The sequence below is a fragment of the Gadus morhua genome, chromosome 23 (assembly GCF_902167405.1).
Source record: "Gadus morhua chromosome 23, gadMor3.0, whole genome shotgun sequence".
NCBI classification, from domain to species: domain Eukaryota; kingdom Metazoa; phylum Chordata; class Actinopteri; order Gadiformes; family Gadidae; genus Gadus; species Gadus morhua.
The window spans coordinates 18,006,315-18,150,493 of NC_044070.1; the positions used below are offsets into that span (position 1 = coordinate 18,006,315).

The window sequence follows — 144,179 nt, forward strand, 5'->3', positions numbered from 1 at the left end:
TGAGGATAGTAATGTTACGTATTTTAAGCACATAAGCTGCCCCCACATAGCCATTAGGAAGCAGGATCGAACACACAAGCTGCATTACCGTCACATAGCCACTAGGAAGCAGGATCGAAAACATAAGCTGCAATAATTACTCTAGCCACAGATGGCAGCATCTTTGGACAGGTGAGGATGGCGGAGCCATTACGTCACCCCGGCCACGCCCACTTCACATAGGCCACGCCCACTTGACGGGCAATCGCGCGTGATTCAGTTGGAGAAGACAGAGTTCAATAGGTAGACGGCGGAGAGCCACCGGGCCAAAGCCCGGGGGCAGGGGCGCCGCTAGGGATTTTGGGCCCCATGAAAAGAATCTTTACTTAGTGTCATTATTTTTTCTGTATTATAATTTCATCATCATTAGGGACCTCTCTGGGCCCCCCTCCATCATGGGCCCCTAGAATCCGTCTCCTTTACCCCCCCTTTTCGGCGCCCCTGCCCGGGGGCTTGAAGTAGATCACGTTATTTTCCTCTCCACGCATTAGATACAATTCCCTCCCTTAAGCTTCATAGTTACCATACCGAAACACACGCCCTGCTGCGCTGAGTTAGAATTAGATTTACACTGGAAGTTCACCATTATATTTATCCATATCTACTATTAGTATCATGGCAACAGTCTTTATATTTACTCGTAAATCGCAACATTTTGGGAGTATGGAAAGGAATTTTAAGGAAACACATTTAAACAAATGAGAAAAACTCTATTTGTCTCTCCATTGATTGTGTTCCTGTTGGTTCTACGGTGAAGGAGTGAATCCGTGACTGAGTGTCTCAAAAGAGACACTGATGCAGCTCCTTCTTACCCCCTTAACCCTCTCACTGATACAGCATGGAGAGTCTACGGGCTGTCTGAACTATCAAGTGTGTCTCTTTGTTTTTCCTTGTCTGAGCTTTTGGACATAAGAGCTCTCCGTCTGACTCCACATTACTGAGTGGAGTCATGGGACAGCAGCCTATAGGAGGCTAGTCTTAGAGGAGTCTTAACCTCAGAGGGGAACTGGTCCAACTGGTTGGTTCCCAGCATCATTACCTTGTTATGAGTCGGACGGCTTGGTGTTGCACACTTCATTACAGCTGGAAGAAGACTAAGGTACTGTTCTCAAGTCCGATTCCTGATATATCATAAATATCTATCACTTCTATATCATCAATAGGAAGATTGCTATTTTTATGTAAATACGTTGGCCTACTGCTAAAACAATTCTTAAATATGTCAAGTAAATGAACAAATGTTTAAACTGTAGTGTCTGTGAAACCTCTCACTGTTATGAAGTTAATCGGTCACACTGCTGTTCGTCAGAATTATACTTTTATTTTCTTATTAGAAAATGTTGCAGATTCTAAAAGTATACAGTTATATGTTAGGTTGTTAATATTATTATTATTATGAGTATTATGATGAGATACGTAGAATACAATATACAGTTGTTGTTCTTGTTGTATATTCATTATAATTTGTCCTATTATTAGTCAGGAAGACATCTAGGTTAGTGAAGGTGTTTAAAGATCATCTGGTTCTTTGTCTTGTTTTCTGTGGGCCCGCATCTCAGATCAGGTTGTGATGTCATACGACATGAGGGACTCCATATATGGTCCTGCCTTCATAGCGGTTTAACCAACACAGGGAACAGTTGGTATGATTTCCGCATCGTGAACTTGATCTTGATCTGACACATTTGAAACCTTTAGAGACCTTCTGAGTGGAATGATGAATAGTTATTAATTAATAGTTATTAAATAGTTATTGGAAACATCTGGGCAGCATCTCCACATCTTTCCCCTCATTTAGAATGAGAGGGTCTTCTTCTAGGAAAGACCACACTGCCTCACCTCCTAATTAAAGAGACAACAGCCCCCTGGGACCGGCAATAAGCAGCTAACATAAAACAGAGAGTAAACCAATGCTGAACTGCCGGATAAACAATATGGAGTTGTGTTTGTGTCCAGGTCGATATACCACGAACCTCGCTGAACATACCCAGGCTTTCTTGGGAAAACCTGGCTCGACAGAGACGCAACTCGCAATCAGAGTTAAATGGTACCACGACGCTCACTTTAGATTCAATTAGTTGAACCAGGTATTCCGCTTTAGGTTCAATGCGCGTTCACATAAAAGGGGCGTTTATCGCATCATTTGACTCACCCTTCTGCAAAATGAATCGAGCAAGAGCGGCGTATTTCACCCAAGGCGAGCAGTGTATTATTATGAACTCCTACGAGGAATTCAAAGTTCAAATCACAGCCAAGGGGAACACGGTTGCCCATAATATGGCTAGGGTGGCGTGCTGGCAAAAAATAGCCGACCGTGTTAATTCGTAAGTGAAAAGATTCTGCATATTGTCTAAAAAATATCATGTATCATCATGCCTTTTACCCCCATAGATGTGGTGCCAGCACGCTCCTACGAACATGGGGCCAAGTCAAAAATAAATATAAAAATATTATTCAATGTGGTAAGTTCTAAGCATCCAATTGAATAATTTCAGGTGAATCTAGCCTATGATTTGGTTTTCCGACTATGGAGGTGATTTTTCTTAACAATTCTCACAGCTATAATATGAATTTGTAGAATAAAAAATGCCTAGGCCTAGGCCTAATTGTGTCACTGAATAATGGACAACACGGCACTTGACTATCCAAGGTTAATGTAGGTTGAACGTGGGGCCACCTTTGAACTTGAAACACAGACACACTGTGCAACAGTAAGTGCACAGCTTCTTTGTGTAGCATTGCCTACATACGGTCCAAAAAGGATGATCAAATAACAAATACCCTCTGATGAGAATCTGGATCTCTCATAAAGAATTTCGTCAAACAATTCCAAGGGATCTGTTCTGTCCCAAAAAACCCTCTGTCTCCGGAGAGACGCCTGTACGATAAGTGCGCCGAGATCCCCGGGAACACCCACAAATGGTGACGCCATTGTTGGATAAGGGGCTTGGAAGCTGCGCACACCGATTTAAGTAGCCGATCTCCGGGTAGACTAAGCGGCAAACCTGCTCCCGACTAGGTTTGGTTGCGAGCATAAGCACCATGGTGACACAGTGACGCAAAAAGAGATTGACTTTCGTGGTCCAGATAACCCAGGCTTTGAGCTCAACATACCTCGCTAACCCTCAAATCGAGGTTCATAGTACAGGCCCCAGGTCTCCAGTCTACTATGCGAGAGGAGAGGGGTCCTACCCATGGGCGTCAGTTTGGTTTAAAATGTGCTGGGGACGGAGACGCATTCGGAAGTTCATTTTCAGAACTGCTGGGTACAATGAGGATGCACTATTTTTTCTCTCTTTAGTGCCCGTAATGAAAGGTTCTGAAAGACGAAAAACGTTTCCAGAAAACATCAGACATATGACCCACTATGTTCTGCTCTATGTATCCAATGTTGACAACGTGAAATGACATGGCTAAGCTACCAACATCAACAAGAGGAGCTAGGAAAGGAAATTAACTGTGTGTTTAAGTTCAGTAGGGGCAAACGTGTGGCTACACACAGCACTACAAAAGTCGTCAAGATTGAAAAAGAAAAAAACATTTGTTGCACAGCTGAACGCTGTGTCACATCATGAGCTGGCTGTTCTCAATTCACAATAAGCATTCCATCCAATCTAGCCTACATCAGGCGTTCTGACCAACCCTCATGCACTCCCCCCACATTTATTCCAGAATTCAAGCAAAGCACGAATGACCAAAAGTCACTTTGTGTCAACAAGAGACCGACTCCACCGACTATCAATTGCAAGTTAAAACAGCCGACCACTTGAGTGCAAAAAACACAAAATACCTTGCCACAGCACCAGCAAATCTTAAGCAATAAATATCGCGTCTTACCCAGTGTTGTGCCTGAACGCGTTCATTGAACGATTGTTCATGAACTTGTTCATATTTTGGGCGAACGTGAACTGAACGTACTGTATTACTGCCTGATGAACGTTACTGTGAACTCGTTCATTCTGGTGTCTGTGAACGGCACGCACATTCGGTTTAACTTTGTTCTATAGGGGGTTATTTGTTTATCAACACGGATGCGTGCGCAGAACGCCGTGTTTTTTGACCGGTTGCCATGGTTATCTCTGTGTGGTTAATTTGCAGTTGCGGTGTTGTCAGCTTACTCTTACATTAAACTGTAATCAGAATGCGGTTATATGCTATAGACCCTATAGTATCTGTCGTATAAAGGCTGGGAAGAATTTCAAATTATAAACATGTACACTTTATGTTCAAAGTATAGACCGTCGCGATTCCCATTGAAACGAATGGCGCAGTGATTATTCATCAAAACGAGAGCTGTTAAAATTGTGAAAAATTAATTAAACTGTAATCAGACAACGCGGTTATATGCTAGAGACCCTAGGGTGTCTGTGGTATAAAGGCTGAGACGAATTTCAAATTATAAATATGTACAATCCATAACGTTAGCTCTCTGGCTCACTGTTGCTCTGTCTTATCTTATTACTTCATCAGTTATGGTGCTGTGCCCTGACGGAGGCCTTAGGAACATAAAGCATTTACACGTAGTTAGCTGTTGTTCAAAGTCTCTTTCCTCATTTGATCTGACTTCCTGAGGAGCCCAACAGCTCAATCGTTACTCTCTGAACCTTTAGAACCAGTTTGGTGTTCTGTCTTGCTTCTAACATTTCTCTGTGATTTTGACCGTCCTTGCATTTGTGCTTTTATATTTCCATTCTACACGGGCAGCACACTTTCATCACGGAAAAGCTAAGGTACCGTTTGCTGAATTCATGTTTTCTTCAGATGACCAGTGATGCATTCTTACTATAATAACATATTCTTACTAAATTAGTTAGTTTCCAGTCCTAGTTTGGTGTTTCCAAGTTTGTTTTGTAAAGGAGATGCTGATGCTGAGAGAACCTGTTTTAATGAGGGAAGATGGGACATAAAATCAATAACTAGTTTAACCATGTTGAGGGCGTTTATATACAGATCTTCTGGTACGGGAACCGGATAGAACAACCTTCTGTTCAAATGGAAAATGACTAAGACTCAAACATAAAGGGTTTTTAATTGTACTGAAAGGATAAGTTTTAACCATCTCATGGACAGTATTAGTCTGTACTTTAGTGAGTCTGTTTGGTTGTGTTATGGAATTTTATTTGGAAACTTAGTTAATTATTGATGGTTTATGGTTTACCGGTTTAGTACACTGATTGTCCTTATAATTAAATAATTTCATAGATAGCGATGGTGTGTGTATATCTAGAAATAGATAGTGTATGTGTCGATCAGACAGGACGAGGATTGGAAGTCTTCCCTGCAGCTTTTTCATTAGTTGTGTTTGTGTCCTGGTCTCCAGTCTACTATGGAGGAGGAGAGAGAGGAGGGGGCCCCTCCTCTAAAACCACTCCAGAGAAATGCTAAGAGGTAAGAAAAGGATCTCTCACAGTTTCTAACTGTTCTCCATCTCAGAGGTCCGCAGTAATATCTCAGGACTCCATCATTTGTCTGAGTATAAAGTGTGTGTTGTGTTGAAGCCCACAGCAGCAGGAGAGAGCACACTCCCCTGGACCCAGCTGTGTCTCCATGAAGAGCGACTGGTCTATTGATCATGGTCCTGACTTCAGTAAAGATGGACGCCCCTCCAGAGAGGAAGGGTACGGATTTGTCAAAGATAATAAAGATTCAACATCTATGAAAATTCCCAAAAATCCAGGTTCATATTTCTCTAAGTAAAAAGTGTGTGAGTAAAAAGTGTGTGTTGTGTTGAAGCCCAGAGCAGCAGGAGAGAGCACACTCCCCTGGACCCAGCTGTGTCTCCATGAAGAGTGACTGGTCTATTGATCATGGTCCTGACTTCAGTAAAGATGGACGCCCCTCCAGAGAGGAGAGGTAGGAGTTTTAAACAGGCAGACAAGTAGACCAGTTGCTTGTAGCAGACTAATGTCTACATGTCAGGAAATATTCATTAAAAAATATCCATTGTGTGTGTGTGTGTGTGTGTGTGTGTGTGTGTGTGTGTGTGTGTGTGTGTGTGTGTGTGTGTGTGTGTGTGTGTGTGTGTGTGTGTGTGTGTGTGTGTGTGTGTGCTTGTTCTCCATAGGCCACACCAGGAGAGGTCAAAGGTTACCAGTGCTGAGTCTGTACAGCAGCATCAAGCACAGCTGATCAAGGTGTGTGAATGAGTAAGGGGGGGAGGTAGATTCCAGGGGCCACTCAGAGAACAATAATGTTATTATCAATATTATTATAATAATTGTTATTATTATCATCATCATAATGAAGTTAATATTTCAAGTGAAAATTGTCTCTATTAAAACGTAACAATTTAAACAAACAAGGAGTTTGTTTATCCATGTTTGGCTAAATGTTCACACGTCGTCGTTGAAGAAGAAGTTGGGGTATCAGAAACAGAAAGCTGAGAGGGAGGAAAAGGGAAGACAGTTGGTCACCCAGTTTATCCAAAGAAAGGTTTTTATTTATTCACCTTCCTCTGGTGCTCATTAACATGGAGCTACCTAGTAAATAATACAATCGTATATCAATTAAATAGTTCTTCATCGAACATGAAATTCATGAATATGAACCCATAAATAAGGGAAACAGGTGGGAAGAACCGGGAAGTCTGTTTGCTGAGGAAGTTTGTAGCAGCAAGGCCTACACTAATTTTCTTCTATTTATCTACGATACAGCCAGGGTAGGTGTGTGAATAGTGGTTAGAGCCAGTGCAGCCTTACTAGCAAACATATTGACTGGCTAACATAAAATACCACTGAATTTGAATGAATTTCTCAAAACGGAATTTTTAGGAAAGCCTTTTTGCCAGAAAGAACAGTAATGAGAGGTGCCACTCATGTACCTCTGACATTCATCAATGGTCAATGCCAGCAGGCTAAGTTTTTGGTAATTAACACTAGGCTACACTAGAGCTACCATTCTATCAATCTACTGGTGGTCAAATGGGTTTTCTAGGCTGGTGGGTGGGGTAGGTTGGAGGCCCGATATAATCTTTCATAAGGCCCAAAATCTCTAGCGGTACCCCTGTCCCTACATGGGCATTATTAGCATCTCTTGTAGAGCTAATAGTCTCCAGGCTTCCCTCGTTAGACCAGCGAGTTGTAATCTAGGACGGATGCTTCTGATATCCTCAGTTCGTTCAAAGTACATTTCTCCTTGATGATTGTTCTGTTCCAGAGGGCTGAGGAGAACGCACACACTTTTCTAGACAAGGAGCTGAAGAAGCTCTGGAGGGATCTTTTCCCAGATTACCCACAATGCTCAGAGAGTCAGAGGAAGGAGGAGGAGGTGGATGTTAAGAACGAGGAACAGAGGAGGCGAGCCATAGAGGGAGTGGTAGACATCACAAAGCTCTGCCTGATGGAGATGAACCAGGAGGAATTGGCCTACACACTGGGGAGTGGTAAGAGACTCTTATTTTGAAAAAACTGAAAGAATATTCTTAATTTTAAAGCAGATCTGTTTAATATTAGTATTTTCAAAAGACAACAGACATTTAATTTTAAAACCATCAATCATTATATTTTGCAGAGCAGTATAGGACTCATGGGAGATTTCTAAACATTTCACTTTTCCATGTGGAGAAATATTTCTTCTTAGAGGTTAAATGGTTTGTTCGAGACATGGAGGGTTATTGTGGGGGCATCAGGTTAAATGGTTTGGTCTAGATACGTAGGGTTATTGTGGGGGTAAAAGGTAAATTGTTTGATCCAGAAATGTAGGGTTATTGTGGGGGCATCTGGTTAAATGGTTAGATACAGATATGTAGGGTTATTTTAGGTCTATCAGGTTCAATGGTTGAATCCAGATATATAGGATTATTGTGGGTCATTCAGGTAAAATGGGTTTGATCCAGATATAAAGTGTTATTTTGGGGGCGTTAAATGGTTTGATCCAGATATGGAGGGTTATTGTGGGTCAATCAGGTTGAAGAATGTTAACATTATACTGTAGAACAACAGCAGAATAACATTTACAGTACTTCTGTCATTACACAAGTCATATTGCTTGGAAATATGTATAGTATGTGTCATCTGATATGTGATTTAGGAGCTGTTGCTGTACAGTGCCAACATAAACTCAAGTCTCATCTGAGGAAGAAGTTCCAGTGTGTGTTTGAGGGAATCACTAAAGCAGGACAGCGAACACGTCTGAATGACTTCTACACAGAGCTCTTTATCACAGAGAGAGGCAGTGGAGAGGTCAACCAGGAACATGAGGTCAGACTGATTGAAAAAGCCTCCAGGAAGCCAGCCAATGAGGAAGCACCAATCAGATGTGAAGACATCTTTAAACCTTTACCTGGACAAGATAAACCAATCAGAACAATAATGACAACCGGAGTGGCCGGCATTGGTAAAACCGTCTTAACACACAAGTTCACTCTGGACTGGGCTGAAGGTAAAGCCAATCACGAAATAGACTTCACATTTCTCCTTACTTTCAGAGAGCTGAATTTACTGAAAGGGAAAGAATTTAGCTTGGTGGAACTTCTTCATCGGTTTTCTGTTGAAACCAATGAAGCAGGAATCTACAGATACGACCATGACCAAGTAGTCTTCATCTTGGATGGTCTTGATGAGTGTCGACTTCATCTGGACTTCCAGAACAACCCGATTTGGACTGATATCACAGAGCCAACCTCAGTGGACGTGCTGCTGACAAACATCATCAGGGGGGTCCTGCTTCCCTCCGCTCGCATCTGGATAACCACACGCCCTGCAGCAGCCAATCAGATTCCTGCTGAGTGTATTGACTTGGTGACAGAGGTGAGAGGGTTCACTGACCCACAGAAGGAGGATTACTTCAGGAAGAGATTCAGAGAGGGGACACTGACCAGCACAATCATCTCTCACGTCAAGAAATCTCGAAGCCTCCACATCATGTGTCACATCCCAGTCTTCTGTTGGATCACTGCTACAGTTCTGGAGGACTTCTTCAAAACATCCCAGAGAGGAGAAGAGGTGCCCAAGACCATGACTCAGATGTACTGCCACTTCCTGAGGGTTCAGTCCATACAGGGGGACATGAAATATCATCAGAGAGTTGAAACTGATCCACACTGGAGTTCGGCGAGCAGGGAGATCATTGTTTCTCTAGGGAAACTGGCTTTTAACCAGCTGGAGAAAGGCAAGCTGATCTTCTACGAGGCAGACTTGGCAGAGTGTGGCATCGATATCAGAGCAGCCTCAGTGTACTCAGGAGTGTTCACCCAGATCTTTAAAGAAGAGTGTGGGCTGTACCAGGACAGGATGTTCTGCTTTGTCCATCTGAGCATCCAGGAGTTTCTGGCTGCCCTTTATGTACTTCAGTCTTACATCAACACTGGTGTCATTCTGATCTCAAAAGAACAGCCAACCTCAAAGGAAGATGAACTCCTCCTCCTCTACCAGAGTGCTGTGGACATGGCCTTACAGAGTGAGAACGGACACCTGGACTTGTTCCTCCGCTTCCTCCTCGGCCTCTCTCTAGATACCAATCAGATTCTGCTACAAGATCTGCTGGGACCAAGAGAAAGTACATTAATGGGCAATCTAACTAAAAATGTTCTGCCGGGACAGACAGGAAAAAGGCCAAGGAGCAATACCCAAATAGCCCATTACATCAAGGAGAAGATAGGTGGAGATTTCTCTCAAGAGAGAAGCATCAATCTGTTCCACTGTCTGAATGAGCTGAATGACTGTTCTCTACTGGAGGAGATCCAACAGTTCCTGACATCAGGAAGTATCTCCACAGAATCTCTCTCCTCTGCTCAGTGGTCAGCTCTGGTATTCATCTTACTGACCTCAGAGGAGGAGCTGGATGTGTTTTACCTGAAGAAATACTCGGCTTCTGAGGAGGGGCTTCTGGGGCTTCTGCCAGTGATCAAAGCCTCCAAAACATCTCTGTAGGTTCACTAATGAATTATATTATAATACGCACAACACAATATACATAATACTAGAATATAAAAGTTAAAATAACATACAAAACCAATCTGTAGGCATACTTAGAACATGTTTTACAATACACATAACACAATATAAATACTGCTATAAAAGTAACATGATAGTTTTCAGAACTACAAAACAACTGTTATTTTTATTGTTGTTAGTATCAACATTTTACAGCTAATATTTAATTAGCATTTAATGATATCATTCCTAATAATTTGTCAAACTATAGGAAAAGTCTAATAAAACATTTAATCACAGTTCCTGTGATGGAATAAACTCCCACAGGATTTAAGACTTGCCCCAACTCTGAGCACCTTTAAAACAAGACTGAAGACTTTTATGTTTGCTATAGCTTTCTGCTAAATCTTAAATACATTGCACTTTCTAAAAAGCTTTTTTAACTTTGCCTTTATTTTTCTATTTGAATACTAAAATGCCTTTTAACTTTCTATTATTTGCATATGTTTTTCTTTTACTTACCTATTATTTTATTTTATTGTATGACAAGGTTTATATGTGAAGCACTTTGAGTCTGCCTTGTGTATGAAAAGTGCTATATAAATAAAGTTGCCTTGCCTTGCCTTGCCTTCCTAATATGCTCTGTTTATTGTGTGTGAAGGCTGAATGGCTGTAAGCTGTCAGAGAGATGCTGTGAAGCTCTGGCCTCGGTTCTCAGCTCCAACTCCTCTAGTCTGAGAGAGCTGGACCTGCGTTCCAATGATCTGCAGGATTCAGGAGTGAAGCTGCTCTCTGCTGGACTGGGGAGTCCACACTGTGCACTGGAAACTCTCTGGTTAGTTTTACTCAAAGTGCATCAGTAACACCACAAGGTTCCATTACAGAGGACCTTTTACTACTGCCACCTGGTTTTAGAATGGCTCCTGAATGACGTCAAACTATATCAGCTAATAACTCAGTACCTTTAATGACCACATTTATTTGAGTATTGCCATTGGACATATTACACCTTGTTGTTTATGTAGGATGTCAAAATGAAAAGTTGAAGTCATCCCAAAGTTGCCATTGCAACTTTTCAATTATAAACACAAAATGTAATGATAGTGCACTCCCACAATTCCCTGTTAATGGGAAGTTCAAGGTGAAATATTATGCCACCAGGTTTGAGTGATTAGCCATTACAAGCCGTTTTAAAAATCGGCCTCTTCTGACGTCACAAGTGGGCGTGTCCACTTAGATATATGAAGGTTAGATGAGCAACGTTTTCTGTTGTCAACAAAAGTCAACAATTTCAAGACCATAACAAGGTCTTGTTATGTTATAATTTTTTACATATATTCTTTATATATTTTTTATCTTCAGAATTACAATTTAAGACATAAAATACAAAAGGTCAAACATTTTAAGCTGTAGAAATACAGAACAATATGGAGAAATAGAGAGCAACATAATATGATTGAATATGTAGAAATACAGGCAACATAAAACGACTTAATATGTAGAAATACAGAACATAAAAACATTGAATATGTAGAGATGCAGAACCCCAGAGGGGTTTAATAGTCATCCTTGATTTTGAATTATTTAAATGTGCCTAAGCAATATGATTGGATTTAAAACTCAAAATAAAAGGTTGAATTAATGAATCAATAGTCTTAAAGAAGGAAGCCTAGAGATTGATTGATAGTTGAAGGCCCTCCTTAGCTCCGCAGACCTCAGCTTCATTAGGTCTGACTCTGTTCACACGGAGTCCAGGATCCCTACAAGGCCTTCAGGTGACCACTGATGGAAGTTTGAATGTCCACAAGTTTGAATGTCCAGCAACCGCAGCAAGCCCATGGTCCCTATACCACACCACAAACAACCGAAACCTCTGTAATCCCCGCATTGGGCCCGCATCTTTTCACACCATGCAAAATGAAGAAGATCCGCGACTTATTATAGCAAATAATACGATTGCTTACCTGAATGAGGACATCAGAAGGCTTTCCGCCGAGCTGCGAAGCAAAGGGTCCCTGTTGGCCAGTTTTATTGGTTTGGCTGCTGACCAGAACCAGAAGATTGCTTCCATAAATGTAGCCATCCAGGACACTGGGACTCCCCCGCCAGCCCTCGGCCTTCCTCCTGCACCACTCCCGACCGTCTTCCCTCCTGGACCGAAGTGGTGATCCGAGGGCTGAAGAGAGGCCCGGACAGGGCCTTACCTCCTCGCCTGAGCCTCTCCAACCAACTTCCAGAGTGTATTAGTTCCCTTCCATCCTCCATTCATCGGGTGATAGTCCACGCAGGTTGCAATGACATGGCCCGTCGGCAAACTGAACTGACAAAGCAGGATTTTGTCGACCTCTTCTTTCTTAAAAAGCTGCTCGAAGTCCTTTTTTATCAGTGGTCCCCTGCCAACCATGTCCCAACGCCCAGAGCGTTTTAGCAGACTCCTCAATCTCAATACGTGGCTTCAGCACACCTGCAAAGTTCATAACTTTGCTTTAATCGATGACTTCAATCTGTTTTGGAACCGCCCTTCTCTCTTCTGCACTGATGGAATCCACCCGAACATTTTGGGTAGCTCAGTGCTAGCTGTTAATATACAGCGTACAATCTGCTCCACACAACGATCCACATGATTGACTGTTTAGGCGACACACCCCCTCTACGGAGTCTTCTTCCATGACTCTGCTCATCTCTGCACATCAGAACACTGCCTCCCCAAGCATCCCCCCCTAAAGGCCTCACCCAACACTACGTTCAAAGGACACATTCCCTATACGGACCATTATTACTGACAGCTCCTGCTGACCACCCCGCACATCTAGTCTGCACACTAGGAGGGAAGGAAGATGCGGAGTGGATTCTAGTCTGCTACGGCCCATCAAAATGACCTGTAGGCCTTCTCCATCAGGCACCATGGAGCTCACTCTGCGATTGCCACTTATCAATGCAAGATCAATAGCAAATAAGACATTCCTCCTAAATGATTTCTTCACGTCAAGGAACTTGGATTTTATATTTCTGACCGACCTGACTTCACGCTGATGAGTTTAAAGCATTTGCTGAACTTCTTCCTGCTGACTGTTCATTCATCGACAGCACCCCGCGGATTACTGGGAAAGTTGGAGGGCTGGCATCAGTTTTTAAATCCAGCTTCCGCTGCCGTCAATTTGTGTATTAGAGAAATTTGTGAAATGCCGATCTCAGACCATTTACCTGTGTTGTTCACTGTGACTCTGCCTTGCGCTCGGGATTCAACGTGGTCCCCGGTGCGCCGCCTGCGCGCGCTGAATCCTTTGACTGCGTTACAATTTTCCGTTGCCTTTACTGACTCTATGCTCCCAACAAGTGACTTGTACAATGCATCTGCTGAAAAGATCCGTTTTTTACCTGTATTAATTTCCTGGACTCTGTTGCACCCTTCAAAGACAGACGCCCTAAACCTGTCGCTGAGCCGTGGCTAAATAATTACACTCGCACTCTTAGACCCTGCCATGTCTCCCTTGGGATTTTAAGAGACAGTTTAACTGAATACCAGAAAGCCGTTAAATCTGCGAAAACACAATTCATTTCCAACCGTGTGTCCAAAAATAGCCATAGGCCCCAGGTTCTTTTCGATACTTTTAACCATCTCATAAATCCCTGTAACTCCCCTGTTGTTGTGCCATCACTCACTTTATGTGAACAATTTCTTGCGTTTTTTATTGATAAAATCTCAATCAGGTGTTCACCTCCTCTGTCCACCGTATATCCAGCTGTGTCTCCTGTATGCCCTACTGTCTTTAAGCAGCTTGACCCAGTGTCACTCTCTGAGTTATTGCCGGTGGTTAAAAAATTGAAACCCTCACAATATCCTTTAGACAGTATTCCATGCCTCAGGCTGTGTTCCAAATGCTTTTAAACATGCTATAATTCAGCCCCTTATCAAAAAACACAACCTTGAACCCTCTGTTCTCTCCAGCTTTAGGCCCATCTCTAAGCTTCAATTCCATTCTAAAGTGTTAGAAAAAGTGGTTTTACAACAACTGCAGCTACACCTGGATCTTAATGGCATAACAGAAAAGTTTCAGTCTGGGTTTAAATCACGCCACAGCACAGAAACTGCAAAATCTTGAATGATCTTCTCTTACCTGTTGACTCGGGGAGCTCTGCCGCGTTCCTGCTTTTAGAATTCAATGCTGCCTTCGACACAGTCAATCACCAGATTCTTTAATCCCGCCTGGAACTGTGTGTTGGCATTACTGGAAATGTCCTAAAATGGTTCAAGTCGTATCTGTCAGAGATAACTTTCTCTGTTCACCTAGGCCTGCACTCTTCAGCTGCAGCCCCACTAGCCTGTGGGGTCCATCAAGGCTCTATCTTAGCTCCACTTGTTTTTGCTTTATATTTGCTTCCACTAGGTTCCATTTTTGAAAAACATAACAATTCTTTGCATTGTTTCGCAGATGACTTACAAGTCTACCTGCCTTTAAAATCAAATAAGGATTCCACAATTTTTTACATGGGCTGGCACCTCAATATATGTCAGAGTTGCTCTGAATTCATGCTCCAGTTAGAGAATTACGGTCAGCTCGGCAGCTGCTGCTGGATGTACCTAGGTGCAGACTAAAAACAAAAGGTGACAGAGCCTTCGCTGTGGCTACTCCCAATCTCTGGAAGAGTTTTCCCCTGACTCTGAGAACTGCCCAGTCCATGAACCAGTTTACAACGCTGCTAAAGACTCACTTTTATGCATTGGCCTATTAAATTAACCTTTTGTTTTGCTTTGTTGCTGTTGTTGTTTTTGCTGTTGATGTGTATCTTAGGCCTATTTGTTGTTTTGCATTGTATAGCACCTTGGTCAACTATGGTTGTTTTTAAATGTGCTATATAAATAAACTTGACTTGACTTGACAATCATCTCCTTGAGCTGACTTCCCTGATCCCTGATAGCAGTGAGGAGAGCCGAGGTGCTATCATCACTTGACATACTCCCCTCCAGTGTTTGCCCCATGGCGGCCCTGTGGTGTTCGTTATCTACACCATGTTTATCCTGTGAGCTAATTGGATCTTTTAAGCACTTCCAATCTCCGTTCCTAACATGTTCTGTTTTATTGTGTGTTAAGGCTGAATGGCTGTAAGCTGTCAGAGAGATGCTGTGAAGCTCTGGCTTCAGTTCTCAGCTCCAGCTCCTCTAGTATGAGAGAGCTGGACCTGAGTACCAATGATCTGAAGGATTCAGGATTGAAGCTGCTCTCTGCTGGACTGGGGAGTCCACACTGTTCACTGGAAACTCTCAGGTCAGTTTTACTCAATGTGCAAACAGTTATACCACAAAGTTCAATATCAGATGACTTTTAAAACAACTCAGGCCTCTCAAGTTTTGAACTGGGGGGGGGGGGTATTTACATATGACTGCATACTAGGGCTGTCAAAATTGCTCAAAAATGACATTCGAATGTTCGTTTGGAAAAAAATCACGAATTCGAACTATTCGAATATCTGGTTGCCTATTTTACGCAGTTGCCGTCAATATGTCAATAATGCGACAAAACCATGGTTCAAATTAGTGGGATATATATATATCCTATAAACAGCCCAGTAACGTGGAGGCCTAATCATGAAAAGCCACATCTTTGTATCGCTTGCATTTCACCACCACACCTGCAAGCGCGCAAACTATAGTAATCTGAAGAAGACGCCCGCTTCTGAATGTTACAAAGTATGCTAGTGGTAACGTTCCTTGCTTTGCTTACCATTTATCGCAACCCGGTCTCACGAAAAGTCGTGACACTGTCACGTTATTTAATCTATTGAAACGTGATCAGGATCACGTATTTTCAAAATGTTCGTGTTTTACAGCACAAATTTCAAACCCATGTATTTCAAGTCAATGATAACTAACAATATGACAGCTTTTGGCCACCCATTTCTACTTAAACTTGTCTGTGAACAATATGACAGCTTTAGGCCACCCGTTTCTACTTTCACCTTTGATTCTGAGAAATTGTGACAATTCACGGATATATTAAATGCAGGTGCGCTGTATGTCTTGATGTTTATTTTATCTAGCCATCTACTGTCTTGTTTTTGGTTATGTGAATGAAAGTCCGCGTTGACGCCTCGCAAGTCCAGTGTCGCTAGCGGACGTTGCCATGACATCTAGAAATCATATCGTATTTAATGGGTTGTCACTAATATTGATGTGTTGGGCTTGATTATAACTCTTGAATAATATTGTTTGCACCACGGCCGGAAATTTGTGCTTTAAAACACGAAAATTTTGAAAATACGTGATCCTGATCACGTTTCAATAGATTAAATAACGTGAGAGTGTCATGACTTTTCGTGAGACCGGGTTGTTTATCGAGAAGGCCTATTAAAATCGATAAAGAAAAAAATGCATGTCGCCTACGCCTTCCACCATGCCAGCGAAAGGGCCAGCACTACGCACCGTTCGGATTCATGAAAAAAAAGCTGTCTCGGACTTTGCCGAGAACATTGCGTTATAGCAGCTTTCACCAGCCAGACTACTAGCTCCCTACTACTAACAATATGACAGCTTTTGGCCACCCATTTCTACTTAAACTTGTCTGTGAACAATATGACAGCTTTAGGCCACCCGTTTCTACTTTCACCTTTGATTCTGAGAAATTGTGACAATTCACGGATATATTAAATGCAGGTGCGCTGTATGTCTTGATGTTTATTTTATCTAGCCATCTACTGTCTTGTTTTTGGTTATGTGAATGAAAGTCCGCGTTGACGCCTCGCAAGTCCAGTGTCGCTAGCGGACGTTGCCATGACATCTAGAAATCATATCGTATTTAATGGGTTGTCACTAATATTGATGTGTTGGGCTTGATTATAACTCTTGAATAATATTGTTTGCACCACGGCCGGAAATTTGTGCTTTAAAACACGAAAATTTTGAAAATACGTGATCCTGATCACGTTTCAATAGATTAAATAACGTGACAGTGTCATGACTTTTCGTGAGACCGGGTTGTTTATCGAGAAGGCCTATTAAAATCGATAAAGAAAAAAATGCATGTCGCCTACGCCTTCCACCATGCCAGCGAAAGGGCCAGCACTACGCACCGTTCGGATTCATGAAAAAAAAGCTGTCTCGGACTTTGCCGAGAACATTGCGTTATAGCAGCTTTCACCAGCCAGACTACTAGCTCCCTGAGCTCTACTTCGGATGCTTATTGAATGGCATAGCCGAGCTGGAATGCCTATATCCAAGTACGGAAACCCCGAGGGGATAAAATACATTCGCTCTTCACAATACTAGTCTGTTACACTTGTACCGCGGGAGTGTTTTTTCACATTCGAATATTATGAGGGACATCGCGAACAGACAGAGGATCATTCACAAAGCAGATAGAGGCGCTTGTACCGCGGAAGTGTTTTTTCACATTCGAATATTAATTTTCACGTTCGAATTCGCGTTTTTGGATACATTTCGAACGAATATTCGAACTTCGAATATTCGTTGACAGCCCTACTGCATACTAATGTGTCCACAGACATGGTGACTAATGTATGATAGCAGGAATTATTGGCCCTTAACACTAATATTCAGAAACAACACTGCCTCAAAAGGCTATTGGCTTAAGCAAGTAGAGGCATATACTTTTCCCTGAACCTTTAAACGTTGCAAAAAACATAATTATATATTTATGTGGCATTCAGTCCAATGCTTAAAATATATCTGGCATTCAGTAGGCCAATGCTGTGATAAACTGTTTAAAGTATGACCAAATGTTTCTTTCTGTTCAATAGATAGAACTTTATCAATCCCCTGTAGGAGAAATTTGTTAATGTTTGTCCCTGTAAAACAATAATGGTAAAAAAAATACAAAACATGACGGTAACTAAGTAAGTCAAACCATCCAATTTGAAGGCTCTACATAACCACTCCCCCACTCACTTCCCCCATTGCGAACAGAACTGAGTAGGGGAGGGTGTAGCCTCACTAGTTTGTGAACGAACCAGAGAAACGCAACGCAAATTCAATGTGAACATGTATGAGGCTTTAATAAAATCCCTTTTTGAAATTCCGCCACACTTAAAAGTGTCTCAAAGAGGGCATGTCCGGGCAAAAGAAGACGTCTTGTTACCCTACATACGGGAAACCCATTTGATTCCTACCTGTTCCACTCTTAAATAGTGGCCCAAATTGGTGGGCGCTATCCTGGTCATTTCTCTGCATGAGAGATACGAAGTGTGGCATGTGAGCTTGTGCATGGGTTGAATTGCGTGTGTCTCACGCCGAATGCGTTAGACTTGAGTGCCCTGACAACTACTTCCCCCTGGTTTGAGAATTATTCTAAATTACGTCAGAATATATCATGTAATAATTCAGTACCTTCGATGACCACATGAATTTGAGTTGTACCATTGGACATACTACACCTTGTTTTTGTTTGATGCGAAAATGAAAAGTTGATAAGTAATCCTAAAACTCGTGCCCCATACACCGCATGACCCTGAGAGTTGCCTTTATTGCACACCACACACGAAACACACACCATATCCCCCACACCGACAACTGCTTTGGTGGCGGTGCCGCTTCCCCCAGGCCTCCCAGGATCCTTTGCGGCACCCGGACACGGCGACCACGGCCGTGATCACCTCATTATAGTTTGCAACAACTCAACAATTTTTATTTATTTGTTGCCATGACTGTATAAGGTCTTAGTTATCTAATAATATTTTACATATATTTTTTTAATTATTTTATCTTTAGAATATCCATTTAAGGCATGGAAATACAGAACAATATGTAGAAATACAGAACAGCATGATTTAATATGTAGAAATACAGAACAAATTAAAACGATTGAATATCGAAGTTATAATAATATAAATAACTTATCTGTAGGCACACATATAACATGTTTTACAATGCAAACAACACATATACATACTACTATAAAAGTAATATTATGATACAGTTTCAGAAATACAGAACTGTTATTGTTATTGTTGTTAGTATCAACATTTTGCACCTAATATATAACTAACATTTGATGATCAAATGTATTTGTAAAACTATCAGAGGAGTCAAATAAAACATTTAATCACGGTTCCTAACATGTTTCTTTTTATTGTGTGTTAAGGCTGAATGGCTGTAAGCTGTCAGAGAGATGCTGTGAAGCTCTGGCCTCAGTTCTCAGCTCCAGCTCCTCTAGTCTGAGAGAGCTGGACCTGAGTACCAATGATCTGCAGGATTCAGGAGTGAAGCTGCTCTCTGCTGGACTGGGGAGTGCAGACTGTACACTGGAAACTCTCAGGTCAGAGTTAGGGTTAAATGTGTCTTTCGGTCTGTTTGAAATGACGGGAGGATCCAGGACAAGGTGGGCTGTGATCTAAAATAACAAACGACACGTGTCTAAGATCCCTGACAGATTCAGCATCATTATTCATTTGTAGGCTAGGGTCACCGTGTCAGTGGATCACAGCTGGGAGGATGAGAGGCCAGAGGAAGAACAGAACTTTAGAGGACGAGGATTTCAGGAAGATTTAAAAATGTTGTTAGTTTGAAGGGGAGTTGTTTGTTTTTGCTGTCTTGTTAACTGCTAGTCTGTCATGAGTTAACAGGTTATTCTAGCTGACATAATTCTGGCCAGCTGATATGAGGGGGAGGGGTTGCTGTCCTACTAACTTCTAGCATGTTATGTATGTTATATGTTATGTAACTCTTGCCAGCTGATGTGAGGGTTAGGGTTAGGGGTTGCTGTCTCTATGTAATGTAAGGGATAATGTATAGAACGCCATTACGAACGTCATTATCAGGAAAATAAGCTTATTTTCAATAATGACCGCCGACGTTCTATACATTATACCACTTATTACACGACTACTTGCCAAAACGAAAAAAAAATTCACACGGTGTGTCTTTTTACTATTTATTTCTTACCAGCACTCGTAGTGTTGATCAGCAGAGAAATAGTGCGCCGAAGACGTTGAGGTCGCTTAGCAACCAAAGACGCTGGGGTTGACAAGTTACCGGGATACTTAAGGAGTGATACCAAAGATGTTATTAGAGGCAAAAAATCCTTTGTTTTCCTTGACAGCGGTCAATTATACTTAACAACAGAAGTTGTGAAGGTCCCATCCAAGTGAACCGAGCGTTCCACGGCATAGAGAACACCCGTGTTATAAGGATGTATATGTTATATGTTACAGGGCTCCAGAATTATTTTTTTCACTAGGAGCACTGTGGCCCCTAACTGAAAATTTTAGGGGCGCAACCAGATATTTAGAGGGGCGCACACCGTCAATCAACATGCCAACCAAATATTCACATTTCTACAAATGTTCACTGTATTACTAATAACTATTTTGATAATAGAGGCAGAAATTACAATGTGCTGTTTCAAATTCAGTGTCACATTTAATTGTGATTCTCATCTATCCCAACGGTTTCCAGGTTTGAGCATGCATGCGTTCGACAAGTACGGAAGCGACAGTTTCACGGGAGAGCATCGTGCCGCTTGGCAGGACGCTGAGCCTCCTCTCTGCCCGCTCGCCTCTCCATTGAGAATGCATTATCAGGCCCGACAAACGCCTCCCGTGTGAAAAGCCCTTTATGGCGCCTGAAGCAGAGTCCTGAACTGGTTCGGGTGACCCGCACAATTTGGATGAAACGAGTCGGGTCGGACGCCTGAACAGCGCTGGTCGGTCGCTGGTTTTGCGATTGCGAGCGTGATTTCACCGGTGCTGTTTATGTTAATCAGGAGCGGAGGAGTCAACTAAAACCATCAACAGTGGATGATGTGCTTTTTTTGCACAACAATCTAAAGCACCAAGCCAAACACCAGATAGTGTAATTCCAATCTAATGTTTCTAATTTTCCATCGGGTGCGGGTCGGGTGTCAATATCAATTTATAGCGGGTTTGGTCGAGCTACTGTCGGAACACGGGTCGGATGCGGTTTGAAGTATTGCGGGTACGGGCGGGTGCGTGGTTTGTATAATAAGACCCGAAGGTCACTAGCCGAAGGTCGGAAGAACGAGGCATTAGTTTGCTTGCTCATTGGAAACGCATGTAGAAGGTTGTGTGAAATCTTTCTCCTTCGCACAGACGTTTATGCACGCTCGATAATCTCTTGGACCCTCCCCCTCGACACATTAACCACTTACAGTGGCCATTCCCTATCCTTCTTACACTCATTGGCCTGCTAAAGATTCCGGATTCATTGTCGCGCCCCTTCAACGTTTAACGAGTAAAAAAAAAAAGGGCAAATCTACTGGTCGCAAATATGCAACCAGATGGAAAATTCGGTCGCACACTCTCAAATTTGGGTCGCAAAATGCAACCATTTGGTCGCAGTCTGGAGCCCTTTGTTATGTAACTCTGAGGAGTTGTCATTAGTGTAGACGTGGTGATGAGGCTCTAGCTGGGCTGTGATCTGTATATAATCATTAAGGTTTTCATATGGAATGAATACTTAATTAACCTTTTTACTTTAGTTAACTGAACTATTCTCATCCAGATATAATAAATAAAGTGTGTGTGTGTGTGTGTGTGTGTGTGTGTGTGTGTGTGTGTGTGTGTGTGTGTGTGTGTGTGTGTGTGTGTGTGTGTGTGTGTGTGTGTGTGTGTGTGTGTGTGTGTGCGTGTGTAGGTTGTCTGGCTGCCTGGTCACACAGGAAGGCTATGCTTCTCTGGCCTCAGCTCTGAGCTCCAACCCCTCCCATCTGAGAGAGCTGGACCTGAGCTACAATCATCCAGGAGACTCAGGAGCTACGCTGCTCTCTGCTGGACTGGAGGATCCACGCTGGAGACTGGACACTCTCAGGTATGGAGAGGACAACTCACCACTCAGGGACAATGTCTGCTACGAGGATTTAACCCACTGCTAGAAGAAGTGGTTTGAAAAGGCAGCTGTAACTTATTTTGTGTAGAAAGTGATGAGACAGCAGATGATGAAAGAGAATGTTTCAACATGCTGCTCTCACTTTGTTTTCCCCCCAGTCTGGAGCACGGTGGAGTATGGAGGCTGAAACCAGCTCTAAAGAAGTGTATGTGTCTGTTTGATTCATCACAAACACACTAACTATTGATATAGAAAGTCCATCCACACAGCAGGAGGTGACCTCTGTTCATTTAGATCCTTCTGGGAATGAAGATGATGGTTGATATGTATGTTACGTATGTAAAAATGTACACGATCACAATCACAATTAATCCTGCATGTATCAAATCAAATAGGTATTATGATTGTTATTTATTCATGGTGATGAATATTTGCAGTATTGATATGAATATTGGACATGATCATATCTTACTACTATAATAGCCGGCCTGTGCACCAGTTACTCAAGTTGGTCAGTGTGCATGTGCCAAGCAACCTGCAGCTCACACACACACACACAGCATGCGTGAACGCACACGTACACCGCACGCACGCATGCGTGCGTTTGTGCACGCATGCCTGCGGTGTATGTGTTCGCTGATGCAGACGTTTCAAGACAAAGGCAGCGCAGGACACCGCATACGCACACACACCGCACACACACGCACACATGCACGCCAAGCGGCCTGAAGCTCACACACACAGCAAGCGCGAACCCACACATACATCACACGCACGCACACATATACACATCGCATACTAGTGGTGGATTTAATGATTCGTTTCCGTGACCCAGTTCGCGTGATTCAGTTCGCCACGAGGAGTCGTTCGCGAATCGTTTGTTCGTTCGTTCGTTCAGTTGAGTTTCCGGTAGCACTAACTCCACTCCACTTCCTGAATCGCATCATGGAATGCACGCCATTTCACGAATCTCATCTGAGTCAGTCAGACTCAGTGGAGTTAGTGCTACTGGAAACCCGTTCGTTTGTTCAGTCAAGTTTCCGGTGAATTGAATGGTGAACGAGACGACCGAACGAACGAGAGAGACGAACCGGTTCGGTTCGTTCGTCCTAAAGACTCGTTCATTCGAACCGGTTCGCGAACGAACGAGCCAACACTACCGCATACACACACACACACACACACGCATGCAGATGGGCACGAACACACGCGCGCGCTCTGACGCAGACGTTTCAAGACAAAGGCAGCACAGGACACCGCATACACACAATCCGCATACACACACATGCACACACGCACGCACACACGCGCGCGTTGAAAGACAACGGTAAAATCGATCCTGCATCCCGCAATCTCTTGCTATATTGATTTCCCCCCCTCCCCCTTCCGTCTTTTTTAACGACGTCGCCTTCGACCAATTCTCCCAGGTAAGACGTTCTGTCTACAGACTGTAGAAATGCGATAAAATAAGTGGAAAGACAATTACTCGCCGCGACAAGCAACGGCAGGTCGTTCATTTTTTCATACAAAAAACATTAAATTCAAACATTGCGCCGACCGGCATATCACGTGATACAAGTCACGTGATCTTAAAGAGACAGCGTCCCTATAACATAGAACGAAAACATGTCAATAACATAGTATGGTGAATTATGGCTACAGAGTCCACCACAAGACTACACTTTGTTGCTCAAATGTAATATTACATTTGAGCAGCATAATTATGTTGGTGAGTTATGTTGCTCAAATGCAACATAACTAAGTTACACTTGAGCAACATAGTTAGTTATCCTTTCACTTACAAATGTGTGAAAACGGCTTATAATTAGAAAATTATTATGCTTGCTTCATACCTTATGGAGGAAATTATTATGCTTGCTTCATTACGTAATAGGTGAACTAAAATGTTATTTGTTGTAACATTAAACGGATGACTAGTTGATGACTAGTTACGGATGCTCTAGTCATAATAATAATGATACTAACATTACTAATAATTAGAGCTGTCAAGCGATTAAAATATTTAATCGTGATTAATCGCATTAATGTCATAGTTAACTCTAATTAATCGCGATTAATCGCAAATTCTTTTTCTATGCTAAATATCCCTTGATTTTTTTGTCCAATAATTCTTCTCATTTTAATTCTCTTATCAACATGGTGAAGTGCATCGGCTTGCCTTGTGCAAATGATTTTTTATTGATAACAACATTGGCATATACACTGATCAAAGCAGGACGATACAAAAAAAGAGCCTATAGTGCAATTAAACGACTGCTTTGAACAAATGTCATTTGAACATAGCAGTCAGGCTACTGCTTCTTTGTTTTGAGCCAAAGAAAAAATAAATATATATATATATATATTTTTTTTTTATAAAATAATTGCGTTAATCGCGCGATAAAAAATTTAACGCCGTTAAATTTGGTTTGCGTTAACGCCGTTAATAACGCGTTTAACTGACAGCTCTACTAATAATAGTAATTGTGTGTGTATTGTATGTTCTATTAGAAAAACTAGTATTATCATTGTTATGATTATCATTATGATTTTCATACATTATCATTGCTATTATGATGATTATTTTTATTTGTAATACTTTTATAATTAGATCAATGAATAATATAAAACTGTTACGTTATTACGTAACCGTTTACGCATTTTCTGAAGGAAATGCATTTCCTAGCATCATTCATTACATCATTAGAACATTAAACGTAACACCATAATAATCAGGGTACTATTAATCATAATTATATGTGTATAACATGTAAAAAAAAATTATGCTGTTTGTTATAATAATAATAATAATAATAATAATAATAATAATAATGATGATGATGATTACAATGATTAATTAATAATATTGTTTTATCAGTCTAATCATGTCTTTCTACCGTCAGATGCCTGTGAACTCACACTGGACCTAAACACAGCTCACAGAGAACTAGCTCTGTCTGAGGACAACAGAAGGGTGATGCCGGTTGAAGAGAACCAGTCGTATCCAGACCACCCAGAGAGATTTGACTCCTGGAAACAGGTGTTGTGCAGAGAGGGTCTGACTGGCCGCTGTTACTGGGAGGTAGAGTGGGAAGGAGAGGTTTATATAGGAGTGGCATACAGAGGAATAGCAAGGAGAGGAGCGGGTAATGACAGCGGGCTTGGATGGAACAGCAAGACCTGGAGTCTTGTTTCTCGTGATGGTGGTTACAGTGCCTTTCACAAAGGTAGTAGAACAACCGTACCTCTCCCCCCCCCTTGCTCTAACAGAGTAGGAGTGTATCTGGACCGGCCTGCTGGCTCTCTGTCCTTCTACAGAGTGTCACTGGGTGTAGGAGGGTCCTCAGACACACTGACACACATCCACACCTTCCAGTCCACCTTCACCCAGGAGGACCTCCACCCTGGGTTCAGTTTTCGTAACCTAGGGTCCTCAGTGTCTCTGTGTCCATTGTAGTTAAACACACACACACGCACACACACGCACACAAACACAGAGCCTATAAGGACTGGGGGGCCATGGGAAGTTTTGTTGTTTTTTGTTTGTTTCTTTGGATTTTTGGTTGTTGTTCAAATAGTTTAATAACATAATTTGGTGCTACGCCCCTGCACACACAGACCCATACAAACACACACACATTGTAGCAACCCGTTTCCGTAAGTGCCCCGCCTCTCCCCAATCAGTGCACAGGTCCCTATGCGTTAAGCCGTAAAAGACTCGTTTATTATCACAAACGATGGGACGGGACCGGGAAAGAACAAACGTGAGCCACGGCGGATTCTTCGGCTGTCTCCGCGATCGTTTCGGTCGCCTCGGAGACAGGTGGGTCTGTTGGTCTCCGGGTCCCTCTATAAGACGGGTTGCCACACACACAGACACACGCACACACACCGTTCATGAATCTATAAACACATCAACAAAATTTAACACACAGACACACACACACACATGCGCGCACACACACACACACACACACACACACACACACACACACACACACACACACACACACACACATCCTTCATGGATCTAAACCCACAGCAGGTCTGTGTGCCGGTGGTAAGCAGCAGGTAACATCAGTGTCTCTCCTGGTTCATCTCTCAGCCCTCTCTGTGTTCAGCTGGGCTGCTGAGCGTCAGATTAGAGGGGGCCGCTTGGGTCTGGGGGGTCCTCACAGTCCTGACGTTGTTGAGGACCAGCTGTTAGGGGGACGTTTGAATACCTGTGGACCCATGGACGTACCTGTAGTGCATCGGGTTGTTGAACGGCAGCTGTTGGCGCTCTGAGGGGTCAACCCGTTCAGTGGAAATACAACACTTTGGGATTGATTTAAGTAGTCCACTGAACTCCAAATGCTGCATTTTATTGGGCTTCTGAAAGGTTCAGCATAAACCATGAAAGGACTTTTAACATCTTCCATTGGGTTAAGCAGGTTGTACAAAGATTTCATTTTTAAATTTTGATTGATGGTACATTATTTTACTAATATTAAACATATTTTCAACTTTATCAAAGGACTCCAATATCAATTTTTATTTTGCAATGCTTGACAAGGAACCTGATTTGAAACAGATTTAACAACATAATCATAAATGCTGATGAGAAAGGTGGGAAACGGTTAAGATGTCCTTGTTCATGTTGTGAATGACTTTAAACTGAAGATAGATTATTTGTTGTTATTCTGTTGGGAACAAGTTAACAAGTTCAATTATTAAAGATACCTGTTTATGATTTGTAATTGTTCATCAAGCATAATGTTAATAAACAACTCAGTGGATCAACTGAACGTTCTTGTGTGTTCAGATGATTCTTCCCGTTTATTCAGTTGAAATCCTCCAAGTCTTCTGGAGACGTTTCCTCCAACACAACAGTGGAGTCTCCATTCACCCCTTCATCAGTGTGGAGGGAGGAAATTACCACACACACAAGAGGGGAGTCTCCATTCACCCCTTCATAGTGTGGAGGGAGGATATTACCACACACACACACACACAAACAGTGGTGTCTGATTTGTTTTAACAACACGCATATATCAAAACAAATAGTTAGTAATATGTTCACACATAGGGGCGTGGCCAAGTGGGTGCCGGGGGGGGGGGGGCACGTCCACAATTGGTCAGACGAAGACCATAATCATGACACACGGCACCACATCTAAGCACCCATTCCAGTAACATGGGATTATTAATAAGACATTATTAGTGTCCATAAGAAAGTCTTTTCAATCCATTGTTCATGGCCTGACGGGCCGCGGGAAAACCGGCCCTCTGAGTGATGCGGTGCGTGAGTTTTAAAATAGAAGCTTTTGCCAGTCAAGTGCCACCCCAAATGAAAGCCTGAGCTGGCCCGCCCAAATGGCCCGCGTAGCCAAATTATATCCTGGCTACACCCCTGTACACACACACACACACACACACACACACACACACACACACACACACACACACACACACACACACACACACACATAGCCCAGAGCAGCAGCCCTCATTCTAACTGCTCCACTGATCCTCAGCCCTTGAGAGGGCTCCTAAACGCTGCCCCCAACCCCCCTCACTGCTCCTTCAAGGGTCCCTAACTGGCTGCTGTTGATTCTGCTTTTATATGGTTTGTTTGATTATTCTCGATAATCGATAAAACTGTTCTATGCTTAAATAGTATAGTACTTTGTAACAAAAGTAAACAGATAAACAATATAAAGTGTGTTTAACTCTATAGCATATTAAATCAAACTCTGTGTGTCTTTATGTGTGTGTGTTCTCTCTTGTGTGTGTGTGTGTGTGTGTGTGTGTGTGTGTGTGTGTGTGTGTGTGTGTGTGTGTGTGTGTGTGTGTGTGTGTGTGTGCGTGTGTGCGTGTGCGTGTGCGTGTGCGTGCGTGTGTCTATAAACACTGGCTCCAATTGGCTACCATGAAACATGACTGCCTTAGCCAATCATGATCACTTATCTCGTTGTTAACCCACCCTGTCTCCTCACTAGCAGTTTGTGTGTGGAGCCAGGGGTGCGGTCGGATTACGCAGTTTATTCAATCAATTCATTGTAACAAACCGCATTTAACGTTCAGTAGCGGTAACGGCGTTGTAACGAATGAAACAGTAATAGATTAGAATAGCCCACCCTGCTACTGAAAAAATAACGGCGTTATCTAACTGTTATGCGTCTGTTGACTTAAGTTTCATTATGACTTTAGTTTTACTATTCATAAACGATGTGACGCAGTTAGTTGTGGTTCGAAGCTCTTCCTCAGTTCATCCGTCTGCACCGAGGAGCCCAGCAGCTCAAACTTTACTCTCAGAACCTTTGGAAACGTGTTAATGTTCGGTCTCGCTTCTCTTTATTCCCTCTTTTCCTTGCTTTTGTGCTTCTATACTACACGGACACCACACGTTTCATCACGGAGAAGATAAGGTACCGTTTACTGAATTCATGTTTTCTTCAGATGACTGGTGGTGCTATATTAATTTATTCTTACTAAATTAATTTGTTTCCAGGTTTGTGGTGTAATGGAGGCTCTGATTTAAATGAAGGAGTAATGGATAAAACATCAATTACTAGTTTCACCGTGTTGAGCGCGTTTATATACGGTTCCTCTGGTACTGGAACGGGAGTTTGTAGGGAGGTCAGTTTGGTCGGTGTGTGTGTGTGTGTGTGTGTGTGTGTGTGTGTGTGTGTGTGTGTGTGTGTGTGTGTGTGTGTGTGTGTGTGCAGGGGCGCAACTATGGAGTCAGAACAGTCTCATTATTAATGAATGCACAGAGAAGGATTCACAAATGTATTTTGTGATTTATACATAAATTACTCTCTTCTCACAAATACATTTCAATACACACACAAATGGATATCGGCATGTATAAATGTAAAATAAATCCATAAACAAAAATAAGTTTCACAAACATATTTCTGATCCACACACAAATATGTCTTGTTTTAAATAAAGGTAATATAAATCCATAAATATATTAATTTAAAAAAGATTTGCAATTTTCATCAAAAATGTATTTGGATGTTGTTACATTTATGTACAAACTGTTAAACTTGAATTTACAAGACGCTTTTCTTTTGTGAGCTTGTTTGCATTTGTGTGTGAAACTGTCTGCATTTATGTGTGGATTTTTGAGACTCTCCTGACGTCGCTAGATTCACAAATGCATTTTTTTCAACAAGGAACTCTGTGTAGCCAATCAGATGCCTCCCTCGTTTTCAGCCAATCACATGGCTGCAGTTCCGACCTCTGAGTCCAGCCTCCGAGCCTCCCGGTTCTCTGTCAAATGTCTACTCTATCGGAAAGAACATGGTTTTTTGAATGATCGTACATAACAATCTCTAGGTGGTGAAGAAGTGAATGCTGCGTCACGACACTTTTTCCATCTAATTTCGACTGGGTTTTGGGATTATCGGTGCCGTTAAAGTAGTAAACGGCACCGACGTAAAAACCCAGTCACAGCAGTCATGTGGTTGACTGAAAACGAGGGAGGCATCTGATTGGCTACAGAGACTTCCTTGTTGAAAAAAATGCATTTGTGAATCTAGCGACGTCAGGAGAGTCTCAAAAATCCACACATAAATGCAGACAGTTTCACACACAAATGCAAACAAGCTCACAAATGAAAAGCGTCTTGTAAATTCAAGTTTAACAGTTTGTACATAAATGTAACAACATCCAAATACTTTTTTGATGAAAATTGCAAATCTTTTTTAAATTAATATATTTATGGATTTATATTACCTTTATTTAAAACAAGACATATTTGTGTGTGGATCAGAAATATGTTTGTGAAACTTATTTTTGTTTATGGATTTATTTTACATTTATACATACCGATATCCATTTATGTGTGCATTGAAATGTATTTGTGGGAAGAGAGTAATTTATATATAAATCACAAAATACATTTGTGAATCCTTCTCTGTGCATTCATTATTAATGAGACTGTTCTGACCCCATAGCAACTGCCTAGTTTCTGGGGGGTATACAGACACATAGCAGGGATTATTAATTTATAACTTTTGGATTATTAACGGAGTTATAAAGTATCACCTTTAAAACTCTGTTTTTACGGGTTCTATTGACATAAAACAAAGACTTGCATAGAGATTGAAGTAAAACAAAATAACCACAAACAAGTTCCTTTCTTTTTCTTGTTATGATCTGTTATATTGTAGGCTCCATTCTGATCAGTACACAGTTGCAAGACAAAAGTAACCTGTTGTTTTACTAGTAGTAGATTTAGCTAACCTGAATATTTACAAGCCTCCTCTTGATACACTGACATAAAAACGACTGTCTTTCAACCACTTTGAAAAGCTTTCTTTCATCCCTGCGCACCCTTTCTCCTTCCCAATCTTTCTTTTTCTATGTTGTGACCCTGAGGGCTTTCTTCTTTGCCTCTCAATATTGAGGTACGTGTCATCAGATGACAATGCGGTTCAAATGAAGACCCTCTGGCGCTCGCTTCCAGGGCGTGTTCGAGGGGGCACTGGAGCGCCGTGTGGGGAGGAGGGGGGAGGGAGGCGAAGGAGCGGGGGGGCGCCTTATCAGTGACGTCCCTCTGTTACACGAACGCTGTTAAAAACAGAAAATGCAGACTAATTTTTTTTTTACTTCCATCGCTTTGGCGCCCCCTCTGGTGCGGCGCCCCTATGCGCCGCATATAGTGCATACCCACTTTTTGCGCCACTGTGTGTGTGTGTGTGTATGCGCGCCGCCTACAAACTCTGTAGGTGGCGAAGAAGTAAAAGCTGGTCACGTTTTGAACTACGCACATTTTCCATCTAGATTCCATTTGGGTTTTGGATTGTCGGTGCCGTTAATGCTTCTTTATAATAGTTAACTACTTTAACAGCACCGACAATCCAAAAGTTTGTTATGTACGATCATTCAAAAACCCCATGTTATTTCCCATAGACATTTGTCTGATGGAACCAGGAGTCTCGGAGGCGGGACTTATTCTTCAGAGGACCATTAAGGGGTGGGAGATGGGCACCTGTCTAAGGGCAATTAGGGAGAGGGAGGGCCGGCAGAGTTGTCACTCAAACCTCCGCGCCAGTTGTTAGTAGAGCTGGCGTTGACTGTACATAGTCCTCCGGTTGATGTTCTTTAAGTTCTACATAAACGTGAGATCATTTTATGCTTGACTATTTTGAGTGTGTGTGTGTGTGTGTGTGTGTGTGTGTGTGTGTGTGTGTGTGTGTGTGTGTGTGTGTGTGTGTGTGTGTGTGTGTGTGTGTGTGTGTGTGTGTGTGTGTGTAACGTAAAAGGTATTAAAGGTCCCATGACATGCTATTTTATGTATTCTTTAATATAGGTATTAGTGGGCAACTAACACAGTATTCAAAGACGTTCCTGAAATTCAGCCGTGGTGCAGAGTTACAGCCACTCCGAGCCAGTCGCACATTGAGCTTCCCCCAAATGCGCTGTTTCGGTGGGCGTGTCATGGAGGAGGATGGGGGTGTGGCCCTGAGCAGCTTGCAGCCAGGGACGGTACCATGCGCTCTGTTTACAGTGGATGTATCGCAATGGCGAGGCGCACACATCCTTTAGCCGTGTTCTGTAAATATTCTAGAACACACGGGAGTCCTGGAGCTCTATATCTAAATATTATCATATAGCCTACACAGATATCTATATCATATAATATATATTATCACGGCCAAAAGCTGTGTGAGCCGATATTATGAATCTCAAACGACCGCGTTGGGTTCTCCGACGTTCCTGGTTCTTCAACGTCCGCATCAATGTGAATACACACACTGTAACGCAAGTGTTTCTTGTCGGTTCTTTTGTCTTGTATTTCCACAACGAGACTGTCGTGGGGGTTATCTGAGCCATGGTTGAGAAGGAATTGGGGGAAAGGAACTTTGGTTTGACTCGCTGAAGTACATGAACTGCGACATGCCGCCGGTTGCCGCGAGGCACCATCGCCCGGCAGCGGGCAGCCGGCAGCAGGCAGCGCGCAGTTCGGTCGACTTCAGGTTGATGTGAAAGGGGAAGAACCAGAGACGTCGCAGAACGTCTCTGTTCTGCGACAAAGGAACTTTGGCTTTGACTCCCTCAAGAACATGAACCACGACATGGAGGAGAAAGGGATTGTTGGCGGCGAATGTCTCCCGCTTGAGCCCCGCTGAGGGACCACCGCCGGAGGCGGAGGTGCCTAAGCGCTGCCCGGCAAAGATCCCTTTCTCCTCCTTGTCGTGGTTCATGTACTTGACTTGAGGGAGTCGAAGCCAAAGTTCTTTCCCCCAATTCATTCTCAACCTTGGCTGAGATAACCCCCAATACGAGTCTCGTTGTAGAAATACCAGAGACGAGAGTCCGACGTGTTATGCGCCATCACACCAACAGCAGAACGGTTATCCAAATAACAAGGAAGTGTACAACACTTGCGTTACAGTCCTGGAGCTCTATATCTAAATAATATCAAATAATACATAGATATCTATAATCTACATCATATAACATATTGTGTGCGCCTCCAGACGATATTATGAATCACAAACGACTTTGTCGGGTTCTGCGACGTCTCTGGTTCTTCCACTTTCACATCAACCTGAAGCCGACTGAACCGCGCGCTGCATGCTGCCGGCTGCCCGCTGCCGGGCGATGGTGCCTCGCGGCAACCGGCGGCATGTCGCAGTTCATGTACTTCAGCGAGTCAAACCAAAGTTCCTTTCCCCCAATTCCTTCTCAACCATGGCTCAGATAACCCCCACGACAGTCTCGTTGTGGAAATACAAGACACGTCAAAGAACCGACAAGAAACACTTGCGTTACAGTGTGTGTATTCACACACACACATGTGGCGCTCGCACGGTCGAGTCTCATTGGCGGGCCAACGTCTCTGGGCGGGCCAGGCAGAGTAAGGGGAGGAGCTGAGATTCCTCATGACGTCATGAGCACAGACATTCCAAATCAGCGCGCTTGAGCCTCCGTTTTTTCAAAGGCGAGCAGAACAGCTAGTGCTCGTTTTACACCAAACGCAAGTTTTAGCCACTGGGGGACCATAGGCAGGCTAGGGGAACTCATATTTATGTTAGAAAACCTCACAAAGTGAGATTTTCATGTCATGGGACCTTTAAGTAAATTAGGTCGCATTCGGGTGTATATTGTGCTCACTATTGGCCTATTTTTTGTGTTGTGTATTAATGTAATCTCACTGAAGACCCCTTCTCTGCTGCTGTCAGTGTGTTCTTTACACAGACCTTGTTAGGTTTGTGTGTCTGAGAGATGGATGAGATGTTCCTTGTATAACGCATAGCGTCATAGTCAATAATTGGGTTGCCTTTAGGTGTGTATTTGTGTTTTTGCCGTTGCAGAAGTAAAAAAGGTTGAAAGGTTTTCTGGCAATATACGTTTTGGCCGTGTCTTTGGTTGATTGGCCGGTTTTTAGTCTATAGTTGGGCTGGCAATCCAATCTGGCAACACATGCTATCTACACAAACAATATGCCATGTGAAAGCTGGGACTCAAAAAAGTCCAACAGTATGAGACTCATTATTTTGTGAGCTTATTTCGATGAACTAGATGTGATGGAATCAATATATAAATCAATATATACCTTTCCAAGTTACTACCACGCACGCACGCACACACACGCGCACACACACCAGTTCAGCTATTCTATATTTGATCTCAAATGTATTCAAACTTGATCACATTAGCAGTTTGTTTAATTCTTCACTTAATTTTTTTCCCACCATTTTATATTTTTAAATGGTTTGAATGTTTGAATGATTTAAGCCATTAACATTTCTTTACGTCTTAAACTATGTTGCTTTACTAAAACATTTTCAACCTCACTACACTACAGCACTGTCCGCATTGTCTCCACGAAATGCAATTTCTAATTTACTCCTCTGCAAACATAGACTTGGTTGCAACGTTAACAGGTTGTGAGTGCTTGCACGTGTTTGTATGTGGGAGGCAGTGTTCACGTTAGCCGGCTATAGCCGGACATTGGCCGATTGCACGCACGCATGGCCGGTATAATAAAATGTAAACGGCCCACATGTCCGAGAATCAGTAGCATATGAAAACCAGTAGCGGTTCCTGGCCGAGCTCACCAGGGTGGCAAACACGAACGTGCATTCATGTCACTCAGTGGCCACGCTATTGAACGCTGATTGGCTGTCATCACGCGAAATTCGTGTCAAAGTTGAAATATTTCAACTCAAGCGAATTAGTCGTGGCACAAATCCTCGTGAACGCGCACGGCGAAAGTGTGGCGCGACAAACTTGTCGCCGGTTTTCTCTCACGAAAAATTAGCCCGATACGCGTCTCTACGTTCACTTTGTATGGGATCTTGTCGCCCCGTCGCGTTTGGTGTGAACGCACAAATCTTTCCCGACTGGGCAAAGCTGGCCAAAATCGCCAGTACAATCCCTGTGTCCAGTGTTCCTGCGGAACGAGGCTTTTCTCTCCAAAACAGGATTAAAACATCTATCAGAAACCGCCTAGCTGAGGAAAAGGTGACGAGGCTGATGCGCATATCGAGCCTTGGGCCGGGGTTGAGAGACTTCAACTTTTCGCGAGCAGCGGAGCACTTCCATGACATGAAGTTGCGCCGAAAGTAGCCTGCAAGAATTGCAATTATCAAATTAATTATTTTTTAACCGTTTTTTGGCCGAGAATGGCTGTTATGTTTTTTTGCCTAGGCTAATTTAATAAATGTCATTGATTGAAGCAACTTAGTTTGTGTCGTTTGTCGTTTAAATGTGGACTTTTGGTGATTATTTAATTATTAGTGAATAACGTCCGGAAGATATTCCAACAGTCCGATATTCTGGAATAGTGTCGGACATTCGTCCGCCCAAGAAAAGGTCTAGCGTGAACCCTGGTGGGAGGCAGTGAGTGAGAGGCTGCGAGTGCAAAGCTCAGGCTGGCCGGACGGCGCAGCAAGGAGCTTTTATGAACGCAATATTGTTAGCCCGCAGTAATCAGCCCGTTAACGGTCAACGACCCACCGGGAATTCTCCTGACTCTCCTGATTACCAATCCGCCACAGGAGTGTGATCGATTGTGTAGCTTTAGACAAAGAGAGTGATAGAGTGTGTCAGACAGGAGGAAGATAGGAAGTCTTCAATGCAGTCATTTAACATTGTGTTTGTTTATGTTTCCAGGTCTCCAGTCTACTATGGATGAAGAGAGAGAGGAGGGGGGTCCCATCTCTAAAACCACTCTGTCTGGGGAACATGGCTGCCAGAGCAAATCTAAGAGGTAAGAAGAGGATCTCTCTCGGTCTGTGAATGACTGTTGTCCATCTCAGAGCTCAGCAGTGATATAACATGACTCCATCAGTAGTCTAACTTTAGAGATGGTAATCAGTCTATTGAGAAGAGGTAAGGATTTGCCAGAGATTAAAAAAATACATCTATCAGACATAATTTTATCCTGGTTCTTGTTTTTCTAGCAGTGTCCAGCAAGAGAGAGAAGACTCCCCTGCACCCAGCTGTGTCTCCATGAAGAGTGACTGGTCTATGAGTCAACCCTCTGACCTTACAGATGTATTCCCCTCCAGAGAGGAAGGGTAAGGATTTCTCAAAGATTATAAAACTACAGCATCTATCAGACATCCATCAATCCTGGTTCTTGTTTTTCTAGAAGTGTCCAGCAAGAGAGAAAAGACTCCCCTGCACCCAGCTGTGTCTCCATGAAGAGTGACTGGTCTATGAGACAACCTCCTGAATTTAAAGATGGAGGCCCCTCCAGAGAGGAGAGGTAGGAGTTTTAAACAAACCAGTTTAACTGACAATTCAGGAAATATTTGTGTCTTTGGGTTTATTTAATATGTAGGGAGGATCCAGGACTAGGTGGGCTGTGATCTAAATGAACGGACGACCCGTGTCTAAGATCCCCGACAGATTCAGCATCATTATTCATCTTTAGGCTGGGGTCACCGTGTCAGTGGACCACAGATGGGGTAGTTTGAAGGGGAGTTGTTTATTTTTGCTGTCTTGTTAACTGCTAATCTGGTCTGAGTTGACAGGTCTTTCTGGCTGACAGAACGCTGGTCAACAGATGTTAGACTTAGGGTTAGGGGTTGCTGTCTGAATGTTGTATGTTATATGTTATGTAACTCTGAGGAGTTAGTGTAGACATGGTGATGAACAGGGCTGGGATCTAAATATAATCATGAAGCCATTACTTTTCCTTCATATGGAATGAATACTTTATTAAAGGTTTTATCAGCGATTCTAGGCCAAAACATAAATGATCACAAACGTCTGATCTGCGAGCTGCCCGCCCCATAAGCAGGCCGGCCAAAAAAACGTGTCTCCGTAGACAGCCTATGCTCCGAGATCGTACACAAAAACAAATGGTACTATCAACCACTGAAAACCACAATAAATAGTATTCAACCAATCAGCGAGTAGGGGTTGGTGTTGTGGGGTTTAGCGCTGCGTTAATGATAGATTTTACTGGATGCACGAAACACGGAAGGGAGGGGCGAGCGGGCTCTGTTTGTTTGGGATCTCGCTTCAACTACCAACAGAAGTGACGTCACCCAACATCGCTGATACAACCTTTAACCTTTTCACTTTAGTATGAACTTTTGTGTGTGTGTGTGTGTGTGTGTGTGTGTGTGTGTGTGTGTGTGTGTGTGTGTGTGTGTGTGTGTGTGTGTGTGTGTGTGTGCCTTATCTACACAGGCAACCCCAGGAGAGTTCAAAGGTTACCAGTGCTCAGTCTGTACAGCAGCATCAATCAGAGCTGATCAAGGTGTGTAAATGAAACAAGACATTTGACTTCAGCTCTAAACAGGGGTGACCTAAGGGGGGAGGGGGGGGGGGTTGTCTATATAGTATACCTCTCACTCTTTATTGCATGGTTCAGTCTTACGTGGATCCAGTTTTCAGCACAGAGTCTTTCACTCGGTGCGCTTACAAGCAGAATAGACAGAGAACAGACAGTCAGTAGCTTGACACATCGTCGTTGAGGAAGAAGTCGGGGTATCAGAAACAGAAAGCTGAGAGAAAGGAAAAGGGCCAACAGTTGTTCACCCAGTTTATACAAAAAAAGGTTTTATTCATTCACCTTCCTTTGATGCCTGTTTACCCGGGGCTACCTAGTTAATCATAGAATTTATATCAATTAAATAGTTCCTCATCAAACATGAAATTCATATACATATAAATGGAAGATCGTTTACTGAGGACATTAGCAGCGGCAAGGCTTGCGCTCATTTTGTTTTACTTAACTACTATACAGCTAGGATAAATCTGAATACTGACCCCTAACGGTGAAAAGGTGTCTGACAAACTGGGAACATATTGACCAAAATGTCAATATGTTCCCAAAGAGATTTTCAATGAATTTCTCAAGAGGAAAGCCTTTTTGCCAGAAACAACAGTAATGAGAGATGCCAATCATGTACCTCTGACATTCATACATCAATGGTCAATGACAGCAGGCTGAGTATTGGGTAATTAGCACTAGGCTACACTAGACAGGGCTCTAAAGTGCGACCAATGTGGTCGCACATGCGACCTAATTTCTCGACTAAAAACAATCTGAGGTCGCACCGGTGCAACCAGCCGTTCAAAAAGAAAAAACCTCCGCGACTCTGAAAGGCCCATATCATGGTCTAAACCAATCAGAGATAATGAAGAGCTGGACCCCCCTCTGATTGGCCGTGGTCCAGATATTCCTGTTTATTCTACTTCATTTAAGAATACTCGTCAGAATTTTGCGATTTTCACAGGCTACAATATTGCATCTGTCAGTTGTCAAATTTGCTGAACAAAATGTTAAACTTCAATAATTGTTCATAGTCAACTTATATCGTGCACTTATTTAAGCTCTCAACAGCATAACCATACAGCTTCGCCACATCGGCGGGAAAACACGGCACACGCAAAGTAGGCTACATCCATGGAATCAGCCGTTCAAAACCAGTCTGCATGAATCGTATGACAACTGGATGGAAGGGGATGCGGACAAGGTATACACCGCAGGGGAGAACATGAGAGCCCCAGCTCGCCTCATAGTAGCCTGGGTGCTTTAAACATGGAATAAGCTGGATACGGAGTGGGTGAAAAACTATGTGTGTGTGTGTGTGTGTGTGTGTTTGTGTGTCACTCTGTTCGAGCCTGCATTAGAGTTCAATGTTGTCATTAGCTGTTACGTCTTTCTGACCAATCGCAGTTCAAGGCCGACCTGGGCTGTACCACTTCGGGAGGGGGCGCTCAGTTACTCCCCTCTAGACAAAACCGAATTGGTTGCGACGTTGACCCGGCGCCGCCCGAAACGTTAACGGCGTGCGTGCGTGCCTGTGTGTGTGTGCAGGCGTTATTCAATTGCCTGGTAAACATATAGGCCTACGGTAATATTCATACTGGTTTAAATAATGCATTTGATAGTAGGCTATTTCCCATCGTTGCTGAGCAAGAGTTTTGTTCGAAAGTTCAGTGATGGAAAACAAATAATAGCCCGGGCTATTGCCAAAGATCAAGAAGGCCAAACTACATGAGTTGGCCATCAGAGGGGCATGTGACTGCAATTGAGGATAGTCCATAAGACCTGGAGCCATGAGATGTTCAGTTTGAAGTTTCAGTTTAAAACACTTGCACTTTTAATTTAGATTTTCTTTTTATTTCTTTTATCTTCAGATGTTTAAAGTTTCAATTGCAGCTCAGTAAAGCACTTACAGCACCAAAATGTTTCAGTGAAATTACCTTTCTTGTGCAAATATTCAAATAAAGAACATTATGTTGACCAGATTCTTAGTTCATCATTTACAAGTCAATATTGCCTATATGGACAGCTATTTATAAAACGTGAACCTGTGAAACTGCAGTGTTTAATGCGATATGGTCGACAATTTGGGTGCACCTAACTTTTGTGCTGGTGCACCTAAGAAAAAAAGTTAGGCGCACCAGTGCAACCAGTGAAAAATGTTAGTTTAGAGCCCTGCTAGAGCTACCAGTCTATCAATCTATAGGTGGTAAAATGGGTTCTCTAGGCTGGTGGGGGGTCTAGGCTGGAGGCCCAATATATTCTTTCATAGGGCCCACAATCTCTAGCGATGCCCCTGCTCTACATGAGCATTAAAAACTAGAGGTGCACCGAAAATTCGGCAACCGAAAAAATTCGGCCGAAAACGCAAAAAAAGACACATTCGGCTTTCGGCCGAAAGCCAAATGAGTGGCCGAATCGGAGGCCGAAAGTGGTGGTGACGCAAAATTATACAATCTTGTCTGATTACACAAGCAAGGAGCAAAGGCCACCTATACGATCTCAAAATAGTAAAATGTAACAATTACGCCACCCCCTCTAGCTTTTTATAGGTTGTGAGTTGTTTTGTTTATCTCGCCATGAACCGCGGGAATGTTTAATCTAACGTTCGTAAGCTAGTGAAAAGGTTAATTGAAGCGGCGGAGAGAGTAATTTGTTCAGCTAAATCTCTCCTTAAGCACGGATCACAGAGTTCATTCTTAAGCAGATATAATATGGCATCGTTTGTAGCCTGAACGATGCATTCAAAGTTTCACGGGAAGATTGATGAGCAAGAAACATGCACCGGCACAAACAGGCTTCTCCAAGATGGAGAATATGGTTGTGTGGTTATTGATTACTTAAATATACATTCACTCCTATATCTGATTATGTTATTTCCAACTGACTGGTTCCTTATATTGTATCTATTTAATGTAGCTCAATCTAGGGCTGCAACAACGAATCGATAAAATCAATAGAAATCGATTACTAAATGCGTTGGCAACAAATTTGGTCGTCGATTCGTTGTGTCGCGCGATTAATAAGTTACTCATAGGCGCAGCACTGTTTACAGCCAGCCGCCGACAGGTTGGTTCACGGTTCATGCAAAGCGCACAGCGAGCTTTAGTGTGAGCGACCACAGCTTGTATTTTGGTCATATCTTATAACTGGACTGTAGGCCTACATAAAAGGGTTGTACCTTCACTGTCTTTGGGTTAAAAAAGCTCCTTCAACTCAGTATCCGTCTAGTCCAACCGAAAACTCTGTCAGCTACTGCTGCTGCAGAGTGCAGACGTTGTGCCGACGGGCTCGGAGTCGGCACCGCGTGCATCACCAGTCATTCAAAGCAGCTGTAGTAATCACACAACCGGACGGTGTAGAAAGTCCCGTCAGTTAAAAATAGTAATGGAGTTTTTAAATCCATGTTAAAATCGGCAGGATATAGAGCTAGCTAGCTTAAAAAAAAAAACTAACCAATGGTCACAAACAGTGTCAAATGTGATGTGTTCAGGTTGGCTCAGTAATATGATTGATGCGTTCAAATGCAGCAGTAAAAAAAAATAAGAATTTAGATTTTGGTGAAAACTTGTTTTCCCAGTAATATAAAATAGGGTTAGGACATATGCTTAGGACACTGATAATTTGTTATATTGCATGTTTATGCATTTGTTTGTGTTGGAATGGAAGGCTTTTGAAATGTGTTGTAATTATTGTTGTTGTTTAGAAATCAATTTACAGAGACTTTACACTTGATAAAGACAAAAAAACGGTTAATATTGTGAAGCCAAGTTTAAGAAAAAAGAGGGGGGTAGAGAGATGAAAAGGGTAGAAAATAAGATGAAAGGAAAGGACAGAGGGGGTTGGGGGGGGCTCAATTGTTCTCAAAACCGCAATACAAATTCAGGGTGATGTGTTTTTCTCCAACATTTGAAGATTTCAAATAAACATTTTTCCTTGAAAAACATGTCTAAACATTTATTGTAAGCAGTAGATTTAAGCAATATTTAAAAATAGTGTTTTGACAACTTTAAACGGAACCGTCATTTTCGGTTCCGGTTTCGGATTCGGCCAAGCGATTAATTATTTTTCGGTTTCGGTTTCGGCCACAAATTTTCATTTCAGTGCATCTCTATTAAAAACATCTCTTTTGGAGCTAATAGTCTCCAGGCTTCCCTCTTTAGACCAGCGATACGTTGTTCTAGGACAGACACTTCTGATGGCCTCTGTTCAAAGTAAAGTTCTCCTGGATGTTTGTTCTGTTCCAGAGGGCTGAGGAGAAGGCACATGCTTTTCTAGACAAGGAGCTGAAGAAGATCTGGAGGGATCTCTTCCCAGATTACCCACAATGCTCAGATAGCCAGAGGGAGGAGGAGGATGGTAAGAATGAGGAGCAGAGGAGGCATGCCATTGAGGGAGTGGTGGACATCACAAAGCTCTGCCTGATGGAGATGAACCAGGACGAACTGGCCGACAAGCTCGGGAGTGGTAAGATACTCATATATACTGTAGGTGAAATGGTTTGATCCAGATATGTAGGGTTATTGTGGGGGTATCAGGTTAAATGGTTTGATCCATACATATAGGGTTATTGTGGTGGTATCAGGCGAATGGTTTGATCCAGATATGTACGGTTATTGTGGGGGTATCAAGTTAAATAGTTTGACCCAGATATCTAGGGTGTGGGTAAACAGTTAAGGAATGTCAAACATTATACTGCAGAATGACTCGGTGGAATAGATGCACCACTTTCTTGTTATATCAGGTTAGCAAGTCACTACCTGCTGATACCCAACAATGATAGCACTACTAACAAGGTTATAAGATCCATATGAAGTAGAATTTAGAATACTTATTTCATTACACTAGTCCTATTGCTTGGAGATATGTATAGCATGTGTCTTCTGGTTTGGGATTCAGGAGTTGCTGCTGTCCAGTGCCAACATAAACTCAAGTCTCATCTGAAGAAGAAGTTCCAGTGTGTGTTTGAGGGAATCGCAAAAGCAGGAGGGCAGAGACCTCTGAATGAGATCTATACAGAGCTCCTCATCACAGAGAGAGGCAGTGGAGAGGTCAACAAGGAACATGAGGTCAGACTGATTGAAAAGGCTTCCAGGAAGCCAGCCAATGAGGAAACACCAATCAGATGTGAAGACATCTTTAAACGCTTACCTGCACAAGATAAACCAATCAGAACAATAATGACAACCGGAGTGGCCGGCATTGGCAAAACCTTCTTAACACACAAGTTCACTCTGGACTGGGCTGAAGGCAAAGCCAACCAAGAGATAAACTTCATATTTCTCCTCACTTTCAGAGAGCTGAATTTACTGAAAGGGAAACAGTTTAGCTTAGTGGAACTTCTTCATCAGTTTTCTCTTGAAACCGAAGATTCAGGAACCTACAAATCCGACCATGACCAAGTAGTCTTCATCTTGGATGGTCTGGATGAGTGTCGACTTTCTCTGGACTTCCAGAAAAACCCGATCTGGACTGATGTCACCGAGCCGACTTCAGTGGACGTGCTGCTGACAAACATCATCAGGGGACACCTGCTCCGCTCTGCTCACATCTGGATAACCACACGCCCTGCGGCAGCCAATCGGATCCCTGCTGAGTGTGTTGACATGATGACAGAGGTTAGAGGGTTCAACGACCCACAGAAGGAGGAGTACTTCAGGAAGAGATTCAGAGAGGGGAAACTGGCCAGCAAAATCATCTCTCACGTCAAGAAATCTCGAAGCCTCCACATCATGTGTCACATCCCAGTCTTCTGTTGGATCACTGCTACAGTTCTAGAGGACTTCTTCAAAACATCCCAGGGAGGAGAACAGGTGCCCAAGACCTTGACTCAGATGTACAGCCACTTCCTGAGGGTTCAGTCCATACAAGGGGACAGGAAGTATCATGGGAGAGCTGAAACCGATCCACCCTGGAGTTCAGAGAGCAAGGAGATCATTGTTTCTTTGGGGAAACTGGCTTTTAACCAGCTGGAGAAATACAACCTGATCTTCCACGAAGCAGACTTGAAGGAGTATGACATTGATATCAAAGCATCCTCAGTTGACTCAGGAGTGTTCACCCAGATCTTTAAAGAGGAGTGTGGGCTGTCCCAGGAAAAGGTTTTCTGCTTTGTCCATCTGAGCATCCAGGAGTATATGGCTGCCCTTTATGTATTTCTGCACCATATCAACAATGGTTTCAACCTGCTCTCAGAAGAACAGCCAACATCCGGGGAAGCTGAACTCCTCCTCTACCAGAGTGCTGTGGACAAGGCCTTACAGAGTGAGAACGGACACCTGGACTTGTTCCTCCGCTTCCTCCTCGGCCTCTCTCTAGAGACCAACCAGATGCTCCTACAAGGTCTGCTGGGACCAGGAGGAAATACATTACAGGACAATCTAACTAAAAATGTTCAGCCGGAAAAGACCGGAAGTAGGTCACGGATCAATACCCAAATAGTCCATTACATCAAGGAGAAGATGGGTGAAGAACTCTCTCACGAGAGAAGCATCAATCTGTTCCACTGTCTGAATGAGCTGAACGACCGTTCTCTAGTGGAGGAGATCCAACAGTACCTGACATCAGGAAGTATCTCCACAGAATCTCTCTCCTCTGCTCAGTGGTCAGCTCTGGTCTTCATCTTACTGACATCAGAAGAGGAGCTGGACGTGTTTTACCTGAAGAAATACTCTGCTTCTAAGGAGGGTCTTCTGGGGCTGCTGCCAGTGATCAAAGCCTCCAAAACATCTCTGTAGGTTCACTAATAAATTGTATTACAATACGCACAATAACACAATACACATAATGCTAGAATATAATAATACTATGTAATCTGTAGGCATACTTAGAACATGTTTTACGATACACACAACACAATATACATACAACTATAAAAGTAATATGATACAGTTTTCAGAACTACAAAACAACTGTTATGAGTATTGTTGTTCGTGTCAACATTTTACAGCTAATATATAACTAACATTTAAAGATATCATGTATAATAATTTGTTAAACTATAGGAAAAGTCTAATAAAACTGTTTAATTTAATTTAATCACGGTTCCTAACATGTTCGGTTTATTGTGTGGGCAGACTGAATGGCTGTAAGCTGTCAGAGAGATGCTGTGAAGCTCTGGCCTCAGTTCTCAGCTCCAACTCCTCTAGTCTGAGAGAGCTGGACCTGAGTTCAAATGATCTGCAGGATTCAGGAGTGAAGAAGCTCTCTGCTGGACTGGGGAGTCCACACTGTGCCCTGGAAACTCTCAGGTCAGTTTTACTCAAAGTGCAAACAGCTACACGACAAGGTTCCATTTCAGAGGACTTTTAACTACTGCCACCTGGTTTGAGAATTGCTCCTAAATGACATCAAACTATATCAGCTAATAACTCAGTACCTTTGATGACCACATTTATTTGAGTGATGCCATTGGACAAACTACACCTTGTTGTTTATGCAGGATGTAAAAATGAAAAGTTGAAAAGTAATCCCAGAGTTGCCATTGCAACTTTTCAATTATAAACACAAAATATAATGATAGTGCCCTCCCACAATTCCCTGTTAATGGGACAGTGGTAGTTAAAGGTGACATATTCTACACATTATAAATACACACCGTATCCGACCAACCCACGACTCCCTTGGTATTATGTTATAATATTTGACATATATTTTTTTATTATTTATATAATTTTATCATCAGAATTTCAATTGAAGACATGGAAATACAGAAGTTCAAACATTTGAAGATGTAGGAATACAAAACATATGTAGAAATACAGAGCAACATAATACGATTGAATATGTAGAAATACAGAGCAATATGTAGAAATACAGGCAACGTAAAGCAATTGAATATGTAGAGATAGAGATCATTAAACGATATATTATGTAGAAATACAGAACATAAAACGATTGAATATGTAGAAATACAGAGGAATATATAAAACGTTTAAATATGTAGAAATACAGAGCAACATAAAACGATTGAATATATAGGAATACAGAGCAACATAAAGTGCTTGAATATGTAGGAATACAGAAAAACATAAAACGATTGAATATGTAGGAATACAGAACCCCAGAGAGGTTTAATAGTCGTCCTTGATTTTGAAGCCCCATCAAAGTGTCTGAAGACGGGAATGGCAAGTGCACTTAGTGTTTCATTTTATTTTTTAATCTGCCTAATTAACATGATTGGATTTAAAACTTAAAATAAAAGGTTGAATTAATGAATCAATAGTCTTGAAGAAGGAAGCATTGGGACTGATAGAGATAGTTGAAGGCCCTCCTTGGCTCCACAGCCCTCTGCTTCGTTAGGTCTGACTCTGTTCACACGGAGTCCAGGATCCCTACAAGGTCTTCAGGCGGCTGCTGAAGGAAGTTTGAAAGTCCACAATCGTCTCCTTGAGCTCACTTCCCTGATTCCTGATAGCAGCGAGGAGAGCGGAGGCGCTAGGATCACTGGACGTACTCCTCTCCAGTGCTGCCCCATGGTTGCCCTGTGCTGTTCGTTAGCTACACCATGTTTCTCCTGTGAGCTAGTTCGATCTTTTAAGCACTTTAAATCTCAGTTACCGACATGTTCTGTTTATTGTGTGTGCAGACTGAATTGCTGTCATCTGTCAGAGGGATGCTGTGAAGCTCTGGCCTCAGCTCTCAGCTCCAACTCTCCAACCTCTAGTCTGAGAGTGCTGGACCTGAGTACCAATGATCTGAAGGATTCAGGAGTGAAGCTGCTCTCTGCTGGACTGGGGAGTCCACACTGTACACTGGAAACTCTCAGGTCAGTTTAACTCAATGTGCTAACAGTTATACCACAAGGTTCAATATCAGAGGACTTTTAAAACCACTACTGCCCCTTGGTTTGAGTATAGTAATTATTCGTAAATGATGTCGAACTATATCAGCTAATAACTCAGTTCCTTTGATGACCACATTTATTTGAGTGGTTCCATTGGACATATTACACCTTGTTGTTTGTGTGGGATGCGAAAATGAAAAGTTGAAAAGTAATCCAAAAACTCTTGTGACTCATACACCGCACAACCCAGAAAGTTGCCTTTATTGCACACCACACACACACCGTATCCGACAAACCCACGACTCCCCTTGTGGCGGTGCCACTCCCCCCAGGCCTCCCAGGATCCTTTGCGGCACCCGGACACGGTGACCACGGCCGTGATCACCACAATATAGTTTTCATAGGAACAACTCAACTTTTTTTTCTTTGTTTGTTGCCATGACTGTACAAGGTCTTGGTTATGTTATAATATTTTACAGATATTTTTTACATTATTTTATCTTCGGAATTTCAATTTAAGACATGGAAATACAGAACAATATTTAGAAACACAGAACAACATAATTGAATATCTAGAAATACAGAACAAAATAAAACGATTGAATATCGAATTTATAATTACATAAAAAGCGTTTCTGTAGGCACACTTATAACGTGTTTTACAATACACACAACACATTATACATATTACTATAAAAGTAATATTATGATAGTTTTCAGAAACACAGAACAACTGTTATTAGCATTGTTATTAGTATCAACATTTTACACCTAATATATAACTAACATTTGAAGATCAAATGTATTCGTAAAACTATCAGAAAAGTCTAATAAAACATTTAATCACGGTCCCTAACATGTTCCTGTTTATTTTACGTGAAGGCTGAGTGGCTGTCAGCTGTCAGAGAGATGCTGTGAAGCTCTGGCCTCAGTTCTCAGCTCCAACTCCTGTAGCCTGAAAGAGCTGGACCTGAGTACCAATGATCTGCAGGATTCAGGAGTGAAGCTGCTCTCTGCTGGACTGGGGAGTCCACACTGTACACTGGAAACCCTCAGGTCAGGGTTAGGGTTAAATGTGTCTTTGGGTCTGTTTAATATGTAGGGAGGATCCAGGACTAGGTGGGCTGTGATCTAAAAGAACAGACGACACGTGTCTAAGATCCCCGACAGATTCAGCATCATTATTAATTTGTGGGCTGGGGTCACCGTGTCAGTGGACCACAGATGGGAAGACGAGAGGCCAGAGGAGGAACAGAACTTTAGAGGACTAGGATTTCAGGAAGATTAAAAAATGTTTTTAGTTTGTTTATTTTTGCTGTCCTGCTAGTCTTTTATGAGTTAACAAGTTATTGAAGCTGCCGGAACTCTGGCCAGCTGATGTGAGGGTGAGGGGTTGCTGTCCTGTTAACTGCTAGCATGTTATGTATGTTATATGTTATGTAACACTGGCCTGCTGATGGTTAGGGTTAGGGGTTGCTCTCTATATGTTATGGATGTTATATGTGGGGCTCTAGCCGGGCGGTGATCTGAATATAATCATAAAGCTTTTCATATGGAATGAGTACTTTATGAACCTTTTTACTTGAGTTGGAACTATTCTTATCCAGATAGAATAAATAAAGGTGTGTGTGTGTGTGTGTGTGTGTGTGTGTGTGTGTGTGTGTGTGTGTGTGTGTGTGTGTGTGTGTGTGTGTGTGTGTGTGTGTGTGTGTGTGTGTGTGTGTGTGTGTGTAGGTTGTCTGGCTGCCTGATCACACAGGAAGGCTTTGCCTCTCTGGCCTCAGCTCTGAGCTCCAACCCCTCCCATCTGAGAGAGCTGGACTTGAGCTACAATCACCCAGGAGACTCAGGAGCTGCGCTACTCTCTGCTGGACTGGAGGATCTACGCTGGAGACTGGACACTCTCAGGTATGGAGAGGACAGGTCACCAATCAGAGACAATGTCTCCTACAAGGATTCAACCTGCTAGATTAAGTGGTTTGAAAAGGCAGCTGTAATTTATGTTGTGTAGAAAGTGATGAGACGGCAGTGGATGAAGGTGAATGTTTCAACATGCTGCTCTCACTTTTTGTCTCCCCCAGTGTGGAGCACGGCGGAGTGTTGAGGCTGAAACCAGCTCTAAAGAAGTGTAAGTATGTGTCTGTTTGATTCATCCCAACACACACTAACTATTGAGATGGAAAGTCCATCCATACAGCAGGAGGTAACGTCTTTCCTTCTGTGAATGAAGATGATGGTTGACATCATGTTTGTTACCCTATATGCAATCAGCAGCGGCAGTGTGCTGCTGCTGAATCCATATATTTGGAAGCTGTTCATTTCCCCCCAAAAAATCTCACCAGAAGTAACCATTTAAGGGTTCTTTTTTAAAGTTTTCTCCCAGGAGTTGGGGGATGCCCCCGAACCCCCCTAGCATTGCTAGGTTACCAACTCGCAGCACCACTGCTACAAAAAAATCTAGTGGAAACACTGCTACGTGTATCAAATCCAATAGGTATTATGATAGTTATTTATTTATGGTGATGATTATTGGTAGCAGGCATGGCAAGGCAACTTTATTTATGTCGCACTTTTCATACACAAGGCAGACTCAAAGTGCTTCACGTGTAAACATTGTCATACAATAAAATAAAATAATAGTTATGTAAAATAAAACATATGCAAAAAAGGAGTAAAATAGTTAGAAAATAAAGGCAAAGATAAAACCGCATTTTAGAAAGTGCAATGTATTTAAGATCAGATCCACAGCCTCTCTGGTACCCACATCGGGACTCCAACCCGACCTAAAGAAACTTGGTCCTTTCTCTGGGACTCCAACCTGGATCCTAGGACTCTAGACAGAACTCGGGTCTCAAACCCTTCAATGTTCATGTCTCTGGTATCCACGTCGGGACTCCAACCCGACCTAAAGGAAATTGGTCCTTTATCTGGGACTCCAATCTGAGTAGTATTGATATTATTATTATTGGACATAATCATAACATAATAATTAATTGAATAATAATAACAATAATAATTATTAATGTAATGATACTAACATTAGTAATAATAGTAATTATGTGTGCATTGTATGTTCTATTAGAAAAACAAGTGTTATTATTGTTAGGTGAGTGCTGCATGCAGCGCTCAACTATTGTAATTTTTATCGTTAACCTTGGTTCAAAGGTTTAACAAATCAACACACTTGTATCTTCAATAATCTGAATACAGAATTTTGATTACCTTTTATACTTTTTTCTCGCTCAATTGGACTACATTTTACAACGTTCAGGCAGCGTTGCCAGATTGGGCGATTTTCCCGCCCAATTGGACTACTTTTAATAACGTTAGGCTGGAAAAATTAGCATTAGGTGAGTACATAAAATTCCGGCTGGTTTAAAAAGATGACTGGCGGAATTATTATAATTCTTTCTGTGTACACACAGAGTATACACAGAGATTGTGACATCCGTGAACAACACGCAAGCTTTGTGTTCGCTAATCTACTTATCGAGTCTTAAAAACAAGATGGCGTCGACGGGTGAACTACTGATGGTATTGTGTGTATAAAATGTCCTTTTTAACAAAAAATCTACACTAACAAAGTTATCAATGCCTCGTTTTATATGTTAAGACCCTTATTATACTATCAAAGAAGTGTCGGGCTACTTCTAGCCTTTTAAGTGGTTTAAAATAACGATCTAGTTTTTACCATAACAAATGCCCCCATCGTTCCAAGTTTATAGCGTTTTGGTAGAATCGACTAAATACAGCCAACTTATGAATGCGTCTATAGGCGCTTTATTGCTCCCAAACAAACATTCCAACTCGTTATCATACTAAACATATTACAGATCCATTTTTTCACTTGACTTCTCCTTTAAGCTACTACTACTACCATTACTACTACTACTACTACTACTACTACTACTACTACAGCTAGTACCATTACTAATACTATCCTCCAGCTTTGACAGCATTACATTTTAGCTTCCAGCTTTTGTTACAATGTATTTCAGCACTTTGCTTCTTCAGATTATGCAATTTGTCAGTTTTCAATTTCCGCTTCCAGGTGTTTTAGCAGTACACTGCAATACATTTGACCTTTCAGATTTTTCAGCAGTTCAGGGCAATACATTTGACCTTTAAGATTTTTCAGTTCAATTCCTCTTACATTTCTGTTTTAAATGGTGTGCATGTTTACTCCATTTAGACTTTTGAACTCTGTTCAAATCCCTTCACTTGATTTAAGCCATTTAACGTTTCTTTATGTCTTAATCTATGTGGCTTTATTAAAACATATTTTCAACCTTACTTTGTACTCACCGCATTGTAGCACAGCGCATTTTCTGCAGGAAATGCATTTTCTAGTTATTATTATTATGATTTTCATACATTATCATTGTTATTATGATGATTTTTTTATTTGTAATGTTATAATTTGGTCTATAAATAATCGCGCAACCTTTTAAGTATTTTTTGAAGGGAATTCATTTTCTAGTTTCATTTATTGCTATTATTAGTAAATTAGACATTAAACCATAATAATCAGGATACTGTTAATCATAATTATACGTGCATATTATATTCAAAAACGGACATCCTAAACAATACTATTATCTTGTTGCTATTGTTATTATTATTTTTATAATTATTATAATTATTTTTAACATTAGACTTAGCACATCATATTCATAATAACATGTTTATAATGAAACATGTATTTCATCTACGATTTCAGCTAGAATACTATTATTATCTTTAGGGGTGATGCTGTTTGTTATCATAATAATAGTCATGGAGATGATTATGATGATTAATAATAATGGTTTAGCAACCTAATCATGTCTGTTTCTCCCGTCAGATGCCTGTGAACTCACACTGGACCCAAACACAGCCAACAAACTACTCTCTCTGTCTGAGGACAACAGAAAGGTGACGCAGGTTGAAAAGAACCAGTCGTATCCTGATCATCTAGAGAGATTTGACTCCTGCCCCCAGGTGTTGTGTAGAGAGGGTCTAACTGGCCGCTGTTACTGGGAGGTAGAGTGGAAACGAGAGCTTTATATAGGAGTGGCATACAGAGGAATCTCAAGGAGAGGAGATCATGATAACAGCGGACTGGGATGGAACAACAAGTCCTGGAGTCTTATTTGTTGTGATGATGGTTACGTTGCCCGTCACAGCGGTAGTAGAACAACCATAGGTCTCCCCCCCAATCACTCTAACAGAGTAGGAGTGTATCTGGACCGGCCTGCTGGCTCTCTGTCCTTCTACAGCGTGTCCCCAGGTGGAGGAGGGTCCTCAGACACACTGACACTCCTCCACACCTTCCAGTCCACCTTCACCCAGGAGGACCTCCTCCCTGGGTTTAGGTTACGTCAGACTGGTTCCTCAGTGTCTCTGGTAGTGTCCACTATAGATACACACACGCACAAACACACAAGTACACTGTTATAAACACACCCAAACCAACCAACACATATGTACATAGACATTAACACACACATTGTTCATGAATCTTTATACACACCCACACATCCATAAAAACACAAGTACACTAACAACTACACACACACATCGTTCATGGATCAAACACATAGCAGGTCTGTGTACCGGTGGTAAGCAGCAGGTAACATCAGTGTCTCCCGTGGTTCATCTCTCAGCCCTCTCTGTGTTCAGCTGGGCTGCTGAGAGTCAGATTAGAGGGGGCTGCTTGGGTCTGGGGGTACTCACAGTCCTGACGTTGTTGAGGACCAGCTGTTAGGGGGACGTTTGAATACCTGTGGACCCATGGACGTACCTGTAGTGCATCGGGTTGTTGAACAGCAGCTGTTGGTGCTCTGAGGTGTCAACTTGTTCAGTGGAAATCTCTTTGTGATTGATTTAAATAGTCCACTGAACTCCAAATGCTGCATATTATTGGGCCTCTGAAAGGTTCAGCATAAACCAATCTAAGGACTTTTAAGATCTTCCATTGGGTTAAGCAGGTTGTACAAAGATTACATTTTTAAATGTTGATTGATGGTACATTATTTTACTAATATTTTACATATTTTCAACTGTTTCAAAGGAATCCAATCTCAGTTTTTATTCTGCCATGCTTGACATGGATCCTGATTTGAAACAGATTTAACAACATAACATAAATGATGATGAGTGTTCTATGGGAAAGGGTTAAGATGTCCATGTTCATGTTGTGAATGAGTTTAAACTTAAAAGATAGATTATTTGTGTTCTGTTGGGAACAATTTAACAAGTTCAATTATTAAAGATACCTGTTTATGATTTGTAATTGTTCATCAAGCATAATGTTAATAAACAACTCAGTGGATCAACTGAACGTTCTCGTGTGTTCAGATGATTCTTCCCGTTTATTCAGTTGAAATCCTCCAAGTCTTCTGGAGACGTTTCCTCCAACACAACAGTGGAGTCTCCATTCACCCCTTCATCAGTGTGGAGGGAGGATATTACCACACACACACACACACACAAACAGTGGTGTCTGATTTGTTTTAACAACACGCATATATCAAAACAAATAGTAAGTAATATGTTCACACATAGGGGCGTGGCCAAGTGGGTGCCGGGGGGGGGGGGGGGGGGGCACGACCACAATTGGTCAGAGGAAGACCATAATCATGACACACGGCACCACATCTAAGCACCCATTCCAGTAACATGGGATTATTAATAAGACATTATTAGTGTCCATAAGAAAGTCTTTTCAATCCATTGTTCATGGCCTGACGGGCCGCGGGAAAAACCGGCCCTCTGAGTGATTGTGTTGATGAGTTTTAAAATAGAAGCTTTTGCCAGTCAATTGCCACCCCAAATAAAAGCCTGAGCTGGCCCGCCCAAATGGCCCGCGTAGCCAAATTATATCCTGGCTACACCCCTGTACACACACACACACACACACACACACACACACACACACACACACACACACACACACACACACACACACACACACACACACACACACACACACACACACACACACACACACACGATAGCCCAGAGCAGCAGCCCTCATTCTAACTGCTCCACTGATCCTCAGCCCCTGAGAGGGCTCCTAAACGCTGCCCCCAACCCCCCTCACTGCTCCTTCAAGGGTCCCTAACTGGCTACTGTTGATTCTGCTTTTTTATGGTTCGTTTGATTATTCTCGATAATCGATAAAACTGTTCTATACTTAATGGCCCACTATGCAACTTCGGGCATTTCTTCGCTGTTTTCTTGGTTTTGGCACGCACATTTCTCTACAAAGCGCCCCCTACAGCTTCGTAGTAGATATTTCACTACACTGTCGTAACAACTAGTTGACGACCCTTCCCCATGCACTTCTACGCGAGCCATGTGCATTTGTTTTCAAAGAAGCCGGCGAATGCGTGGAGCCATGTCCGAAGTAGATGTTCATAAAGTGTAGGCAAGGTTATACATTTTTAAAAGGGTGTATTTGTATTGCAATAAACATAAATCCATCCTTTTTTATAGTTGACGGGGAGAATTTATATCCTAGATTATAATTGTTTTATCTTAGGTTGAACAGAACAATCAGTGTACGAGGTTTGGCCAACATAATAATCTAAATAAACAAGAACCTGGATTCGGGGATTCAGTCTGTATCTGGGGGACGAGACAGACGAACAGCAAAACACCAACGGGAAACAAAGGTGTTTATATGGTTGCAACCAAGCAAGCTAGAAACATACAGGGCTCACAACAAAACGGTCGAGAAAACAATTTTTACAGGGCTCACAACAAAATGGTTGAGCAAACACATTTGTACAGAGACTATCAACATCAAGAATACCACGAAGACAAAGTTCACCCAAGGGTACTTTCAATTTCAAAAGCAACACGGCCGAGTCGGCGTCTGATTTGCAGTCTTCTTTTTCTTTCAGTTCACGCTATTCCTGAAAAGCTTGCCCAACGTTTACTCGTGTCTGGCCTCTCTGCCGGTCAGTCTCCCTTTTCTCTTCTTCTGTTCCTCCGACATTGGGTTTCTCTTGTCTCTTTTTATTCGGCTGATCTATGATGAATATAACAATCCCTTAGTGACTTGTGTTTACATCGAGCCGGTTCCGTGTTTGGGGGTCTGTGCCGTAAAGCAATTCTTTACTTCGCGAGACACGAGACTCCCGCGAGAGTGGGCGGCGGGTCGACGGCAGAAACATATTCATTTTCTCCGCCAAGATGCGCAAGGGTGAGTCGAAACAACGAACAATCGAACAAAAATGTATAATAGAACCATCGCAATGACTCTTAGCCTGTTATATTAAGGTAAATCAAGCCAAAAACGTTGCATAGTTCCCCTTTCACTCGTGTCTGATCTCTTTTCTGGTCCATTCTTCTTTTGTTCCACCGGCGGTCGCCTCTTGGGTCCCTTATCAGTCGATTGATCCATGATGAATGCAACAATTGCCTCGCAACTGGCTGTTTATATCTAGCCGGTGCCATGTTTGGGTGTGTGTCTGTGCCGTAAAGCATTTTCGAAACTACAATCTGACTACATTTTCGAGGATACTTCCGCCGCGTCACATCCGGGTGCGCTCGGTCCGAACACATCAAGTTGCATATGCGCTTTTTCACTGTAGAGGCGACATGGGAAAATGACACACCCACCAATCGACCCAGAAGTGGATGCAGAACCATCAGCATAACTCTCAACCTGCATACTTAATGTAATTTTGGCTAAAAAAGTTGCATAGTGGGCCTTTAAATGAATCAATCAATAAAAGGTTGTTTGTGCTTAACCAAGTACGACCACCAGAGGGCAGTGTTTCTAGTGTCTTTATCTACACTGACTGAGGACTGAGGAGTTTCATCTGGGTGTAGACATGACACGGTTGGCATCGAAACTAAACACCAACAACTGTGGGAATCATTCATTAGATGAAGACGGCAGGAGGAATGAAGGAAACAATTAAATGAATCCATCTTAGATACGTCTGTAAATAAACAGATGTAGGGAATCAGAGTATTGTTACTCCTCTCCAGCAAGGTGTGTGTCCACAAGGGAGCGAAGCGTCACCCTCAGGGCTCAGTGAACACCCCCCCCCCCTATTTTTCGAAACCCAGGTACCACCAGCCAGAAGAAGCCTCAGGTTATAACTTACTTCTGGGTCTGTGTCCTGATTTGATCTGAGTTGTTCATGACAGCGTGGATACGCTTCAAGGTTGTTTTTTTTGGTTGTTGTCTTTAATGTCTCCTAACTCGGAAAAGTGTTCCAAGTGTTTCCTTGGCTTCTTTTTCTCCAGTTGTATTTTGATACTTTGAGAGTCCCAGGATTTCACCACAGATGATACAAAGTACAGCATTACTTTATACCCTTGAAGGCTTACCGCGTTCACACCAAAAGCTTTAGTTTCACTTTTCACATAAACGATGTGACGCAGTTAGCTGTTGCTCAAAGCTCTTCCGTTGATCCGTCTGCACCGAGGAGCCCAGCAGCTCAGTCTTTACTCCCTCTCTGATTTTGGTGAGTACCTAAATGTCTTTACTTCCTCCTTTCCTTGCTTTTGTGCTTCTATATTTCCACACTACACGGACAGCACACGTTGCCTCACATAGAAGATAAGGTACCGTTTCCTCAATTCATGTTTTCTTCTGATGACTGGTGATGTAGGCCTATTCTTACTAAATTAATGTATTCCTGCTAAATGAATTAGTTTCCAGTAGCCTACATGTTAACTGTTTCAATGTTTTTGGGGTAAAAGAGGCGCTGTTTTAAACGAAGGAGTATGAGTCAGAACACCAATAACTAGTTTCATCGTGTTTTGCGCTTTTATATACGGATCCTATGGTACGGGAACCGGACAGAACTGTTGGTTTGTTCCGTGGATTTTTATTCTGTAGGGAGGTCAGTTTGGTCGTTTGTGGACTTTTATCGTGGAGCTTCATTGGTCATTTGTTAATGATGGTTTATAACTATTGGATCTAAAGGGAAATAAATAATTGTCCATAATTAAATGAACGTGTTAGAAACTGTGTGTGTGTGTGTGTGTGTGTGTGTGTGTGTGTGTGTGTGTGTGTGTGTGTGTGTGTGTGTGTGTGTGTGTGTGTGTGTGTGTGTGTGTGTGGGGGGGGGGGGGGGGGGGGGGGGGGGGGGGTGAGATCTGTAGTGTGACAGTGTGTAGCTAGTCTAGACAGAGGCTGTTTCCCAAAGTGAAGGCTGCAGCCTTGCTAGGACGCGTCCTTGCTAGTCGCGTCCTATGGAGATGAGACTAGAGTGCTAGCTCGAGTGCTTCCTAGCGTTTGTAACGTCGGACTTTGGGAACGACTTGGTAGTGTGGAAGCGCTTCCGCTTTTTAATACTGCGTGTCCGCTTGTAAACACATGTGCGCTTATGAATAAAACATGGCAGCAATCAAGCTGATCGATATTTATTTGACCACAACGCATTAGAATACAAACAGTTTAGAAATAAGCTGAAATCTACCAGTTCAATAGCTTTGTGCAATACCTGTTGGATAAAGAATGTAACTAATATAAATAAAGTTTTCACGTTATAAATTCTAATCGGAATTGATTGAAAATGAATACATTCTTTTATTCTTTATCTTTGCATACCGGTATTTGTTTATGTCCATTTTATATATGTGCGGATGGAAGCATATTCAATGTGTTTCAGTGTCATGGCAATCATGGAAATAATATGTTAAATATGCAAATAATGTTAGATCTGCAGTGATGGGCTTGTGTCACACTTCCACATTGTGCTTTGAACTCAGTAGTCGATTATATTTTGACTTGCAGAATGCAAAATAGACCACAGACACCTAGTTTGCAGAGTTAGGTAGCCCCCCCCCAGCCCCCACTATACCACTGTGGTTCACACTGCATGAGTTGCATCCTGTATTTACCACCTCCTTATAGAAGATGCATATTATATTATATATTCATTCTTTTTTCAAACAAAAGTGAATGTTTCTTTTGTTTTTTTTATTGTTCATCTGATTATTTTATGCCCTCTGTTCAGAGAGCAGAAACATTTTCAGGAAGAGAAATTGTTAAATAAAATAGGTATACAAAACATACATAAATACCTATTTATGTAAACATAAATAGGTATACATAAATAATGTAATCTTGTGAGCGAGTAAATTGACATTGGTGACAGTCAGGGGCGGACTGGGGGAAAAAAGTGGCCCGGGAGTTTCTGTCGGACCGGCCCACTCAATACACGGCGCGCGGCCCACTCAATGGATCGCGCGTATCGAACAGTCAGTGGCCTTCTGGGAAAAATACCCATACACTTAACATTATTTTGGATGATTACAAAGAAATTACATCATATATGTATGTTTGTTTTTTAATAACATTTGGATCCACCAATTTGCCTGGATGGACACATGGAATAAAATGATTATTGGCTATTGTAACACTCCAAGGTAGGTATAGTTTGCTAGATGAATATGCTTACCTCTTGGCTAGTATCAGATGGTTATACAAGTATAACTACAAAGCCTTAAGGAATGAATGTCAGCAGAGAAATACCACACAATAAAGAAACTGGAATCAGAGGGTAGAATTAGTATGAACAATACATTAGAAATGAACAGAACAGAACATACGATGGGGTGTGAACATCAGTGGTATCAGTAGTGTTGCATGCTGGGTGTGTGATTGTTTGTGTGTGTAGGGGTGCTGAAGGTGCATAACAAAACAGTAAGTTACATAACAGAACCTAAACTAACTCTGTCAGCCCAGGTTCTTTAAGCTCATAAATAAATAAATAAATATATATGGTTATAAATAAATATATATATATATATATATATGGATATAAAAAACAATATAAGTATACTCCATACTATAACAGTTTTATTATAAGCCCACTACATGAGTAGTTTTTGCAGCAGCTCACTCTTTTCTGCAACGCCGTCAATGATTTTCTCACTGTCCAGCATCTGCAAAACATCTGTTTGAGTAGCCATCAACATAAAAGCCTCCAGGTGCTGTTTAGAGAGCGAGCTCCTGAGCCTGTTTTTTATGTATTTCAGGGTTGAAAAGCTTCGCTCACATGCTACCTGTGTGACAGAGAGGGTAAGCAGGAACCTGTATGCAAGGCCTATGATGTGGTATGCATCTGTCAGGAGGTTGTACTGCTTCAGAACTCGGTAGCAACAGATTGGACAGTCCTTGCAAGATGACTAGCCTTATGGGCTTGTCCCATTTGGAGGGTACAGCAGGTGGGAAACTAGACGGCTACGCCTACAATCATAGAACTAGAGTTATAATATCATAACTATCGTTCTATTTCATGTAGGCTACGCCGTCTAGGCTTCGCCTTATGGGCTAAGGTGAAGCTGCGAGCGGAGCTTAATCAATGTACTCCTGCTAGACCCCAGTCAAGAAACTTTAGTCACCAGGGCACAGAAGACTCAAAAAAGCAGAGGATGTGCAAAACACAACAGCTTAATAAAAAACGAATTCCTCCTAGATCAAGCAAGGCAATGATCAAGAGAAAAAAGTGAATCTGCAAAGACTCCGGCCCCAATCCGTCCTTCATGAAATCAATGAAAAGTGAAGGGAAAAACCAGAGTAATACGGTTTCCATTAGGTCCGCTACCACCGGGGGCGGAGCTACGGAGTTCGACTCTCCAATAAGGAGCTTCTCTCGTCCGTTTCTTATTTAAAAAACGGCGGGAGTGCCATACTGGCAGACAAAACCAACTCGTCAATCGGCGAGCCAATAGGAACCACCGTTGAGCGCATGCGTAGAACTGGGTGCCGCGTTGCGTGTATGTATGCAAATCCAAATTCTCTACCTCAATCCGCACAGCTGAGAACACTTCGGCTGTGTAAGAACCAATTTAGAGGTGTTTATTAATAAGGTGGAGATCTTTTCTTACTTTGGACTTCCGAAGTCTGTAAAACACATTTTAGAAGACACTTAAAAAAAAATCGAAAAATAGTCACCATGAGTGTGAAGACGGATTGCGAGTAGCAGTATAAAAATCAGTCAGTGCGATTACATAGGTAGGCCTATAGCTTTTGGAGAAAATTACGCTTGTGCCGCTGTGTTAACCATTGTAGGGCTGATGCGCTGATGGGCGTGGGCCGGTACATAATAATGATGGGCCGGTGGGTTTATATTTTCGGCCATCGGCCCACCGGGGATGTCCCCGGTATTCCCGATGGCCAGTCCGCCCCTGGTGACAGTGGTGTTTAACACCAGCTACGTCCATGCAAAATATAGCAACATATCATTAAGTTGCAAAAACGTTTGAAAAGTGGCACAGGTCTTTAGGCTTGATTATTTGCATTAACATGATGAATCTATAAAAAGCAATACGGCACAAAATATTTCCGAAAACTAATATAACTTCACTTCATTCGAACGTGTACTGCTCTGCCATTTTCAAGAACCCGCCCAGTGAACGCAGAGGATTGTGGGTAGTTTTGGCTCGTCTAGGATGCAGCGATGCATCCTTGAAAAATCTCGGAATTCTCCAAAACAAAGGACGCAAAAATGGCGCGGCTTTCTAGTGTCCTCAACATTGGAACAGTGCTTGTCGGCGTTCTATGACGTAGCGTCCTTAAAAGGGCGGCCGTTGAGCATGCTTCCTTGACATTGGGAAACAGCCAGAGTCAGTACGTCTACATGATAGTCACACACTGATGGTGTCATATGCCACGTTTCCACTGCAGGGTGCGGTACAGTTCGGTTCGCCTCAGTACAGTAGGGAGGGGGCGGTATAGCCCAGCTCAGTTCCGAGGTCGCGTTTCCACCGCCGACAGTACCCTTTATGGTAGGCCGGATGTCGACATCATATGGGACATCATAGCAGCGCGACACAGTGTAGCCTGCTCAATAAAAACAATGGAAAAGTTGAACGCGTTCCACATTAAACGGTTCCTCACTGCTCCATCAAGCTCCCTCTGCACGTCTTCCTCCCCAAGAATGCAGAGGAACGTTTCCACCTCCTTGTTCGCCCAAGCAAGCGTTTTACGCGACATGTTCATTGTAAAGAATCATACCTCGAGGCTACTGTTTGCTTGTTTTTATCCCCACGTCGCCCGGAAGTGACGATTCTGTCGACCAGTCAATGGAGGGGGTGTGTAGCTCGAATTTTCCGGTACCCTTTCAGGCGTCTGGTCTCTTTTTCAGTACCCCAACGGAGGAGTACTGAAAACAAGGGCAAAACGAGTACGGCTCAGTCCGGGTCACGCCCACTTTTGGCAGTGGAAACGCAATCCGTGCCGCACCGCACCCTGCAGTGGAAACGCGGCAATAGTCACATACTGTGGGACCGACTTTCAGTCCGGAAGTTCCATGATGCAAACAGGTGGACTCTATTACATGGCACATATGATCCACATAGATTTCTATGCGGAATTGATCTGTTCCTAAAATGTGATCCGAATGTACTGTATACATGGCAGTAACAAAAGTGTCCGTTATGTCTCTCGCATACCTGACCCATCTCTGGACCGGTGGCGACATAATGGACGTCTTATCACTATTTGGCATTGTGAATTTGATTTTAATGAAAGCACAGCAGGTGAGAGCTTTTCTCTGCCTGTTCCTTCAATTAAGAAGGAGGACAGCACAGCTACGTCAATTTCTCGTCCGATCTTTATATTTACCCCCCACCTCCGCCGCAAACAAGAGGAATTTGAATGCGAGTCCGCAGCCAAGACTGGTGGGAGAGAGTGATCTCTCTAATTTAAGAAGTATTTTAACGTTCAGCCTGCAAAGGTACTAGTAGTAGCCTACTCATTTACAGTTATCTCGGACGCACACGGACACTACGATACGCGAGCACGTCATTAATAAACACCCATGTCCCGTTGCTTAGCAACCGGACACGCTTACCGTACTACTTTTACGGAATGATAACAAAGACGTGAATCAGGCAATAAATCCACTTTCCTTGACAGCGGTGAAGTTCGGTGTGCTTAAAAGTACCGACGGAGCTCAGTGGACCAATTGCGAACTACTGCAGCTGCTCTAAGTTAAACCCCAATCTATTCGGAATGAGTGTATACATGGCGATTAAAACGGACTACACCACCTCTTCTATTCGGCATAGAATCTATGCCGAACAGATAATTGTATTCCGAATGAGGCGTATACATGATCATTTTCTATTCCACATAGAAATCTATGCGGATCAGATGTTTCCATGTAAACGCGGCTAGTAAGGCCTACATATTAGAGCATATCTTTTCCCATATTTCTTCGTATTTTGCAATCATAGTATTTGTCCTGTTTCCCTGCAATATTACAATTTGCTCCTAGAAACTGCATCCTGTCCTTTGTGGTACTCATAACATTGTGCAGTGTGCGGCCTCAGTAGCCGCGTTTACATGGACACATCTGATCCGCATAGATTTCTATGCGGAATAGAAAATGATCATATATACGCCTCAACGTTCCCACTTAACGTTCCATTCATTCATTATCATTCAAAGACGGCTATTGCTGACCCAATTAGGAGAGCTTGGTCTAGATCCTGCCCATATTGTTGTGCAGGACGAAGTAGGCTATTGGCAGGGTTCGAGTTATAATTCCATCTCTGTGGGGGTCTCCGTTCACTTGCATGGGCCCTTCACAACAATGCCAGCTTCTTCGGTTGCTAAGCGACGTCAACGTCTTTGGCTAACTATTTCTCTGCTGATAAACACTACGTATGGTAACAAATAAATTGTAAAAAGACACCTTGTGAAGTTATTTTTTAGTTTGGCAAGTAGCCGCTCATTATCTAAAATAAGCCCTTTCAGGTCGAAGCACCTCCGTTTCGCGTCGGTGTCCGGTTCGCCCTGTCCGGGCTTATTTTCCCGATAATGACCGGCGTTCTATTATCCCACTTAACGTCAATATTACTGTATTTTCCGCACTATAAGGCGCACCAGAGTATAAGCCGCAGCAGCTAAATTGAATGATGTGTAGGGCTGCAACAACAAATCGATAAAATCGATAAAAATCGATTACTAAATACGTTGGCAACGAATTTGGTCGTCGATTCGTTGTGTCGCGCGATTAATAAGTTACTCATAGGCGTAGCACTGTTTACAGCCAGCCGCCGACAGGTTGGTTCACGGTTCATGCACGCGCACAGCGAGCTTTAGTGTGAGCGACCACAGCTTGTATTTTGGTCATATCTTAAAACTGGACTGTAGGCCTACATAAAAGTGTTGTACCTTCACTGTCTTTGGGTTAAAAAAACTCCTTCAACACAGGGCTGGGTGATATATCGATATTTAAAATGTATCGATATTTTTTGAAACGCGATATGAAACGAGACCATATCGTCAATATTGATATAATTAAATTTGCGTTGAAATTACAGCACATTGTTCCAAATAACACCAGTTTCAAACCGCGCCTGCTATTTCGTAACTCTGCTTATGTCTCTCCCGCTCTGCCTCCGGCTCACACACACAGCCCCCCCCCCCCCCCCCCCTCCACTGACTCACTTCACTTTTTGAAATCGCGAAACATGAGCCGTGTTCGAAATCGTTCACTATTCATTGGGTATTTTAAGTGCACTATATTGTGCATGAAATTAACCACTGAGAATTCGAACACCACTACAAAATGGCGAGCACCCTATATAGTGCACTATATCCGTGATAGGGAACGATTTCGAACACAGCTATGGAGTCCGCCTGCACAAGCAGCTCCGAGAAGCTTGTTTGCAAGCGAAAGACCAACGGCTCCCTCCATAGTATGGAAATGGTTTGGATATAAGGTGTCTGACGAATTACAGAATCCCGTAATTTGTAGAGAGTGCTTAAAAACTGTCGCAACCAAAGGATTGCAATTCTGTGCATAATATTCCGGAGGTGCACACAGCTTTTGGCCGTGATATTATATATTATTCAACCATCAAACTGTATTCAATTCTGAATGGTAGGAATAGTAATTGTAAATCGAAACGGTAGGTAGGTATAGTAATAACGGTAACTCCACAGTAACTTCAAGGTTTCTCACTCCGCGAGACCCAAACATAAAACATTAAAGGTCCCATGACATGAAAATCTCACTTTATGAGGTTTTCTAACATAAATAAGAGTTCCCCTAGCCTGCCTATGGTCCCCCAGTGGCTAAAACTTGCGTTTGGTGTAAAACGAGCACTAGCTGTTCTGCTCGCCTTTGAAAAAAACGGAGGCTCAGGCGCGCTGATTTGGAATGTCTTTAGGTCTGTCACAAAGCATCTAAGCTCCTCCCCTTACTCTGCCTGGCCCGCCCAGAGACATGACCGTGCGAGAGCCACATGTGTGTGTGAATACACACACTGTAACGCAAGTGTTTCTTGTCGGTTCTTTGACGTCTCTTGTATTTCCACAACGAGACTGTAGTGGGGGTTATCTCAGCCATGGTTGAGAAGGAATTGGGGGAAAGGAACTTTGGCTTTGACTCGCTGAAGTACCTGAACTGCGACATGCCTCCCGTGTTTTCTAGAATATTTACAGAACACGGTTAAAGGCTGTGTGCGCCTCGCCATTGCGATACATCCACTGTTAACAGAGCGCATAGTACCGTGGCTGCAAGCTGCTCAGGGCCACACCCCCACCCTCCTCCTTGACCCGCCTCGCTCCTCCTCATATGCATTATAGCTACAGACACCAAAACAGCGCATTTGGGGGAAGCTCAATGTGCGACTGGCTCGGAGTGGCTGTAACTCTGCACCACAGCAGAATTTCGGGAACGTCTTTGAATACTGTGTTAGTTGCCCACTAATACCAATATTAAAGAATACATAAAATAGCATGTCATGGGACATGACATGCAACGCCCCCCCCACGCAGTCGTTACGGTGCATAATATTTCGGAGGCGCACAAAGCTTTTGGCCGTGATGTTATATATTATAATGTTCTTAAATACGAGGCGGAGGCAGTGTCTAGTCCGCGGTTTATTCAACCATCAAACTGTATTCAATTCCGAACGGTAGAAATAGTAACATCAAATCTGAGCGCGGAGCGCGCCGCCCCCCCCCCCCCCCCCACAAATATCGATATTTATCTTATATCGCTATTCTGCTTGAAGATATTGAGATATGACTTTTGGTCCATATCGCCCAGCCCTACTTCAACTCAGTATCAGTCTAGTCCAACCGAAAACTCTGTCAGCTGCTGCTGCTGCAGACCTTGTGCAGACGGGCTCGGAGTCGGCACCGCGTGCATCAACAGTCATTCAAATCAGCGGTAGTAATCACACAACCGGACGGTGTAGAAAGTCCCGTCAGTTAAAAATAGTAATGCAGTTTTTAAATCCATGTTAAAATCGGTAGGATATAGAGCTAGTTAGCTTAAAAAAAACAACTAACCAATGGTCACAAACAGTGTCAAATGTGATGTGTTCAGGTCGGCTCAGTAATATGATTGATGCGTTCAAATGCAGCAGTAAAAAAAAAAAAATATTGAGATTTTGGTGAAAACTTGTTTTCCCAGTAATATAAAATGGATAGTAAAGATAGAATTATGACCTGTTTAATGTCCTATCTTGAACTATCATCATCTTATCAGCAATTAAAGCAATATTACAAGTTCTATTTCAAGGAGTCTCGAAAATGGTATCAATAGGTTTGACGGGTTAACCATGGACATCCCTTGTATACATATAAAAGTATATCATACATTGTATGTTTTTTTTTGTGTTATCCCAGTTATGTTTTTTTAATCTTTTTATTATTTAATATTACTTTTAATAGTTCCGGGACGTTGGAGCAATAACCTGGTGTTTTTACACTTCAGTCTGCACTGTGAATTTGAAGTAATGTTCCGTTTTTGAATAAAGATGCGGCAATTCCAATTTTTTTTTTTTTTTTTTTCTATCCGATTAATCGAAAAAATAATCAACAGATTAATCGATTATTAAAATAATCGTTAGTTGCAGCCCTAATGATGTGTACATATGTAAGCCACACTGGACTATAAGCCGCAGGTGTTTTAATGTTTAATTACCATTAGGGCTGGTCCAGGCTTCGAATACTCGTTGGTTTTTCCAAGCGAATATTCGAAATCTCGTTCCGGAAAAAAACACCATCAAAAACATTAATAATCCCTATATACTCCCTGGAACCGATTTTGACAGTATATGCATATTTTGTTGAATATTTAATAGCTTTTGAACGTTAATTAGTAGGCCTAAGTAGGTTGAAGTTCCTCAGTTTTTCCCTGTGAAAGCGAACAGCTGTTGTTCCGTTCCAAATCAGCTGTCCTCTGCCATCTCAGCCCTTACGGGAGCTTTTCAATTCATCCTGGAACGTGCATCTTTTCAGGGAATTTGTACAATAAATCCATAACAAATACCGAATATTGATTGTCTTATGTGTCCATATTCTATCCATTATATTGTCCGGGTATTTCCAAGACCCTCACGCTCTGCAGCAAGCCAGTCACAGTTGATTGGCGCGGCGCTGTACAGCGAACGTGAACAAACAACTAAGCTAAGGTTTGCATTTCGTCAAGTATTACTTTTCCTCCCGAGATCCCGTTAATGTTGTGTTATAAAGTAAAGGGAAACAAGATATCTATTCTTCCTCTACCTCTCTCGCTTCTCTGCTTGGTGTCGCTGACGCTCATAGTTTGCCTCCCTCGCTCTGGTAACGTCACGTACGTGAAAAAAAACAACGCAGCTCCGAATACTGAGTTAAGCTTTGAATACTAATTTTCCAAGTGGGCGTTAGCTGTAAAAATCCATAGATTAGCCGCACCGTTATATAAGCCGCAGAATCGAAAAATGGGAAAAAAGGCACGGCTTATAGTCCGAAAATTACGGTACTCTGTATGTGGAAGGAAAAAAGCTTAATTTGTAATTACAATATTATGCTTCTGTATTTTTAGAGACCCCCACAGATATTTGAGTTTGCTGCTTTCATGGGAGCCAGACCTCTCTCTATGGGAGCTCAGCTCCCACTGGCTCCCACCTAACTCGAACCCTGGCTATAGGTCTTTTTACACTGCCGAGCCGGTTCGGACGCCTGGCGATTTCACCTTCTTATCTCAAGTTTCCTGTGTAAAAGCGAGGGGGTCAAATCCCCCATTCGTCACGGCCCGTTCGAAGGCGGGACTCCGCACGGAGTCTCTGACCTCTTTAGAATAATTTGTATAATTGCATACTCCCGAATGTTTTCATTTTTTTATGAATGAAGACACCCGCATGCAGTAATGAGTTCACTCTTAGTGTAGACTACAAATGCTACAAATTAACTATGGTCAGGGCTGTTCGTTACTGTCTAGACAGGGTCCAATAAATAGAACTTCATTACAGCCTCACCGAAGCGCCTACAGTGCTTAATGCAAACAATCGCAACAAAAAACGCCTACAGAAATTCTCAAGACACCCCGCTGGTCTCAGCATGATGCATGTCTAGTAGCCTATGTCTTCTGTCATTGATCAATATGAGGACATTTTAACCATGATGGTTGAATTAAAATCAGAGGGAGACAGCAAGTGCAGCTCGAAAGTGACCTCCCACACAAGAGCAATGGAATCATTTGATTTTATCGTCCTACGGGTACCCTGGAGTCCTCGTTAGCTACGAGCGTTTTCACGACGTTCGTTACCAACGATGCTTTCGGAAAATGGTGTGAAAACTGTACGATGCTCGTACGACGCACTTCACGATCCACTTAGGCTAACGATGCTTTCGGGAAACTGGGCCCTGCACCAGAGTTCAATGTTGTCAAAAATGTGACGTCTTTAGCTTTCTGACCAATTGCACACCTGGGCTGTGCCACTTGAGGAGGGGCCGCTCGTTAGGTGAGTGCCACATGCAGCGCTCAACTATTGTTCTTCATAGGTTTTATTCTTTCTTACCTTCTTTTTCTTATTCTCTACAAACTTTTGGACCCATCTCCTTCCACAATTTTTCCCCTAGAGACTGTTCAGATTACCTTGGAATCACACACTAACTTTAAGATTTTTTTTCAATGGGAGGACGCCGAAGCCATCAGCCCATTCTGATACTTACTACTTACAACTACTAAATCAATAATAATCTGAAAACTGACACATTTATACATTTCAGAAGGACAGTTTAACAGTTTCATTTCATACCGGCTTCGTATATTTTCAGTTGCTCTCATTGACTTAAGTTGAGGCTATAGCATGAGGACTTTCTAGCAGTGTTGCCAGATTGGGCAGTTTGACTATGCTATGGGGACCCCCGTTTATATGGCTAGAGGCTAGGTGCGTGCTACATACTGTATGTGGTTTACTCCCGGTAAAAGCTAAACGGTAACAACAATGCCTTAACCAACTTCTTCACATCACGTCTGTTTTGGCAATTTGGCTCCTTTTAATCACGGTAAGCAGGAAAAATTAGCATTGGGCGGGTACATATAATTTGAGCTGGTTTTGAAAAAAACTGGCGGGATTATTAAAATTATTTTTTCAAACATCTATCAATGCCATATTTTGGAGCGCCTTGTCCAATGCGCCAATGCTACCACGACAACAGCTTTCCGGGTGGTGTCCATGTTTTTCTCCAACGACCGAGAGAAAACGCTTGAAGTGTGGGTGTGGCGTCAGATCCGAGATCCGAGTTGGTTCGCAGAGAATACTCAAACGCAGCAATAGTTCATTATAGATCATTATTTGCATGACTAATTTGAGGGTGGTTTTGTTTTAGCTCATGTACCAAACATACATTTTCTGTGGCTGTATCCCTGCATACAGAGCACGTGTGCTTGTGCGTGTGTGTGTGTGTTTGTGTGTGTGTAACATAAAAGTTATTAGGTCAATTAGGTCGCATTCAGGTGTTAATTGTGCTCACCATTGGTCTTTTACATACCTATTTTGTGTGTTGTGTATTAATGTAATCTCATTGAAGACCCATTCTCTGCTGCTGTCAGTGTGTTCTTTACACAGGCCTTGTGTGGTTTGTGTGTGAGAGATAGATGAGATGTTCCTTGTATACCACATAACATCACAGTTAATAATTGGGTTGCCTTTAGATGTGTTAGAAGTATAGGATAATCGTTTTTCGGGAAATATACATTATTTCTTTTTGGTTGATTGGCCGGTTTTTAGTCTATAGTTGGGCTGGAAATTGCCAATCCGATTTTGCAACACATGCTATCTACACAAACAATGATACAATGAAAGCTGAGACTCAAAGGAGTCCAACGCTATAAGACTCATCATTTTGTGAGCTTATTTCGAGGAACTAGCTGTGAAGGAATAAGGTCAATGACATACCTTTCCAAGTTACTACCGCACGCACGCACGCACGCACGCACGCACGCACACAGAGATCAGCTTTTCTATATTTTATCTCAAATGTATTCAAAATTGATTAATCATTTGTTGGTGGTGTTCACATTGTTTACTCATTTTAACATTTCTTTTCGTCTTAAATGATGTGGCTTTACTAAAACATTTTCAACTTCACTTTGCACTGCAGCACTCACCGCATATTCTGCAGGAAATGCATTTTCTAGTTGACTCCCCTCTGCAAATATAGACTTGGTTGTGGGGCTGCTTGATTATGGGAAAAATCATAATCATGATTATTTTGGTCAATATTGAAATCACGATTATTCAAATGATTATCTTTGAGTTTGAAAACATGATGTATTTATTCAGCGTGTCTCTCCCAAAAAACAATTTGTAACTGAGAACTTTGATATTTCGCCTTACAAAAATTCACAAAATGGTCAAAAAGAAAATGTTCCAATCTAAAATAATATGAATCCAGCTGTTCTTTCTATAAAACATTTTATTAAAAAAAAAGTTTGACGCAATCAAAATTAGATTAGTCGCCCAGCCCTTCTTGATTGTGACGTTAACAGGTTGTGAGTGCTTGCGTGTGTTTGTATGTGGGAGGCAGTGAGTGAGAGGCTGCGAGCGCACAGCTCAGGCTGGCCGGACGGCGCAGCAAGGAGATTTAATATATGCAATATTGTTAGCTCGCAGTAATCAGCCCAGCGGCCCCGAAACGTTAACGATCCACCGGGAATTCTCCCGATGACCACTCCGCCACTGGAGTTTGATAGAATGTGTAGCTCTAGACAGAGAGAGTGATAGGGTGAGTCTATGTCTGACAGGAGGAGGATAGGAAGCCTTCACTGCAGTCATTTTACAGTCGGTACTTAAATAGAATCCGCAGAAACAATATATAGTTGTGTTTGTGTCCAGGTATCCAGTCTACTATGGATGAGGAGAGAGAGGAGAGGGGTCCTACCTCTAAAGGAACTCTGTCTGAGGAACATGTCCGCCAGAGCAAAGCTAAGCGGTAAGAAGAGTGACAGCTCTATGGATCATCCTCATAACTTTAAAGATGGAAATCAGTCTACTGAGAAGAGGTCATGATTTGTCAAAGATTATAAAACTAGAGCATCTATCAAAAACCCATAAATCCTGATGTTGTTTTTCTAGAAGACTCCAGCCGGAGAGAGCAGTCTCCCCTGGACCCAGCTGTGTCTCCATGAAGAGTGACTGGTCTATGCAACATCCTCCTGACCTTAGAGATGGAAATCAGCAAGTAGCTTCTAAGAAAAGGGGAGGATTTATAAAACAAATAATCGCCTTAAACAACATCCACAAATCTTAACTTAATGTTTGCTTTTCTAGAAGGAGGCAGGAGAGAGCAGACTCCCCTGGACCCAGCTGTGTCTCCATGAAGAGTGACTGGTCTATGCAACATCCTCCTGACCTTAAAGATGGAAATCAGCAAGTAGCTTCTAAGAAAAGGGGAGGATTTATAAAACAAATAATCGCATTAAAAAAACATCCACATATCTTAACTTGATGTTTGGTTTTCTAGAAGGAGGCAGGAGAGAGCAGACTCCCCTGGACCCAGCTGTGTCTCCATGAAGAGTGACTGGTCTATGGGTCCTCACTTTAAAGATGCACGCCACTCCAGAGAGGAAGGGTATGCACTTGTTAAAGATAATAAAGATACAGCATCTATGCAAAATCCCCAAAAAACTGGTTCATATTTTTTTTTTAATATTGTAGAACACTCCGGGTGCTCCGGCGGGAGTCCTTGAGCTCTATATCTAAATAATATCATATAATGCATAACACGTCAGGTTCTCTGACATCTCTGGTTCTTCCACTTCCACAGCAATCTGACGTAGACTGATCCGCGACATGGAGGAGAAAGGCTTTGTCGGGAGACAATCACGGGCAACAATCCCTTTCTCCTCCACGTCGCGGTTCTGTACTTCAGGGAGTCAAAGCCAAAGTTTCTTTCCCCCAATTCCTTCTCAACCATGGCCGAGATAACCCCCACTACGAGTCTTGTTGTGGAAATACCAGAGACGTCAGAGAACCCAACGTGTTATGCGCCATAACACCAACAGCAGAACGGTTATCCAAATAACAAACATTTGCGTTACAGTGTGTGTGTATTCACACACACACACACATGTGGCGCTTGCACGGTTGTAGCTCATTGTCTCATTGGCGGGCCAAATTCTCTGGGTGGGCAAAGCAGAGAAAGGGGCAGTAACATGTCCCAAATTCAAAATCGGCGCGTCTGAGCTTTGTTTTTTCGAAGGCAGAGCAGGATACCCTCGTTTTACACCTAACGCCATTTCTTGCTACTGGGGGACCATAGGCAGGCTAGGGGGACTTATATTAATGTTAGAAAACCACAAAAAGTGAAATGCCATGGGACCTTTAAAGATGGACGCCCCCCCCAGAGAGTAGAGGTAGGAGTTTTAAATAAACCAGTATTTTTACTGACCATTCAGGAAATATTTGTGTTTTTGGATTGGATGGGAGGATGAGAGGCCAGAGGTGGAACAGAACTTTAGAGGAAGAGGATTTCAGGAAGATTTAAATTCTTTGGTAGTTTGAAGGGGAGTTGTTCATTTTTGCTGACTTGTTAACTGCTAATCTGTTAATAGGTTATTCTAGCTGACAGAAACCTGGCCATCTGATGTTAGGCATAGGGTTAGGGGTTGCTGTCTGAATGTTATATGTTATGTAACTCTGAGGAGTTGTCATTACTGTAGACATGGTGATGAGCAGGGCTGTGATCTAAATATAATCATGAACCTTGTACTTGTCCTTCATATGGAATGAATACTTTATTAACCTGTTTACTTCAGCATGAACTATTCTCCTCCAGATATAATACACATGTGTGCGTGTGTGTATGTGTTGTCCATCTCTGAGCTAAGCAGTGATATCATGACTCCATCATTAGTCTGAGTAAAAGCTGTGTGTGTGTGTGTGTGTGTTGTGTTGAAGCCCTGCGCAGCAGGAGAGAGTAGACTCCCCTGGACCCAGCTGTGTCTCCATGGAGGGTTACAGCTCTATGGAATATCCACCTCACCTTAAAGATGGAAATCAGTCTATTGAGAAGCGGTGAGGATTTGTCAGAGATTATAAAACTACAGCATCTCTCAGACATCCATGGTAATCTGGTTAATCCTGGTTCTTGTTTTTCTAGAAGGGTCCAGCAGGACAGAGCAGACTCCCCTGGACCCAGCTGTGTCTCCGTGAAGAGTGACCACTCAATGGAACCTGTTAGCTTTAAAGATGGACGCCCCTCCAGAGAGGAGAGGTAGGAGTTTTTAAAAGGCAAACAATTGACCAGTTTCTTGTTGCGGACTGATATTTACCAACCAGGTAATATTTAGTAAAAAGTTTGTGTGTGTGTGTGTGTGTGTGTGTGTGTGTGTGTGTGTGTGTGTGTGTGTGTGTGTGTGTGTGTGTGTGTGTGTGTGTGTGTGTGTGTGTGTGTGTGTGTGTGTGTGTGTGTGTGTGTGTGTGTTCTCCACAGGCGACTGCAGGAGAGGTCAAAGGGTGACGGTGCTCAGTCTGTACAGCAGCATCAAGCAGAGCTGATCAAGGTTTGTTAATGAAACAAGACATTTGACTTCAGCTCTAAACATGGGCGGAGGGGGGGGTCAAGTTCATATATCTCAAGTAGGGATGCACCGAATATTCGGCCACCGAACATGTTCGGCCGAAAATGGCCCAAAACATAATGTTCGGTTTCGGCCGAAGGAGTAAAAAGGCCGAACATAATACACCGAACATTTATTTAAAGGTACATTGTTCTTAAATTCTTGCTATAATGTCTGCTGGAATGTTGGAAAACGTTCAGTATTAAATAAATATTTTGTATCAAATTTGTAATTGATTTCTTTTATAGAAAAGCAAGACAAAAAAGTTTATAAAGGACATTTAATTGTTTGATTTATGCAATGGTGAAAAATAAAAAGCAAAATGAATGAAAAACATTAAAAGCCACATTCGGTATTCGGTTTCGGCCTTCGGCCAACTGTTTCAGTATATTCGGTTTCGTTTTCGGCCAAGAATTTTCATTTCGATGCATCCCTAATCTCAAGTGAAAAAGAAATTGTACCGTGAATAAAATAATAGAGGCGCCATCCGATTTAAAACAGGCAAGTATCAAGAAGGGAGATTTTTAAGTTAAATTTGTTGGTGCCTCTATTATATTATTTATGGTAACCGGTAATCGACTTGTGTGGACTTCCTGGAAACATGGGCCGACCGTTAAGGCACAGACTTGGAAAACAGTATTTTTTAATAAACTTCTGGTACGCTAACTAAGTTGTTAATGCTTTGTTTCAAGTGTAGGGACCCTAATCATGCTATTGCAGAGGTTTGGTACTATTTTGAGCAATATTAGTGATTAAAAAATGCATATTTGGAAGCGTTCGCTGTGCTTCTAGCCAATAACATGGAACCATTTGGGCTGTTACATTGCTCCGGCCAACTTTGGGCAAGCTCTATACTCGATTATCAACAGGCTTACTTTATGGCTTTTCATGCCAAAAATTGAGGAAAGCCTTTTGGCCAGAAACAACAGTAATGAGAGATGCCACTCATGTACCCCTGACATTCATCAATGGTCAATGACAGCAGGCTAATTATTGGGTAATTAACGCTAGGCTACACTAGAGCTACCAGTCTATCAAACTACGGGTGATCGAATGTGTTTTCTAGACTGGTGGGTGGTCTAGGTTAGAGGCCCAATATATTCTTTCATGTGGCTCTTACAGGGACCAGAATTTGTAGTGGTGCCCCTGGCTCTACATGAGTATTAAGAGCATCTCTTGTGGAGCCAATAGTCTCCAAGCTTCTCTCTTTGGACCAGGGGGACGTAAATCTAGAACAGACGCCTCTGATGTCCTCAGTTAGTTCAGAGTAAAGTTCTCCTTGATGTTTCTTGTGTTCCAGAGAGCTGAGGAGAATGCACATGCTTTTCTAGACAAGGAGCTGAAGAAGATCTGGAGGGATCTTTTCATAGATTACCCACAAAGCTCAGAGATTCAGAGGGAGGAGGAGGGGGAGGGTAAGAACGAGGAGCAGAGGAGGCGTGCCATAGAGGGAGTTGTGGACATCACAAAGCTCTGCCTGATGGATATGAACCAGGAGGAACTGGCCGACTCACTGTGGAGTGGTAAGAGACTCTTATTTTGATACAGAATACTGCTATTGAAAGCAGATTCGATTTGTATTTTTATTTTGAAGTAGAAGAAACTGTTGTTTTTTAGAACAGTGATGAAATACTTTTATTTTGAAAAGCAGTAGAGGACTCTTAATTTGTTCATACCGAAGTAGATCAAGGTAGATAATTTCTAAACGTCCTTCTTTTGCGGTAATTGTGGGTGTATCAGGTTAAATGGTATGATCTAGATATATATTGTTATTGTGGGGTATCAGGTTAAATGGTTCGATCCAGATGTGTATGTTTATTGTGGGGATATCAGGTGAAATGGTTTGATCCATGTATGTAGGTTTTTGTAGGGGTATCTGTTTAAATGGTTTGATCCAGATATGTAGTGTTAATGTGGGGGCATCAGGTTATGTGGTTTGATCCAGATATGTAGAGTTATTGTGGGGGTATCAGGTTAAACAATGTTAAACATTATACCGCAGATCAACAGCAGAATAACTTTCTTGTTATATCAAGTTAGCAAGTCACTTTCCACTGATACCCGAACAACGATAGCACTACTAAGCAAATTTTAAGATTCACATGAAGTAACATTTACAATACTTCTGTCATTACACCAGTAATATTGCTTGGAAATATGCATAGCATGTGGCCTCTGGTTTGTGATTTAGGAGCTGTTTCTGTCCAGCACCGGCATATACTCAAGTCTTATTTGAAGAAGAAGTTCCAGTGCGCGTTTGAGGGAATCGCTAAAGCAGGACAGCCAAAACGTCTGAATGACTTCTACACAGAGCTCTTCATCCTAGAGAGAGTCAGTGGAGAGGTCAACAAGGAACATGAGGTAAGACTGATAGAGAAGGCTTCCAAGAAACCAGCCAATGAGGAAACACCAATCAGATGTGAAGACATCTTTAAACCCTTACCTGGACAAAGTAAACCAATCAGAACAATAATGACAACCGGAGTGGCCGGCATTGGTAAGACAATCCTAACACACAAGTTCATTCTGGACTGGGCGGAAGGCAAAGCCAACCACGACATAGACTTCACATTTCTCCTCACTTTCAGAGAGTTGAATTTACTGAAAGGGAAAGAGTTTAGCTTAGTGGAACTTCTTCATCAGTTTTCTGTTGAAGCCAAAGAATCAGGACCCTACATATCCGACCATGACCAAGTAGTCTTCATCTTGGATGGTCTGGATGAATGTAGACTTCCTCTGGACTTCCAGAACAACCCGATCTGGACTGATATCACAAAGCCGACCTCAGTGGACGTGCTGCTGACAAACATCATCAGGGGATTCCTGCTTCCCTCTGCTCACATCTGGATAACCACACGCCCTGCGGCAGCCAATCAGATCCCTGCTGAGTGTGTTGACTTGGTGACAGAGGTGAGAGGGTTCACTGACCCACAGAAGGAGGAGTACTTCAGAAAGAGATTCAGAGAGGGGACACTGGCCAGCACAATCATCTCTCACGTCAAGAAATCTCGAAGCCTCCACATCATGTGTCATATACCAGTCTTTTGTTGGATCACTGCTACAGTTCTGGAGGACTTCTTCAAACCATCCCAGAGAGGAGAAGAGGTGCCCAAGACAGTGACTCAGATGTACAGCCACTTCCTGAGGGTTCAGTCCATACAGGGGGACAGAAAGTATCGTGGGAGAGCTGAAACAGATCCACACTGGAGTTCAGAGAGCACGGAGATCATTGTTTCGCTGGGGAAACTGGCTTTTCACCAGCTGGAGAGAGGCCAGCTGATCTTCTATGAGGCAGACTTGGCAGAGTGTGACATTGATATCAAAGCAGCCTCAGTATACTCAGGAGTGTTCACCCAGATCTTTAAAGAGGAGTGTGGGCTGTACCAGGACAAGGTTTTCTGCTTTGTCCATCTGAGCATCCAGGAGTTTCTGGCTGCCCTTTATGTATTTCTGCATCATATCAACACTGGTTTCAACCTGCTCTCAGAAGAACTGCCAACATCCAGGGAAGCTGAACTCCTCCTCTACCAGAGTGCTGTGGACAAGGCCTTACAGAGTGAGAACGGACATCTGGACTTGTTCCTCCGCTTCCTCCTGGGCCTCTCTCTAGAAACCAATCGGATGCTCCTACAAGGTCTGCTGGGACCAAGGGGAAATACATTACTGGGAAATCTAACTAAAAAGGTTCTGCCGGGAAAGACCGAAAGGAGGTCACAGATCATTGCCCAAATAGTCCATTACATCAAGGAGAAAATAGGTGGACATCTCTCTCAAGAGAAAAGCATCAATCTGTTCCACTGTCTGAATGAGCTGAACGACCGTTCGCTAGTGGAGGAGATCCAAAAGTACCTGACATCTGGAAGTATCTCCAGAGAATCTCTCTCCTCTGCTCAGTGGTCAGCTCTGGTCTTCATCTTACTGTCATCAGAAGAGGAGCTGGACGTGTTTTACCTCAAGAAATACTCTGCTTCTGAGGAGGGTCTTCTGGGGCTACTGCCAGTGATCAAAGCCTCCAAAACATCTCTGTAGGTTCACTTATAACATGTATTACAATACGCACAACACAATATACATAATACTATAAAAGTAATATTATTATACAGTTTTCAGAACTACAAAACAACTGTTATTAATATTGTTGTTAGTATCAACATTTTACACCTAATATATAACTTATGTAAAGATCTAATGTATAATCATTTGTTAAACTATCAGAAAAGTCTGATAAAACATTTAATCACGGTTCCAAACATGTTCTGTATTTCTTTCTGCGTGAAGGCTTAATGGCTGTAAGCTGTCAGAGAGATGCTGTAAAGCTCTGGCCTCAGTTGTCAGCTCCAACTCCTCTAATCTGAGAGAGCTGGACCTGAGTACCAATGATCTGCTGGATTCAGGAGTGAAGCTGCTCTCTGCAGGACTGGAGAGTCCACACTGTACTTTGGAAACTCTCAGGTCAGTTTAACTCAACGTGCAACAGTTACACCACAAGGTTCCATTACAGAAGACTTTACCTACTGCCCCCTGGTTTAAGAATTACTCCTAAATGATGTCAAACCATATCAGCTAATAACTCAGTATCTTTGATGACCACATGTATCAGAGTGGTACAATTGGATTATCCCAAAATTGCCACTGCAACTTTCCAATTATACTCACAAAATATAGAGCCATCCAACAATCTCCTGTTATCAGGACAGTGGTAGATAAGAAATGAAGTCACAGTATTTGCATCCATCAAAGGTTATCGGTTTGAATAAATAAACGTTTGATTTTCATAGGAAGAACTCAACAATTTCTATTTTTTGTTTCCATGAATATATAAGGTCTGTGTTATGTTATAGTTTTTTACATATATTCTTTAAATATATTTTATTCTCAGAAATTCAATTAAAGACAAATACAGAACAAAATCAAACAATTTAAGATGTAGGAATACAGAACAATATGTAGGAATACAGAGCAACATAATACGATTTAATATATAGAGATGAAGAACATTAAACGATTTAATCTGTAGAGATATAGAGCATGAAGCGATTGAATATGTAGGAATACAGAACAACATAAAATGATTGAATGTGTAGGAATACGGAACACTAAACAATTGAATATGTAGGAATACAGAGCAACATAAAACGATTAAATACGTAGAAATGCAGAACATCAGATGGGTTTCATAGTCGCCCCCTTGATTTTGAAGCCCGGTAAAAGTGTCTGAAGACGGGAGGGGCCTTAGGGTTTTAGGCATTTTTAAATGTGCTTAAGCAATATGATGATAGGTTGAATTATGGAATCAATAGTTTTAAAGAAGGAAGCATTAGGACTGATAGCGAGAGTTGAAAGCCCTACTTAGCTCCGCAGGCCTCCGCTTTGTTAGGTCTGACTCTGTTCACACAGAGTCCAGAATCCCTACAAGGCCTTCAGGCGGATGCTGAAGGAAGTTTGAATGTCCACAATCGTCTCCTTGAGCTCATTTCCCTGATACCTGATAGCAGCGTGCAGATCGAGGCACTACAATCACTGGACGTACTCCCCTCCAGTGTGGCCCCATGGCGGCCCTGTGCTGTTCATTAGCTACACCATGTAAACTATGTGAACTAGTTGGATCTTTTAAGCACTTTTAATCTCAGTTCCTAACATGTTCTGTTTATTATGAAGGCTGAATGGCTGTGATCTGTCAGAGGAATGCTGTGAAGCTCTGGCCTCAGTTCTCAGCTCCAGCTCCCCTAGTCTGAGAGAGCTGGTTCTGAGTAACAATGATCTGAAAGATTCAGGAGTGAAGCTGCTCTCTGCTGGACTGGGAAGTCCACACTGTACACTGGAAACTCTCAGGTCAGTTTTACTCATTGTGCAAACAGTTACACCACAATGTTCAATATCAGAAGACTTTTAAAACAACTACTGCCCCTTGGTTTGACAATTACTCCAAAACGTCTTCAAACTATATCAGCTAATAACTCAAAATTAAAAAGTTGAAAAGTAATCGCGAAACTCTCGTGCCCCATACACCGCACGACCCCGAGAGTTGCCTTTATTTGCACACCACACACGAAACACAAACCATATCCCCCAAACCCACGACTCCCTTGGTGGGCGGTGCCGCTTCCCCCGGACCTCCCAGGATCCTTTGCGGTACCCGGGACAGGGTGACCACGGCTGTGATCACCACGATATAGTTTCCATTGGACCAACTCAATTTTATTTTTTTGTTGCCTTTTTGAGCAATCGCCCCCCTGATCTTACCCTGATCCTCTGGCACCCGGGAACCGTGGGCACCGTTAGCGCTGCCACGGTACACCCGCCCGCGCCTCCCGCCCGCCCGCGCCTTCCGCCGTATCCCGTCAATGAATGAATGGCCCGGGCACCGGGACAGCGGCCCGGGCAACGCAGGCACCGCGAAAACAGATCGCATGCAGAAGCCTAATATATGAGGCCTATATATTTTGTATTTGAAATGCGACGGTACTTTGGCGGAGACTACGCTCAGAGCAGCTGGAACTGAACAACAGCAAGAGGAAGGAGGAAAACGGGCTTTGAAACCAAATTTATTTTTTATCGCCCATGTTTGATTGTGTTTTGTTGGTTATTGAACTGTTAACCCGCAAACTTGGGTTATCTTTTATATACTATAGAGATCATGACGATAGCTGATGTAACGGTAGTCCGGGCTTGTGCAGGACCAAACCGCACTGTATGACCGCTGTTACACTGAGCATAGGCTATTTATTTCTTTCAGGTAGCCTATTTTTCAGCTAAAAGATTTGAAAACCATGAAAGTTTAAATTCCCCCCCCCCCCCCACCTAAAAAAAAAAGAAAGAAAAAATCATATTCTCAGCGCCCCCCTAGGATGTGCGAACTCCCCACAGGGGGCGGTACCTCCCCCGTTGAGAAACCAAGCTGTATAAGGTCTTTTAATTATTTTATCTTCAGAATTTAAAATTAGGAAATGGAAATACAGAACAATATGTAGACATGCAGAACAACATAATTGAATGTGTAGAAATACAGAACAAAATAAAACAATTGAATATCGAAGTTATTATAACATAGAAACATATCTGTAGGCACACTTATAACATGTTTTACAATACACAAAACACAAAATACATACTACTATAAAAGTAATATGATGATACCGTTTTCAGAAATACAGAACTGTTATTAGTATTTTTGTTAGCATCAACATTTCCCCCCCAAATATGTAACTAACATTTGAAGATCAAATGTTTTTGTAAAACTATCAGAATAATCGAATAAAACATTTATCATGGTTCTTAACATGTTCCTGTTTCTTTTATGTGAAGGCTGAATGGCTGTCAGCTGTCAGAGAGATGCTGTGAAGCTCTGGCCTCAGTTCTCGGCTCCAACTCCTCTAGTCTGAGAGTGCTGGACCTTAGTACCAATGATCTGCAGGATTCAGGAGTGAAGCTGCTCTGTTCTGGACTGGCGAGTCCACACTGTACACTGGAAACTCTCAGGTCAGGGTTAAATGTGTCTTTGGGTCTGTTTAATATGTAGGGAGGATTCAGGACTAGGTGGGCTGTGATCTAAAAGAACAGACGACACGTGTCTAAGATCCCCGACAGATTCAGCATCATTAATAATTTGTAAGCTGGGGTCACCGTGTCAGTGGAACACAGATTGGAGGATGAGAGGCCAGAGGAGGAACAGAACTTTAGAGGACTAGGATTTCAGGAAGGCTAAAATATAGTGTTTAAGGGGAGTAGGTTATTTTTGCTGTTTTTTTAATAGCTAGTCTGGTACAAGTTAACGCTGGCCAGCTGATGTGAGGGTTAGGGGTTGCTGTCTGTAAGTTATGTATGTTAAATGTTATGTAATACTGGCCAGCTGATGTGAGGGTTAGGGTTAGGGGTTGCTGTATGTATGTTATGTATGTTATGTGTTTTATAACTCTGAGGATTTGTCATTGGTGTAAGCATGGTGATGAGGCTCTAGCCGGGCTGTGATCTGAATATAATCAATAAGCTTTTAGTTATCCTTGATATAGAATGAATACTTTATTAACCTGTTAACTCTAGTATGAACTATTCTCATCCGGATAGAATAAATAGTGTGTGTGTGTGTGTGTGTGTGTGTGTGTGTGTGTGTGTGTGTGTGTGTGTGTGTGTGTGTGTGTGTGTGTGTGTATGTGTGTGTGTGTGTGTGTGTGTGTGTGTGTGTGTGTGTGTGTGTGTGTGTGTGTGTGTGTGTAGGTTGTCTGGCTGCCTGATCACACAAGAAGGCTGTGCTTCTCTGGCCTCCGCTCTGAGCTCCAACCCCTCCCATCTGAGAGAGCTGGACCTGAGCTACAATCACCCAGGAGACTCAGGAGCTACGCTGCTCTCTGCTGGACTGGAGGATCCACGCTGGAGACTGGACACTCTCAGGTATGGAGAGGACAGGTCACCACTCAGGGACAAAGTCTCCTACAAGGATTCCACCCGCTGCTAGATTAAGTGGTTTGAAATGGCAGCCGTAACTCATGTTGTGTAGAAAGTTATGAGACAGCAGATGATGAAGGTGATTGTTCCAACATGCTGCTCTCACTTTGTTTCTCCTCCAGTGTGGAGCACGGTGGAGTGTGGAGGCTGAAACCAGCTCTAAAGAAGTGTAAGTATGTGTCCGTTTGATTCATCACAACCCAACAGGAGGTGACATCTGTTCATTCAGATCCTTCTGGGTATGAAGATGATGGTTGACATGAAGTTTGTTATTTATGTAAAATTGTACATGATCAGAATCACAATTTATCCTACATGCATCAAATAAAATAGAATCATGAAAACACGCGACGTGATGGTAACTGTCCGTTGTGCCAATGGATGGTATTCACACGAGGTTTGCCTCGATGTGGAGAGTGGCCTGGGAGCTGTATCTCAGACATGGGAAGGATGGAAATTTAGGGACAAATCATCAGTAGTGTACCTTTGAATCAGGGGGTGTTTTGGCCTTTCAACACTATACACCCTCATCAATGTTCGCCAGCTACAGGGTGATCAAGCCTGAGCTTGTGTCCCATGCCTAATCAAGAGTATTGCCTGGTTGTTTAAATGGCACAGCCCACGGGACCATGCAAGTCAGGGGCGTCCTCTTCCTTGAGTCAGGCCTGGAGCTGGCCGCATACCTTGTTCACCCCCCTCATGCAGGGTTCTTACCTGGGTTAGGGAGCGGGTCATGTTGCTGTTGTATGAGCCCAGCAAGGGTCCTTCCGCTTGCTCCATATCCACTGGCTGCTTCTTTCGGCCGCTTCAGAGACTGATCTAATTGTCTGTCGCAGAGCCTGTCCATGGATACCATGGTCTTTCAGCAGCCTGATGATGGAAGAAGCCACAAAACCTCTGCATCCCACTTCAACCGGATAGATTTTCCATCCTTCTTGTTGGACGTCTGCTGCCAGTTCTGTGTAGCGCAGTTTCTTGCGCTCATAGGCCTCTTCGGTTGATTTCTCCCATGGTACTGTGAGCTCTATAATGTTGACAGACTTCAGTGAAGGGGAATAGGAGTACCATGTCTGGCCTAAGGTTGGTGGCTGCAATCTCAGGTGGTAAGATTAGTTGCTGGTAGGGTGACCAGATCCCAATTCACTAGATGTGGGACGAAGACTACGTTTGTGCGGGACAATGTGGGCAGGCCCGGTTCTGCATGAAATTACGCCCTAGGCGACACCTCGGATGCGCCCTGCGACCTTCAGTAGGGGTATCAGTCCGCACGAACACATAATCCCCCGTTCACCCCCTTGTCCGTTCCATTTGGAAACATGTTTGATAAACATGTTTTATTTCGCTTGTGTAATTACATTTCTAATTAAGGCCGCCACCAGAGGGCGCCCCCAACCCATTTGCCACCCCAGGGGATGTCTAAGATCGCCTTTGCATTGTTCCTTGTTGGTGGCCGTGCCCCTAACCTGCGTCCGTCTCGCCGTTTGATTGACACGATCAAACAGCCCGCCCGCTCCCTGATTACAGCCCTTATTGCTTTCTCCGCACACAGCTATTTGATAAATGCCAGATTATAAAACCGGCGTTTCAATAACAATGCGGGATAACGTCTCAATTTGCGGGACGTGTACAAAGTAATGGAAATGCGGGACTGCCCCGCACAAAGCGGGACATCTGGTCACCCAGGTTGCTGGCCAATATCGAGTAGCATCCTTCAATCCTGGGCCTTGGCTAGCTTCCCAGCTCCGTGTCTGAGAGGGGGACGGTTGTTCATTCTATGCTGGTGCTGTGATCGAATTTGATGCTCTCGGGGGCAAGGACTTGTTGGTATTCCTCTTGCTCTCAAGAGCTGCTGCCCCATTCTGGAGGACCTGGTTGTGCCTCCAGGCGTAGCGGCCTTGTGTGAGGCTAGTCTTACAACCTGTCAAGATGTGTTTGAGAGTTGCTGCAGTTGGGCAGAGGGCACAGATTGGGTCCTTGCCATACCACTGGTTAGGGCTGGGCGATCAAATTTTGATCGCGATTTTTATTTTAGCGTCAAACGATCACAAAATGAACATAATCGAGTTTTCCATTTTATAGAATGGGCAGAACAGCTGGATACATATCTATGTATAATTTTAGATTGGAACATTTTCTTTTTGACTATTTTGTGCATTTGTTTTTTGTATTACTTAAAGGCGAAATTTGAAAGGTCTCAGTTGCAAAAAAATAATCGGAGAGACATGCTGAATAAATACATGTTTTCAATATTGACCAAAATAATCGTGATTATGATTTTTCCATAATCGAGCAGCCCTACTTGTGGAATTTTTTTTTATGATTCTTATTTATTTATGATGATGAATGTTCGTAGTATTGATATTATTATTATTATTGGACATGATCATATCATAATAATAATGATACATTAAGCGTAATTATGTGTGTATTTTATGTTCTATAAGAGAAGCTAGTGTGTTATTATTGTTATGATTATTATTATGATTTTCATACATTATTATTGTTATCATGATGATTCTTTGTATTTGTAACATTGTTACAATTAGGTATATAAATAATATTCGAATAACCATTATTACTATAATGGATGTGATTATATACTTATTATTAGAGTGCTGCATGCAGCCCATTCTCTTACACTTTAACTACCTAACACGATACATGTATTTCATCTACGATTTAAGCTTGAATGGCATTTTTATCTTTAGGGGTGATGCTGTATGTTATAATAATAATAATGATGAAGATTATGATGATTAATTAATAATAATGGTTTAGCAGCCTAATCATGTCTGTTTCTCCTGTCAGATGCCTGTGAGCTCACACTGGACCCAAACACAGCCCACAGACTATTCTCACTGTCTGAGGACAACAGAAAGGTGACGCGGGTTGAAGAGGACCAGTCGTATCCTGATCACCCAGAGAGATTTGACTCCTGCCCCCAGGTGTTGTGTAGAGTGGGTCTGACTGGCCGCTGTTACTGGGAGGTAGAGTGGGAAGGACATGTTTATATTGGAGTGGCATACAGAGGTATCTCAAGGAGAGGAGCGGGTAATGACAGCTGGCTTGGATCGAGCAACAAGTCCTGGAGTCTTGTTTGTTGTGATGATGGTTACGTTGCCCGTCACAACGGTAGTCAAACAACCATGCCTCTCCCACCTGCTCACTCTAACAGAGTAGGAGTGTATCTGGACCGGCCTGCTGGCACTCTGTCCTTCTACAGATTGTCTCCAGGTCTAGGAGGGTCCTCGGACACACTGACACTCATCCACACCTTCCACTCCACCTTCAAGGAGGACCTCCTCCCTGGGTTTAGTTTACGGAAGTCTGGTTCCTCAGTTCTGTGTCCATTTTAGTTACATTGACATAAAACACACACACAAAAACATATCATTCATGAATCTATAAACACATACACACACGTATACAGACATAAACACACATATGTACATAGACATGAACACACAAACACCCACCCACACACACACATCGTTTATGAATCTATATACACACACACACACACACACACACACATACAGACACACACATACACACATATGTACCGAAACATAAACACACCAACACATTGTTCATAAATCTATAAAGATATCCACACACGCATAAAAAAACACGAACACACGCGCGCACACACACACGCACACTTAAAAACACACACACACACACACAGACAGATGTACACAGACATGTGTATACAGACATACACACACACATACTCATCGTTCATTGACAGCAGTTCTGTGTGCCGATGAGAAGCAGCAGGTAACATCAGTGTCTCTCGTGGTTCATCTCTCAGCCCTCTCTGTGTTCAGCTGGGCTGCTGAGCGTCAGATTAGAGGGGGCCGCTTGGGTCTGGGGGGTCCTCACAGTCCTGACGTTGTTGAGGACCAGCTGTTAGGGGGACGTTTGAATACCTGTGGACCCATGGACGTACCTGTGGTGCATCGGGTTGTTGAGCAGCAGCTGTGGGTGCTCTGAGGGGTCAACCCGTTCAGTGGAAATACAACACTTTGGGATTGATTTAAATACTCCACTGTACGCCAAAGGATTCATTTTATTGGGCTTCTAAAAGGTTCAGCATACATACATCAAAGGAATTTTAAGTTCTTCCATTGGGTTAAGCAGGTTGTACAAAGATTTACTTTCTATCGTAAAAATGTGTTTTAAATGTTGATTGATGGTACATCATTTCTTTACTACAATATTTTATATATTTTCAACATCGTAATAAAGGGATTTGATATCAGTTTTTATTTTGCCATGCCTGACATGGAACGTGATTTAAAGCAGATTTAACAACATGATCATAAATTATGTTAAGGGTTTTATGGGTAAGGGTAAAGATGTTCATGTGGTGAATGACTTCAAACTGAAGATCTTTGTGTTCTATTGGGAACAACAAGTCAACATGTTTGGTTATTAAAGACCTGTTTATGATTTTTAATATTCATAAGGCATAACGTTAATAAACAACTCAGTTGGTCTACTGAACGTTCCCGTGTGTTCAAATGATTCTTCCCGTTTTTCAATTTTTAAACCTCTTCTGGAGACATTTCCTCCCAACACAACAGAGGAGTCTCCATTCACCCCTTCATCAGTGTGGAGGGAGGATATTACCACACACACACACAACAGTGGCGTCTGACTTTTTTTAACCACACACACATACACTAAAACTATAAGTAAGTAATCTGGTGAACAATACACACACACACTCACATACACATATAAACAGGGTGCGATTTGTGAAAAAACCAGAGGGGGGGATAATTTTGAGAAACATTTTATTCAGGAAAAATAACCACACAACAGTGTGAAAACTTATGAAAACAGTTGATCTTGTGACTTTGTGTATCTAAACCTTACACTTAGGCTTCATAACGTAGGCGGTAGGCCTATTTTGAACGTGAACTTAACCACTGCATTTGCAGAAATATTTTCTCATAGCTAATATTGTTTTTAAATGTGCCAAATAAAAAAAATATATATATTTTTTCCCCAATATCAGTTCAACAGAAAATATGAAATACCACAATGTGCTGTCAAGACGTTTTTTTTTTTTTATGGGTTAATCGGGTAGACTATAGGTCAGACTACGAAAACAGTCCGCTCTGATGACGCACTTCAGCCTCTTTTTTTTTGCTTTCCTGTTGGCGGATCGATAGCAGCGTGGTGACCCTGCTTCAACCACATCTCTGCAAATCTGCGGGCCGGGAAGGCTGGATAGCTCTCCCAGAGAGCTGTCACAGACGTGCAGGATGAGGACAGCCAGCGCACATCAAACACTCTCCCAATCCTACGTGCCTGGATGCCCAAATCAAAAGCCGCAGACTCAAGCTCTTTCAAATATGAAGATATGCTGCTCTGTATTCTTTTCATTTTTCGTCCATTTGGTTTAAACTTTTGTTTCGGCGGGACAGGAAGTTGACTTTTGAAACCATAGAAACGCAAGTAAATCCGGTTGGTTTTCAAAATAAAACTGCTTTCTGCGAGCGCGACGCCTCTGACTCGCTCCCGGTAGATCAAAATCACAGCACAATCAAAATGAAGACGGACCCTGTGTATTTTGGTTGTTAATTATTACGATGTAATGGTGAAAATACTTTGGGTGGGGGGAATAATTTTTATCCCCACCGAGGATAAAAATAATTCAGCAGAGGGTAGGACGTGTAAACCAGAGGGGGGGATAATCCCCACCATCCCCACCGGCAAATCGCACCCTGCATATAAACATAACATACGCACACACACATTACAGAGTTACAATTATGTTTATTTAATCTACAAATCTCTGAAGTTCCTTCCTTCATGTAACATAGATAATATAACTGGGATCAGAGTTAGTGAGAAGCGTCTACTGCTAAGTGCTAACCCTCCAACGTGTTTCAGGACATGGGTTGAACTAATAACTTAAATTAATTTAATTCTAACTCAGCGCTAGCATAGTCATGGAACAGCAGCCTATCGGAGGCTAGCCTTAGAAGAATCCCTAACCCTCAGAGGGGAAGTGGTCCAACTGGTTGGTTCATGGCATAATTTCCTTGATGAGTCAGACTGTTTGGTTTGACTCACTTCATTTCAGCAGGAAGGAGACAAAGGTACCGTTCTCAACTCTGATATATTAGAAATATCTAGCACTTATATATCATCAATAGGAAGATTGCTATTTTTATGTAAACACGTACTGCTAAAAACATTATTAAATATAGCTGCGAGCAGCAATGTGGGTGTCAAGCATAATGGGACTCGATAAACTAATTCTGCCGGGCGGACGTAATCGGCTAGTTGGCTACACGACGACCGTCTCGGTAATCGGTAATGTCGACAGCCGGTGGAATGAACTAGAGCATTATGCGAGTACGCGTCAATGTTTACCAAATGGAAAAATGATCCCACTTAGAGATAAGGGCGCATTACAGTCTGCCTGACAGAACAAATGACACAAATACATAGGGGTATTCGGAACAATATCCCTAACAGAGACACAATGTGAACAAGCATCCGTTCTTGAGGTGGTTCATGAAGCATCTAATCCAGTAAGGATTGCAGTTTATATTGTAAGTGGGCGGAATGGTAAATATAGTCATTGTTGTTAGTACCGCTTGTCGCCACACGAGTGCAGTATGTACCCATTAATGAGCGCTGTTCAGCGCAACTAACATTGATATGAATGAAGTAGTGTTCTGATTGTATGCTGTATGACAGATCGACATGATGATTTAATATGATTGATATGTTATCAGTTTTATATAACACAGTATATGATGACCATGATAAAATGGTTTTGAATTTGAACAATCGTTCAATGTTTCTTATCAAACATGGCCTGAAGATCATGTGTGCCAAGTTTGGAGATGATTGGACAAAATTTGTGATAGGAGATACATTTTGAAGGTTTTTTGACATAAACCAAGATAGCGGAAAATCCATCTTGGCGCAAATCGACGACATAGGGTGCGTTGAACTCGGCTTGGATCAAGGAATCCAATGATACATTGTTTGTGAATATTGGATGAATGGGTCGAAAGTTATAAACATGAATGCATGTGCAATTGGCCTGTCGGTGGCGCTAGAGCTGATGAGCTAGCGACTTGAATTTGCTTCATGGGCTAATGGGACTGTCCTGAACCAGTGTGCCAAATTTCGCAACTTTTCAGCAAGGCGTTCTATGGGCTGCCATAGACTCCCACTGTAGGATAATAATAATAATAGGAAAACGTACGAAAACCATAGGTCGTCTCGCAGCTTTGCTGCTTGACACCAAAATATGTCAAGTAAATGAAGGAATGTTTAAACTAGTGTCCGTGAAACATCTCACTCAGTGAGAGCACTGATAGTGCTCTTCTGCCCGTCTGGTCCTTCTAGTGCCCTTCCTGTGCCCTTCCAGTGACCTTCTAGTGCCCTTCTAGTGCCCTGATAGTGCCCTTCTGCTCGTCTGGTCCTTATAGTGCCCTTTTAGTGCTCTTCTGCCCGTCTGGTGCCCTTCTAGTGCCCTTCTGCCCGTCTGGTGCCCCCATGGTTGAAAAACTGTGCTAAAGTGCCCTCTATGGTGGTGAAAATGAGAGAAAGTGCCTTATTGGCTGCCCTTTACACGTGAACGAAAATTAATGAGTGCCCTAGGTTGCCCCTGATGATGATGATGTGTCCTCTGGAGCAAGAATATGGCAAACCGAAAAAAACATGTTGTGGTTAGCTATTGAGGTGCAGACGTTCCTCACTTTGGTAGCTGACGAACGGGGAATGCGGGGCGTTGCTTTCATGTGGCGTCGCCATGACAAACGGCTACATCGAGTGATACTTAAATCTCCACTGGATAACGAAGCAAAAAGCGGATAAAGAGTATGTCAGAACCCATAGTGGAAAAGCGCAAATAGATGCCAAATTAGAAAAAAATAATATTTTCAGTTTGCATAATCCATTAAAAATGTATATACATTTTTTGAGCGTTCAAGATCATTCAAGTGTAGGTTGTTTCGTGCAAGAGAGACAATAATGGTCAGCTATCAGCTCAACATGAAGGAAAACTTCCTTAAATGTTTCCGTAGCTGGCTGTCAGCGGTCAAAGACTGTATGGTAGCAGCACATTGAATTTTCTCCAGTTTAATTTAAATGTTAGTAAAGATGAAAGCAGTAAGGCATCCTCCTTTCTTTGGCTAAAATGTGAAAGTGCACAATGATGTGAACAACTTATTTTGGTGTTTATAAAGTCGCTAGAATAAGGGGAAACAGTAGCCTGGCTCCGCCCGCCTAAGTACTTCCGCTCAATTTGAATTTCCCTTCAGTACTCGGTCTGGACCTGCTGTATGTTATTTGGTTTTCTGGCGCCGCCACAGCGGCGCCCAATCAGCAAACAGAGGGCGTGTCTGAGAACAATGACGATAAAGTCGTGCGCCAGTTTGAGTTGTTGTTGTAGGTCGGTAGTTGATTTAAAATGTGCAATTTTTCCCTGATATATTAAATTAGACGAACAAAACCTGCAGCTGTCGTTGACGGACATTTTCGTGCAGACGCGCAAGGTGTTTGGTTTGTGTACAACCTGCGCGTGATTCCCGGCGCATGACATACGTCACAACCAAACGTTAGCGATTGATTGTGGCAGATCCAGAGTGGTACTGGGCAGATCCGATCATTTTAAACTTCAACAGACACCCGCCTTCAAATGAGTTAAAGTTTGTCAATTGATTAGGTCCAGACTCTCTGTACAAATGAAATGAAGTGAAGTACGAGAGTCTGGTAGAACCAGGCTAGGGAAACAGTGTCTTTGAAGCAACATTTTTTATGGGGGAGGACCCCCAGACCCCCCGTTTAAATTATGAGCCCAACTATTATTTTAAGTGCTACATGGAGATGTAACAAGTGCCCCCAATGGGACCTTCAAGGCAGCGCTTGCTAAGGTTAGGGGATAGGACCTTCCAGGCAGCGCCTGCTAAGGTTAGGGGATAGGACCTTCTAGGCAGCGCTGCCTTTAAGGCTCCGTTGGGGGAACAAAACACCATCAAGTTAGAAAAGCCACTGTTTCCGCTGGTGGGGCCCCATGTTGTCCAGAATGTGCCCTTTTTTTTTTTTTTCGCCTCTGCCCTTCAAACAGTCTGAGCCCGCCACTGCTCTCACTGATATGAAGTCAATCCATCACACTGCTGTTCGTCAGAATTAAACATTTATTTTCTTATTAGACAATGTTGCAGATTCTAAAAATAGACAGTTATATATGTATTGTTATGTTGTTAATATTATTATTATTGTTATGAGTAGTATTATTATTATGAGATGCGTAGAATACAATATACAGTTGTTGTATTTGCATCATAGTGGGTCATATTATTATTAGTCAGGAAAACGACTTGGTTAGTGAAGGTGTTTGAAGATCATCTTGTTCTTGGTCTTGTTTTCTGTGGGCCCAGATCAGTCGGTTGTGGTGTCATGCGACATGAGGGACTCCATATATGGTCCTGCATTCAGAGCGGTTTAACCAGCACAGGAAACAGTTGGTATGATTTCCGCATCGTGAACTTGATCTTGGTCCGACACATTTGAAGCCTTTAGAGACCTACTGAGTGGAATGATGAATAGTTATTAAATAGTTAGTAATTAATACTTGTTAAATCGTTATTGGAAACATCTGGGCAGCATCTCCACATCTTTCTACTCATTGAGATTGAGAGGGTCTTCTTCTAGGAAAGACCACCCTGCTTCTCGTCCTTATTAAAGAGAGAACAGCCCCCTGGGACCAACAATAAGCAGCTTACATAAAAACAGAGTAAACCAATGCTGAACTGCCGTATTAACAATATGGAGTTTTGTTTGTGTCCAGGTCTCCAGTCTACTATGGATGAGGAGAGAGAAGAGGGGGGTCGTACCTCTAAAACCACTCTGTCTGGGGAACATGGCCGCCATAGCAAAGCAGAGAGGTAAGAAGAGGATCTCTCTCTGTCTGTGACTGTTGTCCATCTCAGAGCTCAGCAGTGATATCATGACTCCATCATTAGTGTGAGTAAAAGCTGTGTGCGTGTTGAAGCCCAAAGCAGCAGGAGAGAGCACACTGCCCTGGACCAAGCTGTGTCTCCATGAAGAGTGACAGCTCCATGGAACATTGTGTTGGATTTAAAGATGGAAATCAGTCTATTGAGAAGAGATACGGATTTGTCAGAGATTATAAAACTACAACATATATCAGACATCCATCAATACTGGTTCTTGTGTTTCTAGAAGGAGGCAGGAGAGAGCAGACTCCCCTGGACCCAGTTTTGTCTCCATGAAGAGTGATTGGTCTATGGGACATCCTCCTGACCTTAAATATGGACACCCTTCCAGAGAGGAGAGGTTGGAGTTTTAAACAGGCAAACAAGTAGACCAGTTGCTTGTTGCAGACTAATATTTACAAGTAGGGTGTGTGTGTGCATGTGCGGGCGTGCGTGCACTCTATCTCAGAGCTCAGCAGTGACTCCATCATAACATGACTCCATCATTAGTCTGTATATAGAGTGCATGTTTTGTGTGTGTTGTGTTGAAGCCCAGAGCAGCAGGTGAGAGCAGACTCTGCTGGACCCAGCTGTGTCTCCCTGAAAAGCGACTGGTCTATGGAGCATCCTGTTGTCCAATTTAAAGATGGAAATCAGTCTATTGAGAAGAGGTAAGTCTTACAGACTGAATTAGTGTTGCACTCATTTATATCCGGCACCCCGGAACCTTTGTGCCTATACCTGTGTACGCCACCGGGGGGGGCTCTACAGTTCGCTCTGCACCGGAATGTATCGTTCTATACATTGGCTGTTATGCAGTGAGATGGTTTTCAGTAAAGTCCCTAACTGAGTTCAACGTCTGCGTGCATTTTGCCCTCGGGTTACCACATTAAGGAATTTTCAGAGATTATTAAACGATAGAATCTCTCAAACATCAATGGTATTCTTGTTAATCCTGGTTCTTGTTTTTCTAGAAGAGTCCAGCATGAGAGAGCTAACTCCCCTGGACACAGCTATGTCTCCTTGAAGAGCGACCACTCTATGGAACTTCCTGTTAGTTTTAAAGATGGACGCCCCTCCAGAGAGGAGAGGTAGGAGTTTTAAACAGTTGAACAAGAAGACCAGTTGCTTGCAAGTCAGAAAGTATTTAATTTAAAAGGTGTGTGTGTGTGTGTGTGTGTGTGTGTGTGTGTGTGTGTGTGTGTGTGTGTGTGTGTGTGTGTGTGTGTGTGTGTGTGTGTGTGTGTGTGTGTGTGTGTGTGTGTGTGTGTGTGTTCTCCACAGGCAACCACAGGAGAGGTCAAAGGTTACCAGTGCTCAGTCTGCACAGCAGAATCAAACAGAGCTGATCAAGGTGTGTAAATGAAACAAGACATTTGACTTATATTTTACCCCTCTCTTTATTGCATGGTTCAGCCTTGCGTGGAGCAAGTTTTCAGCACAGACTCTTCCACTCTGTGGGCTAACAAGCAGAACAGACGGAGAACAGACTGTCAGTAGTTTGACATGTCGTCATTGACGAAGAAGTCGGGGTATCAGAAACAGAAAGCTGAGAGGAAGGAAAAGGGCGAACAGTTGGTCACCCAGTTTATCCAAAAAAGGTTTTTAATTATTCACCTTCCTTTGGTGCACATTAACACGGAGCTACCTAGTGAATCATAGAATCTTATATAAATTAAATAGTTCTTCATGAAACATGAAATTCATAAATTAGGGAGACAGGTGGATGAACCGGGAGGTCGCTTTACTGAGGAGGTTTGCAGCAGCAAGGCCTACAATCATTTTCTTCTACTTATCTTCGATACAGCCAGAATAGGTCGGTGAATACTGACCCCTAGTGGTGAAAAGTAATAGAGGTCGGAAGCGGTCTGTGTCTTTTCTGTGACATTTTACCACGGTTTTTAGCGCAGCTCCAATACTGGCGTCTGACAAACTTTGGAAACATATTGACCAATATATGAACGAAACTGAATTTCAATGAATTTCTCAAAACTGTTTTTGAGGGAAGCCTTTTTGCCCACAACAACAGTAATGAGAGATGCCACTCATGTACCTCTGACATTCATACCTCAATGGTCATGACAGCAGGCTAAGTATTGGGTAATTAGCACGAGGCTACACTAGAGCTCCCAGTCTTTCAATCTACGAGTGGTCAAATGGGTTTTCTAGGCTGGTGGGTGGGCTAGGTTGGAGCAGGGCTCTACAGTGCGCCCATTTCACTCGCATTTGCGAGTGAATATTTCGGCGTGCGAACGAGAAAAACAAAACAGGAGCACGCGTGCGAGTGACTTCTCCACAGCGCACCTTACTGTGCGTTCACACCAAACGCGAAGGGGCGAAACGATTCCATACAAAGCAGCGATTCCATTTGCAGCGCGACACTCTTGCCCGGCACGGGCAAGCGCGTTCACGTGGATTTCAGGTGGATTTGCAGCACGCTACTTTTGCTTGAGTTGAAACATTTAAACTTTGCCGCGACATTCGCGTGATGACAGCCAATCAGCGTTCAACAACGTGGCCACTGAGTGACGTGCATAACGTAACAGCCAATCAGTTTTCAACCGGCCAACCGTTCCCTGCAGTGCAGTCCGGGTGAACCGCAGCATGGAGGAGAAAGTGATTGTTGCCGTTTGCGACTCCCCGAGCTCTATATAGAATAGTATATAATGTATTATAATTGTATTGTACACATAATATCACGGCCAAAAGCTCTGTGCGCCTCCAGATGCCCGTAGCGCGGGGAGCGCTACAGAGGGTTTAGCGGGGTTTGTTTACCTACTTTGCTATGGTTACCAGTCTTGTCTGTTCCAAATGGTTTATTAGGTATCTAAATCGCTGTCTAATCAATACTACATTCACTGCCTTTTCCGTGGCCATTACAATATTATGAATAGACTGCGTGGATAAAGTTAATGCTGTCACTGTAATCGATAAAGTCTACAAATTCAACCCCCGACTGGTTGAAGGATTTCGGTTGGCTAGTTTATGATGCTAAGTCTGTACATTTTGTAAGGAAGCCCCATCGGCAATGGCAGGCTCCTCTCTGTTTATAACGGGGAACCCTAATCTGAAACGCAATGCTGTGGTGAAACACATCGAGTCCACTAGGCATTCTTACTTTCCACGATTTCTATATAAATCGCACCCAAGATTAGAGCAATAACCCTGGTACGGTGGAAGCCGAAATTGGTGCTGTTTTGTGTAGCCTAAATGTAATCTTGTCTATTTATTTGTCTTAATTTTGCTTTTGTAAATTGTTGCTGTTGGTGTGTACAATTTCTGCACGCTATTAAATGTTCTAAACAAAAACTATTGTGCCCCCATTTATTTTTCCTGTGCACAAGGAAAGGGGCACGAGTGCTCCTGAAAATAAAAGTTAGTGTAGAGCCCTGGGTTGGAGGCCCAATATATTCTTTCATAAGGCCCACAATCTCTTATGGTGCTAATAGTCTCCATACTTCCCTCTTTAGACCAGCGAGACATTAATCTAGGACAGATGCTTCTGATGTCCTGAGTTGGTTCAGAGTAAAGTTCTCCTTGATGTTTGTTCTTTTCCAGAGGGCAGAGGAGAATGCACACGCTTTTCTAGACAAGGAGCTGAAGAAGCTCTGGAGGGATCTCTTCTCAGATTACCCACAATGCTCAGAGAGTCAGAGGGAGGAGGAGGAGGAGGATGAGGAGGATGAGGAGGAGGAGGATAAGAAGCAGGCGCAGAGGAGACGCGCCATAGAGGGAGTGGTGGACATCACAAAGCTCTGCCTGATGGAGATGAACCAGGAGGAACTGGCCGACTCACTGGGTAGGTAGTGGTATGAATATCTTATTTTAAAAATACAGAATACTCCTACTGAAAAAAGATAGATATTCATTTTTATTTTGAAAGAGATGAAACTGTTATTTTTTTTATAACACTGATGAAATAAAGGACTCTTATTTTGTTCATACTGAAGTAGATCAATGTAGATCAATTCTAAACGTCTCTTTTGCATGTTGAGATAAATTTAGCCTTGGAGGTTAGTTTGATCCAGATATGTAGTGTTTAATGTGGGGGCAACAGGTTAAATGCTTTGATCCAGATATATCAGGGTTTTGTGGGGGTATCAGGTTAAATGGTTTGATCCAGATATATCAGGGTTTTGTGTGGGTATCTGGTTAAATGGTTTGATCAAGATGTATAGGGTTATTGTGGGGGTATCGGGTTAAATGGTTTGAGCCAGATATTGTGGGGGTATCAGCTTAAAGAATTTTTAACATTAAACTGCTGATCAAAAAACCTGTAAACACCACTTCCCTTTGTCAACAAAAGCCTCTACGTTCTGTCACAGCCCGGCTCTTAAACTATACTATAACAACAGAATATATATAAATGTCAACAATCAGTAGTGTAAGCATGTGTGGGTGTGTGGCAAACAAAAAGAACAAATAGAACAAAAGCAATTTCTGCAACAGCAAGAGCCAGCCCCCGATCTGCAGAAGGGTGAGCCTTATGCCGCGTTTCCACTGCAGGGTGTGGAACGGATCAGATCGCAAAGGTGCGGTAGGGAGGGGGCGGTAGCCCAGCTCAGTTCCGAGGTCGCGTTTCCACTGCCGACAGTACCCTTGGTGGTAGGCCGGATGTCGATCGCCGCGGCAGCTACGTAAACAACGTCTTCCTCCCCAAGAATGCTGACGAACGTCTCCACCTCCTTGTTCGCCCAAGCAAGCTTTTTACGCGACATGTTAATTGTAAAGAATAATACCTCGAGGCTACTGTTTGTTTGTTTTTATCCCCGCGTCACCCGGAAGTGACGATTCTGTCGACCAATCAACGGAGGGGGTGGTGTAGCTAGAATTTCACGGGACCCTTTCAGGCGTCTGGTCTCGTTTTGGGTACCGCAACGGAGGAGTCCCGAGAATGGGGCCGGAACGGGTACGGCAAAGTCCGGGTCACGCCCACTTTTGGGGGTGGAAACGCGACCCGACCCGCACCTTTGCGATCCGATCCGTTCCGCACCCTGCAGTGGAAACGCGCCATTATATGGACACCACACCAGCCCAGGTGTCTCATCAAGAAGATGACCCTCCCACGACCTGGAACCTGGAAAGGGAGAGCAAAGCAGCAAAGAACACAGAGGCCCCTTGTGGAGTGGTGGGGTCGTCACACCCTCCCCCTTAAAAACGGGATTCCCACCAGGAATGCCGGCCAGCCACAACTACACACAATTTTATTAAATAAAAAAAAAAAAATTAAGTATAAATCTATACTTTGGCTTAAAGTATTATATTATATTACAAATTACAAATATTTACAAGAAATCCTACCAAGGACATACTATATAAGGACGTATAATACTGACCCACTCAGAAGAACATCCCTGGCCACCGAACAGACCCCACTGTGACCCAGCAACTCCGGCGCCTGGAGAAGCAGTTTAAGAGTACAGCAAAGGGACAAGAAACCAGGAAAATTTAGCATTACAAGTTAATCTAAGAGCGAGGTTCTCTCGACAAAGCATCCGCCACAACATTTCTAGAGCCTTTTATGTGACTGATCTACGGTTTGGGCAATGTAGAGACTGCAAAAAGGAGCAGCTAGAATGGGAGGAGAGCACAGAACATTTTTAATGTTCTCAAAAGCTTGCTGACAGGCCAACGACCAGACGTATTTCGCTTTTCCTTTTAACAAATCTGTTAAAGGGGCTGCCACAGTTGAGAAGCTTTTGCAGAAACTGCGGTAATAGCCCACCAGACCCAGAAAACCTTGCAGTTCCTTTATATTGGCTGGCACAGGATACTTTGCTATAGCAGAGACTTTTGCTTGCACTGGCCGCAGTTGCCCCTGACCCACTACTTTGCCAAGGTAAGCAACAGTAGCCTTAGCAAACTCACACTTTGCCAAATTTACTGTAAGACGCTTCACTAAGGGCCGTTACATAGTCGACGCGAGCAACGCGCGTAAACGACGCGAGTGACGCGCTTCCTTTCATAGTCTACACAGCATACGCGAACGTCGCGGGCAATGCATAACATGCAATACACCACTCACGCCATGGGTGGCAGCAGAGTCACCGGTGTTTTCACGGGGGGACGTCCCAGGTGACGTTCCGATCAAAGTGGCTACGGAAGAAGAGTGATGAAGCGCAGAGATAGGCGGTGGTATGTGCGCCCTTTAAATACCACACGAGATCAGGATGGGGAATTTGTTTCTCTGGTGCTTCCAATGCTAAGAATGGACGAGGAGAGGCATTTCCAGTATTTTCGGATGTCGGCGCCAAAGTTTGATGATCTCCTTTCGTGAGTCATCCGATATCTTCCCGACTCTCACCAAAACCGGCCCTTGTCAGGGAGCAGCTGGCAGATTATTTTTTGTCAGATGCTGGCGTGTTTCCCCACCAGTACAATGTGCTACGATTGGGTATGCGCACTGACCAATAAATGTATATACATTGGTCACTTGGAAGCATGACTTTTGATTAATTAGTTATCATGTTACACAAGTTACCTAATTTGGTTTACGTCAAACTCATTAATTCATATCCATATAAAATGTTTATACAACGAGCTATTGCCATGACAGATGAATGAATTATTTAAGTGTAGGCCCATAGCCAAAGGCTTTAAGCTATAGCGCATAATGTTCACAGAAATTATATGGTAGGCAACATTATTAGAGAAAAGGGGTTTATTTATCAAATACAGAAAATAGTCCCACCATACACGCACACATTTTTCATTCACTACACTCACGCTTTCAAATTTCATTCACTCAAAGAGGCTACTGAACTTATGTTTCACACAGAACATGAACATTTATGTTTCACATAGAACGTGAACACAAAACATTACGTAATTAATTCAAATAGGCTAACACTAAAACAAATAAGGCAAGTAATAGAACGAATATCGGGTGACAAGAAGATCATTAAAATGGCTCACAATCCCGCATCAGCTGTTTGATGTCGCGCATCAAAATAGCACTTTGACCCTGTGGAAGGGTTCGCATAAATTGGCACAGATAATTAGTAAAAGAGACGTCAAGTCATTCTTATCACGTTCCCGCATCCTCTCATATGTTCTTCTGTAAATATAACCTATTGTAGTAATAATGTACAATATTTGCAGTATCGCCCCCACCGACAACGCATGGTATTGCATGGATCGGCGCGTCGCGTATCAAATATTTGGAGGACGCGTTTTGCTACGCTTCGACGCTTAATGGCGGCCGAAGCGTCGCGTCGCGTAGCCTTTTGGACGCGTAGCGTAGCGATGCGTCGACTATGTAAGGGCCCTAAGACGTTCAAACAACTTCCCGATGCGAACCAAATGCTCCTCCCAGGTATTGCTATAAACCACAACGTCATCCAAGTAAACGGCACATCCTTCAAGCCCAGACACAACAATATTCATTAACCGCTGGAGCGTTGCAGGTGCCTTCCGCAGTCCAAAGCTCATCACGTTGTAGGAAAACAAGTAGGGATGCACCGAATATTCGGCCACCGAACATGTTCGGCCGAAAATGTTCGGCCGAAAATGGCCCAAAACATAATGTTCGGTTTCGGCCGAAGGAGTAAAAAGGCCGGACATAATACACCGAACATTTTTTTTATTTTTATAAGAAATAAATAAAGAAAATAAAAAGTTGTACTCATTTACTAATTATTGTTCTTAAATTCTTGCTATAATGTCTGCTGGAATGTTAGAAAACGTTCAGTATTAAATAAATAGTTTGTATCAAATTTGTAATTGATTTTTTTTATAGAAAAGCAAGACAAAAAAGTTTATAAAGGACATTTAATTGTTTGATTAATGCAATGGTGAAAAATTAAAGCAAAATGAATGAAAAACTTTAAGAGCCACGTTCGGTTTCAGATGGAAGGAGCGCTGCTAATGGTTATTTTGTGCAGGATGGATTGATGGTGAGGAAGCGGATGCCACATGGTGGCAATTTTGTTGGTGATCCAGTGTTGCAGGTTGTTGTCCCTTCTAAATTTCGCACTGAGGTTCTGAAGGCTGCCCATGATCACTGTGGGCATTTGTAACATATGTATATATTTTGTGTTACTTCTTCTGGCCTCGTGTGAAGAGGGATGTGTCCAGCTACATTAGAACATGTTCTAGATGTCAGCTAACTGGGAAACCAAATCAGGGAATTAAGCCAGCTCCCTTCTACCCTATTCCAGCTATTGCACAACCATTTGAGCATCTGATTGTAGACTGTATGGGCCCTTTACCTTGTTCTAAATCAGGTAGTAAATACTTACTGACCATCATGTGTCGAAGTACAAGGTACCCGGCTGCCTATCCATTGCGTAGCATTACTGCTAAGTCGGTGGTAAAGGCGCTCACGCAGTTCTTCTCCATTTTCGGTGTACCAAAAGTAATTCAGAGTGATCAGGGCTCAAATTTTTCTTCTCGGCTGTTGAAGTGCTAAAGCAGTTAAGGGTTAAACATAACCAGGCTTCCGCATATCATCCTCAGAGTCAAGGGGCCCTGGAAAGATTTCTCCAGACTTTGAAGTCTCTGTTGCGTGGGTATTGCGTTGAGATGAACCAGGACTGGGAAGAGGGGCTTCCATGGCTGCTGCTAGCCGCTAGGGAGGTGGAGCAAGAGAGCACGGGTTTCAGCCCCAACAAACTTGTTTTCGGGCAAACGGTGCGTGGGCCGTTGACTTTGGTGCATGATCCTGTTGCAAAACAAGAACCGCCTGTAAATTTGATTGATTACATTAATGGTTTTCGACATCGGTTGTATGCAGCAGGAGAGTTGGCTAAGGAAAAGTTTGCCTCTGCACAGGTAAATATGAAGCGTCTGTATGACCGGAAAGCTGAGCAGCATCAGTTTAGTCCTGGTGATCGCGTGTTAGCTTTGTTGCCTATAGTGACTTCTCCATTTCAAGCGAAATTCACTGGTCCTTTCATGGTGTTGCGGCAGGTTTCAGAGCAGAACTACTTGTTGTCAACACCTAAACGTAGGAAATCGACTTAACTTTGCCATGTTTATCTGCTGAAACCCTATTTTGAGCGTGCGCCACCGGTTTCTGATTCTAGTGGCAAGGAGCAGGACCGGTCGGTGGCGGTTCGGTTGCAGCCACAGTGGAAAGCGGTTCTCCACAGCATTGGGTTGTGCAGGAGGATGATGGTGTGACCCCACCGGATGAGAGTTTGCTGCGAGGACGGTTAAAGAACTCTGAGACGCTGCGTAACCTAGACACTTTGCTTGGTCAGCTGTCAGTTGAGAGGCGTGCTGAGTTGTCCACGCTAATTGCCAGCTATCATGGGCTGTTTGGTGATACACTGAGCCGAACGCATTTGATTGAACATGACTAACATTGTTGTAGGTGATGCACAGCCTATTCGCCAGCATTTTTATCGGGTGTCAGGGAAAACGTAAGGTGATGTAATCAGAAATAAAGTACATGCTTGAGAATGGTATTGCGGAGCCCTCGTCGTCTAGTTGGGCATCCCCTTGCTTGTTGATGGATAAGTCTGATAAGAGTCCCCGAGTTTTGTACAGACTATCGGAAGGTAAACAGAGTTACCAAGCCTGATGCATATCCACTACCGCGCATTGAAGATTGTGTGGATCAGGTTGGTTCAGCTCAGTATGTCAGCAAATTCGATTTGCTGAAGGGTTACTGGCAAGTACCGCAGTCAAAACGAGAAAAGGAGATTTCTGCTTTTATAACACCCTTTGGCTTGTTTTTAGGGATGCACCGAAATGAAAATTCTTGGCCGAAACCGAAACCGAATATACTGAAACAGTTGGCCGAAGGCCGAAACCGAACGTGGCTCTTAAAGTTTTTCATTCATTTTGCTTTAATTTTTCACCATTGCATTAATCAAACAATTAAATGTCCTTTATAAACTTTTTTGTCTTGCTTTTCTATAAAATAAATCAATTACAAATTTGATACAAACTATTTATTTAATACTGAACGTTTTCTAACATTCCAGCAGACATTATAGCAAGAATTTAAGAACAATAATTAGTAAATGAGTACAATTTTTTATTTTCTTTATTTATTTCTTATAAAAAAAAAAAACCTTGGGAGCCGGACAAACAGGCTGAGGAATACCTTCTACCCCTGGGCAAATCGTCTACTTAACGCCTGACCCCCCAATGGACATGTGAAATCCTCTACCATATTTATTTATTTAAAAAAAAGACACTTATATTTTATGTCTGCATATTTATATTTATTGTGCCTATTGCTGTTGGCACAATAAATATTTTTTCCTTTTTGCACTGCTTTATTTTGCACTATGGGTAGTGAGCACCACCCCAATTTCATTGTACAAGTTTGCACAATGACAATAAAGTCTGAATCTGAAAACAACGGCAACTCTAATGATCACACATAGGACAAAGTACAGAAAACATTACCTGCAGCACAATTTCCTCCTGTTACAGGCACTTAAATTAACCAAAACAAAATGGCTTGCTTACCACTCTAGTCAAAGTCTCCCGCGTCAACAGAATGTGAAGTCATTCACCAATCACTGAACTTAACAGGCTACAACCGCTCACTGACGTCACACCTAGCAGATCTTACCAACTACACAAACCCCGGTCAACAAGAAAACCGACGAGCCCCCACTTGTCACAGCCCGGCTCTTGACTGTGGCAAAGATGGGAGACCAGACTATAGAGTGAAATGATCTTAACATTTATTCACAACCCACGACTATAAACAACAGAATATAAATGTCAGTAATCAGTGGTGTAAGCATGTGTGGTTGTGTGTGGCAAACTAATAGAACAAATAGAAAAAAGCAATGGCTGCAGCAGCAAGAGCCAGCCCCCGATCTGCAGAAGGGTGAGCCTTATATGGACACCACACCACACCACACCAGCCCAGGTGTCTCATCAAGAAGATGACCCTCCCACGACCTGGAACCTGCAAAGGGAGAGCAAAGCAGCAAAGAACACAGAGGCCCCTAGTGGAGTGGTGGGGTCGTCACAGCTCTTTGAACCAATCCCAACGCAACATGTAATCATGTGATTTCAAAAGTGCGGCGCGAGGAGCCGGCTTTTTGGACAGCTGTCAGATATCAACAACACAGTACATTTATGTTTAATTTCTTTAGCGATTCGATTCGGATTTTGATGGTCATAGATTTTGACGAAATGGACGAACCTGTCAGCTGTCAGCTAACGGCCGGATAAAACGGCGAAAAATGGCCGAAAACAATATTAATTTCTACCTCATTTTTATATTATAATTAAATATATTTTTCTAGGCTATACTGCAGCTATTTCGAATGTATTTAACTTCTGTTATTGTTAAAATAAATGTGTTGACATTTTGTGCCATTGAAGTTATGCTTTGTGACTGTTTCTTTATTATTATTATTATTATTACATATCGGGGCCTTTTGCCTTTGTTTAGTGACTGCAGTGAAATGGGATAGGAATAGAACATGACTGCAGGTCTCAGCCGAATATTAGTATGGAACATGGATATCGATAATATGGATGTTCTACACGACCCCCACCCCCCATCCACACACACCAAACCTCCTTAGAAATGTTTAATTTCTTGTTGATTGTGTTAGCTTTCACCATTTTCAGTGTTTTTGATGCACCTTAAGAGATTTTACTACTTTTTAGCCAAAGAAGTGGATTTGGAGGTTTTTGCCCAAAAAGTACCTGTGGATTTAGCTGGTTTTGATGCAAAGGAGAATTTAATTAGGTCAAAAAAACAAAACAAAAAAGTTGTATTCATTAACTAATAACCTTATAATGGCCTTTAAAATAATAAAATAATATAAAATGACAGAACATGAACATAGAAGCCTGCTAAAAAAATTTAATTTAGAAGAAAAGTGGTCAGACGGACTTAGAGGCTTTTGCATCTAAACTCTTCATTTACAATACTTCTGACATTACACCAGTCATATTGCTTGGAAATATGTATAGTATGTGTCTTCTGATTTGTGATATAGGAGCTGTTTCTGTCCAGTGCAAGCATGAACTCAAGTCTCATCTGAAGAAGAAGTTCCAGTGTGTGTTTGAGGGAATCGCTAGAGCAGGAGAGCAGAGACCTCTGAATGAGATATATACAGAGCTCTTCCTCACAGAGAGAGGCAATGGAGAGGTCAACAAGGAACATGAGGTCAGACTGATTGAAAAGGCTTCCAAGAAACCCGCCAATGAGGAAACACCAATCAGATGTGAAGACATATTCAAACCCTTACCTGCACAAGATAAACCAATCAGAACAATAATGACAACCGGAGTGGCTGGCATTGGTAAAACCTTCTTAACACACAAGTTCACTCTGGACTGGGCTGAAGGCAAAGCCAACCACAACATAGGCTTCACATTTCTCCTCACTTTCAGAGAGCTGAATTTACTGAAAGGGAAAGAGTTTAGCTTGGTGGAACTTCTTCATCAGTTTTCTGTTGGAACCAAAGAATTAGGAATCTACAGATCCGACCATGTCCAAAAAGTCTTCATCTTGGATGGTCTGGATGAGTGTCGACTTCCTCTGGACTTCCAGTACAACCCGATCTGGACTGATGTCACCAAGCCGACCTCAGTGGACGTGCTGCTGACTAACATCATCAGGGGAATCCTGCTTCCCTCTGCTCACATCTGGATAACCACACGCCCAGCGGCAGCCAATCAGATCCCTGCTGAGTGTGTTGATATGGTGACCGAGGTGAGAGGGTTCAATGACCCACAGAAGGAGGAGTACTTCAGGAAGAGATTCAGAGAGGTGACACTGGCCAGAAAAATCATCTCTCACGTCAAGAAATCTCGAAGCCTCCACATCATGTGTCACATCCCAGTCTTCTGTTGGATCACTGCAACAGTTCTGGAGGACTTCTTCAAACCATCCCAGATAGGAGAAGAGGGGCCCAAGACCGTGACTCAGATGTACAGCCACTTCCTGAGGGTTCAGTCCATACAGGGGGACAGGAAGTATCGTGGGAGAGCTGAAACCGATCCACCCTGGAGTTCAGAGAGCAAAGAGATCATTGTTTCTCTTGGGAAATTGGCTTTTAACCAGCTGGAGACAGGCAACCTGATCTTCTACGAGGCAGACTTGGCAGAGTGTGGCATTGATGTCAGAGCAGCTTCAGTGTACTCAGGAGTTTTCACCCAGATCTTTAAACAGGAGTGTGGGCTGTACCAGGGCATGGTGTTCTGCTTTGTCCATCTGAGCATCCAGGAGTTTCTGGCTGCCCTTTATGTATTTCTGTCCTACATCAACACTGGTGTCAATCCGATATCAGAAGAACAGCCTACCTCGAGCGAAGCTGAACTCCTCCTCCTCTACCAGAGTGCGGTGGACAAGGCCTTACAGAGTGAGAACGGACACCTGGACTTGTTCCTACGCTTTCTCCTGGGCCTCTCTCTAGAGACCAATCAGATTCTTCTACAAGATCTGCTGGGACCAAGAGGAAATACATTACTGGGCAATCTAACTAAAAAAGTTCTGCCGGGACAGACAGGAAGGTCACAGATCAATACCCAAATAGTCCAATACATCAAGGAGAAGATAGGTGAAGATCTCTCTCAAGAGAGAAGCATCAATCTGTTCCACTGTCTGAATGAGCTGAACGACCGTTCTCTAGTGGAGGACATCCAACAGTACCTGACATCAGGAAGTATCTCCACCGAATCTCTCTCCTCTGCTCAGTGGTCAGCTCTGGTCTTCATCTTACTGACATCAGAGGAGCAGCTGGACGTGTTTTACCTGAAGAAATACTCTGCTTCTGAGGAGGGTCTTCTGGGCCTACTGCCAGTGATCAAAGCCTCCAAAACATCTCTGTAGGTTCACTAATGAATTGCATTACAATACGCACAACACAATATAAGTAATTCTTGAATATTAAAATTAAAATAACATACAAAACTGTAGGATAGCATACTTAGAACATGTTTTACGATACACACAACACAATATACGTGCATGATAGTTTTCAGAACTACAAAACAACTGTTATTAGTATTGTTGTTATTATCAACATTTTACAGCAAATATATAGCTAACATTTAAAGATAACCTGTATAATCATTTGTTAAACTGTAGGAAAAGCCTAATATAACCTTTAATCATGGTTCCTAACACGTTCGGTTTATTGTGTGTAAAGGCTGAATGGCTGTAAGCTGTCAGAGAGATGCTGTGAAGCTCTGGCCTCAGTTCTCAGCTCCAACTCTTCTAGTCTGAGAGAGCTGGACCTGAGTACCAATAATCTGCAGGATTCAGGAGTGAAGCTGCTCTCTGATGGACTGGGGAGCCCACACTGTACACTGGAAACTCTCAGGTCAGTTTTAGTCAGAATGCTAACAGTTACGCCACAAGGTTGCATTTCAGAGGACTTTTAACAGTAACACTTTATAATAAGGTCCTTGTAATAAGCCTTAGTCAATATATAAAAAGACCCTTATTATATGCCTACTAACATTTATTTGTGTTAATAAGACTATCAATAAGGGTTAATTATGACATAATAAACATGTTTATTGTGAGATTATAAGACTTTTGCAAGCACAGAAACTTGTTAACTATTTATTGATTGCTTACTAACCAGTGCTGCCACAGTTACCTTGAAAAGTAATCTGATTACTGATAACTAGTTACTCCTTAAAATAGTAAGTTAGTTACTTTACTTGATTTTAAAAGTAACTAAGTTAGATTACAAGTTACTAGGGGTGTCAACAATAATCGATTCGGCGATGCATCGCAATGCGGGGCATGCACGATTCAGCATCAATGCGGCAACGTGCCATAATCGATTATGTCGCTCTTTATTTTCAGGCCTTGAGTGGACAATAGAGTTGTGAAGTACATGCTAAGCGGCGGCGCTAGCTAGCAACAACAACACTGGCCTGATTTCGACCGGGGACATAAGGTCACTCTGCTGATCGCTGCCACTCTAATAAATGAAACCGTTTCCACCGGCTCAGCAGCGTCCCAGAAGCAGCGCACCGCGCTACCATTCTGTAGCACTTCTATTTTTGACGCGAGCCATTGCTGAACCGCGTCAATTTCAACAGAGCAGATCGAGCCGGGCCGGAGTGAAAAAGTAAAAGCCATAGAGCTTCCAGTCAATTTTCAAAATAAAACACAATACTCAGCTCATGTAGCCTATCACAAATTCACATCAACATTATTACGTCATGACCGGTGGCACCTGGTCAGCAGTCAATCAATCAAAGGGGCCGTTTCTCAATACCAAGTACGCAAACTACGGACTCGCGGACTTCGAAGTTCATACTCGGCAAGTCTGGACTTCAAGTAAACACTTCCGAGGAAGGGAGCACGCACCTGCAATTGGAACAGCAGCGGACTCGATGACGTCACCAGCTCATCTCGTCTTTTATCTGTGCTACGGCCTCATGTAGGCATATAAAAAAAAAAAAAAACCCTAGCCTCTTTAGTTCTAAAATAGTCTGTTAATATTTTGGATTAATATAAATGAAAAGTTATGCGTATTCACACGGCAAGCCAGCTCTACCCTACATATAAACAATCAGTGGCTTGACATAAGTGTCACTGTCATAAGTACCTGGTCACTGTAACCCGTAACCAATGGCAAAAATCGACAACCACCGGTTACCCGGGCAACACCCACCCCCGAACTTGGTCCTTTCAACAAGCAAGCCCCCCACCCTCCTGTTCTCCCAAGCCTCTCCCCCAGCTGACCTGGTGATTCGCCCCCCACGCTGATTGACAAGTAGAACATTCCAATGCATGCATATAAAACAACTGGCATAACAGACAACGAAATACAATGCAACACATAATACACAAACTCTTTAAATTTGACGTAGTGTTCTTGAAGCTAGTTAGCATTTAGCCGCCGACAGCACAGAGTGTACATCAAACCTTAATAATGTCACCTTAAGCGGACACAAACTGAAAATAGTGACGTATTTCCAGATAGAAAACGCGCATCTCTCTCCCATGGTCTCTCCTCCCTCCATTGTTGTTTGGCGTTTGAGTCGCTGTGTAGTGCGTACACGTGAGTTGTCGCCTTGAGTTGTCGCATGCTTGACACGTAACACAGTGATGCTGGTTGTCACTCACCACTGTCCGATAGACAAGAAGGAAGCAAAAACATACATTTTGACTAAGGAAAATGAAAAAAAAGATTGTAACGCAGTGACTTTGACGAGTAACTTTAATCTAATTACTGGTTTGGAAATAGTAACGCGTTAGATTACTCGTTACTGAAAAAAGTGGTCTGAGGCCAGTAACGAGTTACTAAGTAACGCCTTGTTGGCATCACTGTTAATAACATTAATAATGGTCTTATGAGTTTCTTATAGTTGTTAATAAACACATTGCATACCCATTTATTGAGTCTTACTAACTTACCTATTATGCCATTGTTAACCTTTACTAAGCTTTTTACTATGCTTATTAAGGTTAACAAATCCTTTATTAAACTGCTAATTATGCATTTTGCAGGTACGGAATCTAAAGCGGGAACCATGCTTATTAATGTTAATAATTAATAACATGGGGTTTTCAATGATCGTACGTGACAAACTCTGTAGGTGGCGAATAAGTAAAAGCTGCTCAGGTTTTGAACTACACACTTTTCCCATCTAGATTCCACTTGGGTTTTGGATTGTCGGGGCCGTTAAAGTAGTTAACTATTATTAACGCTAACCGGGAGCTAGTTCTGATCTGCGCAGACTTCTACGTCATACTTGTTAGGGAGGCGGGAGTTGCTTGCAGCCCATAGATATATATATTAACTAGATGCCTCATCCGCGGTGCTGGCCAATGGAGTCGAACTTCACCACTGGCGGCCATCTTACCACAGTAAGCTGCTCACCAATAACATTTGGTTGGTAGTGATTCATGTACTTTTTAAATAACCATAACTTGCTCAATTTTCAACCGATTTTCAAACGGTTTGGTTTTTTATAAACGTCAGAGATGTAGGTATGAAAATACAGACTTATGAATAATTGTTAGGTTCTAAGAAAAATAGAATAATGTTCTAAAATAGGTACAAGATTTCCCTTTACAAATATACACCCAGATATATTAATTATTGTCAACATTTTCAATCAGTATTTAAGATTAACCACACTAAAAACAATAAAAAGGTGTCCAAAATTCCATTCAGTGATTGTGTTAACAAACATATTCTAAAAAGCCTTGTGTCAACAACAATCTAGCAATACTATTATATCATAGTAGTCCCGCTGTTCCTGTGTAACAGGACCTGTATTGTATATACTTCCACTAAGTAACTAACGATTATCCTAAAAATAAAAGTCATAATATTGTAATATCCTACAGATGAAAGGTGATCCCACGGGTTCTCGTTTCAGGAGTTCGCAGATTAACGCATCCGTAGGCTGCACAAAAGTCTGGCATCTTCACTTGTCAGCAATTTCCTGTAGAATTCATAATGTAAGACAAACAAAGCGGATTGGAAATCATATGCAACTTCAGTTTAATCATGTTCAACTTAAATTATATTGAAAATGGCAATTCTGCCTCTTCCATCGATGTAAAATCACTGGGTAGCTAGTAGCCTACCCGTGATACACAACTAAGCTGCACGATTAAGTCGTTTTTAGAAGAGAAAAGCTCCAATTTAAACACGTTCAAGCATCCAGAATTATAACCACGTTAATAACGTTTGTAAGAAACCAAACCGTTTGCAAATCCGTCAAGATTTCAGCGAGATAAGAGTATTAGCGTTTGTGCAGATCACTGACTTATGTCCGCTACAACAGATTCCACCAGAAAGCTTTACTGTGGTAAGATTGCGGCCTATGGTGACGTTCTAGACGCCACTGTAGGGCATCTAGTTAATATATATATCTATGCTCGCAACTATTCACAACCTAACCTGATTGTCGTTTCACGTGTGAATGGACGAGCAGCGTTGGTGCCACCTCCTCCATAGGTGGGCTCTGGCGCCATTTCGGTGAAGGCAAACTATGAAACATTGCCGTTGCTATGCAACCTTGACTGGGAGAGTCGTGACGTCCTAAGTCAGCGCAGATCCGCGTTAGCATTATGCTTCTTCATAATAATTAACTACTTTAACGGCGCCGACAATCCAAAACCCACGTGGAATCTAGATGGAAAAAGTGTGTAGTTTAAAACCTGAGCATGTTTTTTTTTACTTCTTCGCCACCTACAGAGTTTGTCACGTACGTTCATTCAAACCCCTCATGTTATTTTCCATAGACATTTAAACATGGAACCAAGGGCCTCGGAGGCGGGGCTTATTCTTCAGAGGTGTGAGTGGCCAGCGTTTGTGTGCTACGACTTATGGCGCTTTCCAGTTGTGCACGGATGATGGAATTTCCGAGCTCCAATTTTAATCAGAACCCCCGGTGAAGTCGGATCTCCAACTCGGATCTCCAACTATTATCCGACTTTGCTGCCGCTAGGGGCGTCTAGATTTCTAGGCTAGCAAAGTTGTGTATTACAATGTAAACACGAAAATAATTGGCATCAACCTGGCGCCCTTAGAAGAGCAATAAACTGAATAAATGCCAGGTATAGCCTATTGGACACGCAATCAGTGCACTTGCAAATGAGTGCCTGCAAGTATGACCGATAATGGTGTGACATTATTTAGCCATGTACATTGAACACATTGTTACGTATTTTAGGAACACAAGCTGTATTTCCCTCACTTAACCAATAGGGGGTAGGACCAAATATATAAGCCGTAAATACTACACATAGCCACAAGGGAAAGCAGGACATTACTGAAGGCTGCAATAGATACTTTAGCCACAGAGGGCAGCATCACAGACCAGGCGAGGAAAACCGAGGATTACGTCACACCGGTTCCTCTCCAAGTCTTCCGGTCCTCGCTGAGTCCATAAAGAAGACCACCTGGCCACGAAAACTTTAGAACTCTCCCGGCAGCGATTACCATACGTGGGTTTGTGGTTAGGATCAGCTAGGAGAACACTCTCGCACGTGCTTAGAACACATCTTCAATCTCTCTTTACTTCAGAGCATCAGTTTACCATACCGAAAATACTTTATACAAATAAAGTCTCTTTAAAGCTATTCCTTTGGATTCGACCCCTCCTTCCATGAAGAAATACGTAATAACATACACAAAGCACATTCGGCCAACCCGTTCGGATGCGGACAGACAGCCCACAACAAGCCAAACATCGCCACGGCGGGTGTGCTCTCTCTCGCAAACCTTGCACGCCCGTACACAATCAATCTATCTTCTCCAACTCAGGCACGGCGTTATGGGTGAACTTTTCTTGAAAAATAAAAAAAATCTTCTGAAATGCTTTATTTTTGCAATGCAGCAAACTTTGTTGATATTGATGCTTGATCCGATTTGCGTTAGAGGGCTGTTATCATCGTCGATGACCTTGAATTTGCGGTACGCTATTGTATTAGTTATTATCTCGTAGTAGCCTAGGCTACAATTGAATGCATCTTCTTTGTATAATAAACCAAACTCAGTCGGTTGGTAATGATATCGAAATATTGTTGAAAACTTGAAACAATTCAACAGAATTCTGAAATAGTCGGCCTCATGTTATACGGCAATAACTAAACTATGTAGGAAATATTAGATTCCATACCACTTTTACAGTCTATAGGCCTTAGGTCTACAGAGTGACGCGCTAAAGCACAGCCAGGTATGGTGCGTAATGGAGATGCCAAAGCGCTCTTCTTTGGTCAGAACCAAGAGACGTTTTTACACTCCCGGACCCTACACACACTGGTCGTTTCTTTTTGATGTAAATGCGATCAGACGCTCCGCGGTTCCAGCGGGGGAGCGGGGGTCTTGGGTAGTGGTGTTGCTGCGTTGTCTCTACAACAGAGACAATAACTAAGCGATATTAACATGAGCAATTCTAACAGGATGGAAGGTGAAATAAGCAACTGCTGACCATCATTGGAGAGAAGGTGATGCAGTCGCATTTAACAAAGAAGTTGAAAGATGGTGCGATCTACGAGAAAGACGCAGAGGAATGTTCCTTCTTGCCAAGCCACGACCGAACTGGCTTGGCAGTACTGTAAAAAGGCCTAGGGAGCGATCGCGGATAGGTCCGTCCTATGCACCGAAACTTTTTACAATGCAACAAAATATTTAAAGAGCATCAAGCTATTCAAATCTCTATTATGCACAGAACAGTATATTAGTCAGTCATTTGTATTAGGTTAAACAAGGATTTGATAACGTTTTCAATTTAAGGGCCTCCCACAATTGGTCTGGCCCATCCACAACTGGAATCCTGGCACCGTGCCTGCTCCAAATCCATGGCTAGGCTGCTTCACTAAGACCACACCTAACCACAAGGCCTTCATAACCATGCAGTATGCCGAAGCCGGAAAGGACACACGCACAGTCGCACATAGTCATCTTATGCAAAACAATCTGTTTTATCATCAACATTCAATCGCTGCAAAGATTTGAAGAATAGCCTCTTATCATCAGTAAGAATGGACCCAAAGTGTGTGAGTGATACACTCTGGTTTAGCTTTCGCTTGCTATCCGTTTTTAGTATGACTTCTCAACATTACGTCTTTATTCTGTTTGGCGCATATGGCTTATTTGCATACATGCACAGGACTGGCTGGCTCCGCTTGGCAAAGAATAGAACATATCTATCTATCTATCTATCTATCTATCTATCTATCTATCTATCTATCTATCTATCTATCTATCTATCTATCTATCTATCTATCTATCTATCTATCTATCTATCTATCTATCTGCGCATGTGTCTAGTTTCAGTGTAGGTTTTTTTATTAACCTTAATAAGCATTGTTCCCGCTTTAAATCCCGTAACTGCAAAATGCATAATTAGCAGTTAAATAAAGGATTTCTTAACCTTAATAAGCATTAAAAATGCTTAATAATGTTTTAACAATGACACAATAGGTAAGTTAGTAAGACTAAATAAATGGGTTTGTAATTCGTTTATTAAAAACTATAATAAACGTAAGACTATTATTAATGTTATTAAGCAATCAATAAATAGTTAACACGTTTATTATAAGGAATTATAAAAGTCTTATAATCTCACAATAAACATGTTTATTATGTTAAATAACACTTATAGATAGTCTTATTGACACCACATAATGTTAATAAGCATATAATAAGTTCTTATTACCTATTAACAAAGGCTTATTACAAGGACCTTAATATAAAGCGTTACCCTTTTAACTACTGCCACCTGGTTTGAGAATTTCTCCTAAATGACGTCAAACTGCATCTATTAAAGGCTATAGGTCTAAATGAACATTTTAAGATGTAGAAATACAGAACAATATGTAGAAATACAGAGCAACATGCTGGACTACTATGTATCCCCACATCACGACTCATTACAATGGGTGCCCGGTCATTCAGCTGTTCAGCACCCAGGCTCTGGAACTCCCTCCCCCCACACATAAAACAGTCAGACACCATTACAACCTTCAAGTCACAACTCAAAACTCACCTGTTCAAACTCGCACACAACGTCTAACTGATCACTTTCTTGATTGTTTGTTTGTTTTGTCTTGTTTTTGTTTTTTGTTTTGTTTTTTTCCACAATGTCTTGTTTTTAAACGATTTATGATGACTTTATGCTCTGTAAGGTGACCTTGGGTGCCTTGAAAGGCGCCTCTAAATTAAATGTATTATTATTATTATTATTATTAACATAATACGATTGAATTTGTAGAAATACAGAGCAATATGTAGAAATAAGGAGCAACGTAAAACTATTGAATATGTAGCAACACAGAACAGTATTTAGAAATACAGAGAAACATAATATGATTGAATGTGTAGAAATACAGAGGAATATAAAACGTTTGAATATGTAGAAATATAGAGCAACATAAAATGATTTAATACGTAGAATTACAGAACATAAAACGTTTCAATACGTAGAAATACAGAGCAACTAAAACAATTGAATATGTGGGAATACAGAACCCCAGAGGGGTTTAATAGTCGTCCTTGATTTTGAAGCCTGATAAAAGTGTATTTTTAAATGTTTTTAATGTGCTTAAGCAATATGATGAGATTTAAAATTCAAAGGTAAGGTATACTAAGGTATTAAGGAATAAATAGTCTGAAAGAAGGAAGCATTGGGATTAATAGAGATAATTGAAGGCCCTACTTAGCTCCGCTGTCCCACGCTTCGTTAGGTCTGACTCTGTTCACACGGAGTCCAGGATCCCTACAAGGCCATCAGGCGACTGCTGAAGGAAGTTTGAATGTCCACAGTCATCTCCTTGAGCTCACTTCCCTGATCCCTGACAACAACGAGGAGAGCCGAGGCGCTAGCATTACTGGACGTGTTTCCCTCCAGTTTAAGCCCGATGGCGGCCCTATGCTGTTCGTTAGCTACACCATGTTTCTCCCATGAACTAGTTGGATCTTTGAAGCACTTTTAATCTCAGTTCCTAACATGTTCTGTTTATTGTGTGTTAAGGCTGAATGACTGTGATCTGTCAGAGGAATGCTGTGAAGCTCTGGCCTCAGCTCTCAGCTCCACCTCCTCTAATCTGAGAGAGCTGGACCTGAGTAACAATGATCTGAAGGATTCAGGAGTGAAGCTGCTCTCTGCTGGACTGGGGAGTCCACACTGTACACTGGAAACTCTCAGGTATGTTTTGCTCAATGTGCAAACAGTTACACCACAAGGTTCAATATCAGATGACTTTTAAAACAACGACTGCCCCCTGGTTTGAGAATTACTCCTAAATGAGGTAAAACTATATCAGCTAATAACTCAGTACATTTGATGACCACATTTATTTGAATAATAATAATAATAATACATTTTATTTCAAGCGCCTTTCATGTCACCCAAGGAAAATGTACAGTAAAGCTAAAACTAAATGGTAATAAAATCGTATTAGACATCAAACAGGGACAATAAAACAGACGCTGAACATTTGTTCACTACACTATAGAAAAAAAAATAGATAAATAATAAATAAATAAAACCGCGGTAAAAGATACATGGGAAGAGGAAATGGAAGGGGGGAGCGTTGGTCAGCCCTGGTCAAGGTCAGGGTAGGAGGCGTTAAGGGTAGGAGAGAAAAGCCAGAGTGAATAGGTGGGTTTTGATTAGAGATTTGAAAGTGGTCAGTGAAGTGCATTGACGCAGTATAAGTGGGAGGGAGTTCCAGAGTTTTGGACCGGCCACGCTAAACACCCTATGGTGCGGAGGTGTGCAGTGGGGGTGGTAAGGAGGTGGGCTTCAGTGAAGCGTAAAGTGCGGGTTGGTTGGTAGGGGGTCAGAAGGTAAGAAAAATAGGAAGGTGCGAGATTATGTTGTGCTTTGGAAGCAAGGAGAATGATTTAAAATGTAACACTGTATTTCACAGGTCTAGTCTAGTCTGGAGGAGTCTCAGCAGCGGTGGGGTTTAGTGAGGGGCGGAGTTTGAAAATGTTTTTGAGGTGAAAGAAATCTGTTTTGGTGATGTTTTTTTATGTGGCTACCAAATGAGAGGGTGGAATCTATAATGATACCAAGGTTTTTAACTTCAGAGGTGGTGGTGGGGAAAAAGCCGGGGATGGATAACTGAGTGTTTGAGTTATTTTCAACATGACTGGTGTGGCAATGAGAATGGATTCTGTTTTGTTATGGTTTAGTTTGAGAAAGTTCTGTGTCATCCAGTTGCTGATGGCATTAAGGCAGGTGACCAGATTGGAGGAGAGGAGTGAGTTGGAGGGCTTGCTGTGATTATAAATCTGTGTGTCGTCAGCAAAGCAATGAAAGTCTAAACCATGCTGACGTAAGATGTGAACAAGGGGGAGGATGTACTTGACGAAGAGCAGGGGACCTAGGACAGAACCTGGGGAACACCATGTGAGAGGTGTGAGCTTGGGGACCTGAAATTACCTATGGAGACAAACTGTTCCGTAGCTTTGAGATATGACCTAAACAAAGTGAGCGGAGTGCAAGCGATACCCAAAAGTGTTTCCAGCCGGGTGAGCAGTGTGTTGTGACAGACCCTGGCGAAGGCAGCTGTCAGGTCCAATAGCAGGAGAATGCTGACATGGCCTGTGTCAGCAGCAATGAGAAGGTCGTTTATGACCTTGACCAATGACGTCTCAGTGCTGTGCTGAACCCTGAAACCAGACTGAAACACTTCCCACAAGCTATGGTGCGTCAGATGTTGTTGAATTTGTAAGGAGACAGTGCGCTCAAGGAGTTTGGCTATAAAAGGGAGGTTGGAGATAGGATGGTAATTATTGAGATCATCAGCATCTGCACCAGTTTTTTTGAGTACTGGGGTGATAGTTGCAGTTTTGAGTGAGCATTGGACATAACCAGTCAAAAGAGATGCATTTATTATGTGAACAAGGAGGGGGCATAGAGCTGGCAGGCAGTTTGTGACCAGTGGGGTAGGCATAGGGTACAAGAGGCAGATAGTGGACTTTGCCTTGGTGGCAAGGTCATAGACAAAATGCTCATCCACCGGTTCAAAAGCAGAGAGAGAATGTGCTGGTGATACAAGGGCAGTGGGGACGTCACTCGGTTCAGTAGCAGTAGGGAGCGATTGAAATTGACTGTAAATGGTACTGATTTTGCTTTGGAAAAATTAAGAAACTCTCAGCAGATATCAGTTGAGGGGGTAAGTGGGAAGGGTTTGGTAGGCTGGAGTAGCTTGTTAACTGTGGAAAAACAGGGCTCTAGGGTTGCCCTGTCCTCCAATAATGTTGGTATAGTGCATGGATTTGGCTTTGTTAAGATGGTACCATTGTCTAATGGTAGACATATTATGCCTTGTGGTTTGTGTGGCATGTGAAAATGAAAAAGCTGAAAAGTAATCCCAAAGCTCTCTAGCCCCATACACCGCACGACCCCGAGAGTTGCCTTTATTTGCACACCACACACGAAACCCACACCCAATGCCCCACACCCACGACTCCCTTGGTGGGCGGTGCCGCTTCCCCCGGACGTGAACAATATGTAGAAATACAGAGCCGTGATCACCACAATATAATTTCCATAGGAACAACTCAACAATTATTATTTTTTGTTGTCATGACTGTATAAGGTCTTGGTTACGTTATAATGTTTGGAAAAATCTTCAGAATTTCAATTTAAGACAAGGAGATACAGAACAATATAATTCATTATGTAGAAATACAGAACAAAATAAAACGATTGAATATCGAAGTTATAATAACATAGAAACATATCTGTAGGAATACTTATTGCATGTTTTACAATGCACACAACACAATATACATACTACTATAAAAGTCATATTATGATACCGTTTTCAGAAATACAGAACAACTGTTATTAGTGTTGTTGTTAGTATCAACATTCTACACCTTATTTATATAACTATAATTTGAAGATCAAATGTATTTGTAAAACTATAAAAGTCTAATAAAACATTCAATCACGGTTCCTAACATGTTCTGTTTTTTTATGTGAAGGCTGAATGGCAGTCAGCTGTCAGAGAGATGCTGTGAAGCTCTGGCCTCAGTTCTCAGCTCCAACTCCTCTAGTCTGAAAGAGATGGACCTGGGTACCAATGATCTGCAGGATTCAGGAGTGAAGCTGCTCTCTGCTGGACTGGGGAGTCCACACTGTACCCTGGAAACTCTCAGGTCAGAGTTAGGGTAAAATGTGTCTTTGGGTCTGTTTAATATTTAGGGAGGATCCAAGACTAGGTGGGCTGTGATCTAAAAGAACAGGTGACACGTGTCTAAGATCCCTGAAAGATTCAGCATCATTATTCATTTGTAAGCAGGGGTCACCCAAAGTGGACCAAAGATGGGAGGATGAGAGGCCAGAGGAGGAACAGAACTTTAGAGGACGAGGATTTCAGGAAGATTAAAACAAATTGTTAGTTTGAATAGGAGCTGTTTGTTTATGCTGTCTTGTTAACTGCTAGTCTGTTATGAGTTAACAGGTATTTCTAGCTGACAGAACTCTGGACAGCTAATGTGAGGGTTAGGGTTGCTCTCTGTATGTTATGGATGTATATGTTATGTTATTGTTATATGTTATATGATATGTTATTAATACTTTATTAACCTTTTTACTTTAGTTTGAACTATTCTCATCCAGATAGAATAAATCAATTGTGTGTGTGTTTGTGTGTGTGTGTAGGTTGTCAGGCTGCCTCGTCACACAGGAAGGCTGTGCTTATCTGGCCTCTGCTCTGAGCTCCAACCCCTCCCATCTGAGAGAGCTGGACCTGAGCTACAATCACCCAGGAGACTCAGGAGCTACGCTGCTCTCTGCTGGACTGAAGGATCCACGATGGAGACTGGACACTCTCAGGTATGGTGAGGACAGGTCACCACTTAGGGACAATGTCTCCTAAAAGGATTCCACCCCCTGCTAGGTATAGTGGTTTGAAAAGGCAGCTGTAACTCATGTTGTGTAGAAAGTAATGAGACAGCAGATGATGAAGGTGATGTTTCAACATGCTGCTCTCACTTTGTTTCCCCCCCAGTGTGGAGCACAGTGGAGTGTGGAGACTGAAACCAGCTCTAAAGAAGTGTAAGTGTCTGTTTGATTCATCACAACACACACTAACTATCGAGATGGAAAGTCCATCGACACAGCAGGAGGTGACCTCTGTTCATTTAGATCCTTCTGGGAATGATGATAATGGTTGACATCATGTATGTTTAAATGTACACAATAACAAGTAAGGGATAATCACCGAGAGGCAAGGCAATAAACAGGTTGATATGCCTGGCTCGTGGACGGCTTACCATGTTCATTTGCCAAAGAAAGGAAATTAAGATCATTCATTCATGTTTTCATGCGTTTTACAATCCAAATCTAATTTTTTTCGAATGCCATAATTTAGTTTCCCTGCTAACGCCTGAGGGTTTGACTAAAATCTGGAACAATCATGACCTTCCCGTAAGGCTCTTATGCATCGGAAACGTTGTTCCCTCCTCCAGTAAATGAGACGGACCTTAGCTACGACTTGGCAATGAGAGTTATTCTCGTCCGCTGAGATATAAGCCAGAGAGCTAACGTTATGGATTTTACATATTTATAATTTGAAATTCGTCCCAGCCCTTATACCACGGATACTATAGGGTCTATACCGCGTTTTCCAATTACAGTTTAATGCATTTTTCACAATTCACCAGCTCTCGTTTTGAAGGCTAAACAGACAATTTGACTGGAACCACTTAGCAGGTGTCCATATATCAGGGATTAATGGCCACCCTGCAGCACATCAGAATCAAGTATTCCAAAAAAATATTATTATGATGATTATTTTTATTTGTAATATCGTTATAATTAGGACTATAAATAATATTAAACAGTGACGTTATTACGTAATCGTTTACACATTTTCTGCAGGAAATTCACTTTCTAGTTTCATTTATTATTATTATTAGAACATGGGCATAGCACCATAATAATCAGGATATGAATCATAATTATACTTGTATAATATATTCAAAAAACGGACATCATAGATAATAATATTATCTTGTTGCTATTGTAATTAATATTTGTATAATTATTATAATTATTTTTAACCTTAGAGATAGCAGATCATATTCATAATAACATGTTTATAATGATAAATGTATTTCATCTATGACTTCAGCTAGAATACGATTATTATCTTTAGGGGTGATGCTGTTATAATAATAATAAGGATGATGATTATGATGATTAATTAATAATAATGTTTTAGCAGCCTAATCATGTCTTTCTACCTTCAGATGCCTGTGAACTCACACTGGACACAAACACAGCCCACAATCACCTCTCTCTGTCTGAGGAAAACAGAAAAGTGACGCGGGTTGAAGAGGACCAGTCGTATCCGGATCACCCAGAGAGATTTGACTCCTGGAAACAGGTGTTGTTTAGAGAGGGTCTGACTGGCCGCTGCTACTGGGAGGTAGAGTGGGAAGGAGAGGTTTATATAGGAGTGACATACAAAGGAATCAAAAGGAGAGGAGCGGGTAATGACAGCGGACTTGGATGGAACAGCAAGTCCTGGGTTCTTCTTTGTCGTGATAATGCTTACTATGCCCGTCACAACAGTAGTCTCAAAACCATACGTCTCCCACCCCCTCGCTCTAACAGAGTAGGAGTGTATCTGGACCGGCCTGCTGGCACCCTGTCCTTCTACAGAGTGTCCCAAGGTGGAGGAGGGTCCTCAGACATACTGACACACATCCACACCTTCCAGTCCACCTTCACCAAGGAGGACCTCCTCCCTGGGTTTGTGTTAACTGAGCCTGGTTCCTCAATATCTCTGTGTGATGATCTCTGACCATTGGCAGGATTGGGAAATTTCCTGAACGGCCGGACGTTTTCAGGCCGAGCCGGCTGGCGGTCATTCTTATATTTTAAAAAGTAGTGTAAGACGTAATTTGGGCCGCCCTGCTAGATATTTGCAAACAGTGCGAAACGGAGCTCTGGCCGGCCGTTAAAACGGGGCCGATGTATTACTGTCAATTTAGAGGGGGGATAACTTTAAACACAGTGTATGGGGGCAAAGCGAGCCGCCGAACGGCCCCTCCAAACTTTAACTGCTCCTTGTTTTGTCAAATCTGACTGGCTCAGCCTGGGTCACTTATATTCCCGTTTACCTCCCTCTGATGGCAGTTGGTGTTTTTGAGACAGGGGGTCCGTTGGTCTCCGGCTCCCTCTATCAGCCGGGTTGCCACACACACACACACACACACACACACACACACACACACACACACACACACACACACACACACACACACACACACACACACACACACACACACACACACACACACATACACACACACACACACACAGCGTTCAAGAATATATGAACACATATACACAAACATAAACACACATTCACGCAAACCGTTCCTGAATATATAAACACATACACAAACAAACACATATGAACATAGACAATAACACACAGACACACACACGCACACACAAATTGATCATGAATCTATACACACACACCCATAAACACACATACATCGTTCATGGATCTAAACACAAAGCAGGTCTGTGTGCTCGTGGTTCATCTCTCAGCCCTCTCTGAGTTCAGCTGGGCTGCTGAGCGTCCGATTAGAGGGGGGTGCTTGGGTCTGGGGGGTCCTCACAGTCCTGACGTTGTTGAGGACCAGCTGTTAGGGGGACGTTTGAATACCTATGGACCCATGGACGTACCTGTAGTGTATCGGGTAGTTGAGCAGCAGCTGTGTGTGCTCTGAGGGGTCAACCCGTTCATTGGAAAAACAACACTTTGTGATTGATTTAAATGCTCCACTGAACTCCAAATGCTGCATTTTATTGGGCTTCTGAAAGGTTCAGCATAAACCATGAAAGGACTTTTAAGATATTATGTATATTATCAGACATTAATAGTTTCCAAATAAAGGGCTCTGAAATGCATATTAACTTTGATAAGCCTAACAAAGCAGATGTAAGATATTCATAATGCAAGTTGTCGATGGAAAAAGCTCATGATGTCCATGTTGTGAATGACTTTCAAATAAATATAAATTCCTTGTGATCATTTGGTAACCGCACAGCAACAGAACAGTTATTAAGGAAATGTGCCCCTGTTTATGATTTGTATTTGTTAATAAACCATGAAGTTAATATCCATCTCAACGGATCCAATAGATCTGTATCACATGATGTAGGCCTACTCTATCCCTCACCTGCTCCTTAATCACAGATATCAGTATTCACTGTCTATCCCCTACTCGCTCCTTAATCACAGATATCAGTATTCACTGTCTATCCCCTACTCGCTCCTTAATCACAGATATCAGTATTCACTGTCTATCCCCTACTCGCTCCTTAATCACATATATCAGTACTCACTGTCTATCCCCTACTCGCTCCTTAATCACATATATCAGTATTCACTGTCTATCCCCTATTCGCTCCTTAATCACAGATATCAGTATTCACTGTCTATCCCCTACTCGCTCCTTAATCACATATATCAGTATTCACTGTAAGTAGCGTTGGAAGAACATGTCTTATAAACGAATACATAGATAGAATGTGTCTGTTAATCAAAGCCATGTGTTGTTAGTTATTGCCTGTGGAGCCACTAGGGGGCAGTGAATCCACGTCGATGTAATTCTGACCAACATGATTGAAGGGGACACAAAAGTGTGTGTGTGTGTGTGTGTGTGTGTGTGTGTGTGTGTGTGTGTGTGTGTGTGTGTGTGTGTGTGTGTGTGTGTGTGTGTGTGTGTGTGTGTGTGTGTGTGTGTGTGTGTGTGTGTGTGTGTGTGTGTGTGTGTGTGTGTGTGTGTGTGTGTGTGTGCAGTTAGTCAGCACCCGCCGTGGTGTGTGTGTGTGTGTGTGTGTGCCGTCAGTCAGCACCTGTCGTGGTATATGTGCGTGCGTGCGTGTGTGTGTGTGTGTGTCTGCGTGCGCAGTCAGTCAGCACCCGTCGTGGTGTGTGTGTGTGTGTGTGTGTGTGTGTGTGTGTGTGTTTGTTGAGTTTTAAGAGTGGCTGTTTTTTTAGGTGCGCACTACTGCTCTCTCTCCTGCATAGACAGGAAAAGAGGAGCGGCTTCACGCGTACACCTTTACCTGGCACACAACCCCAGAGAACCAGGCTGATAACTGCGCAACGTATCACTTCATCAGGAATGCGGGAAGTGGTGGCGCTGAGGTTGCTGCAGCACCCCCCCCCCCCCCCTGGCGGCCCCTGGCTGTAACTGCAAGTGAGAACGTTTTCTGAACAAATCAATGCTTTTTTTTTTTTCTGCATAATTTTATCATACAACATGATTTTTCATTAAATTATTGACATCCACCCTATTTACGATATTTATGATGTTATCATTTCATTTTATTTAGAAAATTGTCTGTGTAGGCTGACGTAGGCTATGACGCACAACACAGAACTGTTCATAGCTGAATAAGATACTATGCTGGTATTATGTTTTTTTCATGACGACCGATAAAAATCGACAGTGGCACGCCTGTCTACGTTTTTGCGCGGATCCGAACATGAGCTATTTAGTGTGTTAACCTCCGAACTTAACAATGCGCCATCAAGACTCCGGATAAAGACTTCACAAAGGTTATACTTGACTTTATAATTCGCATGAATTAGAGATATGAGTCTCCCAACAGAAGACATCAACCGGACTAGAACCCCGGTCTCTGGGGGGTTAGCTCACAGCTCTCCCCACTTCCCACTAATATTTGTAATTTAATTATGTCTCAGGTTATATATGACAATAGCAATAGACACGATAGCATTACGTTTAAAATTAAAGATATTGTGTTTGCCACAACGACGACTGATAAAAAACGACAGTGTTACCCCTTATGTTTTTTTTCATAACGACCAATAAAAACAACAGTGTTAACCCTTATGTTTTTCTTCATGACGACCAATAAAAAACAACAGTGTTACCCCTTAGGATTTTTTTCATGACGACCAATAAAAAACGACAGTGTTACCCCTTATGTTTTTTTCATGACGACCAATAAAAAACAACAGTGTTACCCCTTATGTTTTTTTTCATGACGACCAATAAAAAACAACAGTGTTACCCCTTATGGTTTTTTTCATGACGACCAAAGAAAAACGACAGTGTCACCCCTCATGTTTCTTTTAATAAAAACGACAGTGTTACCCCTTATGATTTTTTTCATGACGACCAATAAAAAACGACAGTGTTACCCCTTATGTTTTTTTCATGACGACCAATAAAAAACATCAGTGTTACCCCTTATGTTTTTTTTCATGACGACCAATAAAAAACAACAGTGTTACCCCTTATGTTTTTTTTCAGGACGACCAATAAAAAACAACAGTGTTACCCCTTATGTTTTTTTTCATGACGACCAATAAAAAACGACAGTGTTACCCCTTATGGTTTTTTTCATGACGACCAAAGAAAAACGACAGTGTCACCCCTCATGTTTCTTTTGATAAAAACGACAGTGTTACCCCTTATGTTTTTTGTCATGACGACCAATAAAAAACAACAGTGTTACCCCTTATGTTTTTTTTCATGACGACCAATAAAAAAAAACTGTGTTACCCCTTATGTTTTTTTTCATGCCGACCAATAAAAAACCACAGTGTTACCCCTTATGTTTTTTTCCATAACGACGGCTGATAAAGAACGACAGTGTTACCCCTTATGTTTTTTTTCATGACGACCAATAAAAAACAAGTGTTACCCCTTATGTTTTTTTTCATGACGACCAATAAAAACAACAGTGTCGCCCCTCATGTTTCTTTTGATAAAAACGACAGTGTTACCCCTTATGTTTTTTTTCATGACGACCAATAAAAACAACAGTGTTACCCCTTATTTTTTTTTCCATGACGACCAATAAAAAACAACAGTGTTACCCCTTAGGATTTTTTTCATGACGACCAAGAAAAAACGACAGTGTTACCCCTTATGTTTTTTTTCATGACGACCAATAAAAACAACAGTGTTACCCCTTATGTTTTTTTTCATGACGACCATTAAAAAACGACATTGTTACCCCTTATGTTTTTTTTCATGATGAAATAAAAAACAACAGTGTTACCCCTTATGGTTTTTTTCATGACGCCCAATAAAAACCAGCAGTGTTACCCCTTATGTTTTTATCATGACGACCAATAAAAAACAACAGTGTTACCCCTAATGTTTTTTTTCATGACGACCAATAAAAACAACAGTGTTACCCCTTATGTTTTTTTTCATGACGACCAATAAAAAACATCAGTGTTACCCCTTATGTTTTTTTTCATGACTTCCAATAAAAAACAACTGTGTTCTATTTCATGTAGGCTACTCCGTCTAGGCTTCGCCTTATGGGCTTGTCCCATAAGGCTGATAGGTGCATTCAAACTATGCACCTATCAGCGTGGGCACCGCCCACATTTCCCATGGTATCGTGTCTATATAAGGCGGTGTATGCCGTCGCTCATCCTCCCTTTTCTTTCAGCACTTGTGCTTATCAGCGAGAAATTGAGAACTACTATTAAGAAGATGAGAACTTCAACACGGATCTCCCAAGCCGGTGGCAGCGGCTCGGGCGAGGCCGCGGACAAACGGCCCTTTTCAGGGCCACCTTAGAGCGCTCCTAGAGCTAGGTCCTTTTCAGGACTCCTATGCGCCTCCTGTCCCGCCTCCCTGGCACCGGGTGACGGGCACTTGGCGTGCTTTTGGTGCCTCGGCGCCGACCACGCCGCCGCTGCTATGGCGGCCCCCGTCTCCTGTGTCGCCTGCCGGGAGCTGCCTGAAGAGGGGATCCTCTCCACGCATCTCTTCTTTTCCCCTGCGGTGGAAATGGCTGACGCCATCGACCTGTTCGGACCTGACGTCGACGATGGCATCATCAACGCCTCCCTGGACGACGTCTTCGGCGACTCGGCGTCCGGTTTTTCCCGCTCTCGGGTTACAACCGCCACCGTCATACAACACGAGGGTCCGCGCCGGATGACCGATCTCTTCCGGGAGATCATGGGTGAGGTGGCGGCCATCAAAGGGATTCCCATGCCGGCCCCGCCTCTCGCCCCCGTATCTGAAGATATGCAGGGCGAGTGCTTTCGCACCCCATCTTTTTCCCGGCGGGTTACCCAGTGCCCCTTGTTCCCGCCTTTGCAGCACTTGTTTATTGCTGCCGGTGAGGACCCTTCGACCCTGAAGGCTCCGGTAAGATCCTACACGGATTTCACCAACGTGGAGGGGTGGGCCGATACTCAGGCGAGGGGGATCCCTCGCCTCCCCTGGCAGCGCTTCTCTGTCCAGGCGCCAGATGGCTCCTTAACGAAAAGCCGCTGCCCCCCGACCGCCTCCAGAAGCAGATTGTCGGCCTAACGGACAGGGTGTTCGTTTGTGCCCCTCAATCCGCGGCGGCGGTCAACAACATCGCCCTGCTCTCCTCTGCCATGGTCTCCTTGTCGGCTGACAGGGAGGCCTACGGCCCGGAGGAAGCCTCGAGATGGCTGGCGGTTTCCCGCTTTTCCAGCGCCATCCTCCAGCTATGCCAGCCGATAGCCGTTTCGGCCGGCCAGCATATGGCGTGGGCTACCATGATTCAAAGGGTCATATGGCTCTCCCACACTGCGGTGCCGGAACAAGAGCGGGCCAGCCTCGTCCAGGGTCCACTAGCGCCGGATGGCCTATTTGGTCCCAGGTTCTCCGAGGTGCTCGCAGTCAGTCCGTGAGAATCGTTCCCGGTTCGGGACGATTCTCACGGGCTCCTCCCGCCAGCAGACAGAGAGGAAGCGGGGTCTAGGCCGGTCCCAGCGTTCCATGGGGCCGCCTCCGACTCCAGCCCCGGTGCAGCAGCCGCAGCCGCCGCGCACGGGGAGAGCAGCAGCGCCACGGACCGGGAAGTTCCGGACGCTTGCTCCTACTTTTTCTTTCCCTATTAAAGAAAAGAGTAAAGACCGTTCGGCCGAACGGCAGTACATGGTACCTAAAGAGCGATATTCCCCAGGCCACCTGCGTCCTACGCTTGTGGTGCGCTCCTCCATGTTGCCTCTTTCCCCCTCTCAGCCCGGTGGCTGTAGGGTGGCGGTCGGACGGCGTGTTCACATGGCCTCTGGTTCACCTGCTTCTAAGAAGCGGCGTCCCTTGGAGCCTCGTGGACGGATCAGAGACTCGTTGCACGAGCTCGTGGATACGGCCGCTTGTACCGGTCTCCTGGTTCCCCACATTATAGGTGAGGAGATGGGTCCGCGCGCTGTGGCTACAGCCTGCGGACAGCGCATGCGCACAGGTGCTGCGGCCGGACGGCTCGCTCCCTGTTCAGCGGGCACGAGCGCGACGTCTAGACAGTGTTTTTTTCAAAACGGGAAGAAAAAACGACAGTTTTTTTCAAAACGGCCAGAAAAAAACGACAGTGTTACCCCTTGCGTTTTTTTCAAATAGACTGTGCTGCCCCTGGGGATTGAACACGCAACCTGTCGCTTACAAGACAACTGCTCTACCTCCTGAACTAAGACAAACCTTAGTATTCACTTCAAATTGACACATAAATCGACAGTGTTACCCCACATTTTTTTTAAAACGGCAGTGTTACCCCTTACGTTTTTCTCAAAACGACCAGAAAAAAACGACAGTGTTACCCCTTACGTTTTTTTCAAAACGGGGAGAGAAAAACGACAGTGTTACCCCTTATGTTTTTTTCAAAACGGGCAGAAAAAAACGACAGTGTTACCCCCTATGTTTTTTTCAAAACGGCCAGAAAAAAGACAGTGTTACCCCTTACGTTTTTTTCAATAGGACAGTGCCGCCTCTGGAGATTAAACACGCAACCTGTTGCTTAGGTGTCAACTGCTCTACCTCCTGAACTAAGCCGACCTTTACTATTCTTTTCAAATTGACAAATAAATGGATAGTGTTACCCCACAATTTTTTTTAAACAGCAGTGTTACCCCTTACGTTTTTTACAAAACGGCCAGAAAAAAACGGCAGTGTTACCCCTTACATTTTTCTCAAAACGGCCAGAAAAAAACGACAGTGTTACCCCTTACGTTTTTTTCAAAACGGGAAGAAAAAAACGACAGTGTTACCCCTTATGTTTTTTTCAAAACGGGCAGTAAAAAACGACACAGTTCAAACGGCCAGTAAAAAACGACGGTGTTACCCCTTACGTTTTTTTCAAAACGGCCAGTAAAAAACGACAGTGTTACCCCTTACGTTTTTTTCAAAACAGCCAGAAAAAAACGACAGTGTTACCACTTATGTTTTTTTCAAAACGGCCAGAAAAAAACGACAGTGTTACCCCTTACTTTTTTTTCAAAACGGCCAGAAAAAAATGACAGTGTTACCCCTTACGTTTTTTTCAAAACGGCCAGAAAAAAACGACAGTGTTACCCCTTATGTTTTTTTCTAAACGGCCAGAAAAAAACGACAGTGTTACCCCTTATGTTTTTTTCAAAACGGCCAGTAAAAAACGACAGTGTTACCCCTTACGTTTTTTTCAAAAACGGCCAGAAAAAAACGACAGTGTTTCCCCTTTTGTTTTTTTCAAAACGGCCAGTAAAAAACGACAGTGTTACCCCTTACGTTTTCTTCAAAACGGCCAGAAAAAAACGACAGTGTTACCCCTCATGTTTTTTTCAAAACGGCCAGAAGAAAACGACAGTGTTACCCCTTATGTTTTTTTCAAGACGGCCAGAAAAAAACGACAGTGTTACCCCTTACGTTTTTTTCAATAGGACAGTGCCGCCTCTGGAGATTGAACACGCAACCTGTCGCTTAGGTGTCAACTGCTCTACCTCCTGAACTAAGCCGACCTTTACTATTCTTTTCAAATTGACAAATAAATGGATAGTGTTACCCCACAATTTTTTTAAAACAGCAGTGTTACCCCTTACGTTTTTTACAAAACGGCCAGAAAAAAACGGCAGTGTTACCCCTTACGTTTTTCTCAAAACGGCCAGAAAAAAACGACAGTGTTACCCCTTACGTTTTTTTCAAAACGGGAAGAAAAAAACGACAGTGCTACCCCTTATGTTTTTTTCAAAACGGGCAGTAAAAAACGACACAGTTCAAACGGCCAGTAAAAAACGACGGTGTTACCCCTTACGTTTTTTTCAAAACGGCCAGTAAAAAACGACAGTGTTACCCCTTACGTTTTTTTCAAAACAGCCAGAAAAAAACGACAGTGTTACCACTTATGTTTTTTTCAAAATGGCCAGAAAAAAACGACAGTGTTACCCCTTACTTTTTTTTCAAAACGGCCAGAAAAAAATGACAGTGTTACCCCTTACGTTTTTTTCAAAACGGCCAGAAAAAAACGACAGTGTTACCCCTTATGTTTTTTTCTAAACGGCCAGAAAAAAACGACAGTGTTACCCCTTATGTTTTTTTCAAAACGGCCAGTAAAAAACGACAGTGTTACCCCTTACGTTTTTTTCAAAAACGGCCAGAAAAAAACGACAGTGTTTCCCCTTTTGTTTTTTTCAAAACGGCCAGTAAAAAACGACAGTGTTACCCCTTACGTTTTCTTCAAAACGGCCAGAAAAAAACGACAGTGTTACCCCTCATGTTTTTTTCAAAACGGCCAGAAGAAAACGACAGTGTTACCCCTTATGTTTTTTTCAAGACGGCCAGAAAAAAACGACAGTGTTACCCCTTATGTTTTTTTCAAAACGGCCAGAAATAAAACGACAGTGTTACCTCTTACGTTTTTTTCAAAACGGCCAGAAAAAAACGACAGTGTTACCCCTTATGTTTTTTTCAAAACGGCCAGAAAAAAACGACAGTGTTACCCCTTATGTTTTTTTCAAAACGGCCAGAAAAAAACAACAGTATTACCCCTTACGTTTTTTTCAAATGGACAGTGCTGCCCCTGGGGATTGAGCACGCAACCTGTCGCTTACAAGACAACTGCTCTACCTCCTGAACTAAGCCGAACTTTACTATTCAGTTCAAATTGACATATAAATCTACAGTGTTACCCCACATTTTTTTTAAAACGGCAGTGTTACCCCTTATGTTTTTTTCAAAACGGCCAGAAAAAAACGACAGTGTTACCCCTTATGTTTTTTTCAAAACGGCCAGAAAAAAACCACATTGTTACCCCTTACGTTTTTTTCAAATGGCCAGTCCTGCCCCTGGGGATTGAGCACGCAACCTGTCGCCTACAAGACAACTGCTCTACCTCCTGAACTAAGCCAAACTTTACTATTCAGTTCAAATTGACATATAAATCGACAGTGTTACCCCACATTTTTTTTAAAATGGCAGTGTTACCCCTTATGTTTTTTTCAAAACGGCCGGAAAAAAACGACAGTGTTACCCCTTACGTTTTTTTCAAAACGGGCAGAAACACTGACAGTGTTACCCCTTATGTTTTTTTCAAAACGGGCAGAAAAAAACGACAGTGATACCCCTTATGTTTTTTTCAAAACGGGCAGAAAAAACGAGTGTTACCCCTCATGTTTTTTTTCATGACGACCCATAAAAAACAACAGTGTCACCCCCTATGTTTTTTTTCATGACGACCAATAAAAAACAACAGTGTTACCCCTTATGTTTTTTATCATGACGACCAATAAAAATCAACAGTGTTACCCCTTATTTTTTTTTTCATGACGACCAATAAAATACAACAATTTTACCACTTATGTTTTTTTTGATAAAATGACAGTGTAACCCCTTATGTTTTAATTGTTAAATATCGACAGCGTTACCCCTTATGTTTTCTTCATGACGACTGATGAAAAATGACAGTGTTATCCCTTATGTTTCATTTGATCAGAACGACAGTGTTACCCCTTCATGTTTCATTTGATTAAAACGACAGTGTTACCCCTTGTGTTTTTTTTCATGACGACCAAAGAAAAACAACGGTGTTACCCCTTATGTTTTTTATCATGACGACCAATAAAAAACAACAGTGTTACCCCTTATTTTATTTTTCATGACGACCAATAAAATACAACAATGTTACCCCTTATGTTTTTTTTGATAAAATGACAGTGTTACCCCTTATGTTTTAATTGATAAATGTCGACAGCGTTACCCCTTATGTTTTCTTCATGACGACTGATAAAAAATGACAGTGTTATCCCTTATGTTTCATTTGATAAAAACGACAGTGTTACCCCTTCATGTTTCATTTGATTAAAACGACAGTGTTACCCCTTGTGTTTTTTTTCATGACGACCAAAGAAAAACAACAGTGTTACCCAGGGACGTGGGAAGTTGGGGTGCTTAGGATGCTGCAGCACCCCCCCTGGCGGCCCCTGGCTGTAACTGCAAGTGAGAAAGTTTTCTGAACAAATCAATACTTTTATTTTTTTTGTATAATTTTATCATGCAACATGATTTTTCATTAATCATTGACATCCACCCTTTTTATGATATTTATCATATTATCATTTCATTTTATTTAGAACATTGTCTGCGTAGGCTGACGTAGGCTATGACGCACAACGCAGAACTTTCCATAGCTGAATATGGTACTATGCTGATTTTACATAAGCATGTTGGTTTTCAACATCTGTTGTAGTGAACATTCTAAAACTGGTGTAAAATGTTGCTGCCATATTAATCGACATGTTGAATGTTATCGCTTTGATTGTGGAATCCCACATGTAAACTGGTTGGCAAAAAAAGAGCAAAGACGGACGGTTAACTTGACGTAGAAACCGTCACTTTCATCATATCAGACAACTCGTAACTCTGGATGAAAATTAAGGCTGTCTTTTATTGTCACTTTCCTTTGTAAACCTTTAGAAATAACCTCCTGAATCCTTGTTATAACGCTGTGTATAATCCCGGACCGCAACAGCTTGTCGGCATGTTGTTAGTGTGTGAAATTCAGCACAGTATCAGCCGAGTTTACTCTAATTTCCACATTGTTTACTTGCTAACGTTTGTGAATGACAGTGGCTAGTTGGCAGAACTCTTTTTACACAACAGTAGAGTGTTTATCAGAGCAGAGCCCTGAATATGACGTCACCCGTCATCTCGTCTCTGTAAACAATTGATGTTGCGCAGCATTTATTATGACGTCATTATATAGACTCTCTCTCAGCACCCCCCCCCCCCCTTGGACTGACTTCCCGCGTCCCTGCACTTTAGCTTCACATTTAGGATGAGAAGTTAGAGCTATAAGGGGTCGGGGACAAGATCAGCAAAAAAGTCATTCAAATACAAACGTATTTGAAATTTTTACTTCAATAATCACAATTGCAGTTTGCAGTTTATAACGTGATCAGGCATGAAATTTACGTGTTTAGGGCATACACTTGTTTATATTGCGGCGAGCAGTGCGGGAAGGACGAGACGGGAGCCCAGGTTAAACGGTGACGCAACTCTCGTGCCTCATGTACCGCACGACCCCGAGAGCTGCCTTTATTTAACACGGCACACATCACACAGCGCACCGCACACCCAACCAACAGACATGCAACTCTCGGTAACGGTTGCCGGCAACACTACACACAATAAGTAATACCCCACAACACACAACTACATCCTACCGAGCACACAGCCCAAACCCGTTAACCCCAACACGAAAAGACAATAAAACCCCATTTCCCCAACCGGCATCTCGGATCCCCAGAATCCCCGGCGCGACCCCCGTAGGAGTCGCCACAATATGTACGTCTTTTTAGTGTCATGTAGTGTGTGGTATGACTTAAGCCAGCTGACAGGCGTCGCACATTCCAGATGCATTTCCATTAATCAATTCCTTGAACTAGGTGTGGCGGAATGGAGAGAAGGGGGGGGGAAAGTTGCTCGACAACGCCACCTGGGGAATTACACCCCAGGAAATACAACCTTGGCCCTGTACTTTGGCCAACCAGAGGTCACACAGATTCGTTGCACGTTTTGTATAAAGGGCGAGAGACGGACTTACAAAAGATATAATTTTATTTATTTACAGTAAGCAGAATCAAAACCCCAAAGTAGAAATAAATACAACAGGCACAGAGCTAGGCTGTAGCGAGGCGGTCAGACTAAATCAACTCAAAACCACAAAAGAACCACTACAAACCAAGCCTGCCGCCCGCTACACCAGCTCCTGTCCTGGAAACACAAGAAAGAAACACAAAAATTACACTACTGTTGTGGCGAGACACTCAGGTTGTTACGACAATCATTTAAAACAGAGGACTATAATAAAACACACACATACACACACACACACACACACACAGCACTCACACCCACACACAGGAACAGAACTGACTCATAACCAAATATTTAAACCCAAATACAAATATACAGAAACCCAACTAATTCTTAAGACAAGTAATAAGGAAACAAACAAAATTTAACTGTGGGTGGGGGCCAGGCGTATTTAACACCCCAAACACAAACCCAACAGCTATGTTAAACCAAACAGAAATTGATCAGTTGAACCCCAAAGCAATAGATCAGAAATAATAAGAAAATATTGATATGCTTAACCCCAAATGGGTCAACAGAACGCAACACAAAAATATATGTATGTATAGGATTTAACCCAAACAAATAAACTAAAGAACACAAACACAAAAAGATGAAAGGAAAAGCAGACAATTAACCAAACCAATAAGAGTTGTGGTGGGACTGAAAACTTAGCGCTGCGTGGGAATGCAACCGCCACATCGGACTGTGTGGAAAAAGGCAACGGTGCCGGAGCAGCCGAAGATGATGAAGACGACGGAGTGGATGGAGAAGACGGAGTGGCTGGCGAAGACGGAGTGGCTGGCGAAGACAGAGCGGCCGCCCCAGGATCGGAGGCCGTGGATGGTTTACGTTTTGGATCGCCAGGTGTAGGCTACGTCACAGAGCCGTGCAGGGCAGCTTCACCAGAGCACAGGAGGAAGAAAAGCAAAAGCACCGCTGCGGCTCCAACAGCTACAGCAGGACAGAGAGCAGACGGCTAAGGACAAAGCTAACACAACCAGCAGGTTAACAAAAGAGCACGCTTACCCGAACGAAGAGAGCTTTACGCCCCCGAAACTGATCACCGGCTGCGGCAACAGTACAGAGCGGATGCCACACTCCCCTCACTCTTCACAATGCCGCCCCCGAACAACACGGCCAACAACGCTGGAAAGTTACAAAAACACTCGCGATCACTGGGCACCTGCTTGTCATCATAAAGTTGCACGAAAGTAGCGTCATGCCTACTCACCTTCAAGTGACTGAAGCACGCCACACCAACCGACAACAAACCAACAACTAACAGACGCCACACCGAGTCTTCGCCACGAGTGCCAGGCAGCAGTGTGCGCGCCAGAGAAGGCGCAGCACTTATACAGGTGAAACCACTCTGCAATCTGCCCACCAGAAATCACCTGAGTGGAGGAGGAGCAACACTCAACCTGCCACATTCCACCCCCACTCTCTGCGTCGTCGCCCCGACGGCAGACTATTTCTTAACCAAACCACCTAGGACCAAGGCCTAAACAGAACAGACTGTGCATTTACCACAGGACCTGCAAATTCAAGTACCCCATTACCCCTGATGCCCACCGGTTGGGGAAGACGATGAAGGTTGGAATGTTGACCGGCGGTGGAACGGCCAGTACGACGCCGAGTTGGCTGAGAAGAGCTAGGCTGAGCACTAGAGGGCGGAGCCACAGAATGAACATGCTCTGGCTCCGCACTTGGGCCTGGACCTGGGTCAGGCCCAGCGCCTGCTGGAGTCATAGTAACAGGTCCCGTAGGGCAAGATCGAGCTAGTGCCTCAATGGCGGAAGGTGCAGAACTGTCACGGGCCAGCAGCCATAGTTCCCCATCTTCAGGTGAGTCAGGGAAACCTATGGGCGCCGTCGGAGCGGGTGGAGGAAGCACCCTGGGAGGGCATGCACTGGACACAACCTGAGCCTTCAGCATATTCCGATGCACCTGCCGAGCCTTGTGGAGCTCCTCAGCAGGGGCAATGGTGTAAACTGCTCCACTGCCGGATGGGGCTTTCAGCACCTGGTAGAGCACTGGGCTCCACTTGTCGTGAAGCTTGTGTCGACCCCTGACACCAAGGTCTCGGAGATAGACCAGCCAGCCCACCTGCAAAGGGGCCTCTCGAACATGCCGATCATGTCGTTCCTTCCGTTGACCTGCAGCGGCCAACAACCTACCACGAGCATTCTCAAATGCCACTCTGAGCCTTGCCTGATGCTCGGTCATCCAGTTCTGTACGTCCCCTGGCTCAGGGTCCTGGACCCGGCCCAAAAGAAAGTCCACAGGGAGCCTGGGCTCTCGACCAAACATCAGGAAGAAAGGTGACTCCCCTGTACTTTGATGTGGCGTAGTGTTATAACAAAACAACACATGAGGAAGACAAGAAACCCAATCCCGCTTCCGGGAGACTGGCAAGGTTCGCAATAAGTCATGGAGCGTCCGATTAAAGCGTTCGACCTGTCCGTTGCCGGCTGGATGGTAAGGAGTGGTTCGCGATTTGTCAACCTCGTACAAGCGGCAGAGCTGGTGGATCAGGGAACTCTCAAAGCTCCGACCCTGGTCAGAGTGAATGCGGCTTGGAACGCCGAACTGGAAAAACCATTCGGTCAGCAAGACCTGGGCTACCGTCACAGCACGCTGGTCCCGGGTTGGGACTGCCACAGTGTATTTACTAAACACATCGGTCATCACTAAAACGTTCTCCAACCCGTTCTGTGATGGTTCTAGCAATGTAAAGTCGATGGCGACAATCTCGTTCGGCCGGGACGCTAGCACGTGACCCATAAAGCTGTGGGGCACTGACCCTGAATCTTTGGCAACTTGGCAGCGTTCGCAGGTCTGGACCCACTCCTTGATGTCAGCAGACATTCTCGGCCAGTAACAGCGCTGTCGTACCAATTCTGTGGTGCGCTCGATACCTTGGTGACCATGGTCTTGATGCAACTGGGTCAGGGTCTCCTTCTTAAGGACAGCAGGCAGAACAAGCTGGAAACACCCTTCCCCCCCATCTGAACGGAAAGTCCGGCGGTACAGTACACCACCTTGTTCGACCAAGCGGTCCCATTCTCTCAGGAGCGTCAAAGCTAAGGCAGGGAGTTGTTGCCTCTCCTCTTGAGTCGGTTTAACCCGCCTCCGCCAAAAGCGCAGAAAGTTGTCACCCAAGAGAGAATCTGCCTCCTGTAAGGAACGAAGATCAGATGGAGAATGGCCCCGGAAGACAGACACCGCGGCCTGGGCTGCAGGTACCACTGGAGCCGAGACTGAAGCTGACTGGGGGAGCAGTGGGATCGAAGTGCCAGGTAGCACCCGTTCAGCCAGACTGGACCCTGACAGATACTGCCGGGAGAGGGCATCAGCATTCCTATTGACGCGTCCCGAACGATACCTGATCTCGAAATCAAAGACAGCCAATTGGGAGGCCCACCGCTGTTCTACGGCCCCCAACTTGGCAGAATCCAGGTAACTCAACGGGTTGTTGTCCGTGAAGACCACACATTTATGCCCCAACAAATACTCCCGGAACTTCTCTCCCATCGCCCACTTGAGTGTAAGGAACTCCAGTTTCATCGAACTGTAATTTTCCATGTTGCGCTCCGTGGGTCGAAGCCCTCTGCTTGCGTACGCCACTGGCCGAACACCATCGTCAGTCTCCTGTGAAAGGACAGCTCCCAGGCCACTGTGACTTGCATCGATTTCCAAGATAAACGGGCGTGCAAAATCTGCATAGGCCAGCACTGGGGCCGAGACCAACTTCGCCTTCAAAGCTTCGAAGCTTTGCTCACACTGGGGTGTCCATGCAGAGCCCAAATCCCGCCCAGAGCCTCGCTTGGACCGGGTACCTGCATGCTCTGCCACCAACTTATGCAGGGGGCCTGCCAGCTTAGCGAACCCCTCCACGAACCGCCTGTAGTAGCTGGCGAACCCCAAGAACGAGCGCAGCTCTGACACATGGCAGGGCCGCTGCCATTCTGCCACCGCCTCAATCTTGGCAGGGTCCGTGGAAACGCCTCGGCTCGAGATAATGTGCCCCAGGTAACGGACCTCCCTTTTGAAAAAGGCACACTTCTCAAGTTTGACCTTCAAGCCTTCCCTCTGAAGCCGACTGAGGACCACCTCCAGTCGCTGCAAGTGTTGAGAGACAGAAGATGAAAATACAACAATATCGTCCAAGTACAAGAGCAAGGATTGACACTGTTGATCCCCAAACATCCTTTGCGTTAATCTCTGAAAGGTGCTTGGGGCATTGCACAAGCCGAATGGCATACGGTTAAACTCGAAGAGACCGAAAGGTGTACAAAAGGCTGTCTTCGACTTGTCCTGCTCTGTGACGGGGACCTGGTTGTACCCACTCGCTAAATCGAGGGTGGTGAACCAGCGAGCTCCAGCAAGGGAGTCAAGGCTTTCCTCGATGCGAGGTAAGGGAAATGCGTCCTTCCGTGTCTTGCGATTAAGCAGGCGGTAGTCAACACACATCCGGAGACCACCATCCTTTTTACGGACCAGGACAATGGGGGAAGCAAAAGGGCTATTGCTTTCCCGGATCACCTTAGCTTCAAGTAACTGGTCAATGTGAGCCTTCACCTCCTCGTACTCCGAAGGTGGTATCCGTCGGTACCGCTGTCTCACCGGAATCTCGTCCAGCAAGGGAATCTCGTGAGAGATGAGGTTGGTACAACCCAAGTCACCGTCGTGATTCGAGAAAATTGCCTGGTATTTCTGCAGCAGAGCATACACCTCACTCTGCTCTTGCTCGGCTAGAGCGGACAGGTCCCCAGCTTGTACCCCACCCGTTATTGTGCCAGCAGCTGCATGGGATGAAACTGAGGCTGTAGTGAGCTTCACCTCAGTTACGCCAGCTGGTAGACTGACAACCTGCACACTACTTAAAGCGCCAAGACCAACACGTGGGTAGAGAAGGACATCAGTCGTCCCCACATTGACCACTGGGACGTAAACTGTACCACGGGTAACCTGGACCACACAAGGAAAAGTCAGCAGCCCTGCTGGCAGGCCAGACTCTGTTGGTTCAAACAGCGCAGCCTGACCAGCCCGCTGCTCTGCACAGGTAGTTGCCACAAGCTTCAGTACTCCACCAGGTATTCGTATTGCCCGTCTCCCACGAACCCGGGCGGAACCAGTGATGTTTCTCTGATGTTCTGTGGTGGCCTGATGGCACCGTTGCAAGGCTTCAAGGACTGGGCCTGGGGCTTGAACCACCGACGGCGCATTGAAGAGGGCGGGGCCATACATGGCAAAGAGTTCACGATAGCATCGACGAATGATGTTGCTCCCCAAGATCCCCGGGGAAGCAGATGCAGCATCAGGAGGGTCTCTCACCACCAGAATCCCACAACCAGGGACCACTTTTCCACACAAGGTCACATCCAGCTCCAAGTAACCAATGTACGGGATACAAAGACCATTAGCTGCCCGCAATTGCAGCCAATTACAAGACCGAAGGCGCTCTTGGCCCCATGATGCAAAATGTTCTACAAAGAAACTTTCAGGGATCGTAGACACCATGGAACCACTATCTAACAAGCATGAAACCGTGACCCCACCAATCAAAACATCAATATGGGGACACGGTGCCATTATCCGATCAATGAGGTCAGGTTGCGAGCCTCTAGCCTCCCCAACTGAGCTTTGGCTCCGCAGTTCAGTGGGCGACAGTTTTCCGGCTGAAATGCAGGGCGGGAAAATCCAGCCCCAGTAGTAGGTCGACCAGTCAAAGAACCAGCACGGGGACGAGGGGGGACTCGCTGCCCATCACAATCACTGGCATAATGACCTGGCTGTTGACATCTTCTGCAGATCAAAGGCCCATTGCGAGGGGGCCGAGGTGGAAAAGGACGAGCCTGCAAAGAAGCCATGGTCTGGGCCAGTTGGTCAAGCTGTCCTTGTTGACGTTTCAAGAGAGCCTTCACTTCGCTCAACTCTGAGTCATGGGGTGAGACAAGAGGGGCGGGGCGAGAACTACCCTGCACTCCATACTGTAAACCGTGGGCCAAAGGAAGAGAGTGGCTACGTTCCTTAACATCCCTTGGAGAGCCCTCCCTCTCCCATCTAATGGCCTCTCCACGTGTGTCAAGCAGAGAAGCAGTGGGGTCGCGACGAATGAACTGCTTCAATTCCCTGCGAAGGGCACCATCAAGCACATGCTCCACGAACTGGTCGCGAAGAAGGATTTCTGCATTAGGCAGAGCATCAGGTGCTGACTGCTTGACACACTCCATCAGGCCCATCAGAGCCAAGGAAAACTCTAACAATGTCTCCCCGTCCTGCTGCTTCCTGGAGAAGAAAGATTGCTGCAGGGTCACATATGAATGTACACAGCCATAAAGCTCAGTCAAGATGGTCAAAACCTCGTCAGGATCCTCCCTCTCCACACGGGGGCGATACTTTATCTCTTCTCTGGCCTCCCCTTCTAGGTGGTCAAAGATGAAGAAAGCCTGATCACGAACAGACAGGTGGCGGGCACGCATACACACCTGTAGCTCCTCTTTCCACTCAGCTAAGCCTACACCTGTTCTGCCATTGAACATGGGACATCTACGATCTCTAGGTATGACAACCAGCCGTTCAGTGACCCTGGAGCTGGCACCAGCAGCCGGAGCAACAGGAGCGGGGTCAGCCCTACTGGGACCGGCCTGGGAAACATCTCTCGCTCGAGACAGCTGCTCGTTATCTGTTCTAAGCTGTGCCACTAGCTCTCTGAGCTGCTGCAGTTCCTCCTCCATAGCAACCGCAGAAACCACACTCACCAACTCAAAATGGAGACCTGATTTTACCAACTGGCAAAAAGGAAAGAAAGAAACAAAAGATATGCTGCCGTTCCGTCTTCACCACTGCCTCAACACACCACCACTTAATCCAACAAAAGCAAAAAGGGAAAGAAAAAAAAAAAAACTCAAACTAATAACACAAATGAAAGTCACGTCTCTGTCCTCTAACAGTGCATCCTGCCGACAACGCCAACTTGTGGCGGAATGGAGAGAAGGGGGGGGGAAAGTTGCTCGACAACGCCACCTGGGGAATTACACCCCAGGAAATACAACCTTGGCCCTGTACTTTGGCCAACCAGAGGTCACACAGATTCGTTGCACGTTTTGTATAAAGGGCGAGAGACGGACTTACAAAAGATATAATTTTATTTATTTACAGTAAGCAGAATCAAAACCCCAAAGTAGAAATAAATACAACAGGCACAGAGCTAGGCTGTAGCGAGGCGGTCAGACTAAATCAACTCAAAACCACAAAAGAACCACTACAAACCAAGCCTGCCGCCCGCTACACCAGCTCCTGTCCTGGAAACACAAGAAAGAAACACAAAAATTACACTACTGTTGTGGCGAGACACTCAGGTTGTTACGACAATCATTTAAAACAGAGGACTATAATAAAACACACACATACACACACACACACACACACACACACACACACAGCACTCACACCCACACACAGGAACAGAACTGACTCATAACCAAATATTTAAACCCAAATACAAATATACAGAAACCCAACTAATTCTTAAGACAAGTAATAAGGAAACAAACAAAATTTAACTGTAGGTGGGGGCCAGGCGTATTTAACACCCCAAACACAAACCCAACAGCTATGTTAAACCAAACAGAAATTAATCAGTTGAACCCCAAAGCAATAGATCAGAAATAATAAGAAAATATTGATATGCTTAACCCCAAATGGGTCAACAGAACGCAACACAAAAATATATGTATGTATAGGATTTAACCCAAACAAATAAACTAAAGAACACAAACACAAAAAGATGAAAGGAAAAGCAGACAATTAACCAAACCAATAAGAGTTGTGGTGGGACTGAAAACTTAGCGCTGCGTGGGAATGCAACCGCCACATCGGACTGTGTGGAAAAAGGCAACGGTGCCGGAGCAGCCGAAGATGATGAAGACGACGGAGTGGATGGAGAAGACGGAGTGGCTGGCGAAGACAGAGCGGCCGCCCCAGGACCGGAGGCCGTGGATGGTTTACGTTTTGGATCGCCAGGTGTAGGGTACGTCACAGAGCCGTGCAGGGCAGCTTCACCAGAGCACAGGAGGAAGAAAAGCAAAAGCACCGCTGCGGCTCCAACAGCTACAGCAGGACAGAGAGCAGACGGCTAAGCACAAAGCTAACACAACCAGCAGGTTAACAAAAGAGCACGCTTACCCGAACGAAGAGAGCTTTACGCCCCCGAAACTGATCACCGGCTGCGGCAACAGTACAGAGCGGATGCCACACTCCCCTCACTCTTCACAATGCCGCCCCCGAACAACACGGCCAACAACGCTGGAAAGTTACAAAAACACTCGCGATCACTGGGCACCTGCTTGTCATCATAAAGTTGCACGAAAGTAGCGTCATGCCTACTCACCTTCAAGTGACTGAAGCACGCCACACCAACCGACAACAAACCAACAACTAACAGACGCCACACCGAGTCTTCGCCACGAGTGCCAGGCAGCAGTGTGCGCGCCAGAGAAGGCGCAGCACTTATACAGGTGAAACCAATCTGCAATCTGCCCACCAGAAATCACCTGAGTGGAGGAGGAGCAACACTCAACCTGCCACATAGGCTTTGATAATGTTCTGGCCCACCACCTATTGGCAAAAAATAAATAAAATCCCGAGGCCAAACGTAGGCCTACTTGGCGACCCCTGGTCCACGGGCTGTCTGAACTATCAAGTGTGTCCCTTTGTTTTTCTATGTCTGAGCTTTTGGACATAAGAGCTCTCCGTCTGACTCCACATTACTGAGTGGAGTCATGGAACAGCAGCCTATAGGAGGCTAGGAGCACAAACTGGGAGGGGCAGTGGTCCAACTGGTTGGTTCACAGCAACATTACCTTGTTATGAGTCGGACGGGTTGGTGTGGCTCACTTCATTACAGCAGGAAAAAGACTAAGGTACTGTACACAACTCTAATCCCTGATATTTCATAAATATCTATCACTTATATATCATCAAAAGGAAGATTGCTATTTTTATGTAAACAAGTACTGCTAAACATTATTATTAAATGTGTCAGGTTAATACACTAATGTTTGAACTGCAGTGTTCCTGAAACCTCTCACTGTTAGAAGTTAATCCGTCGAACTGCTGTTATCCTTTTATTTTATTTTTAGAAAATGTAGCCGATTCTAAAAAATATACAGTTATATATGTATTGTTATGATGATAATATTATTTCATTAACATTATTATTATTATGAGGTGCATTATACAGTTTTTGCATCATAATGTGTCATATCCTTATTAGTCAGGAAGACATCTTGGTTAGAGAAGTTGTTTAAAGATCATGTTGTTCTGGTTCTTGTTCTCTGTGAGCCTTTATGACAGCTCTGGTTGTAATGTCATATGACACGAGGAAGGCCATATATGGTGCTGCCTTCAGAGTGGTTTAACCAGCACAGGGAACAGTTGGTATGATTTCCGCATTGTGAACTTGACCTTGATCAGACACATTTGAAGCCCTTAGAGACCATCTGAGTGGATTGATGAATAGTTATTAAATAGTTATTAATTAATAGTTATTGGAAACAACTGGGGGCAACTTCGTTGCCCTTATTGAGAATGAGGGGGTCTATGAATCTGCATCTAGGAAAGACCACCCTGCCTCACAGCCCCATGGGACCAGCAATAAGCAGCTAATGTGGTAGAAATTAATGATTATATTATATGGTAAACTATGATTATTATTAGGCCTGTATATCTAATGGTAGAAAACATGTAAAGCGTCTTGGATTTTGATCCAGGGCTGGTCACGAGGCCTGGGAGTCTTGGGTCAGAGCAGGGGTTGGGGCGCAACCCCCCAGGAGCAGTTGTCTACTGAGACAATGCATGGTGACTCCACTTCCTGGGTCCTAGACTATCTCGGTGACCATCTGTTTAGAAGTATTTGTGTTTTATTATGTGTGGACACCTAGAAAAACAAGAAACTGCTGAGGACTGTGCTTTTGTGTGTTTAAGAAGAGGCTCGAATCTGTTGGCAAGGCAGTGACTCTTAAGACCTACTCGGCTGTTATCGTTGTTGTTTTTCTTCACGATAAAGTCTTTTGTCAATTCTTGCTCCGGACCCCTCGATTTATTTTACTCTCTCTCTCTCTTGAATTAGTGTAAGTGTTTATATCTCGATTAATCTACTACATAATTTGGCGTCACGACCAGGAGGAAATAGGGACTCGTCAGCTGCCGGGCCAGAGGACGGGACGCGAACGGATCATACGACCAGACCTCAAGGGTAAGTTGTCTTGCCATATATAGGATAGAGTCGTTTGATCTGTTCTTGCCCCGTCTGAACGCCGAGCAGCAGGTAAAGTGTCTCTTCGATCAAACGAACCAAAATTATAGATAAATGAGCGAGTGAGAGATACGGGGGCTCCGGGAGAGATTGACGTGCGCGCCCACATATGCCATAACGTGTTCTGTGGTTCTAAATGACCAAGACGCTTTGTAGCTCCCTATTTTGATACGGGTTGCTATTTTATGTGGTTTTGTGGTTTTGGTCAAATAGACCTATAAAGTCCTGTGTCTGTATTCTAGAGGATCGAATTAGTGAGAAAGTTCCAATAGGACAGTACAGGTCCGCAGGTCGGTTAAAGTGGGCCTACCTGTTGGATGACTAAGTGTATCCCAGAAAGTTGGGTTGGAATTCATTGCCGTCGATGAATTCATTTTTATTTTAGAGAGGTTTGCTTGGGATGTCGACTGGTGAATTTCTAGTTCCGATGTTGGCATCTTCTGAGAAAGCAGACTCTCGCGCTTTTGAATAGATACGTTTCTTGATTGGAGGACCGCATGAGTTGGTATATTGAGTGAGTTTCTTTTATTTTGGGCCAATTGAACAGTCTTCTGATCTTGGATCGATTTAGTGAGCTCTCTCTTTTATTTTGGGCCGATTGAACAGTTTCCTGATCTTGGATCAACTGAGTGAATTTTCTCTTATTTTGGGCCGATTGAACAGCTTTCTGATTTCGGACCGATTGAGTGAATTTTAATTCTGATGTTGGCATTATGAGGGAATAGGGTTTTTGTTTTAAGTTCAGGTTGAGTAGCTCAGATTTGGAGTACTCGACTGTTCATGTTTTAATCAAAAGGCCAGTTTCTACGCTCGGTCAACCTTTTATTTGAAATTAATTACAAACAATTCGGAAATTTTTCAAGATAATATTAAAATTGTATGAATCGGCTTATTGTCTGTATTTAAGTCGTGTTAGGATTAAGTTACCTCGGAGATTTTTATGACCCGGTTTATTTTTTTGTTGTTGATTCTGTCATAAATAAATTAGGCGGACAGAGAATAGTTAATTTGTTTGAAGTAGTTGATAATCATAAATAAATTAGACGGATAGAGAATAGTTAATTTGTTGAAGTACTGAATAAATGTGTAAATCTTCTTTGGCTTAAACATTATCGCGCTGACCCTAACTGCACGTGCACGAGCAAACACACAGGGGACGAGCAGGAGCCTGCAGGCCAGCCATAAAGATAACAGTGAAGGGTGGGGGCCACATTCCAACCTTTGGGAGGGAGACGAGCGCTTGGGAAGAGTTCACATTTGTAGCTTAGAGATAGTAAAGTATAGAAAATAACTAGTAGAATAAACTCAAATAAATTGTATTAATAAATAGTGTACTTCAGAATAGATAAATAAAGTAATAAAGTAATAATTAAAAATGGCACCAACAGCGGTAGAGATTTTGAGTAGAGACCGTCTATTGCTCAAAGGTGAGATGAAAAAGATCTCTGAGAAATGGGAAGAAAGGACAGAAGGAGCAGGTACTATATGGCCCATGGGAGGGACTTTTGATCCAATAATGTATAGGGACATGGAGGTAGTAATAAGGAATTACATAGATAACAGAAGTGGAAAAACGGCCTTAGCGAAGAAAGACAGGGAAAGGTTAGTGCTAGCTTTGTTCGAAGAGGAGGGAGAGAGGTGGCGCGCATTACAACGAGTGGCCAGAAAAATAATCACAAAGGAAGAAGAGGCTCAACCTTTGCCTCTGAAGCTTGAGCCACCGCCGTACAAACCAACATGTATCCACTGGTAACAGGCAACGTGGAATTTAAAGGGGAAGTCACACTAGATGAAGGAGATAATAAATGTAGTGAGGGTGAAAACGAGAATGAAGGAGAGGAGGAGGATGACATTGAGCATGTTGGTGAAGGGTCATCACAACCATGTGTAAAACACATTACTAAGAATGCTAAAAGGAAATTAAAGAAGTGGAACAAAAGAAAGGAGGAGTGGTCTGGGACACAAGGGGCAGAGGAGCCTGGCTGCAGTACAGCAGTACTAAGCCCCACAACACTCGAGTTAGATTAGAAACTAAGGAGAGCACGAAGGGGAAAAAAGGCACCCGACACCCTCCCGGGAAATTATCCTATTCTAGTCAAAGGACAACAGGTCCATTTTCAACCGTGGGGTTCACAGGACTTAGAGGGAGTCATTTCTAGACTCCCTCACATAATTAACGGGGCGTCTAAATGGATTAGAACATTTGAGGAGCTCACAGTGGGAAAGCTAATTGGAGTGGGAGACCTGAAAGCTCTGTTGGCAAGAGTATTGGGGTTATCCAAGATGGAGTTTGTACTGAGGAATGGAGGGTTGAATATACTGGATGGAAAGTATGATGAGACTACACTTGATCATTACAGAGGGGCGTTGTGGGCCACACTCAGGAGGGAGTTCCCGGTCCGCATGGATCCTAAAGACATGAGAGTTCTCCCCATTGGTGACACAGAGAACCCTGCATCCTACCTGCAGGCCCAAGTAGACAGATGGCGCATGGAGACGGATGAGGATCCTGAGATCCATCCGGTGTTCTCTGTCATGTTTAGAAACTCTGTGATAGAAACACTTCCCAGCCAAATCAAAGCCAAGCTAGAGGATGTGGTTGGACTGTCTACATCAGGATCTCATAGAAATTTTAATGACCATTTAGTTCATGCAGTGGATGAACATCGTCAGAATAAACAAAGAATACAGGAACAAAGCAAAGAGGTCCAGAGGAAGCTATATCAGCTTCAGCTGGAAGATCTCACAAGGAAGGAAAGAGATAAGAGACAGACAGGTGTTTTAGAACCAGCTGCAGTAAATTCGCAAGCCGCCCAGCAGGGCGCACTTCAAAACCAATATCCACGATTGGCATTTTCTCTCCCAGTACAACAGCCTCAGAGCCAACTGTCACCTACTCCACCTGTTACACATGTACACATCCATAATTATGGGAACCCCACAAATAGAAATAGACAGAATCAGGGGCCCCGAGGACAGTTTAGAAACAATCAACAACCAGGATCCCAAGGACAACGCAGAGGTCCTTTAATATGTTTTGGGTGCAACAAGGAAGGACATTCTAAGAAGGATTGTTTAACTAACCCTTTTCCACCACAGCAAACACAGGGTAACAGCGACCAGGGACAGGCGGGTCCCTTTATGAGTCAGGGATACTAGGGGTGCCCAGAGAATCCACAGGGGGAGGGTCAGCTTGTAGCAATCACAAAACAAGCTGATGAGGAACCAATACTGCAGGTTCTGATAAAGTATAGAGGCACGCCAATGATGGCCCACACTGGGGCCACTTACACTTGCGTAGGTCCAAATTATGCCTCTCACCTCCCCCCTGGCAGGAAAATTCAAAACTTTAGGATTCTCGGAACACACGCAGTTAACACCTATGACAGTTCCAAGGATGACAATCAGTGAATTCTTATTTTAAGTTGTATATGTGAGTGAGTGAGTGAGTGAGTGAGTGAGTGAGTGAGTGAGTGAGTGAGTGAGTGAGTGAGTGAGTGAGTGAGTGAGTGAGTGAGTGAGTGAGTGAGTGAGTGAGTGAGAAAGAGTTAGCATTGAGTTGGCTTTCCGGTTAGAATTTTCTTTGGGGACATTCATATCTTTCGATGGCCTTTTAAGATTAATAATCTAGTTTTGGAGTGTGTCCAACAGAGAGAAAGAGATTGAATTTGCATTGTGTTTAATAGATTATTTGTGCGTTTGGATGTACTCTGTAATTGGTTCCTGAATGTAACCCTTGTCCACTGTTTTAGAAAAAACCTAGAACCACCACTGGGATTGGTGATTCTGTGGTTCTTGGAGACTCTCCAACGCGTCGGAACACCATATGGTATATATCATTACATCTTGGTACACAGAGCACTGGTGAGACAACAGGTTGGATCGGAGAGAGAAGGTGTTTGGAGAAGGGAGAGGAATGTATAGAAAGCAAAAAGGGCGGGTGAGGGCCGACACGGAGGTAATAAATCAGCGGAGAGGTGGCTGGGGTCGTTTAGCTCAGGAGGTAGAGCAGCTGTCTAGTAACCGAAGGGTTGCTGGTTTGATCCCCATCTCTCCTAGCTGAGTGTTGATGTGTCCCTGAGCAAGTTACATGGTGATTACAGGATTTAGGAATAATTATTTAGACTCCAAAACAT

The 144,179-nt window shown here is 43.1% G+C and overlaps 4 protein-coding genes and 2 long non-coding RNA genes across 6 annotated transcripts; all 6 read left to right on the forward strand.

Annotated features, from left to right (window-relative positions):
- The first annotated feature begins 7,300 nt into the window (after positions 1-7,300).
- On the forward strand, positions 7,301-26,495 carry LOC115536840 (NACHT, LRR and PYD domains-containing protein 12-like). Its single transcript, XM_030348261.1, has 9 exons — positions 7,301-7,420; positions 8,068-9,534; positions 9,583-9,904; positions 10,573-10,746; positions 15,005-15,178; positions 19,007-19,180; positions 21,517-21,690; positions 21,867-21,913; positions 24,612-26,495. Exons 1-9 carry the CDS (start codon positions 7,378-7,380, stop codon positions 25,163-25,165), a joined length of 3,129 nt encoding a protein of 1,042 aa, XP_030204121.1. The 5' UTR covers positions 7,301-7,377; the 3' UTR covers positions 25,166-26,495.
- A 14,285-nt stretch (positions 26,496-40,780) lies between these two features.
- On the forward strand, positions 40,781-51,549 carry LOC115536845 (NLR family CARD domain-containing protein 3-like). The gene is made up of 6 exons (XM_030348265.1): positions 40,781-40,909; positions 41,342-43,175; positions 43,519-43,692; positions 46,962-47,135; positions 47,309-47,355; positions 50,071-51,549. Exons 1-6 carry the CDS (start codon positions 40,867-40,869, stop codon positions 50,664-50,666), a joined length of 2,868 nt encoding a protein of 955 aa, XP_030204125.1. The 5' UTR covers positions 40,781-40,866; the 3' UTR covers positions 50,667-51,549.
- A 2,392-nt stretch (positions 51,550-53,941) lies between these two features.
- LOC115536847 (uncharacterized) lies at positions 53,942-70,638 on the forward strand. Its single transcript, XR_003974722.1, has 5 exons — positions 53,942-54,694; positions 68,313-68,409; positions 68,553-69,048; positions 70,377-70,493; positions 70,579-70,638. It is a non-coding gene; the product is annotated as an uncharacterized LOC115536847 (long non-coding RNA).
- Positions 70,639-70,921: 283 nt separating this feature from the next.
- On the forward strand, positions 70,922-83,984 carry LOC115536842 (NLR family CARD domain-containing protein 3-like). Its single transcript, XM_030348263.1, has 8 exons — positions 70,922-70,981; positions 72,339-72,561; positions 73,230-75,063; positions 75,317-75,490; positions 78,344-78,517; positions 79,253-79,426; positions 79,603-79,649; positions 82,289-83,984. Exons 2-8 carry the CDS (start codon positions 72,519-72,521, stop codon positions 82,834-82,836), a joined length of 2,994 nt encoding a protein of 997 aa, XP_030204123.1. The 5' UTR covers positions 70,922-70,981; positions 72,339-72,518; the 3' UTR covers positions 82,837-83,984.
- Positions 83,985-85,508: 1,524 nt separating this feature from the next.
- On the forward strand, positions 85,509-89,367 carry LOC115536849 (uncharacterized). Its single transcript, XR_003974724.1, has 3 exons — positions 85,509-85,596; positions 88,900-88,986; positions 89,310-89,367. It is a non-coding gene; the product is annotated as an uncharacterized LOC115536849 (long non-coding RNA).
- Positions 89,368-93,135: 3,768 nt separating this feature from the next.
- Positions 93,136-118,125, forward strand: LOC115536846 (NLR family CARD domain-containing protein 3). Its single transcript, XM_030348266.1, has 6 exons — positions 93,136-93,256; positions 101,382-103,215; positions 111,847-112,020; positions 115,498-115,671; positions 115,847-115,893; positions 117,090-118,125. Exons 1-6 carry the CDS (start codon positions 93,220-93,222, stop codon positions 117,644-117,646), a joined length of 2,823 nt encoding a protein of 940 aa, XP_030204126.1. The 5' UTR covers positions 93,136-93,219; the 3' UTR covers positions 117,647-118,125.
- Positions 118,126-144,179: the final 26,054 nt, after the last annotated feature.

Bases quoted from the DNA above. Each gene is read 5' to 3' on its own strand.
- LOC115536840 (XM_030348261.1), top strand. From the start codon at position 7,378: ATGGAGATGAACCAGGAGGAATTGGCCTACACACTGGGGAGTG. The intron at 9,905-10,572 runs GTAGGTTCACTA...TTGTGTGTGAAG, and splicing joins AAAGCCTCCAAAACATCTCT to GCTGAATGGCTGTAAGCTGT. The intron at 15,179-19,006 runs GTCAGTTTTACT...TTGTGTGTTAAG, and splicing joins TGTTCACTGGAAACTCTCAG to GCTGAATGGCTGTAAGCTGT.
- LOC115536845 (XM_030348265.1), top strand. From the start codon at position 40,867: ATGGAGATGAACCAGGACGAACTGGCCGACAAGCTCGGGAGTG. The intron at 40,910-41,341 runs GTAAGATACTCA...TTTGGGATTCAG, and splicing joins GGCCGACAAGCTCGGGAGTG to GAGTTGCTGCTGTCCAGTGC. The intron at 47,356-50,070 runs GTAAGTATGTGT...TTCTCCCGTCAG, and splicing joins GAAACCAGCTCTAAAGAAGT to ATGCCTGTGAACTCACACTG.
- LOC115536842 (XM_030348263.1), top strand. From the start codon at position 72,519: ATGGATATGAACCAGGAGGAACTGGCCGACTCACTGTGGAGTG. The intron at 72,562-73,229 runs GTAAGAGACTCT...TTTGTGATTTAG, and splicing joins GGCCGACTCACTGTGGAGTG to GAGCTGTTTCTGTCCAGCAC. The intron at 79,650-82,288 runs GTAAGTATGTGT...TTCTCCTGTCAG, and splicing joins GAAACCAGCTCTAAAGAAGT to ATGCCTGTGAGCTCACACTG.
- LOC115536846 (XM_030348266.1), top strand. From the start codon at position 93,220: ATGGAGATGAACCAGGAGGAACTGGCCGACTCACTGG. The intron at 103,216-111,846 runs GTAGGTTCACTA...TTGTGTGTTAAG, and splicing joins AAAGCCTCCAAAACATCTCT to GCTGAATGACTGTGATCTGT. The intron at 115,672-115,846 runs GTATGGTGAGGA...TTTCCCCCCCAG, and splicing joins TGGAGACTGGACACTCTCAG to TGTGGAGCACAGTGGAGTGT.